This window comes from Leptodactylus fuscus, chromosome 2, assembly GCF_031893055.1.
Source record: "Leptodactylus fuscus isolate aLepFus1 chromosome 2, aLepFus1.hap2, whole genome shotgun sequence".
In the NCBI taxonomy this organism is placed as follows: domain Eukaryota; kingdom Metazoa; phylum Chordata; class Amphibia; order Anura; family Leptodactylidae; genus Leptodactylus; species Leptodactylus fuscus.
Genome location: NC_134266.1, coordinates 117127175 through 117271353, shown reverse-complemented (window position 1 = coordinate 117271353; position 144179 = coordinate 117127175). Strand labels below are relative to the sequence as shown.

General features: G+C 40.8%; 1 protein-coding gene across 7 annotated transcripts; it reads right to left on the bottom strand.

Moving 5' to 3' along the window:
- Window positions 1-38210: 38210 nt before the first annotated feature.
- EPB41 (erythrocyte membrane protein band 4.1) lies at window positions 38211-138745 on the bottom strand. Of its 7 annotated transcripts, none has more exons than XM_075264493.1 (23): window positions 138529-138745; window positions 121613-122072; window positions 120199-120399; window positions 103791-103895; window positions 97904-97946; window positions 83640-83715; window positions 82818-83036; window positions 82294-82381; window positions 77066-77218; window positions 76530-76627; window positions 74816-74988; window positions 72775-72885; window positions 70979-71083; window positions 64569-64753; window positions 63757-63816; window positions 62882-62923; window positions 57651-57713; window positions 52673-52852; window positions 42992-43120; window positions 41457-41558; window positions 40159-40239; window positions 39957-40057; window positions 38211-39316 (listed from the first exon to the last, which is right to left on the bottom strand). In XM_075264493.1, exons 2-22 carry the CDS (start codon window positions 122063-122065, stop codon window positions 39959-39961), a joined length of 2766 nt encoding a protein of 921 aa, XP_075120594.1. In that variant the 5' UTR covers window positions 122066-122072; window positions 138529-138745; the 3' UTR covers window positions 38211-39316; window positions 39957-39958. The 7 variants fall into 7 exon arrangements, with proteins under 7 accessions (XP_075120594.1, XP_075120595.1, XP_075120592.1 ...); XM_075264494.1 differs by lacking the exon at window positions 138529-138745 and adding an exon at window positions 133486-134021; XM_075264491.1 differs by lacking the exon at window positions 138529-138745 and adding an exon at window positions 128090-128114.
- Window positions 138746-144179: the final 5434 nt, after the last annotated feature.

The window sequence follows — 144179 nt, the reverse complement described above, 5'->3', positions numbered from 1 at the left end:
CAATTTCAAAGTTTGAAAACTGCATTTTTTAAAAAATTTTCACCAAATTTCCTATTTTTTCAGAATTAAAGACAAAACATATCGACTAAAATTTACTACTGACATGAAGTACAATGTGTTACGAAAAAACAATCTCAGAATCACTTGTGTAAGTTAAAGCGTCTCAAAGTTATTGCCATTTAAAGTGACACATGTCAGTTTTGAAAAAAGAGGCCTGGTCCTCAAGTCACTTTTGAGCTGTGTCTCTATAGGGTTAAAAGCTGCAGGAAGCGACTAGAGGCTGTTATCTTTGCAAAAGGAGGATCTACCCTGGGGCAGGGTTTTTCTGTCCGCTTGAGAAGTCGGACATCTTCACCTGCGGACAGGAAAGGACGGGCACGGAGTGCAAAAGAACGCACCCGATGCCCATTAAAGTGAATGACAGGTGTCACGGACACATCTAGTGTCCGCTCCTAGTGTCCGTGACAGATTTTGAGCGGACACTAGGAGCGGACACTACATGTCGGACACCGACGGTAGTGTGAACGCCCCCTAATGCATATTGCACATTTTCTGTTAGTACAATAAACCTCATTTCAATCCTGAAATATTACTGTGTCCATCAGTTATTACATATATCAAACTGAAATGGCTGCTGCAAACACCAAAATATTTAGAACTAAAAATGATTAAGATTAATAGGGGTGCCCAAACTTTTTCATAGGACTGTATGTATGATTGATGTTTCTTGCTTACTTGTATTCTGAAAAACTTTTAATTTTAAAAAAACTATCGTAAAAGATATACAACAAGGCTATATCTCTGCAATGGAGGCAGTGACAAGTGGAAGGCACATTTTGATTCATGTGATCCTAAATCTCAGGGTTGAGTTGATATGTTGGGTTCTGGTATTAATGGATCATATTAGTATGGATTAATAGATCAGAAAAATGGAAAGGACAATGGCATTCTGAACGTAACCTTAGATGATGTTCCTAAATGGGATCTAGAATTTAGCTAGAGAGCTGATTGTCTGTCTAAAAACTCTATAAGGGTGCATTCACACTGAGTAAACGCTAGCTTATTCTGAACATAAAACACGTTCAGAATAAGCGGCGTCTAAAGCAGCTCCATTCATTTCTATGGGAGCGGGGATACGAGCGCTCCCCATAGAAATGAATGGGCTGCTTCTTTCACTCCGTGCAGTCCCATTGAAGTGAATGGGGAGTGCCGGCGTGTACGCTCCGGCATGAGCAGAGCTTGCCGTACACGCCGGCACTCCCCATTCACTTCAATGGGACTGCACGGAGTGAAAGAAGCAGCCCATTCATTTCTATGGGGAGCGCTCGTATCCCCGCTCCCATAGAAATGAATGGAGCTGCTTTAGACGCCGCTTATTCTGAACGTGTTTTACGTTCAGAATAAGCTAGCGTTTACTCAGTGTGAATTCACCCTTAGGCTGCGTTCACACAGAGTTATTTGGTCAGGAAACTGACTCCAATTCCTCCTCCAAAAAAATGCCTCACCATCGGACTGTATGGTGAGGCGTTTTTTGGTGGAGGAATTTGAGTCAGTTTCCTGACCAAAATACTCAGTGTGAACGCCTTACTGGGGTTGAGTTGAAGGTATTTGTTTAGTACCTGGTAAGGGGTGGGAATGTGCAAAGATAAAGCTGAAAAAACCTAAAGGGGGTCTCCCATTAAAGACACTCATTCATGGGAGTTAAATGGAATTGCTTGGACAAATCCTATGTACATGTATTTTAGAGATTATTTCTCAGCAGTTATCTCATTATTATTACAATTATTATTATTTTACAATTTTTTGTGTCCGTTTGTGTGTAGTCCAAAATTTGTGTAGTTCAAATTTGTGTTCAAAATCGAAAAAAATGTAGGAGGGGGTATACAACTCTTCCTACCACAGCTGAATATTGAGACCAGTGTACTACATGCTCATCTTACTAAATCTTCTCCCATTTAGTCATCTCCAGTCTACAGATTTCTTTGGTTCATGTGTCTGCCATACAGCAAACAGTTGCTGTTAACAGCTCAGACAAAATGGCTGACCCCATAATATTAAAGTATATAGTGTATGTTGAGAGATTAAAAAAAAGTAAGCTCAGTCTGCAGGTTTACCTCTAATACTGTGAAAACACAGGAAAGCCATATGTTTGTAGTCACAAATGTAGACAGACTATAAATGCACAGCCATTTACCTTAACTTGCAGCATTTCCTTAAAAAATTTGGATTGCTTGGATTTGGCTTTTCCTGCATTTCTGTGGTAGGATTCAATCCCAACAAAGTTTTTTTTGAAAAATGGCTTTTCTGGTTGGATTAGTTTGCATTTTTGGTAAGAAATATGCAACTTGTACTCTGTACTACGCTCTCGGTTACCATTATTAATTTAATCCGTTATTTCCTGTCCAATAGGGATGCCACCAAGCGACAACTACTTCAAACTGCGGCCTCACGACCCATTCTCATGATCTAACAGTCTGCCCCCCATCAGTCATGAGGACAAGGATCCCAACAGTGTATTACCATTCTATTCACTATTTATTCTATGGCTATGAGACTGACTGAGATAGCCAAGTATAGCACTCGGCTATCATTGTCAGTTCCATTTTACCCTATGGATACAAGTTGATTTTGTTATAGTAACAATATGACCATCCTGTGTACAGCTACCCAAAGTTTTTGCTGCCATTATTAAAAATCTGCTATTTTGTGGGCAAAAATAAGTGTATGTATTCAAACCATGTGGTAATATATGTAATAGAAAAATATATATAACATATCTAAGAAGTTGCACCCAGTTTAACATTTCATGGGTAAGAGGAACCAAATTTTGGTTGTGTTCGAACTACAGACAAGGCCCAGCAAGAGGCTGAGCGAGTATATTATAGGACAGTGTGAGTATGGGCACTATCATATTCGCAGTGCTATATGATGGAAACTATTTATTGTCATTTGCACAATGTTCTCAAGTAAACTTGGCAGTGTTAAAGGGGCTCTATCTGATAGAGCCTCACATATGCGTGAAGGCTATTCAGGCACCGCTAAAGTTGTATTAAACTAACCCCCCCGTTTTAAAATAACACCCTAAAAGAATATTTTAAACTTATCTATCGTGCACAGGCATTCAAGGTCCGACGTCATCTTCAGCCACGCCTCCTCTTCCAGCGATGTCTTCAGGTCTCGTCTTCTTCCGGCGCTCGCGAACTGCCATTGATAAAAATGGTGCAGGTGCATGCACAGTAGCATGTTGCTACTGTGCATGCACCCGTGGCTATTCACGCATATGTGGGGCTCTATCAGCATAATTTTGCTGATAGAGCCCCTTTATTACTTTGGTCTACAGTACACATCTTCACTAGAAAAAGCATGTGAAGTCGCTTGAATGTGGTCATAAAGAGTTTCAGCTGAAAGGTGCTGATAAGATGCGCCGCTAGTTCCAGGTACATGGACTGAAAATATAGGATTATTATTGAGGTGGTGTGGCCAGGATAATGGTGGCATATATTACAAGTATATGCTGAGACTCCGGAGTGCCAACTGTAGCTACGTATGCTGTATGCCGCTTTATTTCATATATGTTACTGTTGTTATAGACCTCCTACTAATATTGTAAATGTGAAAGTTTGTGGGTTTGGATGTTTGTTCCTCAATCACGCAAAAACGGCTGAACAGATTTGCATGAAATTTGCCACATACATAGATAGGAACCCCGATTAAAACAGGCTACTTTTTATCCCGGTAAATGACATCACTACACGACCGCAGTGAAGGAATGTATGTTCACACAAAACTAAAGGACCTGTGATGACATCATCACAGTTCCTTGAGCCATTCTAGGATAGGATCATGCTAGGCAGTGGGCGGAGCTTCACGCTAATTTGTGGGCGGGGCTACATAGGATGAAGCTGAACAGTGTGAAAGCTGATGAAAATGGAGTCTCATGGAAGATCAGGAGATTACAGAACATGCAGGATTTGTGTGGGCAAGAGGAATATATCGGGTGTAGAGTTTCAGTGAGTACGACAGGGAATGTGTTGCTGTGCTTCTGATGGGGGAGGGTGGAAAACTTTGGCACATTTCAGCAACATCCGTTCATCCCTTTGTAACATAGAAGCTGCTCAGACAGTCACATAACAAAACCCCTGTAATCACAAATTCCCGATGTAGCTGAGCTTACGCGGTGCTGTAGCACACCTCTGTAGGCTCTCCATATGCAAACATGTACATACAGCTGGCTATCCTACGCATATTCAGCGATGTAGCAGAGCCAAGACGTGGTAGCAGGCTGATGGAACTTTGGCACGTTTCAGCAACATCCATTCAGCCCTTTGTAACACCGAAGCTGCTCACACACTGACATAAGAACACCCCTATAATCCAAATGGCCAGATGTAGCAGAGCTTAAGCAGCGCTGTAGCACAGCTCAGTATGCTCTCCATATGCAGAGATGTACATACAACTGAGTATGCTGCACATATGCTGCGATGTAGCAGAGCCGAGATGCGGGAGCAGGAGGATCATCCATAACAGCAATTGGCTAAACATACAGTTCTATGAAAAAGTTTGGGCACCCCTATTAATCTTAATCATTTTAAGTTCTAAATATTTTGGTGTTTGCAACAGCCATTTGAGTTTGATATATGTAATAACTGATGGACACAGTAATATTTCAGGATTGAAATGAGGTTTATTGTACTAACAGAAAATGTGCAATATGCATTAAACCAAAATTTGACCGGTGCAAACATTTTGGTACCCTTATCATTTTATTTATTTGAATACTCCTAAATACTTTTTACTAACTTACTGAAACACAAAATTGGTTTTGTAACCTCACTGAGCTTTGAACTTCATAGCCAGGTGTATCCAATCATGAGAAAAGGTATTTAAGGTGGCCAATTGCAAGTTGTTCTCCTATTTGAATCTCTGAAGAGCGGCATCATGGGCTACTCAAAACAACTCTCAAATGATCTGAAAACAAAGATTTTTCAACATAGTTGTTCAGGGGAAGGATACAAAAAGTTGTCTCAGAGATTTAACCTGTCAGTTTCCACTGTGAGGAACATAGTAAGGAAATGGAAGACCACAGGGACAGTTCTTGTTAAGTCCAGAAGTGGCAGGCCAAGAAAAATATCAGAAAGGCACAGAAGAAGAATGGTGAGAACAGTCAAGGACAATCCACAGACCACCTCCAAAGAGCAGCAGCATCATGTTGCTGCAGATGGTGTCACTGTGCATCGGTCAACAATACAGCGCACTTTGCACAAGGAGAAGCTGTATGGGAGAGTGATGAGAAAGAAGCCATTTCTGCAAGCACGCCACCTCAGAGTTGCCTGAGGTATGCAAAAGCACATTTGGATAAGCCAGCTTCATTGGAAGGAGGTCCTGTGGACTGATGAAACAAAGATTGAGTTGTTTGGTCATACAAAAAGGCGTTCTGCATGGCGTCTAAAAAAAACCAGCATTCCAAGAAAAACACTTGCTACCCACTGTAAAATTTGGTGGAGGTTCTCAATCCATCATGCTTTGGGGCTGTGTGGCCAATGCCGGCATCGGGAATCTTGTTAAAGTTGAGGGTCGCATGGATTCCACTCAGTATCGGCAGATTCTTGAGAATAATGTTCAAGAATCAGTGACGAAGTTCAAGTTACGCCGGGGATGGATATTTCAGCAAGACAATGATCCAAAACACCGCTCCAAATTGACTCAGGCATTCATGCAGAGGAACAAGTACAATGTTCTGGAATGGCCATCCCAGTCCCCAGACCTGAATATCATTGAATATCGGTGGGATGATTTGAAGCGGGCTGTCCATGCTCGGCGACCATCAAACTTAACTGAATTTGAATTGTTTTGTAAAGATGAATGGTCCAAAATCCCTTCATCCAGGAACTGATTAAAAGCTACAGGAAGCGACTAGAGACTGTTATCTTTGCAAAAGGAGGATCTACTAAATATTAATGTCACTTTTCTGTTGAGGTGCCCATACTTTTGCACCGGTCAAATTTTGGTTTAATGCATATTGCACATTTTCTGTTAGTACAATAAACCTCTTTTCAATCCAGAAATATTACTGTGTCCATCAGTTATTAGATATATCAAACTGAATTGGCTGCTGCAAACACCAAAATATTTAGAACTAAAAATGATTAAGATTAGAGATGAGCGAACACTGTTCGGATCAGCCGATCAGAACAGCACGCACCCATAGAAATGAATGGAAACACCTGTGACGCCGGCCGGCCGCCGGCAAAGTCAGCGTCACAGGTGCTTCCATTCATTTCTATGGGTGCGTGCTGTTCTGATCGGCTGATCCGAACAGTGTTCGCTCATCTCTAATTAAGATTAATAGGGGTGCCCAAACTTTTTCATAGGACTGTAAGTGGCTCAGTGCCAACACCAACTTGCAAACGAAGTCGCGGGCATATGCTAGTATGGAATAAATCTAGTTTTAGTCTAACAAAGGTCTATAAGTACGCTACTATGCCAATACAGCATATACATCTACTGAGATCTCTGTAATAGGACTTGGGAAAGCCTTTCCTCACTACACATGTCCGGATTGTATGACTGAGCACGGCCCAATCTGGTGCAACTACTAAAGAGATTGTGATAGCTCAGCACATATTTAGACATAAAGGAGCGGGATTTATGATGACTTCCAAGTCTCCTCTAAATAGCAAATAAAGTGATATTTTTATAGTAGGATTGAGTCTGGGGACCATCTACAAGGAAGTTCACAACCCTCACAAGTAAAGTTTGATATGTGTTTCGGTAACATCTGAACTTTTCACAGTTCACTTTTCATCTATTAATGGCAGATTTTTGTGAAGACTGCAGTGCAGTGTAAGAGCATGGAATAATTTACAACATAAAGGAAAACCATATGTGTTTCTGTCTCTTTAACACTGCCCTCCTCCCTTCTTCCCCATCTCTCGCCTCCTCCCAGTTCCAGAAACTCTGATTCTTAACCCAAACCTTCAGTCCTGGGACGGTTACAACAAAAGGACGGAAAGGAAATAAAAACATTAAAAGTAATGCCTTTGTTCTGTCTGCGCAGGAACACTACAAGTGGTAAAGGAGTATCAAAATACCAAATTTCTAAATAAAATTTGCTATAGTACTTTACAAGAGAAGCGGCTGTTGGCACACAATCTGGACTAGATCATAGCGCACACAAAGGTATGTAGAATATTGTGTATTTGCATGTTTCTCAATATGCAGCTATAGTAACAGAATGATTCTCTGCAAGGACTGGGCGCTACACCACATGTGGCTACAGATAATGTAGAGTATTATATAGTAATGATAGATGATGAATATCGTTTGTTTATACTTATTGATCGTGGGTTATGAAGTATAGTGTTGGAAATATTTGCTTTCTGAGTATTGCAATAAACATTACATAATGGAGAAAGGAATGAACAAAAGAGACCTACAACATTGTTTATCTGATGTGTTACACTTGTTAGTACGTTATTGCCGGGGCAGGCTACTTGCATGTGCTGTGAAATCCTTTCTGACTACATATAAGATATGCTCACAAAGCACTTATAGCATTGAATGCCAGTTTAATAATGAAACTTAAATCCACATTTATCTGTTTAATTCGCATTCTGGTTCTGATATCAACGCTCTATAATGCCATATAAGGCCCCTTTGTGGTATTTCCCTGGACACAGCTAATCTAGGATGTTTGGGAATGTTCTCTGCCCAAAGATGAATGGTTGGTGCTTAAAATGTTTATTTGGCTTCCATTACTATTCCAAATTTTAAGTTTGTAGTGGGTCTACATAGAACAGCTGGTCTTCTTTACAGAGGAATTTCAAGTTTCAAGCCTAAGGAATGGAATTTAGACTTGCATGTCCAATGATATCATGGGGACAAAGGGTAAGGGCCATCCTCAAGCCCTGAGGGGCTGCATAGTCCACAGGGGTTATTGAGACCAGGCAGAGTGTTGAGACGAGAGAGAATTCAAGTCTGTCCTATCTAGGAGCTGCCATGAGTGTCAAAATCATTGTCAGTTGAGCTAACTGAGCAGATGTATAGTATAGCGCAGAATTGGGGAGAGGAAAACCTCCCATACATATCTGGTGAAACATTTGTTTCTAAGATATATGTGGGCACTTTCCATTCTATCTAGAGATTTGAGAAGGTAGGCCACCAAATATCTGCCTTGGAACTGATGGTGAGGGAGCAAAACAAATCTAAAAATCCAGGCAGGGTCACTATCTGTATGGCATGTACAGGAACGTAAGATAGACTCTGCATTAGAATGGCATAATTCCATTGTAATAAGGAAGATTTATGATGTTTCAAATTAACTCCCAAAAATGTCAGATAACAATCACACTTCTGAAAACTGTTATAGAACTTCCTTTTAAATGAAAGCAAGCTGTATTTCTCCATAGTAACCCACTAACTGGTTACCAGGGAAATCGAGAATCCTTCTAAATTACATAGCTTGTATCCCACAGTTTTACCCCTTTGTTTTTAGAGATGTACCATCTTAGGTGACACTCTTCATAGCTGGTGAACTTGCCTTTTAGCCCACTGCTACTGGACATCCATTCATAGGATGGTGCAACAACTCTTGGAACAATCCATCCCTCTAGCTGCCCCAGTTTTCCTGCTTGGACTGAAACAGTCAACCATGAGATATGCATAGTACAAATTACTTCAATATATTATAATGGCAGCGAATATCCGTATTGCCTCCAACTGTAAAAAAAACCGAGTCCCTCATTGTCATCTGCCATTGAACGTGTTGACATGATTATGCTATATGAAAAGATTAACACTACTATTTCAGATACTTGTCCACTTTTTGATAAGGATTGGTCTTCCTGAGTCAATAGGTCTAATACCCCAGGCCTGTTGTTCTGTCTAAAGCTTTAACTCCATGAGATGGTTGAGTGTTATGTTTTTGCACCCTTTGCAGGGACCACTCACTCCCCTCCACCCCGACGCATGCGATGTAGTGCTGTTCATTTCTTTTTTCTCCCCTTTATGTTTATTATTGGTCATTTACTTTTTTATTCATATCCACCTATTGACTTTCTTATTTTTGATATTATGTTTCTATATGACGTTTTGTAAGGACTTTTCTCACCTTGGATTGTTTGACATATTGTTTTGCATCACTATCTTTTTGTTAACGTTCAATAAATACCTTTGACACTAAAAATCACATCCGACTGTTTTTAACTAGTGATATCTGCAATCTTGTAAGGATGTGAAAGTTTGGTTGTATAAAACCAGATATATGGCCAGTAGAAGTGACTTATCTAGATCATAAAAGTGTCATTGCCAATCTTTTAGTGTCAGTGCAAATTGACCAGACAAGTTTTGGATTTATAGAAAAAAAAAAAAAGATTTGTATGTCATGCTGACGCTAGGTTCACACCTGCATTCTACTCTCCGTTCTGCGCTTTCCGTCTTCTGCATGCCAGAAGACGGAAAGCACAGACCAGGTCCGGCTGTGAGCGGCAGTGTGCGTTTTATGTTCTCCGCCGCGAAACCGGATTTTTTAATCCGGACACAGAGTTTAGCATGTCCGACTCTGTGTCCGGATTAAAAAACCCGGTTTTGCGGCGGAGAGCGCAAAACGCTCACCGCCGCTCACGGCCGGACAGCTTTCTCACCCATTCAAATGAAGGGGTGAGAAAGACTCCTGCAGGTTTCCGTCTCCTGCTCTGTTTTATGCAGGAAACGGAAACCGGCAGAACGGACACCTGGGCGCAGATGTGAACGAGCCCTCAATGGTACATTAGTCCAGGTAGTTTTGTTTCTCCGTTCTCCTCACCACTTGGTATAAAGTGCAACAAATTTCCCTTTCAGTGCAGGTTGACTTGTGCCTAGGGTTGAGCGATCGGGATTGGTAAGGATTGAATTCTGATTGGCGATCGAGTAAATTTCACGATCGCGATTGGAATTCCAATCCCAATCTTTTCTGGCCAGATCGAGGTTGGAGGTTATTTCCCACAATGCTTGGCTACTGGCCAATCATTGTGGGAAAAGCTATAGTATCAGATGAGTGAGTACTAGGAATGAATGGAAGTGGCCGGCACACAGGGGGTTAAGCGGCCGTACGCCAGCAAAGTCTGTTCCTATGGATCAAAGTCAATTCCTATGGATTTGCCACTCTTCTACTTTGTCCCTGTTTTACCGTATACTCAACTCTGCTACATCTGAGATGTAGCAGAGCTGAGTATACAGTAAAGCAGGGACGAAGCAGAAGAGTAGATAGTATCTATCTACTCGCGAACTTCGCTCAACTTACCTGCACAGAAGTGCAACAATTTTTGGACTACATGCTCTGTAGTGAATAGGATTGTTTTTAAAATCCGATCTCCGATTATTAAAAAAAAACCAACCTTACTTGTGCCTTATCTTTTGCCTTTCTCTGAATCGATTGGGAAACAAAGTGTGTAAATTAACCCTTAGCTATGTGACACTTTTTTCATGTTAAGTCCCCCCCCCCTAAAATGTGAACTTGTATTTAGCTATGCTTTGTCACTCTCAAGACTACTGTCCTCACATTACAGTTTGGAATCTTTTCCTCTTTCTTTTGTCTCCATTTAGCTTTTTCATCATGAAACGCCTAACAACTCACCATCTGGATATGCGCTTCTTCCCTCGTTTTTTGGGTCTATTTAGAAGATGCAGATCTTCCCATCAACCAGTTGATGCACCCCCGAAAGGACAGCTACGTCTTCGCTCGCTTCCTGGAGCTTTTGTATTTGCAGGTATATTTCTAGTACTAGTAGGTCTAACCGTGGCTGTCATTGGCTACTGGCCTTATAAATCCAACAGCCAATTGCCAGCTCCTTCACAGCCACAGCAATCTGTAGAAAGACTGAAGCTGATCGGCCCTGTCATAATGGGTTTCGGCCTATTTGTATTAATATGTGCTAACACACTTCTCTATGAAAATCGGGACATGGAAACAAGAAGGCTTCTCCAAGGCAGTGCAGTCACACAAGGACAAGCTGACATGGCTTTATCTGCAAATAGTGGGGTGAAAGTTCAAGCCCAGAATACATGGAGTGACAGTTCTGGTGAGCTGGACAACAGGAGGAATATATTAATTCGGGCGCAGCTTCTGTGCCCCCCCATTAATAACCTCTCTCTTTCTCTTGTGAGCATACACTCTGATCCATGTATTTCATCCTTACCACAACTGGGAGAGAGAATTAAACTCAAGGAGGAAGCAGAAAGATGTTATAGCTCTGATGTCAAGTTAAATATGAGTATGAGACCTGTAAAAGAAGGGATTATAGAGGTTCCTCACAGAGGTCAAAAGTGTCGCAGTTGGCCGAGACTGGAAATTGTTGATGATGGTTGCACAAAATTACAGGAAGAATCGGAAGACGTTTTAAAGGGGAGCAGGGAGAGTAGCCAAGAAACTGTACCTGAAGTGGCATAACATTTCCTAATGGAGGCCTTGGGCTATGTATGTCTCCTATAAACTATCTCTGCTCAGGAAGCCAAAAAGAAAGCAATGAATTACACATTAATTAGGTGGGAATAACCTTGTGTTCAAGACCCAGCATGGCCAGGTATACAATGTGGTAAATGTGTTCCCACCAAATTTTGCTGATGGCTTAGTACAGTCTGCTTATGTGAGGATGACCATCAGTGAATGTGTACAGTATGTACTGTATAAGCATCTATACACCATCTTGTCCTGTACAAAAGTGGAAAGATGAAAGAACAATGTGAAAAAGTGTCATATCCATAAAGACTAATGGTGGGGTTCACTGTATTATGTAGCATGTGCCATCAGGAAAAGTCTTGTGAATAACTTGCAAACATTTCATCACCAATAAAGAATGTGACATCTTTTTCTCTGTACTGTTTTTTAATATGCCCAAATAGATTCAAAGAATTTATATGGTCGGCACATGTACATTTTAGATATGTGGCAGTCCCATGTTTGGACTCTGTAGCGTAACTAGGAATGGCTGGGCTTCAAGGCGAACATTTGACATGGCCCCCCTCCTATCCTGGGCCCTGTGGCAGCTGCTACCCTGGTAATTCCGCCACTGGACTCTTAGGTGTCTCCATGCAAAGATCCATTGGCACTTCAAGTACTCCATATGACACCAGGATATTGGGTAGCCCTCAAAACAATGCTTTTATGGTAGAATACATCCATAATATGGTACATGATGGGACCACATTTTTTTTTCTCATGGATTCAGTTTGTCTTTGTATGAAAAGCTGTACCGACATACAGTATATAGATTTTACTAATACAGTCATGTGCATAAACCTTTTACTTGTGAACAAGCAGTGTCTAGTACACAATGACTCTGGTATTTCATATAAAAGTATAATGGAAAATTTGTAGAACTTTTTATCATACAGACAATAACATTTGCCTCTAAATATTGGTCTGAAAGTGGCCAACCCCTTTAAGTCTCCTCTCAGGTTTGCTCTGTTGTGTTACTCTTTTATATGTTTTTTGCATATTTTTAGTGTGCTTATTACTTGAGTTGTTTCTATTTTCCCTTGAATATTTAATAATGATGGGTTATGTAGATAACCTGTTTTCCCTAAGTCCCAACAGCGGCACAATATGGGGTATTTTCTGCCCCTGTGTGCTGGTAGGACAGGCGGAATTTTTAATTAGCCAGACTTAACACCTGGCTGGACCCTATATGAGGGCACCACACCCCTCCCCCTGCGTGTTAATATTAAGTAACCTATAATAGGCTCTGTACAATACAATATGTTTACAGCAAAGATATTGGTATTTTCCACATACATACAATCTTTACAGGTGCATATAAGCAACTTTTACATATTTTAGTCTGTTTTCCTCTACCAAATTATAGGGAGGGAGACTTGTGCCGCTGTTGGGACTTAGGGAAAACAGGTTATCTACATAACCCATCATTCCCTTGCGTCCCACCAGCGGCACAATATGGGGAGATAGCAAGCATAGTCCCTTTATTAGGGTGGGCGTTCTACAGAACTCAATACTGTACGGCCGAAAGCCGAAGCTTCCGCAGACTGGGTAGCCAGTCTATAATGCTTTACAAATGTGGAGTCTGAGCTCCACGACGCCGCAGCACAGATCTGGTCAAGCGGCAAGGCGCACCTTTCTGCCCATGAGGTAGAGACTGCCCTCGTGGAGTGCGCTGTTAAGAAGGCCGGAGGAGATAAGTCCTGTATCTCAAAAGCAATTTTAATAGTCTCCTTCACCCACCTAGAAATGGTGGGTTTCGAGGCCGCCCGGCCCTTTAACTTCCCGAAAAAGTTTACAAAGAGGTTTTTTGATCTTCTAAAAGAGCGCGTGCGCTCTAGATAAATCCTTAAACACCTTGACAAATCAAGAGAATGAAGTTTAACCTCCTCCGGAGTGGAGGGTGTTGGATAGAATACTGGAAGTGTGACCAGCTGGCATCTGTTGGTCACAGAGGGAACCTTGGGGGTAAATCCCGGTAGATATCTTAACTGGACTCTGTCCTCGTAGAAGCTGATGTACGGTTCTTCACAGGAGAACGCCTGTAATTCTCCTACCCTCTTGGCTGATGTTATTGCCAAGAGGAATGCTACCTTGTAGGAGAGGAACTTCAGCTCTACCGACTCCAGAGGTTCAAAGGGTTTACCACATAGCGTCGAAAGGACCGTGCTGAGATCCCACTTGTGGACTGGAGCAGATACTGCTGGTCTCAACCTCCCCGCCCCTTTAAGGAAGGAACTTACTAGGGGGTCTTGAGATAACCGCCTCCCCAGACAGGCGGACAGGGCGGCCATATGCACCTTCAAGGTGGCAACCGAGAGGCCCCTGTCAAGGCCGTCCTGAAGAAAGTCCAAGATCACACCTATTGGAGGATCCACGGAGTCCACTTCGTGCTCCTGGCACCAAGTTTTAAAGATGTTACCAATCCTCTGGTAACTTCTATTTGTAGCTTCTGAACGGGCACAGGAAATCGTCTTTAGGACGGCCTTTGAAAGTCCTCTATTCCTTAATAGGGACTGGTTAACTTCCAGGCTGTCAAGTTGAACCTCCTCAGATCCTGGCAGAGTAGCTCTCCTTGAGTTACCAGGTCTGGGAGGGGGGGAAGCCTCCAATAAATGCCTTGACTCATCCTCATGAGCTGGGCAAACCAAGTCCTTTTTGGCCAGAACGGGATTATGGTGATGCCCGAGACTTGGTCCTGTCTTATCTTCATCAATACCCTGGGTATGATGGGAACTGGAGGGAAGATGTAAATCAGCCTGAACCTCCATGGGATGGACAAGGCATCCACTGCCAAGGGGTTGTCCTCCTGATACAGGGAACAGAAGGTCTGTACCTTGGCGTTGAGTCGGGTTGCCATAAGATCGACCTCTGGGAGACCCCATCTTTGGACGATCTGCTGGAATATTCCTGGATGAAGCGACCATTCTCCGGATACGGAAATACCCCGACTCAACTGATCCGCTACTATGTTCAGGGATCCTCTGATGTGAACAGCGGATAGATGGGACAGGTTCTTTTCTGCCCATGAGAAGATTAGATTCGTGGTTCTTTGAAGGGCCCGGGATCTGGTACCGCCTTGTTTGTTTATATAGATGACCGTCGTCATATTGTCCGACCGGACTTTGACTGCCTTCCCCTTGAGGAGGGGGGCGAAGTGACACAAGGCAAGGTACACTGCCTGAAGTTCCTTCAGGTTGGATGACCCCTGTTCCGGATGAGCCCAAACGCCGTGTATAGTTTTGTCGTCCAAGTGGGCTCCCCATCCCTGATGGGATGCATCCGTTGTCAGCAGGACCCACTGTGGAGGGACCGTAGACCTTCCGTCTTTCAGGTGTATCCACCATCTGAGGGAAAGACGGGTAGCGGGAGAAAGGCAGATCTTCTTTTGCAGTCCCCGTGGCGACCTGTTCCAGGCGCTCAGCACTTCCCTCTGAAGGGGACGCAAATGCCATAAGGCCCAAGGAACCGCCCTGACAGAAGAGGACATCAGGCCTAGAACTCTCATGGCGGTCCGGATGGTTATTCGCCGAGTTCCAAATAGAAGGCGGGCAGCTGCCTCTATCTTGAGTTTCCTTGGGCCGGAAAGGTAGATCTGCATCTTCTGGGAATCCAGAATAAATCCGAGAAACTTCCTCCGGGTGGATGGCACCGTCTCGGATTTCTCCCAGTTGATCACCCATCCTAGATTCTGAAGGAGGGATACAGCGATCTGAAGATGTTGGCGGAGTAGAGAAGTAGACTGAGCTTTTATGAGCCAGTCGTCTAAATATGGAACCACGAAGAGCCCCTCTAATCTTAGAGCGGCGGCGATGGGGGCGACCGTCTTGGTGAAGACGTACGGGGCTGACGATATGCCAAAGGGGAGGGCGGTAAACTGAAAATGCTCTCTGCGGCCAGCTATTTGAATAGCTATTCTTAGATATTTCCTGTGTGGGCAAAAAATAGGGACATGCAGGTAGGCATCCCTGAGATCTAGGGTCACCATTACTTCGTCCTGCTGGAGGAAGGATGTTACAGAATCTACGGTTTCCATACGGAATGGTTTTCCCCTTAGAAACTGATTGAGATACCTTAAATCTACTATCATTCTCCAGTCCCCAGATGGTTTGGGGACGAGGAAAACTGGAGAGTAGATACCGAGGCCTTCCTCCCGAGGGGGGACCCTCTCCAGGGCCCCCTTTGTCCTGTATTCCAAGACAGCTGCCTCTAGGATAGACTGCTGGGCAGCAGGCAGGATACGAGTGCTGGTGAAATGATCGCGGGGAGGCTGCTTGAATTCCAAGGCGTAGCCCTGGGCCACCACCCGCAAAGCCCAAGGATCTCTGATGATCTGATCCCACACACCGGCAAAGTGAGCCAGACGCCCACCTACCGCAAGATTGGCCGCAGAGAGCTGCGCACCCTCAAAAGGTAGGTTTACCTTTTGAATCATCCCTGGCGCGCCCCCTGCCCATACCTCTAGGTCGTATTCTGGACCTCCTCTGAGGTTGCCTGGATTGAGCTCCTCGCCCCCTACCTGGGGGAGGCCTTCTGCTTCTGGAGGCCTGCGGCAAGGTTCTGCCCTTGTCTTCGGCCAGACCCTCCATTAGATCGTCGAGGCTGCGCCCGAACACCTTGCCCGGCTGGAAGGGTAGACCGCACAGGGCGTATTTGGATGGTAAGTCCGCCCTCCAGGGACGGAGCCACAGTGGTCTTCTTGCGGCTGTGGTCTGAGCCATGGTTTTTGCTGACAGACGTAACTGTTGTCTGGATGACTCTCCCAGGTAATCTGCTCCTAGCTGAATAGAGGACATAGACGATAAGATCTCGTCTCTATCGACGCCGGTATCTATGTCCCGCTCCAGTTGCGTCAGCCGGGCACGTAGAAAATCCGCCACTTCGGTGGAGGCAATGGCCACAGAGGTCTGAGCTGAAGCAGAAGAATACGCTTTTTTAAGTGTGGAGTCTATTCTTCTATCCAAGAGGTCCTGTAAGTTAGAGCCGTCTTCAAGAGGCACAATGGTACGTTTGGACATCCTGGCTACCGCCAGGTCTACTTTTGGGGGTGGCCCCCAGGAGGACAGCTGGACAGGATCCCCCGGATACAGATTCTTAAATACCCTGGAGGCCACATGAGTCTTCTCAGGAAATTTCCACTCCTGCTCCATAATGGCCATTAATGCCGCATCTACCTGAAAGGCCCTCTGCCCTTCAGCGGTAGAAGCGGAGGCTTCCCCCAAGTCATCCAGGCCCCTTGACCGGATGGCCTTCAGCAAACTGGTTGTTTTGTCCCATGAAAATATGGGTTTGCTGGCCACGCTCGACTGCACCACGGATGGGCAGGAGTCATCCTCCATCTGCAGTCTTTCCAGGGAGGGGGGAGAAGCAGAGCGCCCTTCTGTCCGCTGCTTCTTGGAGAGCTGGGTGATGGACACACGGATGTCCTTTAGCGACTCCTCCTACAAAAAAGGGAGGAGGAGCTTACCAGAAGTGGGGAAACCATCTTTCCTCTTGTTCTCTGCACTGTACTCACCATATACTCCTTCATCCATATTACCATGTCCCTGGGGGAGGGCTCATCAGCAGGAGGCCCTCTGCAGGACCGACAACGTGACCAATCGTATCCTGGAATATAGAGGTTAATTAGCAACCTCCTACTGCAGAGAGCCCCTACCCCAGATCACACTTACCATCAGGTAAGGGAATATCGCAATCCCGGCAGGAAAAATGCTTTCTTTTGGCCGAGGATTTCCTCCTCTCCTGGTCCCCAGGAGGGCTGGTGGAAGAGGACATGGTAGCGGAATAGCGACCGCTATGTTCACCTAAATAGATTTAGTGTATGAAAGGAGTAACATACATGAAACACAATAATGGTTTCTTACCAGGCGTTGGAAGAAACGGCTTAGACCAGGATTTGTCAAAAGCTCAGCTGCCACCAGCGAAGTGCAAACCAACTGCAAACTGCAAACTGCACCAAACATAAGCCCCACTAGTGGGAAACTAGGAAGGCAAGGACTGAGTGTCCTGCCCTCCCTTTTGAGCTGGCCACCGAAAAAAAGGGGGCAGGACGCCCGAAACCCCGCCCCCTTCCCAACCCCCCCAAAGCCCCTGAACAAGAATTGTTCTATCTAGGGGGGGTATTGGGGCCAGGGGACTGCCTTACCCTGCCCCAGACTAGCTCCTTTCCGGAGCTATAGTAAAATATTTTCGGCCGCCGCGATCCGGAAGTGCGGCGCCGGAAGTGTGCGCAAGTTTTCCCTCCCCGTCCAGGAACGAGGGAGCCGGCCGAAGGTTCCGGCCCCTACCCGTTCGCAGAGCCGACGGCAGAAGCCGAAGCTTCCGCATGAAGCGCCGACCCTGCAAGTAAGTCAGTGGACGGGGAGGGGGGGGGAAGGAGGAAGACCCTGCTGACACCCCTGCCTTCTCTCCAGGTCAGGAGCCCCAGCGAGGGACAGGACTCAGGATCAGGTAAGTGATCCACAGAGCCCTATAGGAGGACACCAAGTCCTCCCCACCTGTCCACACACAGGACAGAAAAAAACACGCAGGGGGAGGGGTGTGGTGCCCTCATATAGGGTCCAGCCAGTTGTTAAGTCTGGCTAATTAAAAATTCCGCCTGTCCTACCAGCACACAGGGGCAGAAAATACCCCATATTGTGCCGCTGGTGGGACGCAAGGGAATATAGATTACAAAAACTATGGAGCAATGTTTTTTAACCCGTGAATTTCTTGTGAGCCTCAACAACTCAGGTTGGAAAAGATCAACTACTCACAATTGTGTTTTCAGTGAAGATGCTGTTTTTTTTTTCTTTTTTGTCCTTCACAATTATTCCTGTTTATTCTAAATTTCTCTCTATACAAAGCAAAAGCAATTGGGTAAAGGTGTTGCACAGCTTATTCCTTCTCAGCCTTATGGATGGATTTGCTTCTATTTATAGCTCTTACTAGCAGTTACCCGTGACTTCGTCTGCGGGTTGGCGGTGGCGTTGAACCGCTTATATGTGTTGTCCCCCCTCTCTGCCCCCAGTTTCTTGTCCCCCCATCTCTCCCCCCTTGTTTCGTGTCCCCCCATGCCTGCCGCCAGTTTCTTGTCACCCTTGACATGATGGGGGCAGAGATGGGGGAACAAGAAACTGCGGGGACAAGAAACTGGGGGCAGAGATGGGGATCTCTGCCCCCAGTTTCTTGTTCCCCCATCTCTGCCCCCAGTTTTGTGTCCCGCAGTTTCTTGTCCCCCCATCTCTGGCCCCAGTTTCTTGTCCCTCCATCTCTGCCCCCAGTTTCTTGTTGCACCATCGCTGCCCTCAGTTTCTTGGCTCCACATCGCTGCCCCCAGTTTCCGGTCCCCCATCTGTACCCCCAGCTTCATGTCCCTCTATCTGTGCCCCCAGTTTCTTGTCCCCCCATCTCTGGCCCTAGTTTCTTGTCCCTCCATCTCTGCCTCCAGTTTCTTGCCCCCCCCCCCGGGACACCCCCTCCCCCAGGACACCCCCTCCTAAGCTGCACTGACCTGTATGTGGAGTGTCGGGTGCAGCAGCCTCCTCCGTCCGCGATGCGCGCAGGTGGCCTTGGATAGCTGCGACTCCAGGACGATGTGGGCTGCCGCCATCTTGTTCACGGTGTCCCTGCTCACTCGGCATGCCCACATTCAGCCCCCAACCTATGGTGCCACAGCCCTGGCTCTATAGCCCGCCCACAGCCTGCCATGCACCAATAGGAGGTGCGTGGACAGACCAGCGCTGACTGAATGCCAGCGTCTACAGCCGAGCCCGGAGGTGTCTTTGGAAGGTCACGATTTGGGGTCAGTGACCCACATTTTAAGTAGCCTACTACCTTTTCCTGGCAAATACACTCACCGGCCACGTTATTAGGTACACCATGCTAGTAACGGGTTGGACCCCCTTTTGCCTTCAGAACTGCCTCAATTCTTCGTGGCATACATTCAACAAGGTGCTGGAAGCATTCCTCAGAGATTTTGGTCCATATTGACATGATGGCATCACACAGTTGCCGCAGATTTGTCGGCTGCACATCCATGATGCGAATCTCCCGTTCCATCACATCCCAAAGATGCTCTATTGGATTGAGATCTGGTGACTGTGGAGGCCATTGGAGTACAGTGAACTCATTGTCATGTTCAAGAAACCAGTCTGAGATGATTCCAGCTTTATGACATGGCGCATTATCCTGCTGAAAGTAGCCATCAGATGTTGGGTACATTGTGGTCATAAAGGGATGGACATGGTCAGCAACAATACTCAGGTAGGCTTTGGCGTTGCAACAATGCTCAATTGGTACCAAGAGGCCCAAAGAGTGCCAAGAAAATATTCCCCACACCATGACACCACCACCACCAGCCTGAACCGTTGATACAAGGCAGGATGGATCCATGCTTTCATGTTGTTGACGCCAAATTCAGACCCTACCATCCGAATATCGCAGCAGAAATCGAGACTCATCAGACCAGGCAACGTTTTTCCAATCTTCAATTGTCCAATTTCGATGAGCTTGTGCAAATTGTAGCCTCAGTTTCCTGTTCTTAGCTGAAAGGAGTGGCACCCGGTGTGGTCTTCTGCTGCTGTAGCCCATCTGCCTCAAAGTTCGACGTACTGTGCGTTCAGAGATGCTCTTCTGGCTACCTTGGTTGTAACGGGTGGCTATTTGAGTCACTGTTGCCTTTCTATCAGCTCGAACCAGTCTGGCCATTCTCCTCTGACCTCTGGCATCAACAACGCATTTCCGCCCACAGAACTGCCGCTCACTGGATGTTTTTTCTTTTTCGGACCATTCTCTGTAAACCCTAGAGATGGTTGTGCGTGAAAATCCCAGTAGATCAGCAGTTTCTGAAATACTCAGACCAGCCCTTCTGGCACCAACAACAATACCACTTTCAAAGGCACTCAAATCACCTTTCTTCCCCATACTGATGCTCGGTTTGAACTGCAGGAGATTGTCTTGACCATGTCTACATGCCTAAATGCACTGAGTTGCCACCATGTGATTGGCTGATTAGAAATTAAGTGTTAACGAGCAGTTGGACAGGTGTACCTAATAAAGTGGCCGGTGAGTGTATGTGTGTGTGTGAAATTTCCCCAAAATCCATTCAGCCGTTTGGCTGTGATTGAGGAACAAACATCCGAACAGCCAAACATCCAAACACACAAACATTCACCTTTATAATATTAATAGGATTATATTATCTATATATAAAAATGGATATCTGTTGTCTTTTTGTGCAGCCAAACTATCTATCTAATATAATTTGCTTATCCGATGTAATGATGAAATCACTATCTGTACAATCTTTTTGCCATACCATAGTTTTCCATGGTGCAGGATCCTGTGTCTATTTATAGTGGTCTGGAAAGCACATGATATAGTCTAACTTTAAACCTGGTGAAATCTCTGTACTGTATATGAACAGTACTGTATTACAATTGTAGCTTACAGTGTTGGATGGTCTTTGGAGACTGCACAGCACTAGTTAAATGGCATCAGCATTCAGTGGTGGGAAACTTTATAGGCGCCCGCTTGGAGGAAAATGATTGGTTCCAGATGTGGAATCTCTGCTTCCCAGTTACATAGACCTACTGCAGATCATTTGTGGAGAGGTTTTCTTAACTATATCAGTTCAGGGCTACAACATGAGGCAAGCACAATTCATTTCTGGCCTTACACCAGATTTGCATTTAATACATCAGCTATTGCGTTGTGTATTGTTGCAGGGTTTTTATTTCACTAGATAAAAAAATGTAAATATATGTATAGAAATGCCACTTAACTAATTTCCCTTTCAGTATAACTACCAGGATAGCAGCTGATATAGTCCTAGCAACTGAAGTAGCCTAGATCTAATGTTAGAGGAGCCTCATAGAAGAGATGCAGTAAGTGATCACTGTGGATGGTGCAGGGCAGAAAATGTGCAAGCGTAATATAGAAGCCAAAGCCCTGGAAGCCAAGAGAAAAAAATTGGGAATATTTATCATTAGGAGAACTTGTAGAGACAGTTTTACTGGAGTTTGGGTTGTGCTAAACATGACACATCTTTAACCCCTTCCTGTCACATGATGCAATGGTATGTCATAATCAGGAAGGTCTTATTGCAAATTGACATATTATTTAATGATTGAATTCATCAACTGCGTTGGCTGTTCGTACGAGGAATCAGTTCCCCTCTCTGCATGAAAAATTCGGAGAGAAACGCGCTGCAAGCGGCACTTTTCTCTCAGCATTTTTCAGCAGAAACCACATGGACCTCATTATAGTCTATGGGGTCCGCGGGTAACTGCTTTTATAAGCGGATTTCCATTTGGAAAGTCACCAGGCCGACCCCCTGAATGGAAACCCAAATGCAGATATGAACTTGACCTGAGCTGGCTTCTGCTCCATATACCCCCTCAAAAACATCAACCACAATCACTGCATTTGTGACCAGCAAATAGCATCAATCAAAAGTTAAAAAGCGGTGGTGGCAAAGATCACTAATTAGCTTCATACTTTTTTTTATTTTTGTTGCAGTGTTTTTTTTTTTTGTTTTTTTTTACATCCATTTACATGGTTTCTGTGTATCCTGTGTACACAAAGTACTGCTTAGCATTACTGACATTTGGAATCAATTTTGTTGTTCTTTATTTGCTGCTCTTTCTTTATTTTTTTTACACCCACATCATCTCTCTCCATGAGGCCACATAGTGCTGATCAATGATTCACAAGGGAGGTCTTACTACCTGTACAGCTACTTCAGCTGCAGAGGGGCCTGAATAGGGCCTGAAAGGCCTAGCATCAGCCTCAATAATTATCACTCTATTGTCAAGTCTGCAGCATAACAGTATAATGGCTCATTTATGCCCCCACACACAGTAAAATGGCCCCACTGTATAATGGCTTCTTCTGCCTCCACAAACTGAATAGTGGCCCCTTATGTCACCATTCACAGTATATCGGCTCTTTATGGCTCCCTCATATGGAATAATGGCCCATTCTGCCCCCCATAAACATGTTATAATGGCTCTCAGGCTCCATATGCATTGGGAGTGAGCGGCGCTTACATTACTTACAGTTCATAGCAGTGCAGACTTTCCTCCCCTATCTTACTCTGCCTGTAGACATAACTCTGTGAGCACTGGAGTAACAAAGGGGTAAAGAGTAAGAGCAACTACATATAAAGACGGTCCCATGCAATATTAGGAACAATACTGATTCAAGTATAGTTATTCAAGATTCCTATTAAAGATAAATCTTGATTGATAAAAGATACCAGACCTCACAGTATAATAACACAGACCTGCTAAAAAGAGAGCTGTTTTTGGTTATTCTACGTTATCTTTATGTTTTTTTGGTGCACTGAATCCAAAAATGACCTCCATTTCGTTATAGGACATTACGTTTCCAGACAATTTAGGTAACTATGTTACCTAACCTGAGTGAGGATCTAATGTCAGTCACCCACTTAAAGGCTGGCGTTGTGGAAGGGGGTGACTTGCACTACACTACATATTTACAACACAGAATAGTGCATTGCAATAGAGTCCTGATATATTTCAAAGGGACGGTTGAATTCCTCCAATTCCTGTCCAGAAATTGCAAAGTATGGATTTACAATGTACAAACTGTGCAAGAGTCCCTTATGGTAAGTTACACTCAAAGGTTTCAAGTTTCTATTTTTGAAGTTAGTGGAAAAACAATGTGAAATTTGCTGCACACGCTGTTAGAATAACTTCCCACTCTCTAAGTCCTTCTCTTCCAGAGGAACTGCAGATTGTGCAAATGCGCAAAAACCAGCTTTATAAATCACAAGTTACACAACCACTCGGAAAAGGTGAGTGAGGGCACAATGTATTTGCTGGTGAAATCTAAGGACAAGAGGGCTATCCTTCTGTTGACCACTATTCACCGTTACCGCTAATATTTGGGAATCAGGAAGGGGAGGGCAGGAGCATTTAGAGAGATGTGGGTTCCCGTACTGTATGTGGACTTCAGTATCACTGTGAAATCCCCCAAACTGCAAAGAACAGAAAGACCCAAAAAAGTGCAGTGTGTTACAAAAGTGAGAAGGAAGGACACCAGTTTTCAGTAAGAGATCTGCATTTAAAGCTTGGCCTCTGCGTAATCCTTTAAAAGCCCCTTCAGAACTATTCAACCCTAAAAAAATGTTTTTTGGAAATTTTCTTTAAAACTTTGAAAATTCTTGTTCGGACATAAGGTGTACAACAAAATTAAAAAAATGTTTACATTTTTAATTTGTGCTTGAGATTGATAAATAAGTAAAACATATCGACCAGAATTTACCACTATGCTGAAGTACAATCTGTCTTTCAAAAATAATATCGACTCATTTGGGTAAGTTAAAAGTGTTCTAAAGTTATTACAGCAAAAAAATGACAAATTGACAAATTTGAAAACTTGCGACTTCATCAGGAACCCCAAAATTGCCTGCTGTGTCAAGGGGTTAAATCAAACACTGTTTGCCCTGAGATGTTACTCCAGCAGGGTAGTGGTGTAGAAAATGGAGTATGAGTAGAACAATTTTTGTGACTTTAGTGTTTGATGTATCACTCCACAGACTAAGCGCGCCCACTTACCTTTACACTTTTCAAAGGTAGAATGAGTGGTAGAAAATCTGTAACCTAATAACCTAAAACTAATTTTTGTGGGTTTTTTTTTTGACAACAGAGTGTTGGAGTGCAGCCGTGCAGGGACTTAATAAATTCTCCCAATGTGCAAACTAGAATAAATCTGCACTTTTTATATACCGAGTTCACTTTTCACTGTTGCCAGTGGTCATGGTTAAGTAACGCGTGTATTCTTTTTTTTCTTTAACTTTTCAGAAACCATCACTATGGTGATCCAAAGTGAAATAAATGTTTAAATGAAGTGACATACATATGCGTATAAAACTTTTTTGCAGTCCAGTAGGTCAACATTCTTCTGTCCTGAGATCTTATGCTTTCCCATAACATACAAAACAACAAAAACAAGTTTTACAGCAAAGACAAGACTGGGAGTGGGTAGAAAGAAATTCTAGAAGCCACTTTATTGAAGTCACGAAGGGCATGAGAATGGAGCTGAAGCCAAAACCTTCCATTTATCGTTCAGCAGTAGCTAAATATAACAGGCGTGCTAAAATTCATCTCACCTGGAAAGTGGCATGGCTAAGCTCTTGCTTTGCTACAATCAGCATAATTAACATATATATATATATATATATATATATATATATATATGCTAATGTTTTGTTTCTTTCCTATAAAGCTGGTGTATTGTGCTAGTGATGGGAGATGAGGATGCTTTTCCAGTCGCAAATCAGAGGGAGAGGTTTTTCAGCAGAAAATGCAAAACTTAGTTCATGAGAATGAACCTTAAAAGGACATTACTGGTTATTTTCTACAGGTTAGTAAATCAGTTCATTTTATTTAGTGTTTTTCTTTGCTCACCATTACTGAAGTACCTCTCCAGTACCTGATAACTTTGTAACAGCACAGCAGTCCAAGTCAATGCTTACAGGCCGCTATATTTTGGGCAGCTTTCTAGAGTCTAGAGCCAATATGGATCCTAGCCACTAACAAGTGTAGCTGAAGACCACCTCATTTGAGGTTAGCATTGGAATCAATCACTTGCCACTAAGGGTGCCCATACACAATATGGCTATGGTAATAGCATGCAAATTATTACCAAGCAGCACTTGTATATGTCATGGATTAAACTACAACTTGTGGTATTCCGCATCTGATGACTGAGGGCAGACTGCACAGTCCACAGCCATCCTAGCGGTGCTAAAAAAACAAACATTAATGGGTAATGCTCATTTACCACTTATTGCTAGGCTGCTTATACCACATAAAACAACTGCATATCCAAGGTGCAGCGAAGCAGGAAATCATGGGGTTCAGTTGTCCACACATCAACTATTAGCTACTAACCCCATTATTGAGAATATTTCTATGTGCACAATTGCAACAAAGATTACAATGAAATTAAACGTAGATGTGATTCTTAGTGGTTCACTTGAAAAAAAAAACATTTCTTTTGATAAATGTGTCAAAGGCTAAGTTTTCCTTTTGCATGTTGTTGATGTTTAACCCATTAAGGATACAGGATAAGGTTTCACATCTGTTTGGTTTCTGAATGGTGGCACTGGTGGTGGTAGTGGCAGACTTGTTTTTGCTGCTGCTGGTGGCAGCAACTACACACAGTAATTTCCTATGTGGGAATTTATTTTTTGTATATTGCCAACTGATAAATCCATAGCGATATGCAAGATCTGCAAGCACAAGCTTATCCATCCCCATGGAGAAACAAATATAAAAACAACATCTCTATGTGCTTACATGAAAAGGCATTACTTTCTTATTTGGAAAAATAAACTTAACAGTGGTATTTGCAGGGGAGGTGAGCAAGGCTGTTCTCCTATTCCTTCCCGTGATATTCCTGGTGGGCAGGCCACATCTAAATGTAACACTAGCACAGGTCAACGTTATCAACATTATCACTGACTGTTTCTCTGACCTTTTCCACACCATCAGTCATCTATAAGGAAACGTGTGCCCAATAAATGGCAATATGCGCCCAGTCATTGGGTAGTTGTGCAAATTAACTCGCACCTGGCCAGACTTCAAGTGGTGTAGTTGCTGCTGTACTACTTCGTGGGTTCCACTGCATTTCAACAATTGATGGCATGTGGTCAACCTTGACGGCGGATACCTAGTTGCCATTATTTTTCTAGGAAAGATGTCCCTGCTTTATCGCCATATTTCGGAGAATGTGTGCCTTTGCTTACATCAGTCTGGGCCCATGCCACTGTGGACATATTGAGCACCAATTATGGACAAGGACAATACATGACTTTCACAGGCCACTGGGTCAATCTTTTGAGCATCAGCAACTGCAATCCAGAAACACAGCAAGGCTAGGTGCTAATTCCACCCCAAATGTGCAGGACCAGTTCCGACACTATGCATAGCCCATCCACCACCTCTGGATCCTCATTTCTGGACAAATTTCCTGCCACTATCTTCACTAGGGCTAACAGTCACTTCCACTTCCACCACAACTTTATCTGTGACGTTCCAACTCAGTGGAGCTCCACCTTAAATATGCTGGAAAGTCCGTGTGAGAAGAGTCTGTGGTGAATAATTATTGCATGCAGCAGACCACAGGGACAATGGGCTACTTCAATTTCGCAGGGATACAGTCGATGTCCCAGTGTTTGAAGCTAGGGTCCCACCCCGTATTCAATATTAAAGAAGAGAGCTTCACACAAATATGTGCCACCAAATAAACGTGTTTTATTGGTAGAGCGTGATGGAGCAAACGTTTTCGGCCACAATAGGCCTTTTTCAAGCTCTACATAGAAAAGATAGTAACAACCAAAATCAGTATGTACAACACCAGCACACTTCCAATATACAATTTCACCAATATATACATATGGACATTTATATACATAGGAGAACCATGTGAATGTTGTTATAATAATGCTCCGGGTGGTTCCAACAGGAGTAACTTAGAGAGACATAATATATAGTAAACTGAGTTAGGGTAGATGAACATGCCAAAAAAGATACTAAAACATAAAGACACCCAGCTATCCTGGACTCCTATATATGTCAATCAGTATAAGCCCACCATAAAACTGGGTCATGACAGGATTATATCATATCAAATAGTATAGGGAGCAGAGGCCAGAATAAAGCAAAGAGTAAAGAAACAATGAACAAAGAATACATATATACCTGTATGTTTGATGCAAAAAATCAATAAAGACAAAGTCCAGCAGGTCAAGAGGGGTCCAATTTCCTAGGAGTACCATAAGGTTCTAGTTAGAACCAAGCAAATACCATGAATGTATGTACCATGAGAGCTCGTCTCTAGGGGTCCTTACCTCTGCCGCCGCTATCCGGAAACCCGCTCCCCAGGTGGGGAAAATGAAAATGAGTGAATGACAATATTCGCACAAGAATAAAGGGGTTAACTCCCACAGGAAAGCGCTACAATAGTGGCGTCTCCCCTGCTTTAAATAGAGCACAGGATCACATGTGATCCGTAGTGCCTGCGCGTGTACCCGGAAGTGCGGGTGTAGTTGAAATGCGTGTGCGCGTGTCAAAGCCGACCCGCGCATGCGCAGTGACTAAAAAATGAAACTTAGTAAAAAAAAAAGGGCAGAAAAACTGGACGGACGGCGCATGCGTGCGCCCAGCTCGTCCGGTCATATACAAGAGGAGGAATAAAGGTGATTGTAAGCAGCGTAATGTAATAATAACAAGTGAACTAGTACACATCCTAAAGGGGTAAGAGAAAAAAGAAAAAAGATAAGAGTCCAAGGGGATACACCAAGATTATGATAAAAAGGAAAAAGGCATGAGTGACAAGAGTGAAAAGAAGACAGAAAGAAAGAGAATGGAACAAAAAGAAAGGAAAGAGAGAGGAAAGAGAATGCAACTAAAACTACAACTAGACAAAAACGAAAAAAAGTAAAAAATAAAAAATAAAGAAAAAATAAAGAAAAACAAAATGGATTAGAGAAAAGAATGCACAATGAAAAATGAAAAAAATGAAAAAATAAAAAATAAAAAATAAACAGATAATAAAAATAAACTGAAAAATGAGAAAAGAAAATTGCTAAAAAAATAAAAAATAAAAAAATTAATGAAATTTTAAAAAATAAAAAATAATTAATTAATTAATAAATGAAAAAATAAAGAGAAAAAGAAAAAAAAAAAAAAAAAAAAAGAAAAAGTGCAAAGTTTCGGCAAGGATACTGTTGAAGGCGGGCCCAGTAGGGTCAGTCAGAGGTAGACCTAGCGAGCCTGTGGGATAAAATACATACAGGTAAGTATAATTAAATTATGGCATGTTAATCAATGAATATAATAAACAATTGTCAACAAAGTAGATAGAACATTGGTTTACATGAATTTCATATTCGCGGTTCAGGCCACGTGGCTGCATAGTCTGTAATCTATGGATCCAGTGAGCCTCACGTTTTTTGAGGAGAGTGATCCTGTTACCGCCTCTACGTGGATTTTCCACGTGTTCCAGAACTTGAAATCTAAGTTGGGAGACACTGTGCCCTGCCTGAATAAAGTGTGCTGGTATGAGTAAAAGTAGATTGCGACAACGGATGTTTGATTTGTGTTGTTTGATGCGGTCTCGCACACGCTGGGTGGTCTCCCCAACGTATGCGAGACCGCACGGACATTTGATAAGATATACTACAAAATTGGTGTTACAAGTGAAAAAATCATGGATGGGGAAAGTCTGACCAGAGTGAGGGTGGTAAATTTTGTCGCCTTTAAGTATATTGGAGCATTGATGGCAGCCAAGACATGGAAAGGTACCATGTCTTTGGCTGCTAAGAAAGGTTTGGCGAGGCTCCTTAATTTCTGATCCTAGGTCAGCTTTAACTAACCTGTCCCTCAGATTTTTGGGACGTTTAAAACAGGCACGAAAATTATTCTGAAACTCAGGGATTTCAGGATATGCTCTAGATAGTAGGGGCCAGTGTCTTCTTAGAATGCTATGTATTTTATAGCTAAAAGGATGGTAAGAATGTACAAAAGTGATCCTCCTGTCTTCCTGTCGGGGGCTAGAAGACGTTGGGGCAGCTTGTTTGGCCTCTATCAAGGCTTTCTGTAGAATTTTTTTGGGGTAACCTCGAGTTGAGAATTTGTTCTCCATTTCTTTGTATCTCAGCTCCCTTGTCTCAGTATCCTGAACTATTCTCTTTACACGAAGGAATTGAGATTTTGGAAGAGAATTTTTAGTAGGTTTCGGATGGCAGCTGGAAAAGTGTAGGATAAATGTCCATATGTATATATTGGTGAAATTGTATATTGGAAGTGTGCTGGTGTTGTACATACTGATTTTGGTTGTTACTATCTTTTCTATGTAGAGCTTGAAAAAGGCCTATTGTGGCCGAAAACGTTTGCTCCATCACGCTCTACCAATAAAACACATTTATTTGGTGGCACATATTTGTGTGAAGCTCTCTTCTTTAATATTGAATACGGGGTGGGACCCTAGCTTCAAACACTGGGACATCGACTGTATCCCTGCGAAACTGAAGACAACCCTTTACAGTACCGAGTTCCGAAGAACCATGGAATAACTTACCTTCTCCTATAATAGGGAAGAAACTGCAGACATCTTAGCCGGTGTGACTTTTGACAAGGATTTCTTGGAGACAGTCCCTGTCGAGATCAAGACAAGGGACTTGGAACGTGATTCTAAAAAGTTAATTGGTATGCAATTGCATTGTGTTACCTTAGCCGAATATGTGAAAAGCCTGATGATCCCTAGGGGCCTCAGGATGACGGTTATACCAACTCTATTTAAAGATAATAAGGAATACTGTCTACAATTCGAACAAATACTTAACAAGTGTTCGTTCGACATTATGACTTTGACTATAACATATCTACAGAAAAGCATAGCTGCACTACAAAAGCAGATAGAAGGTGCAGAACTCCAGCTACGTTCCTCATGCCCTAATGGCGAATTTTCTGCCCTGAAGGAGAAACTGGATAGTAATCTATCACAGTTTCGCAAGGACGTTCAGGCGCAGAAGAGGAAAAAATTCCTCAGAGATCAAGAGGACTATAGAACGGATAGGGTTTATAGATGGAAGGAGGGGTATCCTGACAACCGCACTAACTTTCGTCAGAGGTTTGCCTCCCCAGATACTTCAGACTCTAGCATCACTAGCAACAAATCCTACGGGAGTAGGACTACCGGCCAATTCTCCAGAGGTACTACCAGAAGGAGAGGAAGGCAGAATATAACACCCTCTACCTCCACCATGTCCACAAGGTCACAGGTAGGAATCTCCTCCCCCTCCCTTACTGTAACCCCACACAATGAAAGGTGATCACTGGTAGTGAACATTTCCTCTAAGATTCTGAGTCCAGCACAAATCGATTTGCTACAAAAGGGCTTATCTTTCTGTCCCACCTATGGATTTAATTTGTTTCAACATGATTTGGATATGCATAGATTGTTTAGATTACTTAGATTAAAAGTACATTTTTCAAAGTCCCCGGGTATTCCTACCACACATGATTCACCTAGCCTAATATCATGTAAAGAATTAGGCTTAACTATGAAAAATACTTTTCTACCTCCAAAGAATTCTCCTGCTGTGGAAACAGTTATTTCATTAATTCAAAAAGATCTTGAAATCTTTCGTAGTAACATTGAGAAGGATAAACTCACGTGTACATCTAACCTTTCCCAAAACGATAGGATAGCATTACAACAACTAACTAGAGATGACTCTCTAGTTATAAAACCTGCCGACAAAGGCGGCGCGATTGTTGTCATGGACAAATCAAATTACATTAAGGAGATCAAAAGACAGCTAGCTGATACTGATGTATATACCCCTTTACAACATAACCCCTTACCTAGAATTGTGACCCGTATTAATGGAGTTCTAACCAAACATTTGGCTACAAATACCATTGATAAATACACCGCCAATTTTCTCAATAAACATGATCCAATAACTCCAGTCATCTATATTTTACCCAAAATTCATAAATGCCTGATCGATCCTCCTGGTCGTCCAATTGTGGCCTCCAGTGACTCGGTCCTTTCTCCACTCTCCATTTTTGTTGAAAAAATATTAACACCATACGTCAAAAACACTCGTTCTTTTTTACTCGACACATCTGCATTTTTACATCTTATCCACAGTATGGATACACCCCCACCAGATGCACTTCTTGTCACACTCGATGTGGTTAGTCTTTACACATCAATACAACATGACAAAGGCATAGGGGCAAGCCGCATCCTGTTGGAATCTAATAACGTAGATTCAAAAATCGTTAATCTGTGCGTTGATTTATTAGAAATCATTCTCAATGAGAATTATTTTATGTTTCAAGACACTTTTTATGCACAGAAACGCGGGACCGCAATGGGTTCTAATGTGGCACCCCCCTATGCCAATGCCTACATGGCATTGTTTGAGGAATCATTCATATATACCAACATCCTATTCCGTGAACATGCTACCACTTGGAAAAGATATATAGATGACATCTTCTGCGTCTGGACGGGTTCTATCACGACCCTTATGGAATTTGTTGATTATCTAAACAACATTTGGCCCGAGTTGAAATTTACACTCCATTATGACATCAAAAGTATCAGTTTCTTAGACACACTCATCACTAAATCAGAAACAGGTGAACTTAGGTCTGACATCTTCAGTAAAGAAACTGATCGCAACAGTATCCTACACTTTTCCAGCTGCCATCCGAAACCTACTAAAAATTCTCTTCCAAAATCTCAATTCCTTCGTGTAAAGAGAATAGTTCAGGATACTGAGACAAGGGAGCTGAGATACAAAGAAATGGAGAACAAATTCTCAACTCGAGGTTACCCCCAAAAAATTCTACAGAAAGCCTTGATAGAGGCCAAACAAGCTGCCCCAACGTCTTCTAGCCCCCGACAGGAAGACAGGAGGATCACTTTTGTACATTCTTACCATCCTTTTAGCTACAAAATACATAGCATTCTAAGAAGACACTGGCCCCTACTATCTAGAGCATATCCTGAAATCCCTGAGTTTCAGAATAATTTTCGTGCCTGTTTTAAACGTCCCAAAAATCTGAGGGACAGGTTAGTTAAAGCTGACCTAGGATCAGAAATTAAGGAGCCTCGCCAAACCTTTCTTAGCAGCCAAAGACATGGTACCTTTCCATGTCTTGGCTGCCATCAATGCTCCAATATACTTAAAGGCGACAAAATTTACCACCCTCACTCTGGTCAGACTTTCCCCATCCATGATTTTTTCACTTGTAACACCAATTTTGTAGTATATCTTATCAAATGTCCGTGCGGTCTCGCATACGTTGGGGAGACCACCCAGCGTGTGCGAGACCGCATCAAACAACACAAATCAAACATCCGTTGTCGCAATCTACTTTTACTCATACCAGCACACTTTATTCAGGCAGGGCACAGTGTCTCCCAACTTAGATTTCAAGTTCTGGAACACGTGGAAAATCCACGTAGAGGCGGTAACAGGATCACTCTCCTCAAAAAACGTGAGGCTCACTGGATCCATAGATTACAGACTATGCAGCCACGTGGCCTGAACCGCGAATATGAAATTCATGTAAACCAATGTTCTATCTACTTTGTTGACAATTGTTTATTATATTCATTGATTAACATGCCATAATTTAATTATACTTACCTGTATGTATTTTATCCCACAGGCTCGCTAGGTCTACCTCTGACTGACCCTACTGGGCCCGCCTTCAACAGTATCCTTGCCGAAACTTTGCACTTTTTCTTTATTTTTTCATTTATTAATTAATTATTTTTTATTTTTTTAAATTTCATTAATTTTTTTATTTTTTTAGCAATTTTCTTTTCTCATTTTTCAGTTTATTTTTATTATCTGTTTATTTTTATTTTTTCATTTTTCACTGTGCATTCTTTTCTCTAATCCATTTTGTTTTTCTTTATTTTTTCTTTATTTTTTTTCGTTTTTGTCTAGTTGTAGTTTTAGTTGCATTCTCTTTCCTCTCTCTTTCCTTTCTTTTTGTTCCATTCTCTTTCTTTCTGTCTTCTTTTCACTCTTGTCACTCATGCCTTTTTCCTTTTTATCATAATCTTGGTGTATCCCCTTGGACTCTTATCTTTTTTCTTTTTTCTCTTACCCCTTTAGGATGTGTACTAGTTCACTTGTTATTATTACATTACGCTGCTTACAATCACCTTTATTCCTCCTCTTGTATATGACCGGACGAGCTGGGCGCACGCATGCGCCGTCCGTCCAGTTTTTCTGCCCTTTTTTTTTTTTACTAAGTTTCATTTTTTTAGTCACTGCGCATGCGCGGGTCGGCTTTGACACGCGCACACGCATTTCAACTACACCCGCACTTCCGGGTACACGCGCAGGCACTACGGATCACATGTGATCCTGTGCTCTATTTAAAGCAGGGGAGACGCCACTATTGTAGCGCTTTCCTGTGGGAGTTAACCCCTTTATTCTTGTGCGCATATTGTCATTCACTCATTTTCATTTTCCCCACCTGGGGAGCGGGTTTCCGGATAGCGGCGGCAGAGGTTAGGACCCCTAGAGACGAGCTCTCATGGTACATACATTCATGGTATTTGCTTGGTTCTAACTAGAACCTTATGGTACTCCTAGGAAATTGGACCCCTCTTGACCTGCTGGACTTTGTCTTTATTGATTTTTTGCATCAAACATACAGGTATATATGTATTCTTTGTTCATTGTTTCTTTACTCTTTGCTTTATTCTGGCCTCTGCTCCCTATACTATTTGATATGATATAATCCTGTCATGACCCAGTTTTATGGTGGGCTTATACTGATTGACATATATAGGAGTCCAGGATAGCTGGGTGTCTTTATGTTTTAGTATCTTTTTTGGCATGTTCATCTACCCTAACTCAGTTTACTATATATTATGTCTCTCTAAGTTACTCCTGTTGGAACCACCCGGAGCATTATTATAACAACATTCACATGGTTCTCCTATGTATATAAATGTCCATATGTATATATTGGTGAAATTGTATATTGGAAGTGTGCTGGTGTTGTACATACTGATTTTGGTTGTTACTATCTTTTCTATGTAGAGCTTGAAAAAGGCCTATTGTGGCCGAAAACGTTTGCTCCATCACGCTCTACCAATAAAACACGTTTATTTGGTGGCACATATTTGTGTGAAGCTCTCTTCTTTAATAATGGGCTACTTCAAGATATGTCACTGGAGGCTCATGAGGGAAGTCTTCTCAAGCCTTTTAAAGAAGTCACCAAATTTCTCAGCAGGGACAACTGTAGCATCAGCGATGTAATCCTTCTATTGTATATCTTACAGGAAACCCTTAAAAGGAGGCTTGGAAAAGGAGGAACAGTTAATACTTGTTAGTCAACATCATCGCCCTTTGAGGATCTGGTTCAAGGTCACTATGGTAGAGGAATGAGCACTCCCAGTTTGGAAGATGAAGACTTTCCCTTGGATGCAGAAGGGGCCCCCCATATGTCACAGACATAACCATAGGATGAGGAGGAGGACCACACTGGCCAAGAACACCAACCATGGCAGGCCCCTGGTTTCACACAGACACCGGCAAGCATGGCAGGCTGTATTGCTCCACTACTTGACCCTCGCTATGAAGACAGAATGGGGGAATTCTTCTCTGCTTCCCAAAGGGAAGAAAAATTAGAATATTATCAAGATGAATCAGGCATGGATCCATGAGGATTTTTAAACTCTGAATAGCGGTGTCACCATCTCCATCTTTTATATTCTTCCATTTACTGTAAAATCTTCATTTTTAAAAGGTTTTAGGAGAAAATGCACCGTTTGTTATACATGACAATACTCCATAAGTGGCGGTCAACTTCTGTACAGGCACATAGGAGGGCTCAAAACGGAAAGTGCGCTATTTGACTTTTAGAGGGCAGATTTCGCTGAAATAGTTTTCAGGTACCATGTGCAGAGCCTCTAACGTGCCAATACAGTAGAATCCCCTCAAAAGTGACTATTTTGGAAAGTAGACCTCTCAAGGTATTTTTAAAGGAGTATGAGTACTTTCACCGTACATGTGTTTCACAGCATTGGGCCAAGTATATGAAAAAATGTTTTCCCGATAAAATGTTGCTTAACCCCTTGTGAAAATTAAAAAAAATGAGGTTAAAAGGGAAATGTACTCACAAACTCTTAGGCAATTTCTCAAAACTACGAAAATGTACCACACGTAGATGTAATAGTTTTCAGAAACCATGTCTCATTTGCAGGGGTGCCATGTAAATCATTGGGAAAATTCCCAGTGGACCGACTGGGATATGGGCCAGCCTTTACCCTGACTGTTGCTGCAGAATGCAGCCCGGCGACCCCTGCTCTATACCTTGCACAAATCTCGCTAAGTTGGCCCAGTGGTTTCGTTCAGACCTCTCAGGCCCTAACTGAAACTGCCCTTATAATCTAGGCTCTCTTCAGACACCAACGTATAATATGCTGAGGCGACAAACATAATAAACAGTGTTACTCACCTTTACTGGACTCCGATGAGGGTCTTCCGGGCTCTTCTGGTCTTAGAGATGTCATAAACAACAGCAAAATGACTCTGACATTACTCTGGCTTGTCATTCATGATGTCTCTAAGACATGAAGATGCTGGAAGATGAGCACTGGAACCAGTAGAGGTAACACACTGTTTAGTATGTTTAATCACCTCCCTGGGGCCTCCAATCATTATACTTCGTGGTCTGAAGAGAACCCCCTCAGAATTTGGGGTTTGAAAGGGCACTATAGGGCATTATAGTGTGTAGAGGGGCCACTATGACACATTGCACCGTGTGGAGGGGCCACTGTAGGACATTTATCTGTGTGGAGGGGCCACTATGACACATTGTACTGTGTGGAGAGGCCACTGTTGAACATCTTGATGTGTGGATGGGTCATTATGGGACATCATACTGTGTGCAGGGGCTACTGTGAAACATCATATTGTGTGAAGGCCGCTATGGGAAATTATGCTATGTTACGGGGCCACTATGGGACATTATATGGTGTGAGGGCAAATCTGAGACATTATACTGTGTGAGGGCCAATGTTCAGTAGCGCACTGTGCTTCATTTCCTCTGCACCCCACATGACCGCTGCAGCAAATTAAAATTAGGTTGTCACTGGAGAGGGAATAGTGATGTCACTCATAAGTCAACGATCCCTCTCCAGCGACCGCTGAGGCTGCAGATTGGCCTCAGCGGTGACATGGGTTGTATAGGTTCCAAGGACCAAAGCATGGAGAGGGTCTGAAAGGACTGCGATAGTGGACACGAGCACCAGGAAATTTGTTTTTCTTTTGTCCAACTCCTGAAGGCTTCTAGATTGTGAAGTCAGTGGACTGTGAGTGTGATGGTGGCTGCTGCTGCACCTACAGTTTAATTGCCACCCTGACCGCACGGCCTTTAACTTTACTTACATAAGACTGCTGCCTTTACATATAAAGCAGGCAGCCCTTTGTAGCAGAAATGTCTGCTGTACATGGAGCGAGAGGTAGCAGTCCTGTGTAAGTTACAGTTTCATTCTGACATAGTAACTTACATAGGACTGCTGCTTCTACCTCCAAATAATTACTTTGCTACTCCATGTAAGACAATCTTGTGTAACTTGTGTTGGCCCTGCCTACTTGTATTGACTCCGCTTACTGAGCCCACCTATAAAAACGGGGCCACTTTCAGGTCGCAATCCGTCCCCGCTCAGTTAGCTAGTCCAAGAGTCTCAGAACAATGAAAACAAGACTGCTCCAAAAAAAAATAAAAATCAAGGGGTATAATGAGCGTTTTGAGCATGTGTTTCAGAGAATTGGGAGTAAATTTGGAACATGTCATATTTTCCAAGACACTTGCTTTAACCCCCTTTTTTTTAGGATTTCCACAAGTTAATTCTCCAAAATACCTTTTACTCTTACCTCCTACTAGTAAGGCTCAGATCCCACATGCCACCATAATGTTATGGCTCTAAAAACTAATATGTATTGACAACTAGAAAAATCTGTTTATACAAGGGTGTGCAAATGCCAAAAATAGATGCATTTTTTTTTTTAATAAAAACCAGTAATCGTAATAATCAATCATAATAATAACCAGTAATCGTAATAATTTTTTTCTAGCGTTCAATTGTAGTGACTATATTTAATATAGATGGGGAACTTTATAGTTTATTGTGCTGGTGTACTTTTGTTCATACTTTAAACTATGGATGTACGTTTAATGGTTTTTACCTGAACTAGTGGCGATATTATTATTTTTTTAATATGTATTTCACTCTATCGATTTTGAACTCTTTTACTTCAAACTAATTTTCTTTTGTTTCACTCAGTGTATTACAAAAATAAGACCTGTGGTATGGCTGAGATTGAGTAACTGCATTTATAAAATATCTCTATTGACCATGCTATGGTGTAATTCAGTATTCGTACTTGTGCAGAATGACCTTTAAAGAGGACCTTTCACCACTTTTGGGCACAGGCAGTTCTATATACTGCCAGAAAGCTGACAGTGCGCTGAATTCAGCGCACTGTCGGCTTTCCCGATCTGTGCCCGGTGTGAAGAGCTTACGGCCCGGTACCGTAGCTCTTCTATGGTCAGAAGGGCGTTTCTGACCATTAGCCAGAGACGTCCTTCTGCCTCGCGGCGCCAATCGCGCTGTGCTGTGAGAGCCGGGAGGAACGCCCCCTCCCTCTGCTCACACAGCTTGTCCGTAGACTAGCATTATCAGGAGAGGGAGGGGGCGTTCCTCCCCGCTCCACAGCGTGATAGGTGCCGCGAGGCAGAAAGACGTCTCTGGCTAATGGTCAGAAACGCCCTTCTGACTGTAAAGCGCTACGGTACCGGGACCGATAGCGCTTTACACCGGGCACGGATCGGGAAAGCCGACAGTGCGCTGAATTCAGCGCACTGTCAGCTTTCTGGCAGTATATAGAACTGCCTGTGCCCGGATATGGTGAAAGGTCCTCTTTAAATATGGCCACGTCTATGAGAAAATTCCACAATATTACAGGGCAACGTGGAAACCAGTCTGAAAGGTGGCAAAAAAGAAGTGGTTTATTCACTCGTTCCAGTGAAAAAAACACCTTCATCTTCTGGCGTTATGCAACTTCTTCATTATACCTCACTACTCTCTATCTATGCTAAATACCTGTCAGCATGGATGTGTTTCATTGGAAAGCAGGCTTCAAAGGTGGAAGAAAAGACAAGGAAGTCGATTCAGAAGCTACAAATATTTACTTCAATGTGCAATCCTGCAACAACATGATGAGAACTTTACTTGTCACACCTTAAAAGCCAATAAAATGTGCTAAGATACAACCTATCACAACTTATATATAAAAATTGAATTAAACCACATTTACAAATATCCTTCATTATTTAAAAGTAGAAAATAATACATTATGAGTTGTTTTATTTGTAAATACCTCTGAAGGAGATTCAATTATTGTAAATATACGAAAATGTTAAAAAAGCAGATTTCGCACACATTTGTTTCGTTACAATGACCCTGACCCCTGTATCCTCCTTATCATGTAAATCAAGATGGTTTTGAAACATTCGTGAATTCTATGGTTTTAGAATACAGACAAACAAGAGAAGATGTGTGACACCCAGGATAGTGAGGAGGATGCTTGTAGTTGGAATCTCTGACAAGAACTGATAAAGTGACAGATGAAAGAGACAGACCTGTAATGTGCCAGATGCAGAGAGATGATATATCATTCATAAGCAGTAATACAGGTGATATACTAATTCTGAACTATGGTGAATCACATGATTTGCCACCAACACAGAGTGTTAACTTAATGGTACATCACTTCCAAGAGCTAAAAAAAGACAAAGATGAAAAACACGATTACTTCTCTATATCAGTCGTGGACACCTACAGAAGTATTTTAATATGCAATATTTGTACTGCAAGCTATAGCACCTGTGCGTCCTACAAGACCTCAGACACCTCAACTCCATGATCAGTCTCTAAAGCAACATGTCCAGTGTTTTCAATGTTATAATGACATTCAATATTCACAGTAGACAGAACTTCCAGATGAAATTTACATCTTGAATCATTTTTGATCTCTCCAGATATTTAAAGGACCCTCCCATTCATGCGATTCTTATTCTACTATAAAAACTTAAGTGTATAAAACTGGTTGTTCTGGTGGAGCAATGGTCAGAACTAATGTCTGACAGTCCAGGGAAGGGGGGGTGACAGAAAACAGTCCAGGGGAGGGGGGCATCTTTTGGAAACTTGCTGGTTTTCTGTGAAGGAAAATAAAATCTTCATCCATGGTCCCAATGAAAGGTTTGCAATAAATACCTAAAAAGACAAGCATTAGTTAGTTTTCTTGTTGTAAAATATGTAACTAAACTTTTAAAAAGTTTTAAATACCATGGAAGTTTTGACCACTGAATTTGGGTGCCAAGAGTCCTTCAGATTGTTACAAGAAAGGGACAGAAACACTTTGCTGAATGTTGTGCCATGTCTCAGTACCCAGACCATCACTGATCAAAACTAACATACTGTATCACTATGCCAGATATACTTTATGTATAACTGGTTCGTGAATCTCATGTTTACACTCCAACTGTCTTTAGATGGCAGATGTCAAGGAAAGAGAATATTAATGCTTTCTGAAATGTATTATGCCATTTAACATCTGCCTTTGTTACATCAGTCGTTGTCATAGCGGTCTATTCCACCCTCCTCACTGAAAACCACATACAGTCTCCTGCCAGTGGGATAGACTAGCATATTTATAATGAAATCAGGGGAAACGGAAAGGTTAAGGTTTTTAGAAAATATTTAATTGTTAACTATTCACCAGCTATCAGGATCCATTATTAAATTGATAAGCAGGTTTGTAGAGTATTAAAAAATAAAGTAGAATTGAAAAGTCAATTTGCTTATGGACAGGTGAATCTGACAACTAGCAGAATGTATGCAATTTCATGCCCACCTTTATTCCTCTGCTATTTCAGTCTCCTGATGAACCACCACCTTGGTCACTGACATGTCTGGATGTTGCTCCTTTGCCTCTTTAATAGCTTGCACCAGGACCTGAAGCCGTAAAAAGAATTAGGGGCATTCATATTTATAAAAAACAAAAAAAATCAGATCATTTCAACTGTTAAGCCACAATCAGTATTTCACAAGCTTACCTGGTCATGATCCAAGTCTCCATCACCTGTAATAACTATCCTCTTCTCTATTCGAGTTTCTGAGATGCCGCCTTTCACTGTCTACAGGAGAGGAATGGAAGTAGATTTAGAGAAAAATGTATCTAACTACACACGTATATGACTACTGCTGTGCTAGCAATATAATGCCCATTAAATAACAGGTTATTTAGTTGAAAAGGGTTTTCCCAAAGAACATATTTATAGCATATGCTATAAATGGGGAATTGGCGCAGGTCCCACACCTACATCAAGAACAAGGGAATTCTATCATATGAAATGACTACCAACAGCTGTATCCAGGCCAGGAAACCTTAGCAAATGGAAGAAGTTTCATTGATACATGGCAAACATGGTAAAGCTGTACTTGACAGAAACACCAGAAGTTGAAGGGCTGGTGTAGTATTATTCTCAATAAAGCTAACGTTGTACAAAATGTGATCCTGAAGCTTTGGTTTCTCTGCAGTTTACTGAAAGTGAGTCTCTCTCCTCCCCAAGCATATTCAGCTGCCACCACCATGTTACAGAGCACATCATAGTAATAGTCAATATACCTCTGTTATATATGTCACTTTTGTAGATTTGCAGACAACTTCAAAAGCTTATGCAAACTAGGCAGTTGCTGCACTGGTCACAGGCCTTCAGCTCCTGGAACACTGCTTTTGCTGCTCAAGTAGGGTGGATAATATCCTAGATTGGGGAGGATAGTCCCACTGTATGAATGAAGTGGGGGTATAGAGGGGAGGAGCAGGCAGGAGATAGCAGAGGTCTGAGTGGCTAGAGCAGAGCCCCGGGAAGAAGACCACCCACCCAGAGAGCACTCATTCATATAAGACCAAAGATGTTTTTTTTTTATTACTGTAATGTGCTCTGTAATGTAATGTTAACAGTTATGTTTGGGGGAGGTGATAGACTCCCTTAAAAAAAAGTTGTATTAAAAACAGTTTGAATGGAGTGGTAATGTGCATGCATAAACACTGCACTGCTCACTTCTATGGGACCGACAGAGATAAAGTACAGAGTTGCATTCACAGGGAATGCGGGAACCCTCATACTTGTAATCATTGGGGTGAATGAATCATTATGGGAAATCTCCATTATTTTAATGAAATCCATAACAAACCAGTATACTTTTTTCTAAAGGGGTTATCCAGTTTCTAGTATTGATGGCCTATGCTTAGGATAGGTCATTAATATTCGATCTGCTCTAGGTAATGTTTAACCGAATAACCCCTTTAATTACCGTCTGGTAGATATTTTATGATAATGTAATATAGTACCTTGGTGATTTGGGTGGTTGTGGTGCTGCTGGTTGTTTCAGAAGTAATGGTATGTGCTGTTAGCAGGATGCCAGGTTCCTGATCGTTGTTAACCTCATCATTCTGCAGATAGAAAAGTTTGCATTTTTACAGTGAAGCCTAATGTTTGATAGGATAAACATTTTTAAGTTTCCTTCCATTAAATATATGTTAGAATTTTTTTTAAAAAAAACCTGGCAGCTCACTACATAGAAAACTACACTCTTACACTATATATGTGACAGTGCAGAGAATCCAGATAAATGCTTTGGAAACATATGACACATTATGTGAAAAGGAAAAAAAAATGGTCTGGCTCCAGCACTCCGATTTTTTCCATCATACTTAAACAGTGAAAACATAGTACATTAAGTACCATGGTTCCATGACTAAGGACAGTATGATTTGTATTAAACATAGAGGCTGTTCTTGAAGTTAATGGTCTTTTTTTTTTTTTTTTTTGTTCAAATAAGATATTGGTGCAAATCTAAAATGTATTTTACTATAAGAATTGTGGAATAAATACAAGGTCTATGGTGAGATTGCAATTGCCCGCAGGAAGATAAACCTCATACATGCCTCCAAGTAACACTTAGGAGGGAGGGAGAGAGGAAGGGTGGTGGAGTGAGGTGAGGAGGAGGTAGTGTAGAAGCTACATACATGGAAGCTAAACCAAGTAAACAAATGCAGAAGATGCCAGGAACTCCCAGAAATCACTGCTATAGGTATTTGGGTGCATTTATTAACCCATTAATAGCACTAACAGACCTTTTAATATATATATATATATATATATATATATATATATATATATATATATATATAATAATAATAATAATAATAATAATAATAATACACACACACACATTTTGTTTTTATTTATTTTTTTTTTCCAGAAAACCCCTTTAAGTCTCTCATGGAAAACAGTGGTCTTGATAAATATGTTTAGTTTGTAAGGGCTCGTTCACATCTGAGTTCTCCTCTCCGTACTGCAGGTTTCCGTTTCCTGCATAAAACAGAGCAGGAGACGGAAACCTGCAGGAGTCTTTCTCACCCATTCGTTTGAATGGGTGAGAAAGCTGTCCGGCCGTGAGCGTTTTGCGCTCTCCGCCGCGAAACTGGGTTTTATAATCCGGACACAGAGTCGGACATGCAGTACTCTGTGTCCGGATTAAAAAATCCGGTTTCGCGGCGGAGAGCATAAAACGCTCACCGCCGCTCACGGCCGGACCCGGTCTGTGCTTTCCGTCTTCTGGCATGCAGAAGACGGAAAGCACAGAACGGAGAGTAGAAAGCAGGTGTGAACCTAGCGTAACTGATGTTTGTACTCAGACTCTCTTTAATCTATGTAAACTATATTTACTGTCTTGTCAGTAGCATGCTATTTATTCTTGTGCATTTTCTTGCAAACTCCATTCACATACATTGAATATGGATTGCCACTGAATTATGTATGGATTTTGTAGCAGAATCACAAAACTGGCCACATGTGAACACGGCCTAAGCAGAATACTTACTTTAGCTGCTTCATAAGTGATAGTCTTAGTCTCTGTGTGTACCAAAGGGACTTCTTTGGTGGGGATTTGTCCCTTTTCACTGGCTGAAGCATTGGAGATGGTTACAGTCTGTGTTTTTACCAATGGTGGCTAAAAGGAATAGGAAAAAATAATTAAGAAAAAAACTGTTCAGGCGACTGGAGCTTAACATGAGATGTAATTTTTCTTTTACTAGTGTCATGGAATGGAATAAAGTTACACATATTCACTGTTTGCAGATTGTAAAAATGGCTTAATTTCTTATCTTACACCTGTTACTGCCCTCAGCATTTGTTTTGCTCAGAAAACCCAAAAAATCCTGTAGTGGACCCACCAGTGGCAAAATGCAACTAGTTTTCGCTGCAGATTTTACCTTTGCAACTGGCCTAGTTCCTTTGCGTAGGTTGAGAACCATACCAAACCTGAAACAAGAAAGTGACCTGCTGCTGGTTCAATACCTGCAGAGCAAGACACACAGCGTAGCAGTTTTTTTTTTTTTTTTTTTTAACAGTGTGTGGATAGGTTTTGTTTAAATCACTGCCCACAGCTAACCTGCTTCAACTATGCTATGTGTTGTTGCCTCAGCCTTAAAAGTAAATAAGATTCTGCAAGTTAAGCAATTTCTCAAAATGATCAACCAGGTGATTTTGCTGTATGAGCCCCACATATGCGTGAATAGCCTTTAAAAAGGCTAGTCAGGCACCGCTAATCTAATTTTAAACCCCCGCCCGATTTAAAATAAAACTATAAAAACATAGATGTAAATCATACCTGAACGTGCACGCTGGGCGGTCGTGCACGATCCGACGTCATCTTCGGTCCCTCCTTCCTCTTCTTTCTTCTTCCAGTGACGTCCTCCTGTCCTGGCTCTTCTCCGCCTTCATCTTCTTTTGTTCCGGATATGAAGACGTTCGCGAGCGTACTGCGCATGCCTGCGTAGTTCTAAGGGATACTTATTAGAACTACAACAAAAATGGCGGCAGCGCGGGATTTGACCACAACCCGCCGGAAGAACAGAAGATGAAGGCGGAGAAGATCCAGAAGAGGAGGACATCGCTGGAAGAAAGAAAGAAGAGGAAGGAGGGACCGAAGATGACGTCGGATCGTGCACGACCGCCCAGCGTGCACTTTCAGGTATGATTTACATATATGTTTTTATAGTTTTATTTTAAAACGGGTGGGGGTTTAAAATTAGATTAGCGGTGCCTGAATAGCCTTTTCAAAGACTATTCACGTATATGTGGGGCTCATACAGCATAATTTTGCTGATACAGCCCCTTTAAAAAAAAAGTCTGAGTGAACATCCAAAAATAAAATACATTTCTATCATTAACATTTCCAGCTTCTTTGGGTATATGCAGGCGCAGAGCATCCAGGTGCATTGCTAATGGCAGCATGTTCCATCTCATTTCTCTTAGTAGTGCAGCATTGACATCTGTTTAAATTCGGAATAACAGCATCACTTCTGCCGCTTCCTATTACAGCGGATGCCGGGTCTGTATTCACATATGCAAAGCCAAGCGGCGAGATGCCGCTGGCCCTGCGTCCGCGCTCATAGACCAGTCTAGCCTTCACAATGCGAATACAGACCCGGCATCCGCTGTAATAGAGAGAGGCGGATGTCGGGTCTGTATTCGCATTGTGAAGGCTAGCCTGGTCTATAAGCGCGCACGCAGGGCCAGCGGCATCTCGCCACTTGGCTTTGCATATGTAACCCCGCCCACCAATGACGCAACAAAGCCGGAAGACAGAAGATTTTATAGCAACGAAGACTGGTGAGTATGCGACGTGGGACAACCCCTTTAAAGGTTATTCCTACGTGTATTTAGTTAAAAAAGGGAATTCTAATGATAGAATCCCTTTAACATGACTTTCAACCAATGTAAAATATAGTATGACCAAGGTATTTAGGATCGAAGAAAAAAAGTGTACTTGTACTTCTAGACAGCTACCTTCCAAAAGGTGGTGCAGAAGGAAATAATATTTACATCCCCCCCCCCCCCCATTTTATCAAATGCGGCTTGGAAATCATAATGCTGACTGGTTACTATGCGCTAGACTGCTCTTTTTTTCTGTAAGATCATTTTCATACTAGAGGCCCTTTTAACCTTCATAGCTTTCTTGGGAAAATATTAAGAAGACTAAAGTGAACTCACCTGGGTTTAAGAATCTGTAGTTTCAGCTCTCATGAAGACTTACCGCCCTTAGACAAAACTATGGACCACTGGCCAAGCTTTACTCACATAAAACAATAAAATGCCTCTATCTGCTTAAGGTATACAGAACAGTTAAGCAATATACTTTTGGGTTTCTATACCTTAGTTCTTATAGCAAATCTGTTGTTGCTTATTTCAAGATAAATAACTGAATCAGGGAGAGCAGCAAGATCACATGTATTCTTGCATCACTACTAGGACTGGAACCACCAGAACCCTGGTAGATCCACCATGATACCATAGAGCAGGGGTCTCAAACTCGCGGCCCGCGGGCCGCATGCGGCCCCCCGAACAATTTTGTGCGGCCCGCACAAGCCTAGGGACGCCGGATCCAAGTTGAATCTGGACATTTCACCATTTTGCCCACAGGCAGTTTTATATACTGCCGGAAAGCTGACAGTGCGCTGAGTTCAGCACACTGTCGGCTTTCCCGATGTGGGCCCAGTGTGAAGAGCTTACGGTCTGGTACCCTAGCTCTTCTATGGTCAGAAGAGCGTCTCTAACACTCAGTCAGAGACGTCCTTCTTCACAGCACAGCCAATCGCAGAGCAGAGGGAGGGGGCGTTCCTCCCGGCTCTCACAGCACAGCGCGATTGGCTGTGCTGTGAAGAAGGACGTCTCTGACTGAGTGTTAGAGACGCTCTTCTGACCATAGAAGAGCTATGGTACCAGACCGTAAGCTCTTCACACTGGGCCCACATCGGGAAAGCCGACAGTGCTCTGAACTCAGCGCACTGTCAGCTTTCCGGCAGTATATAGAACTGCCTGTGGGCAAAATGGTGGAAGGTCCTCTTTAAACATTGAGGTGGAATGAAGGGGCTCATGACACTGGAGGCAGACGAAGGGAGGGGGGAGAACGGCATGACACTGGAGCAGAAATGGAGGGACATGAATCTGGGGGCAGAGATGGGGGGGGACATGAAACTGGGGGCAGAAATGGAGGGACATGAATCTGGGGGCAGAGATGGGGGGACATGAATCTGGGGGCAGAGATGGGGGGACATGAATCTGGGGGCAGAGATGGGGGACATGAATCTGGGGGCAGATGAAGGGTGTATATGTAACTGGGGGAAAGATGGAGGGGGTACATATAGTTTATGGGTGACTGTAGGAGGATTATACAGTGTGGGGGCACATGAAAAATGAATGGGCGGAGTCAACATAAAAGTGGGTGGGGCTAAATTTGCCACGGTGCGGCCCGCCGACTGGCTGGGATCTTGCTCTGCGGCCGACATGCTGAGTTGAGTTTGAGACCCCTGCCATAGAGGGTGATCTCATTCACACGTACCAACTGACCCAAAACTTCCATGAGGCATCCAATATAAGGAAAGAGCACCCAGACAAACTGGAAAATCTACTGCATCTGCCTTTCACTACTTGGGCCTAGTAAGTTTCAGTCATGTCACAAGCAGTGGAGTGCCCGTCACATTTTCATGCACAGTCACAATGAGTTGGTGCGGCATGACTTCCAAAAGGTCTGAAGTCTTGGGCAAAGGAGGCATATTCACCCCCAATAAGCCGTTCTCCCCGCATGATTGTGCAAATATGACCTAAATTCAGGTAGACTTGTAAAGGGTTTGGGGTTACATCTTCAGCATAGAAAAACAAGCAAGTTTAGTGCATCCTACATGTGACTTACTAGGCAGCACCCTTTTTCTAGGCACTTTCAAGAATGCTGAAGAAGACACAAAAGGAGTAAAGGTACCTTCAGGGTGCAATTGGGCCAGAAGTGTAGTATATTCAGTAACCAATGAGCTGCCAACAGGTTCCTGATCAATGCAGTTCAGATGAATAAGGGTAAGAACACTGGGTATGGCTGCTTCATACAGCTCAAAGCCCACTGTGGTGAATGGCCTCCTGATATTGCAGGCTCATTTTTTACCTATAAAACAATGCAGTCACTGTCCATCATGGGTGGGGTTTCAGCTGTGTATGACTGTTCTTTCCCTTACATATCACTTTACACGTTGACTCTCAAATAAAGGACTGCACAAACATCTAGAATATTAAACAGTATTTATTTCCTATTAACATAAATACAGCTACATATTCCATTTTACTTCTGCTGCAGCATCTTATATGAAAGTTGGTCATACAAACATATAAGCTTACTTACAACTGCCATTGATGAAAAGGAAAAAAAAAAACTGCAACACAAGTAAAAGTACATGTACAAAACAAAAAAAATATAAAGACAAAAAGGCTAGCAAAAACATACATAGAAACCAAAAATCAATAAAAATTGCAACTAACACACTAACAATACTGTCCCAAAAATACAGAGCAACAGGCAGAAATTCTATAATTGGTCAAAGGTTAGAAAAGGCAGGGATCCGATGCTAATCTTACTCCTCTATAGAAATTTGGCAGGACCAATAAGAAAATTTGTGGCTAGGCCAGTAAACAATGACAAACTACCTGAGGAATACTCTACCCTTAAGAAACCACTGACAAGGGATAACCAGTAAAGCACTACGTTAACATCACCTTTATTATCAAATAAGATATGTGAAAAGCTGAAGCTGCAGGCAACTAAGTAAATCTATAAAGGTTTGTAAATTACACTCATGAGTATGCAATATGGGGTTTCTTTCAGATCATCAGAACCATGATGTGCGTCTATCCAAATTCAGTGAACATGATGCAATAAAATAATAATAAAAAAACAAACACCAAAATCTCTCTTTGGAAAAATATTGCTTTGCACCATAAAATGTTCCTATACAAAATGCTTCAATAGACCTTTCATATTATATTTTAGTATTTAAACATCTAATGAATGGCCACACATAAACACTGCAAAAATACTTGATCATCACACATCTGTAGAAAGGCACTACAGTTTCTCAAGAGTTCTCCTGAAGCCATGTTTTCTGCTACATTATATGCAGCGACTACGGTATATATGCCAGAATTTTTTCACAGTTATTCATTACACTTTCTAAATATTGATATGTAATAAAACGTTGTGGTCCAAACAGAACAATACTTATAAGCTACAAGAATGAATAACAATTTATCATATTAAGCAGCATCATGTCCAAAGCCTAAAAGGCAGACATATATAAAACATAATATCAAGCATAATACCAATACCGAGCAGAAAAAATTGGCTTATATGGCGATTGCATTTTAGGCCTGCTAAACTGTAGAAAATATGCAGGATACCAATCTATTTTCAATAAATATAATACACTTCAGTAGTTCTAAATACTACTAATGCACTTGCAGTCTTTTCAGAAGAAAGAAAATAGATTTCATTCAGAAGTTTAATCTAAAAAGGAAAAAAACGAAGGCAACTATGAGTACAGTTCAGGGGTGGGTGGAGAGGCAGTCCAGTATGATCAGAGGAGTTCCTTGGCTTTGAAAACATGGAACAAGTAGGATGGCAGTGTAATGCAGAGGTGCAGTACTATATACAAACACTCCTACTCTGGGAAAACCTTATTTAGGGGGAAAAAAAAGCAATAAAAGCAAAAAGAAAAGAGACAATCATTGAAAAGTGGACTTTTCTTATCAGTCCATACAAGAAAGGAATGTTTGAAGCAAATCCATAAATTCAACATGTAATTGTAAAGGAGGTTTTTATACAGAGAGGACTTTTTAACACCATGCATACATTGAACAGGATGGCACTCCCTCAGTATAAGCGCTTATAAGAACACTAGCCACCAGAGTGTTACTGCCAAGAATATCAGAAAAGACATAAGGAAAGGGAGACGAGGATTTGGTAGTAAGAGTGGGTGCAGCCGGCACTTTTCCATAGACTTCTCCTCTGGCATTGGGATGGAGACTTTCGGGAGGTTTCCCCGATGGTCTGTCCCAGATGGTTTTATAAATTCTTCGCCCTGCCCTGGAGGCTCAGCCTGAGACTGCCCACAGAGGGACGGCAGAAGAGAAAGAGACAGGTGAAACCGAAAAAAAAAATACAGATGGCAAATGGAACAGGAAAATAGAAGTACTTCTTAGGTATGTGCAAAGTATTTGGCAGGTAACATACAATGGCATTTATCTAAAGAAGGTATGGTCAGGGCCACTGACTGAAGTATACAAATGGCAGTGAGAGTCCAGTGATAACTATAGTACAGAAATACATTAGTGGCAGTAACATGTGCCCTGTCCCTTCAATTAGAGATAGGGAATTTACGGAATGAAGGATTATGGACAGGGAAATAAGTCTATGTGTAAATGGGGAGTACATCTCAGTATTCCACAATAGGGAAGGAAAGGGTTAGAACTGGGTTTTCCCAGTGCATCCTGTCCATCTATGAACCCCTTCCTGGAACCTAAGATAAAAAGAATTGCGCTCTTAGTTCCCGCAGGGGGACAGCTGTATGTAGTTTAGCTTGTGGACTTTCATTTGCATCTTTGCACATCCCTGAGTAACAATTCTCTGCAACATCACGGCCAGACGGCTTGAGCAGCATCAACAAATTGTGAAATATTAGAATTAAAACATGAAAGAGAAGCACAAAAGAAAAACAACAAAAAAAAAAAAAACATTTAAAAAGGATGGTGTCAAAATGGAAAAAAGTAATAAAGATGGCAAGGAACAGAGTGGAAGAAAAAGAAAAGAGAAGGGTACAGTTAAAGTCAGCGTTGCAAGCTGTGAGAACATAGGAATTCCCTTAAAGGGGTTGTCCAGCTGACATAAATTATATAGAAAAGGCTCAGAGAGAAAAGAAAAAAAAATTCAGACACCTCATGAATCCCTCACTTTTTCATGCTTCCTAGGTCTTCGAGGACTCTACTTTTGGTATCTTTTAACACTGAAAATGACCTCTCGCGTACACTAGCTGAGCCGCATCATTTCCTGATTGCCTAAGTGGTCATTTCCTGTGTATAAAGAGGGACGCAGAGGTAGGTATGGTGGGATACAGAAGCAGCAGGGGATTGAAGAGAGAAGTAGGATTTAATAACAATTAAAGAAAAAAAAAGAAAAACTGAGTCTTTTTTAAATAATTTTTATCAGCTGGATGAACCTTTTAAGTGATGCAGAAGATGGTTTACCATTACAGAACTAAAAAGCTGCAAGAAATGGACGAGGCGGTAAGCCATCTCCTGCATTCCTCAGGTGAAAGTGATTTTGTGCAAGTATTTTTAAGGAAGTGCCAAACTAAAATGCTGCAGAAGCCCAAAGCACACAGCTAAGACAATCTGGCCCAATCAGAATTCCCTGCATATAACCTCTCTTGCGCAGGAGCCTTGTCAATAACCAATATGATCAAACTGAGCAACAAAATATGTCCACAAGAATTACATATACTATCTAGGCACTAGCTGACCAAGCATTACCGTATATGCCAATCTTCCACATTCAGTTTCTTGGGAGGCATCTCTGCTGATTAACCCGTCATAGCAGAACAACATAAGACTAAGTATGCTTTCAAGACAACTACTGGAATTTTGTCTCCAATACTGCTTAATGTGAGTCTGATGCAGTGAATGACTTGTACCTTTCTCCGTTATTAAAAAAGATCATAATTCCATTTGCAGTCAAAAAGTTAAATACTATATTTCTTAACATCTCATTAGTCACAAATGATATACTTTCATATAATAACAAATATATGGCTTGGTAACATGTACACACAGGCTCCTGCGAAAAAGCATTATGTGTTTTGGGTCCCATTAGCATTTTGCAAGTGCTGAAACCAAAACATGCAATCCACCTGCCAGCAGCAGAGTTGATGGCCAGTCTCACAGCCCATAGAAGCAAACCTCCCCTCAGCAGTTCTCGATTCTTATATGCCATGCAAATATTCTTATTTCCATTTTTTATGGAACACTATTGCAAGCTTTATTATCCCTGCTACGAAGAAGCTAGGAATGGATTGCACCATGCCAGTCTGTGTAAATGCTTGGCCAGAGCATGATCTTAGCATGGGCATTACCTCGGACCCGCATACTTTCCGCTCAGTAGGTAAAACAAGCGCGCGTTTAACCTGGATCCACATAGGAACAATAAAAGCAAATATAAAAATACATATATGAAGCATCGTAGTATGAACAGTAAAATTTACAACAGGTCTACAACTTTGCTGGCATTTACTCGGTGAAAAGTAAAACACATTATTCTGCTGAGAAGTTCTTCACTAATCATACATTTATCATCTACCCGTGAACGAGATAAAAGGTTTTTCACTAGAAAAACCCTTTGGAGTCTTTGAATAAACAAATTTCTGTTTATACTGGTGAAGAAATATATTATCTGAATAATCTGACCTGCAGATATAATTTGTCAGAATCTGTGTGTAAATACTCCAATTGTTGCAGTCATGAAATATCTAAAAGTGGTGACCCCCACCATAACAAGTTTAGAAAACGGTAACAATGTGGTACAAAGAGAGTTACTATTCAATTTTAACCTCTTGTATTATGGCTCGTCCACCATTTTGCCATTTCTAGAAGCACAGATGAGTAAACACTGCTGCAAAAACTCTACCAGAAATCTGGCCGCCAACAACAAGATACTTCTTAGATCATGGTTTTTTTCCACAGCGTTTTTTTCACTGCAGGCTTTCTGCTTCCATTATACCCATAGGGAAACCGCCAGTGTTTCCATAGGTTTAAATGACATGATGCGATTTCCAAAAATGTGACAGTTTTGAAAATCCCAGCATTTCCTCTGCGCATATTTTTCTGCAATGTGTGGCTGGGATTCTCTAGAATCTCACCAACTTTGAGGGACTGTAAAACAACAAGTGGGGCCCTGGCTTTAGTCATAAACAGTAGGTAAAAATGGTGGTTATAGAAATTGGAAGTGAGACAGAAAGAAATATATTTTTTTCTACTTTATTTATTGTCCAATTAATGATATTGGTAAAAAGGAAGGACAAATACTTGTCTACTACTGAAGAAAAAAAAAAAAAAAAAAGAGAATGACTATTGATGAAATATAGAACCAAAAACCAGTAATTCAGCAACCAGAATAAAAATAATTAGTAAAACATGCCTTTAATGAAAAATATTTAAAAAATGTACAAGATGCATGAAACCACGAAAAAAGGAACAAAAAAGACAAAAAATATGCACTTACATCATGATGTAACACAAGACGATGGATGCACAAAAAGCCGCCTATGCGTTTCAAGGCCTAAGCCCCTTACTCATGGCAACATTTTTATTCTGGTTGCTGAATTACTGGTTTTTGGTTCTAAGTTTAAATTGACCTATATCGGGAGGTCTATAGGTTTTCGTGCACCAGAATAAAGCATATGTTGTATTGGAGCTTGTATTATCCATACAGGCTGTGGAAGGCGTTTTTGTTTATGGATTGATGAAATATAATTGATTCTAAGCTGCAAATATCCAGTTACTTTGATCTGCAAATACTATAGTAAGTAACTAAAGAATATTTCATAAAAAAAGAAAGACTCAAATTAATCATTTATTAAATAAATTTGAGCTAAAAATATAATAGTTTATTGTCCGCATTCAGACTTACCCCATCATTGCCTGTCTGAACCTGTCCATTGAAACTGAGAGTTCGGAAAGGAGAGTGACTGGAAAGGCGTTTATCCCACTCACTGGGACGCGGTGCAGGAACAGACTCCATGAAACTTTTCTTCAGCTCACGGATACTGGCATGGTGGCGAATTATTTCATCTTGAGTCTTCTCTAAATCCTAACAGAATTTGATGGTATAGTGGATAGTAAGATCGATGGGATAAGAAAAAGCAAAGATTGGAAAATGCCCATGAGAATGAAGAAAAAAATGAGGAAGAAAAGAGAAAGGTAAAGGAAGCAAACAAAAGGGCATGTTAAGTGTGTGAGAGCTTGAGGCCATAAGAACCCAGAAACACAGACATACTGTAGTGGAAGCAAGGTTAAATGGCCTGCAACAGTATATGGTCAATACCCAAATAATAGCAATTGTGCCAAGCAAGTTATAGCGTGCAAATCACATGGGTAAGAAAGCATCATGTAAATCAAAATGTGAATTACATCAGGGGAACCTATCAAATTCCCAGTGCAGGCAGAGGCTTCTGCCGATGCCTCAAGCATGCATTATGCTCATGATTCGTCACTTTACTGCAATGTTCGCTGGAAAGAAGAAAAGAGTGCAATTCTGACCTGTTCTAGACCTTTATGCTCTAGAACTTCTTTAATAAGGGCATATACACAAAATATATTTGGAAATATATCAAGTATATGTGTTAGATGATGCCAAACAATTTGCCAGTAAAGTTAGATTCTGGCAAGCCTTTATAAATGATAAGTCTTGTCAACTCCATTACAATTTTTGAGACCTATCTTCTCTTTGAGTTGTCAGGCACTATGGCTTTTATAGTCAAAAATCATAAAAACCATACAAGAGCAAACAAAGGTAATAGAGGGCAACCTCCAATAGCTTTCATACCAAGTCCATAAGAATATAGCTAAAATAATAGGAATAGCAATAGCAATGAAGATCAAAGTTCTTCGGTACATTTGTAATCGCCCAAGTCCCAGTTTAATGAGAACTGCTATATAAAACACAGTTCCTGATGTGCTGCCACATCTGAATAATTGCTATAGTGTATCTGCAGTTGTGTTACAAGCAGGTTAACTTAATAGGTGTTTTCCCATCTAATGCTAAGGCCCCATGTTGTGGAAATGCAGCATTTTTTGTTGTTGTTGTTGTTGTAGATTTTACTGCAGTTTTTTTTATTCAAAGCCAAGAATGGCTACGAAAGGAATGCAGCAAAGTTTGGAAGAACATAAAAAGCTGTGTGTTTCCGCAATGTGGTGCCGCAGACTCAGGGTTTCACCTGCTCTACTGCCAACTTGCTCACTCCAATTCCTGGTTTCAGTGACAAGTTGGTGGGTGGGCTTAGCTTGTATGATGTACAAGTCAGACCAGCAGTGTGTTCAAAAGACTAAACAACACATTATTAACTCTGGCTTTACACCTCAAGATAACAGAGGCACTGATCAAGCACTGTTCTAGTGCTTATCAGGGCTCAGCAGCAACGTGCACTTTGCGAAGCGGACATAAGGTTCCGTTAGCTGTGACTCACAATGAAGAGAAAAGAGGTGGCTGGGAATAGGGAGTGACATCACCAGTCCAGCCACTCCTTCTATGCTAGACAGCAACAAGCTGTATATATTTAGGAACATATTTAAAGATACCTGACAAACAGAGCAAAACAGGTAAAGAAATGTATTCGGTAAAAGCTCCAAGTTGACATGCTACAAATATGACCCTGGAGATTGGGATCTCTACATGATGTGATCCACAAGTAGTTTTCATGTTCTCACTATAGAGAAACAAAAAGTGGAAAATGCATACATTCAGAAAGGTCTTTACTTTTTATGATTATTCTCCAGTGTTATTCGGACTTGCCAGCTGTTCTCAAGCTACACGAGAGGAGTATGGTACGAGGAGTTGTCAATACCTAGGCAATGTATCACAGGATTGTTCATAGCATATTCACTAGAAGTTATGTGCCATATGCACTAACAACTTGCCATGTAATATCTTGACTATATAATCAAAGTAAGCACCTGACTTATCAAATCTATCTAAAAGAACCCATTAAGGACACAAACTGTTTTGCCAGAAGTCTTGGTAATTTATAAAAAAAAAAATTTTAATTCAGAAAACTGTAACTTTAAAAATGTTTTTTTTTTTTTTTTTTGCCTATGTAGGAGTTGTTCGAAAAAATACAACATATCTCATAAAATACAATCCTTCAATAGCTCTGCACTGGCCTTATTACACATGCCTATGTAGTGCACATGTAGAAGGGACTACCGCTAAAGTAAGTGCTTCTCTCAGCATATACTTTGTTTGCCAGCAGTACATCACCATGTCTAATAGAGGCACTTTCGTCCTGCCCACTCATCGGGTGACTGCCGTCACTATTAGATAGGCTGATTATTGAGCACTTGTACAAGTAGTTGTTCCTCACAATAGGTTGCTAAAGTGCCCAGTCTAATAGTGCCTTTGCTGATTATATTTTACTAACCCTTTCTGAGGGGATGGGGAGAAACCCCTCAACAAGTTTCAAACTTTAGAATTTATTTTTTTATATATATAATTTTTCCCCTTACAGAATAATTAACCTTCTTATACTATGGGTAAAGTAAAATTATGTCAATGAATGCCAAACTTAGTTGTTATTGTTTTTTTTTTATGGGAAGGGGTTACTCATTTTGCACAGTATGAATATTTCTTTAAAAAAAAAATAAAAATATTGTGTCACCATAAGAGATGAGCAAGTTTATTCGATCGAATACCTCCCCTGCATAGTTATTGTTGTTAAAAAAAAAAAAAAGCGCCAGGGAAGGTGGGTGGGGATTTGAATTTTTCCCGCGTGGTATTTGACGGAGTACACCAATAACTATGCAAAGGGAAGTATTCAATCGAATACTATTTGCTCATCTCTGGTCACCATGTTTTGAAATCTACAACTTTTTATTTTTTTCCATCAATTGAGCCGAATGAGGGCTTGCTTATTTTGTGAGATGAGTTATACTTTTGATTGATACCATTCTGGCATACTTATGACTTTTTGATCACTTTATTCCATATTGTTTGCAGCAAGATAAGCAAAAAACAGCATTGCTGGGTTATTTTCTAGCTTAGTTTATACTGTTTTTGATAAATAATGTATTATATTTATAGTAAGTGTAGCTCCAAAATGTGGGAATACTAAAATGTCCACAATAAATAATAATGTTAAATCAATTTTTTTTTTAATACTTTAAATTTTTTGGAAGTCCTATTAGGGGACTAGATCAGAAGATCTCCTAATCGCTAATACAATACAGAACAGTACTAGATTGTATCCAGCCTACCATCACATGGCCAATCCACAAGCGTGTAATTAAGAGGGAGGGCAGAACCAAGAGAGTTGGAAGTTAAGATGGCAGACCAGGGACAGTTGGTTCTAAAGATGGCAGACCCAAGAGCCTATTTCAGTTCCCTGTTGCCATGGCAGGACAAGTGGGGGAAGGGCACAAATATTAAACAATAGAGATGAGCGAGTACTGTTCGGATCAGCCAATCCGAACAGCACGCTTGCATAGAAATGAATGGACGTAGCCGGCACGCGGGGGGTTAAGCGGCCGTCCGCCGTCAAAGCGGAAGTACCAGGTGCATCAATTCATTTCTATGGAGCGTGCTGTTCGGATCGGCTGATCCGAACAGTACTCGCTCATCTCTATTAAACAACCGCTTAGATGCTGCAGTCAACAGAGACTAAAGCATCTACCGCGTAAAACATCTGCAATGTCAACAATTCTAAAATAGCGGGTGCCGCAACTGAAGCTTCAGGAGCTTAGCTGCCAACATGTCAGGAGTGTACACATATGTTGCCGGTGTTTTAAAACCTCTGCTCTGAATCATATATGTACAGCTCAGAGTGTTAAGAGGTTAAATGAAAGCTGAGCTCTGACAGGAAAAACAAAAGGCTACAGATACTATTCTTTCAAAATACACAAGCAGACATTGTTGAGAGAGGTTATATTTATATTGTATGTAAAAGTAAAGCTCTATGCAGGAGACGTGCAGTAAGTTGATGGAGAGAAACAGATGATGGACCATGACAATATTTGGGTAGGCAATCTTATCTGGGGTGCCTATGACCCAAAATAGTACTAATCTGGGAATGCTTTTAGATTCTTCCCACTTTTACCATTTTCAAAACAGCAGAGTCAAACCTTTCTGGAGACTCTTAAAAGCACAATGCCATATTACATTTTTAGAGACAGATTATATACAAGAGCAGTTTAATATGACTACAGCGATGTTACAAAAGCTGCACGTTATGTTTTATTAGCATGCGTTAGACCTTCACACCACAAGAAAACTAGCTGGAACACAACACAAAGTACCATGTTATTACATGTATAAAGCACATAAATGCAAAACACAAGGTTATGATCAGTGTTACTGAGACAAACCACAAAAAACATAAAAACCCGTAAAAATATAAATAGTAAACCATTGTTTACAGTAAACCATGTACTATATCCTTATAGCTCCTGTGCAAATGTATGAATCTCTATAACAGACTCAAACAAACCCTGTGCACTCCGATCCTGCAGTCATACTTTCTTCTAGCCATCCTTTACTTCTTACTAACCTACCAAATGTATGTCAGTATAAAGCTGGGAAAAAATGTGATTACAGAATCAGACTACACGTGGTCTTGCTTGCTGTTTTTTTTCTCATACAGATTTGCATGTGACCTGTGGAAACATAGCTGTAGCTTCATTTTCCATTTCACATGAATTAAGACAATTCAGAAAGTTCAGGAGCATTCAAACATTTTCTAGATTAAACTCTTCAAACTGAAGACTCTGCTTGGGAAACATGCAATAAAAAGAACCAAAATAAATTTAAGAAAACGTGCAAAAAGAAAAATTAAACAAGCAAAGTCTGCACAAACAGATAAAAATGACAAAAAGTGCAAACTGCATGATTTAATACCAACCTCCAACATTAAATTGCTATGTCTGATATATATGTTTTCACCCTCTAGTTTCTTTGCTTTTTTCTGTGAACGTGAACAAAAATAAATAGAAAAATAAACATAGAAATTAAAAATAGTTAACTCTATGGTAGGGAAAGTGACAGAAATGAAAGCCAAATCATATGTTCTTTTTTCCTACCTGCTTAGAAAATATGGTGCAGAATAAGTGTCTCCACTGGTCATTTTTATATTACTATATTTGCAATCATATAAATCATTTTATACTACTCAGCTAACAAGAGCTGATCACTAAAAAAGGGAAATAAAAACATAAAGGCTCTTGTGTATAAAAATAAATCATTTGTGAAGATAAAATAAAGGGTAATCCTATCTCAGTTTTTCTGTGGTGGCCTGGAATCAAGAAACAGTTTGAAGTTTGAAGGTTTCTAAAATCTCAGACGCTTCTGACCACCACAGAAATATAGGTATTCTGATCTTGGCCATGAGTTGTTAGATGGGAATACCCCTTAGGCAGGGATCAGACTATCGTTAGTTTACGTTATGAAGGCGTCTGTTAAACCCCCCCACCCCCAAAAAAACCAGTCATTAATGGACACTAACCGGACTCTTGTGCAGTTTTTTTTTTTTTTTTTTTTTTGTAGCCAGTCAGGAGTGGAAACAAAAGGAATCGGAAATATAGAGGAAGAATTTATGTTTCCCTTCTACTGAATCCATTCCTGACTTTAGCCAAAATAAAAAAAAACAAAAAAAACCCAAAACAAAACAACATGGGGCCTCAGCCTTAGTCTTCACAATTATTTTATTCATCTCACTAATGTTCATAAAACCTAATCCATAAAGCATAAAATGGAGAAGTAATGGGATTCATATTAAAAATGGATTTTTTTAAAAAAACGCACATGGTTTTAAAAAAAGAATTGTGCTTCAGTAGAATATATGAAGGAATCATCTCCTTTATAGTTCTCTGCATTATCACATATTTTAATAAAGCAAATTACCTAGGATAAATGAAGCATAACTGTTAAGCCAAACAAATGTTGCTTAAAAAAGGAACAAACAAAACCACATGCAACATAAAACACATGCAAAAGGCACTTTCATACATTTTGCATGTCTTTGTAAAATCAGAATGAGAATATAGTATATAAAGTAGAATGTTAACCTTTTTGTGTTTGTGCACGGACTATATTTTACCATTGTTATTACCTGTAAACACTGGAACCGCTTTTCAAAGCTGTCTAATAGAAAAACTGACATTGGTGCCCATAATAACCAGCTTTAATTTTTTCTACACACTTAATTTTGGCCTAAATGGTCGCTAACTTTTCAAACAACAGTTTCATTTCATAGAGCATGAGACTCTGGACCAAAATGTAATGTTTTTTTTATATAAAGAGAACCTTTCACCAACTCCATCTACTCAGGTTCTTAGCATCTGTGAATAGGTGCTGCTTCACAGATTTCAGTGCAGATGGAATTTTCTCTCTAGCCTCCACTGTTCCTGAGTAACAAATAGTTAGTTTGGTGCCTGATGTGCTATTTAAAGAAGTTGTCAAGGCAAAAAACTTATTTATTTTAATAATAGGCTGGGGGAGCTTTAAAAAATAAATAAAAAATATTATACTGACCTGTCCCCGATGCTCCAGTGTCTTCCCAGCACGGTCCTTCTGCTGGGCCATCTTCTCAAAGTGAAATTCCTTGCTGGCTGCGATGTTCCAGATCTCCTCTACTGAAACTGCTATTTGGCCTCAACGGTCACATGACCGTTACTGACCAATAAATACCTTCAATAAGAGACCTGGAACGTCACAGGTAGCGACATCATGTGTCCTGGGCAGAGGCCATTGATTGGCCTTAGTGGTCACATACGGCAGGGACTTCTGCTGGGGAACAACAATGCACTGGCAGGACCGGACTGTGCTGGGACTCCCCAAAGCACTGGGGAAAGGAGAGTTTGATTTTTTTTTCCCCACAGCCTATTTAAAAAATTAATTTTTTGCCCTGACAACTGCTATAAGCTCTTATTTAAAAAAAAAAAAAAAAAAAAAGGAACAAAAAAAGCTTTTCTGCAACATGGGGCCTCAGCCTTAGTCTTCACAAATAGTTTATTTACCTCACTAATGCTCATAAAACCTAATCCATAAAGCATGAAATGAAGAAGGAATGGGATTCATATTAAAGATGGATTTTTTTTTTAAATGCACCTGGTTTAAAAAAAAACAAAAAACACTATGATCATTTCCTTTATATTTCTCTGCATTAACACAGATTTTAATAAAGCAAATTATCTAATGTCAGAAGGGCAGTGTCTGGCAGGGGGCGGGATTCAAATCTCCAATGAGGGGCAGTCAGTGTCAGAGTCACACCCCTTGCATGCTCCTGCATGATACCGCCCTTCTAACAGTTTTGGTACCTGATATGCTATTTAGACTTTGCACTAACAGCATTGATTGCTTGGGAACGGTGTGGGCTAGAGAGAAAAAAATCCAACAGTGCCAGAATCTTTATATGTTTAACTGACCTCTTTAAAAACGTTGTTGCTTTGTGCCAGAAAACCTCCCAAAAGTTCCTCACACTAGGTGTCTTCCATGTAGCTAATTTGGTATTTACTCCCCATTATTAGGGAACTTCTGTCCATAGATACAAGACGGGTTCACAGTGATTATAGGAGGAGGAGATTCTGTTTTATCTTCACAGAGTGAAAAGAGAACGGAGTAGCCAATTCTCTTCATAGCCTGCACACACATCTGCAAACTGTTTTCTCTGTGCACCAGACTGAACATTTTGTGAATCTCACAGCTTACAATGTAAGAAAAGTATACTTATGTACTTGTATCTACTTCTAGCCACTTGTGTGGTTACAGATGGGATATTATTCACAGACATCAAGCAGCTTTCCCTGCTAATAGATTTCTCTTTTCCCCATGTCAGAAATTATTTTAGCTGCATGCCTGTATGTATAATTCAGTGTTCCTGGATCTCCTATATGATGCTCACTTGGGCTGCTGTTAGCAATTTGTTTGCCGTTTTACAGTTACTTCTGGCAAAACGTAACAACCAGTAGTAATGGATACCGTATAAACCCTGTCTCATGGAGAAATGTAAAATGTGATGCAGCCATAATATGATTCTTAGCAGCAGAAAAATTAATAGACCACCATGTATGAAGGCTTATACAATTACAGACTGTCCATTAAAATAAAAATAAAAAAATGGCATAAAAGAATCCTGAACAAAACATGAAGTATAAGCAACCTTAGAAGTTAGAATCTCCAAAGAACAAAAGATCTTTGCGGAAGGGAATATAAAAATGTCAATATATATCCTAAGCAGGTTTGTATGATATAACTGTTATTATTATATTTGGGAATAAGACAGGTCCGCTGTAATATATGTGTATAATATGTTATAAATCAGTAAATATTCCCCATAAACACTTAATAAAAACAAAAAACAAAACAAACCATCTAGAACTGCAGTTTACCATCTTTTTTAATGCACTGTCAGTAACATAACACCATGCTATAACCCCTTCCCACTCCATACAATTACACTGAACTGTTAAGTATAGTTAAACACTGACACAAAAGCTGCGCCTGCAACATGACTTCTAGGTCTCTGTGGTCTTAATAAGCTGAGGCCTGAGACTAGCTACTGGAGTAATACTCAGACTCTGGCAGCTTAACCCCACAAATTCTATGATATTGATCACAGCAAAAGGGTGGTTGAGGGGCAAAATTGACTGCCATTGTCACCCCTTAGGCTCCCCACGACAATTGTGGAGTCTGAGTTGTTGCCATGGCAGCCAGAAGGCCAGGTAACATCCTCCTGGTTGCCAATCCCTATTACATATATACATATGCCTATGTCCTACTATACAATGTACAATTACTAGATCCTGATTCAAGATATACAATTACTAAATTCCCAGATATATACACACACGTCACAATGTGAAAATTAATGTATTTTGGTCACCTCGCTTCCCTCCAATAAAGTGATCAAAAAGTCATACATACCAAAAATTGGTACCAATAAACTACAACCACAAAAATAGAGCCCTCACACATCTCTGTCAAGTAAACAGTAAAAAAAAAAGTTATAGGAGTCAGAATTTGGTGCAACTGGCAAGAAAATGCAATTGCATTAATAACCTGATGTAAAAATGACATTGCCTATTTTCTGCAGATCTGTAAAATTCACGGCAATATCAAATTTCTAAAGAAAAATTTCAGTACTTTAGTACTAAAAGAAAAAAAAAGCTATAATCTTTGCGTCACCAAGTAAACTATTGCTTACTGTGAGAATGGATCTTTTTTGAACAAAAGATGTTTTTATTGATACCAATTTATGAAATTGCTGTTGTTTTGATCACTGTATTTTTGTGAAAAAACTGATCTTGTTGCACGGGAACCATTCTGAGCTCCAGACTGAAAGGGAAAGATGTTGCGGTAGAATTTGACAAAGGCAACTGGGGTTAAAGCCCAAGATATGCCCGATCACAGGCACTGTCACTGGGTCTCTGCTGTGTATGTTACCAGAAAAGAGCATATCAGAACAGCCTTGCGGATAGATTGATTCAGGTGACCTCAATGTGACGGTTTTCCTCTTGTGAATCAGTGCCTCCATTGCAGAGATATTGCTGTTTTTGTGAAAATAAAAAAGAGCTCTTTGGGTCAATGAGGGTGATGTCATTGCTTCAAAGAGGTAAGAGCAACACTCTTGTTGCATTATATAGCTCAACTGCATACTGACAAAAATGTAGATATTTCTTGAACAGAGGGGCAGATTCGCATGGGGGTAAAAAAAAACCCTGTTTGATTCAGATGACCCTAACCTATGTATCTGTGCTGACATGATGAGTACTGATTACAATATCCTTTTAAAAACCTCACTTCCAATGTATAGAAAGGAGGTAGTACACTGTAAGAATGTGTGGTAAGGCAAAAAAGGATGTTCATATCGCAAGTTTGAGAGGTCACTTCTCTATCCATCTATCATAAAGGCCGCAGCTATGGTCACGGTTGGCTTATTATTTACTTAGCTGTTCAGCTATAACAGTAACATACTGTAGGTTATAAAAAAAAGTAAAATGTGTATGCACACAGATAAGACAACAATTTGCTGGTTATTAGTGAGTATAATCTAGGTATACAGTTGTAGTGTGGATTCCACATGCCTAGGACTGAGTAAAAAACACATTGTAAATTTAAGTCCAACACTGTGCTAACCTTCCTCATGCGAATTATCTCTTCCTCTTTCTCGGCCGGTTGCTGTAAAAGTCACAGGGGAAAAAAAAAAAAAAAAAAAAAAAAAGATAAAATATTTGCAAGTACAAAACAAATAAAATATGGTATAGCAGCAGCCAATTGAACTACACAGTGAGCAGGGTCAAATATAGACCATTTCGTCCACTGTAGAAGGCTGCAAAACTACATATTGAATATACTGAATGCTAACTGACAAAGCTATGTGGGCTCCACTACTATCGGATTTATTCTATGATAATCATTTTGTTGTCACAGACAAGAATGAATTAATTAAAAAACATACATAGCCCCATATGCTTATTATGTACTGTGATCCTCAGTAGCCTGAGGGGAATTACCATGAATATCCATATGTAAATTTGGAAATAATTAAAAGTCAATCATTTTTACAAATATAAATATTAAAACATTTGCAGTGATGTAATGGTCCTCTCTAACCATCTTGGTTTTGATAGTTCGTTTTGATAGGTTGTGAATGGATACAACCATATATACAGGAGCTTGGCCGTGATTTAGTTATTGTGGCTGGGTTACCAAGCAAGTATAATACACGTATGAACAGATAACCATGCACAATAAGGGAATCATAGCTGGGTTTCTGAGAATACACTGGCAACCAATCAAGACAACAGACGTCACCAATAAGACAATTATAGAAAATCTTTAAAACTCTGCAATTTTACTTCTCTTTATAAAATCTTGTCTACAAAAATTTACATATGGCTATGTGCAAGGGAAAACACCATTACGTAAATGTTTGCATAGTTTAAAAGATTCTTAAAATGATATATTACAAATTTCACAATACATTATGCATATTCGATAAATAAACTAACCTGCACTTGATCTCCATTGACAGTGGGAGAGGAATGCTTCTGCGGTGGAGTTTTTGGCTCCTAAGTGAAAAAATAAAAAAGAATCCCGGTTCTTGTCGGTATGCAAATTAGTTCTCTCGCAGCACTGGGGACGGGCCCCAGCGCTCAAACAGTACTGGGGCATCCCCAATGCTGCGAGAGAACTCTCTCCAGCACCGCCTCCATCTTAGTCAGGAACGTCCTCTTCATCCTCTTCTTCTGGTGCAGGTCTCAGACCTCTAGGCCTTGGGCAGAGCAGACTGCACCTGCCCACAGTACATGAGAAACTGGCTGCTTACAATACTGTGTAAGCGGCCATTTTCTCGTGGCCTGTGGGCAGGCGCAGTCTGCTCTGCCTGAGGCCTAGAAGTCTGAGACCTGCGCCAGAAGAAGAGGATGAAGACGACGTTCCTGACTAAGATGGAGGTGGCGCTGGAGAGAGTTCTCTGGCAGCATTGGGGATGCCTTTAGTGCATGATTGAGCGTTGGGGCACGTCCCCAGTGCTGAGAGAGAACTAATTTGAATACTGACAAGAACCAGGATTCCTATGGAATGGTGGCGCAGAGAAGATAATAAAAGGTAGGAGAAGAATAGCCTTTCTTAAGGCTATTCTGACGTGTTACTAAGAAAAAAATGTGTTAGTATGATAGGATCCCTTTAAACTGAAAGGAATGGATATTGTTAACTTGTAAACTGTTTAATTCTCACAAACAATTTACAATAAGTAAAGGATAAATGACAAATTGCCTCTTACAGCAAACTTGTGTGCAGCTGTGAAAGGCAGTATAGTCACCTTAGGAGAGCTCTTTGGCTCCTTGAGCTGGTCTTGTGGTTTCTTCTCCTCACCCTTAGCAAAGGATTCCTCTACTTTACGTGCTGCAGGCTCTCTGGATGGTGTAGGTTGTACAACAACTTGGCTGTGAGTGATGACAGGAGCAGAGACAGGACGGGGATTGCGTTCCGGAGTCGACACTGCAGCTATTAAATACAAGAATAGATTAAGGTGGCAATAATCTATGAACTTAATTTATTAGTTTTCTTGTCCAAATAAATGTACTTATGCATGACTAGGATTTGACCTATAGAAGAAAACCTTTATACTAACCAATCATAATCTAGCTTTAAAAAAAAACAAAAAAAAAAAAAAACAACACACCACCTATGATTACACATCTGTATAGACCTTTACATTGAGGTTAAAGAGAACCTTCCACCATCCCCAACAAATCTAGCTCTTTAAATCATTTAATAATCCAGCACAGTTGGAATCAGTGGAGCGCGAACGATTTACAGATGCTAAAGGTGGTGAAAGGTGCTCTTAGTCTTTACCCATACAGCATGGACAATTGATAGGCTGCACATGAAAGCAATGTAGATTATGCAACTAGCACAAGGGTGAAGCACATTAACCAGCAATAGTGTTAGTTAGGTCAGGCTCTTCTGAATAAAAAGCCTTTTTTCCCCCATGAAACAAATTTATTTCACAAATTGCAAATGAGCAGTCACGAGCACCAAGGTCACTATTGCTCCAAACTGCTACACCCACCACTTCTCTAAAATGCCCTCCTTCCCCTCCTATCATTGTGTGACAGGCAATGAGTAAATGCTGATATCCTGCCTGACCCCGTATTCTTGGATTTGCGCTGGCATATTAGAGCAGTATAAGGTGTAGCAGTTTGGAGCAATGGAACGGTCCTCAGTACTTCGGACTGCTCATTTGCATATTGTGAAATCAATGAGTTCAACATGGGGAAAAGTTGTTACATTCAGGTGAGTCCGATTGCAAGTTTAATCTGATTCATCTTGGAGAATCGCAGAGCCTCATAATAGGTCAACTTTCAATTCTGAGGACACTACTTTTCAGCATTCATCCAATCATTATTAAAGGTATCATTGCAATGATAGGTAACATTTATATATAAATAACACAGGATTCACCCTTAAGGGCTAGTTCACACGGGGACATGGACGCTGATTTTGACAGCGGATTTCGCGGCCAAATCAGCGTCCATACAATGTATCCCTATGTGAACTGCTCGCTTTTTTTTTCTGCTAGCTCGCTAGCAGAAAAAGAAGCGACATGACCTATCTTTCGGGCGGAAGCCGCTCGCAATGAGCCGCGGCTTCCGCCCAGCCGCAGCGCCCTCCATGTCGGCTCATTCATTTGAGCCGACAGCGGAGGTGAAAGCCGTGACCGCGATGGTCGCGGCGGGAGCAGTTCACATAGTGTGGACATTGTATGGACGCTGATTTGGCCGCGAAATCCGCTGTCAAAATCGGCGTCCATGTCCCCGTGTGAACTAAGCCTAAGTGATGATTCCAGCTCCCCTTTTCCCTGTACTGTAACTTCTGCACAGGTCACAGAACATGCCCACATGTCCCATATAACTGCTGAAAAGCATGTCTCTGAATATAGTTCAAGCAGAGCTGCAGCAGTTCAGGCATGATAAACAATGAATGGTGTAGCAGTTTAATTGCTTGGCCTGCTGCTCTATGAGGACAAGACAACAGGATCCCCATTCTTACTGGGGGGGGTCTCAGCAGGTTGACTCCCACCAATTAGGAAATTATCACCAATCTTGATACTTAAAATCTTGGTCCAAGTCCTTTAACCCCTTCCCGCCGATGGCACTTTTTGACTTTCTGACCAAGCTCGATTTTTCAAAACTGACATGTGTCACTTTATGTGGCAATAACTTTAGAACGCTTTAACTTACCAAAGTGATTTTGAGACTGTTTTTTCGTAACACATTATACTTCATGTTAGTGGTAAATTTTGGTTGATATGTTTTGTGTTTAATTATGGAAAAAATAGGAAATTTGGTGGAAACTTTGAAAAATATGCATTTTATAAAGTTTGAAATGATGTGCATTACATACAAATAGTCAGCCCGCCAAAATTATATCCTAAATCTCATGTCCCAGATCTCTGCTTTATGTCAGCAAACTTTAGTCGCTCTTTTATTTTTTACGGACATTATAAGATTTACAAGTGAAACAACAATATTCTAAATTTTCAAGAAATTTCTAAAAACCCATTTTTTAAAGGGACTAATCCAGTTATGAAGGGGTTTTGAAAGACTCTTGTATTACTCTTGTAACCCCCCATAAATCACCCCATTTTCAAAACTGCACCCCTTAAATAAGCCAAAACAACATATACCTAGTATTTTAACCCTATAAGTGCTTAACAGGAATTAAGACAAAATGGAGGTGAAATTTTCAAATTTGATTTTAGTTTACTAATATTTTCGTTTAGCCCTAGAATTTGCACATTCACAAGGGGTTAAAGGAGAAAACGCATCCCACAATTTGTTAGGCAAGTTCTCCCGACTACCACAGTACCCCACTTGTGGGTGTAAACTAATATATGGACGCACAGGGAGACGCAGGAGGGAAGGCGCGCCAAGGAGCTTTTAGAGGGCAGATCTGGCTGCGATCAGTTTCAGGAACCATGTCACAAAGCCCTTGAGGTGTCAAAACAGTGGAAACCTCTAGAAAGTGACCCCGTTTTGAAAACCGCACCCCTCAAAGAATTTATCAAGTGATGTAGTGAGCATTAGTAACCCCGAAGTAAATATGTAAGCTGTGCGGAGTAAATTGGGTACACCAAATACCATTCTATTTTCCCACTAGCTCCTATGACACAGACGGGGAAGAGGGGCATTCTGGGGGATCAGCGCTGGTGTCTTCTCTCTCATAAGCTCTAAATATGGGGTGTCCCCTGAAAACGCTCGCACCGCTTATACATTTCCTTCTAGTCGCAGCCACTTATGTCCTAATGATTTGGCGACTTTTGGGGTTTTTGTCTTCACATTGTACAAGCTAGATTTTTATTTTTATTTTCTGGCAATGTGGCCATATGAGGGCTTGGTGTTTGAGGTATTAGATGTGCTTTTCAATGCCACCATTTTGGGGCCTGTAGCTTACTGACTACATTTTTATTAACTCTTTCTGGGTGGGATGTAAAAGGAAACATCAATTCTGGCATTGCTTTTTAGCATTTTTTTCCCGCGCAGCGTACAGCATAAGTAACATGTTACCTTTATTCTGCGGGTCGGTACGGTTACGGTAATACCTCATTTATATGATTTTTTTAGCGCGTTGCTATTTGTGCAGAATAAAATTCAATTTAGGGGAAAAAAATCTATTATTTTTGCATCGCCATCTTCTGAAAGGCATAACATTTTTATTTTTCGGTAGACCAGCTGGTTGAGGGCTTATTTTTTGCGGGATGACCTCTGCTTTTTATTGGTACCATTTTGGTTTTCATCAGACCATTTGATTACTTTTTATTGAACATTTTGTAAGGAAAAAGTGATGAATAATTATTTTGTGCGTTTTTCTACGTTTTTTTTTATGATGTTCGCCGCTCGGGTTAAATGTTTTAAATTTTATTGTTCAGGTTATTGCGGACGTGGTGATACCAAATATGTAATTTTTTTCTATTTTTCTTTATTTTACATAATAAAACATTTTATATGGGAAAATGGGATTTTTGGGGCTTTATTTATTTCTAATTTATTTTAAACTTAAAACTTTTTTATTTTTACTTTTTTATAACTTTTTTTTTTTTCTGTCCCCATGGGGGATTGAAGCAGTGATCTGCTGATTACTGCTTTACTAGATGTACGTTGCAATACACGTGTTACACGTGTATTGTAGAGTACAGGAAGCTCTCAGCCCCGTGCACACGCACGGGGCTGACAGCTTCCAGTTTGGCAGGATCAACCAGGTACGTGGAGGTGACAGCATGGGGCAGAACCGGGGTCACTGATCAGACCCTGGGCTGCCATTACCAACACCGGCACCCCCCGAAACAGTCGCGGGGGGTGCCGATCGGCACCATTATGTACCAAAACCCCTGAGATCATGTTTGACCGCCAGCATCTCAGGGGTTAACACCCGCGATCGGACCTGGTTCTGACCGCAGGTGTTACAGGGCATTGTCAGCCGTATGTTACGACTGACACCCACAGGGCATGGTGCGCATACATTTCTGTGTGCGCACCATGCAGCTGTTGTAGTACTATGGTGGTTTGTGGGAAGTACTTCCCAGCAGCGCCGTACTATTACGGCAGATGTCGGGAAGGGGTTAAAGCCAGGCAAACCTACCATAGATTTCTACTTTGCTCAGTAAAGATGGTGATACACCTTACACAGCTCTCTGCGTTGTACATTCACATATGTATTTTCAATCAGGAAGAAAAAGAATTAACCATTGCCTTTTGCAGTGGTTTATCCCCTGCTGGAACAAAGGACTATGTATATTAAAATCCAACAAGCCAATCCTTCTTTTCCCTTCATACACCAACTTGGCTGGTTATGCCAAAATTGTCAGGATCATCAATTTCCTGACAAATTGTTTATTGGGACGCTAAAAACGAAGAGACATTGTTTAACTGAATCCTTGCATCAGAGTATATTCTTATATATCAGCAGTGACATCTACTCTATCGAGGTTCTGATAAGGTCATAGTCGTGTTTATGACTAATTGACCAATAATCCCGGGTAACTGTTGTCGTCCTAATTAATTAGGCTGAGTGCCAGGCGGTAAAGAAGTCACACCACTCTATGTGTTGGTATGTGTTCCTCTCGCTTTTTTATTAAAAACACGGGGGTTAAATAGTAGCAGAGAAAGGAAGTAATATAACAACAACGTAAGTTTTCATAATCATTCCTGATTGGTATGGTATATCTCAATCAAACAGAAAAAGTTTAAGCAGTTCCATATATAGTCAGCTACTCCCACTCCTGCGTGGTAACCTTGGGGAGCTGTCTTCTAGCAGCAAGCCAAGCATTTGTTTTTCTTGCACCTAACCTGGATACAGGCGTGTTCTTATCAAATAACATTATACCAGTTTCAAGCATAAGCAACTATATCTAGCATTCAGCTTTTAAGGATAACAATAAAATGTATGTCTTTCATACATTACATGATTATAACCTTCACATTTCTACTTCATCTAAACTTTTGCTAAAATGCAGTTTGTGTTTAAGAGAAAAGTGTAATGCAAGCACAGCCAAATATTCCTGCCTGTGAACAAGGGGTAACTGTTGTTTAAACAGACTGGTTGCCACAGATGTGCTTGCCTAGAAATCCCCTGGACAGATTTTGGTTGTATGGAGTTTTTCTACTGTTGTACCATAGATCATCTGTCTGAGGAGAGTGCAGCATTTGGACTAGATACTTGATACCAAGCACAGTGACAAGCACTGTAAAGTAACTGACCTTGGAATCTCGGCTCTTACCCGTTAATTTCAATGGGAAAGAGCTGCAAGAGACCAGTGTTATGTAGTTTATGAAGTGGAATTGGCTGCTTCAGTCAGCTGATCTGTGGGGTTTTGGGTGCCAGATCCCCACAGATCTAATACTGGTGGCCTAAAGCATAAGTCATCAATATTTTAGTCCCAAGAAACCCCTTTAAAGTTCTTCATCAAACTATCTTGTAACTTCAATTTCCTCTACATCAGTGGTTCTTAACCAGGGTTCATTTTGTGTACCAGTAAAAAAACATATACCTGTGTCTTGACTTTTGGAAAAAAAAATATCATATTTCATTTATCACTAAAAAAGGGTTTGGTGAATGTGCATATGAAACTGGTGGGTTCGGTACCTCAAACAAGGTTAAGAACTACTGCTCTACGTGCTTTTTACCAGATGTGGATGTCAAATAAGGCTAAAGAGTGAAATAGTAATTCCCGAATGGCAATATTAAAAAGTCATAAACCAATTCCTTTTTGTAAATGCACACAATGTATTGAAGTTATAGAAGTTCAGCTGAACCAAATAGTTATGCTATTGTGTCATTAGATGGGAGACTGTATCCATTTGCGCTCTCTCAGGGGTTTGTATTTTATAATAGAAAGAATGGCATCCATTCAGGCTAAATTCACATCTGCATCGGAGTCTGTGTTGGAGACTCAGAAACTGCTGAAAATCAGCAAAGAGAAAAGTCCTGCACAGAGTATTTTCTCTCCGCCAGTTTCTGTTTTGAAACAGTGGACACCCGATGGACTCCATTATAGTCAATAGGTTCCACTGGTGTGTCTGTGTGTCCACTAAAACAGCAGACCTGAACGACTGAGAAGCCAGCGCAGATGTGAACCTAGCCTTACTCTGGAAAAAGCATGAACTTCTAGTATAGCAGGTCTAGCAGGTTAGTAGACATCCGCAAAGATCAGCCTTCACACACTGGTACCTTGCTGCTCAGTCTCTATATAAACTGTATGGGTCTGCTCGACTAAGTTTATCTCCTCCAGCTTCTTGAGACCAGTGGAGTCAATGGTTTTCAATTCAATATCCTCTGGAAACAATTTGATGACATTAAAATATTGCGAAACAGACATTTCCTTCTGTCACACACTAAACAGACATCAGACTGCTTAACACAAAAATCAGAATCCAAAGCATCACTCCAGAAAGAAATATTTTTATTTTAGTGTGTAAAACATTTAGCATTAAAGCAAAGACGCAACCTGCACAAATTCAGAAAGAGCTGCATCATACTGTCCATCAATACCAAACATTAGGTTCCAATGTAACACTTAGCCACCAGATACCTAGTTCCTAGAATTTGTCGATGAGTTTATTTTTATTGCATTAACTCCTAAACCTCCAATTTCCTAACTGCAGAAAAGTCAAGAATAAACTTTTCCACCTTGGGGAACTACAAGAACAATATGAAGCACAGACATATTTGACAAACCACACAGACTCAGTTTTCATATAGGTTACCATTTAATGATTAACCCACTTTAACCCCTTCCTGTCTCTGCCTTCCAAGTCATCAGGTTTTTTTGTAGATTGTGTGCTCATATAGGCAGATGAGAGCTTGGTTTTTTTTATGTTTTTTTTTTTTTTTTAATTGTGAGACAAGATGTATTTCATATTGGCACTGTTATACAAGGCACTCCCTCAAAAATATTTATGTTCTGGTCGGTTAGAAAGGTACATGATGGAAATTGTAGAGAAGGTTATATCTTCCGTGTCACATTCAGTCTCTTCAACTAACACAACATCAAGTATGGAAAAGAGGTCAGTTTCTCTATTCATTCCCATAAGAGCCTGATTGTGAGTCCTGACTGACTGCATCTCAAGCGTCTGACATGACACAATTCAGGTCCAGAAGGGAGTGGATATCTCCACAGCACTGTCTGTATTTGAGTTAATATTCACTACAACCTACATTATGTACCATTCAGGCAGGTCTGGGAGGGTTTCTTTAATATTCCAACTACACATTGCTGATCACCAGGTAGCAAAAAAATTACGAGTTATCTTCATATTGTTTTGTTAGGATTTTATTCTGTACATCATATTAGACTTTAAAAAAAAATATATTGATACCATTTTGGGGAATGCAGGAAAACTTATTATTCCAAAACTGCAATTTGCAGTTTCTTTACTATGACATTCACTGAATGAGAAATATATTTAAATGTGATAAGTAGAATTTTTAATCTTTTTTTTTTGTACTTCATTATTAAGCTCCCGGCAGGGTTTCAACATTCGATCATCAACTCACTTACTCCATACAATACTATAGTACTGTAGGTTGTGGTAAAATGGCTATGTTCCATCTGAGCCCTGCATGAAGGGGTTGTGGGTGGGGGCTTTCAGAGACCAGAGGGAGTCTCTAACTTCAAAACGTCTCTGCAGATGCCACATTTAACATTTGATCATGGACATTGCCGGAAGATGCCTGCTGTGTAAAGCAGAAGTCACCAGCCAGGTGTGGCACCAGCTCTGCTCTGGCATTGCTCAAAAATCCAAAATAACCAGAAGAGGTTAAATAGCAGTGACTTTATTTTAGCTAGTAAACAAAACAGTATCTAAAACTGGCTTTAGCTTAGCTTATAAATTGCAAAATGTAGAGCTGCATAGCAGGGAATGCGTAAAACACAGCTGAAAGAATAGCAAAGGACAATAAAAAAGGAAAGCAGCAAGTGCCAAAAAAAAAAAAAAGTTACCCATACCAAAGATTGTATATTGTACCTTTGTGTGGCACGACTGCTGGTACAGTACGAATTGGTAACTTTAACTCAATCACTTCAACATCATTATCCTCTTCAGGAGCAATGAATTTATATAAAGGCTCTTTTTTCACTAATGCAAACAAACATTTTCAAAAAAAAAAAAAAAAGAAAGTGTTGGAACTTGTAAAAAATTGTAAAGTACAAAACTGTTGTGTTGGAATGGTAGGAAAGAGTGTATATAGACTGTTAGAGCCATCATAGAGACTGTGATAAAATCCCCTTTAGGTTGCTAAATTTATACATAGTGTGAACATTACCTTATGAGGCAGAGATTTTTGACACCAAAAATAAAACCGATGCAGAAAACGCTTTACCTAACCTAACCAAAGAGGAATTTTGCACAATTTTGATGTGGTTTTGGTTTTTCCATTTTCTCTTGAAAACACATCAAGAATGAGCAAGTAGCCTTTTTTTCTGAATGCACAGTGGGGGATTTTCACAGGAATTAGCAGGAATTTACCGGGCGTTTGTCATTACCACTGTTTCCACATTAAAAAATCAAAAGGTAAAAATTTCCCATTTTAGCTTTTGATCAACGCTTTGTATGAAGGTGGTTGCCAACTTGCTTACTTCAATAGTAAAGCCCTTCTCTGTTAAGCCCTGTTCCCACGAAGTAACACGCCGCTCATTTAGACACGTAAACACACGTCAGAGTGAGGCGCTTCAAAACAGACCCCATTGACTTCAATGTGTGCTGGCTTACACGCACTACACATTGAAATCAATGGGAGGCCATTGATTTCAATGGGTAGCGCACGTAAGCTGGCACCCATTGAAGTGCCTCGCTCTGACACGTGTTTACGTGTCTAAATGAGCGGCGCGTTACTCCGTGGGAACGGAGCCTTATGGTCAATAAGTAAACATGGAACCAGTGAGCATGCCTCCTTCTTGCAAAGCAGAGATCACCTTTTCTATCTTGAATCCAAGTTATTGGTGGATCTACCAGGAATCTCTAACAATAGGTTCACACTAGCATTCAAGTCAACCGCTTTTCAGGTGGATAGGTTTTCCGTCCCCAAATGGACCCGAATGCTAGTGTGAACCTAGCATAATTCTAATCTCTAGAAACTAGACTTCTAAAAATTTTTCAAGCTGACCTAAACAGATCTAAACTGTTCACCTATTATCAACTCCCCCCATCACTTCCATAGAGCATCCTATCAGTAGTGCTGTTCTTTTTAGAAAGATAAATAAAAAATATGTACTGAAAGAGACATATCAGAAGAGTTTAGTGGTCCTCATTTTGCATGTCTTTTCAGCTAGTCAATGTAGTCACTGAAGCAGATTAAAAATTTGCAATAGCTGTTCCAGTCACCCATGTCTAGTACCTGTACCTGTGGCTGTGGCTATTATCTGTTTCTACAAAACACTGCAAAGCAAATAATACTATACACCTGGCAGGACCATATACTGAGGATGTCACCACAGATCCCGAAAGTTGCACAAACATTGGCTGATAAACCCTAGAAAAGACAATGGAGGTCTAGTGACCTAACTGTGAGAAAGCGGAGGAACTATGAGCAGTTTGTGAGAAGTGGAGCTATAGGGAGCAGATTATGTGAGAGGCGGAGGAGGAGCCGGGAGGCATTTTCCCAGAAAAACTAATCTGCAGAAAAGGGGTGCGGGACTTTGATAAATGTGAGATCACAAGGTAGTTCTCAATAATATATGCAGGCAGTAGAGAGAGAGAGCTCATGTTCACACAGTGATCTATGTTCAAGAAAAAGAAGTCACACTGTGATCATTTGACTTATCTGAGGATGAAATGGGGATAAGGAAAGACATTGAGTAGACATTGGAGTGAATGTTCTACATTCGTCCCCAAATCAGATTCTTCCACAGTAATAAGTTAGTATACTTATCAAAAAAAACAACACAAAAAAAAAAAAGTCCCCATATATTGCAGTCACTGATCAGGAGTGATTGGCCAGAAATGTAGGCAGGAGCATTGAGCCCAACAATACTGATGCCTTGCCCTGATGACACTAGTGTACACTCACCTCCATCAAGGCTGCGTGTGGCTCTTTTGCTGGCAGTTCGCTCAAATTGTGGAGCAGGCCGATCAATGAGTGCACTGGCATGCCTTGTCTGAGCCTGTGTCCGTCCACTGTAGCGAAATTTGGATCCCAGTGACAAGAATCTGTGTTTTGGAATGGTCTCTGTAGAGGTTAACCTAAAAGCCATAGAAGATATGTTTAGTACACAGTGTATTTGTGATTTTAACAAAAAAAATAAAAAAAATATAAGGTAGAATTGTTGAAAACTTTCTTGGCGTGCCTGGCACATTGTCAGATAGTGTCACTGCCAGGGCCACGGTAAAATTTCAAATGCATATTCCTGCCTGACACATATGCCCTATTCACAGGGTTTATCATAAATGTATGGGTCTTCTAAGATCCCTATATTTTGAAAAGATGGGAAGAGGGTGGGGGGGGATATAGAATTTGCAAACCTACTGTTTATATGTTCTCCTGATAAACTAAGAGTCCCAAAAGTGTAAACCCTAATTAGCATACATTTAATGTTGTACACTGTGGATATTTCATATATATTCCAAATGGGAATACTCCTTGACTTAGTTGTTCTGTGAAAAGCTAACACACTGAGCTTACTGTTGGGGATCCTGAGCGGGTGGTGCATTAGGGTGTTACACCTGCGCCCGGAGTCCAGTTTGTGCATTCCGCCAGGTTTCCATTTTCATCTCCAGCGAAACTGGACAGGGGACGGAAAGCCGGCGGTCAGTTTTCAAACCCATTCACTTGAATGGGTTTGTGAAGGTGACCATCTGTGTGCGCCTTCTGCCTGTCAGCGGGGAAACAGGTTTTTGGTTTTTTTTAGCCAGACACAAAGTCCTGCAAACTGGACACCGGCGCAGGTGTGAAAGCGCCCATACACAGGATTACAGACAACACTATAAAGTCACTCAGTGCCTTTCATGGCTGTGTCCCCTCAACAGTGCCAGTTATACAGTTTGCCCCTTGCAGCCAGCCAAACAGTACTCATAACCAGTGCAAGAGTGCTAGTGTCTCTGCATTAATGACTGACAGCTAGACCGAGCTCCATCAGCTCCTACCGTACCCTGTCCCTGCAGCACTACCTCCCTCTCATATTGAAGATACACAGAAGCCATCAGAGGGTGCCAACCCAAATCTAAAACGTGTACCGATATCTATGATTTTTGGAGGTATTCCAGGAAACAGGACTAAAATTGAAGCCAATGACAATACTTAATTATCTGCCACTGTCTTTTGACAATAGTTTCTTTCTGAATTATTAGGACTCAGAAAAGTATATCTGTGCACTGATAGTTGAGGCTAAGAATATGCAAGCTATTTCTCCTCGATGGAAATAGGGAAACTTGCTCTTGCACCACTTTTTGAAAAGTAGCTTCCTATAGATCAATGCTTGGTTTACAATAAATTACAGTGAAACTCTCAAAGATTAAAGTCAAATGAGAATCTGTATTCCAAAAGGAAGATAAACCCATCTGCAATCAGCAGTTTCAGTGTTATTTCCCCTCATCTGAGTCTCTAAAGATGATCTCAAAATTCTCAACAACAGGAGGCTTGCAATGGCAGTCTCCTTAATGAGACATAGTACTCTTTCTAACCTATGACTGGGGCTATACAGAAAGGCTACATTCAGCCAGTAAAGCCTAAGTGCCACAGGCTGTGCACCCCTAGTATAGTTGCAACACTGCAAATTATAACTTACCTGAAAAAGGTATGATGTTCAACACAGACCTTCCAAAGTTTCTTTGCTGCTCGGTAACTTGGCAACTTAAAGCCTATTGTACTTTCATACTGCTCCTGCTATAAAAGAAAAAGTGAATTAGGATCATTAGGAAAATGTATAGAAATATCTGGCACTCCAAAGATTTCAGGTACAAATCACAAGAAGGATTTATTGTGGTATACAATCCTTAACATAAAAGTGATGCTGCAGTTGGCTCAATGCAAGGTAGGGATTGAAGTGGATTGGGACCATATGTATAAGTGCGATAAAATAAAGTGGGAAGGCTGATAAAAGTTACAGCTATGCCTAAGAGTCTTTTTGGCTAAAATAAAGTAGAAATTAAGAGAAAAAAAAAAGCCACAAACAAAAAATAGCCCATAATTTCAAACAGATCAGTCAGATCTGTCAAAGTTCCTCTTTAGCTTTCACTTTATTGAAAAATGTAAAAAAAAATAAAAATAAAAAAAATATATACAGTTTCTAAAAAAAAAATTATTTCATAAAGCCATTCATACCTCTCCAGGTCGAATCTTAATGAAAAAGCTGCTTCGTTTGTATGAGATTTTCAAGACTTTGGGCCATGGGAAACGGTTGATCCGTAGGTTGTCCTTAAAGACCATCAGACCACCAGAACAGACTCCAAGTTTTATGTCTACTCCCTCCAAGTCCTAGGTAAACAATAAGTTACATAATTAAAAAGAAAAATATTCAACAGTTACAGAGGAAAGCTAAAAGTAAAAATAAGTCCACAGCTGAGTAAAAATAAACCGTTAATTTAACCTCACATTTTTCATGGTGAATGGAAAGAGTGCCATTTGGCTTTTGGAGGGCAGATTTTGCTGAAATAGTTTTCAGGTGCCATGTTGTATTTGCAGAGCCTCTTTAGTACCAGTACAATGGAAACCCTCAAAAAGTGACCCCATTTTGGAAACTACATCCCTCAAGGAATTTATCTAGGAGTATGGTGAGCATTTGCGGTTTCACAGATTCATTAGCATTGGGATGTAAAAAAAAATAAAAATAATTTACGAGCGGTTAATGAAGAAAAAACACCCAATATGGTGTGTCCAGCTTGTGTCAGCAGAGGCAAACACTCCAAAAACTATTAAACAGGTACCCTGGGTACAACAGCTTTTGGAGCATTAGTTTCCGACACAAGTTGGACACAACATATTGTGCACTGAAATGACGTATTCCTGGAAAAATTGCAATTTTTACCTTTCAACATCTGCGTATTAATTTCTGAAAAATAAAATTATAGCAACATTTGGGGGTTAATAAAAAATGCTCCCTGTACCCCTGGATAAATTCCTTTACAGGTGTACTTTCCAAAACGGGGTCACATGTCAGGGGATTCTACTTTACTGCAATTCAGATCACCAGAAACATGTTATTTTCACCTCACAGTTAACATTATAAAGTTAAAACCCATACGAAAATGGCACAAATGCAATTTTTGTCTAGTTCAACCTCATTTCCAAGCTTCTCAGTACCACCGTGTGATGAAAGTGGTCTACCTGTGTGTATATCATTACTGAGTTACATTGTTCACGTATGTATCCTTACTGTATATAGTGTATATGAAAGTGTCAGTATATTGCATTGGTATGTATGCCAAGGATGAAAATGTTGCTTTCTACCATCAAGACCATACATACTGCCATGGCAAATTTTAATGCATTATGACGTCTTGGGCCATCATAATTCATTTATTTTTCTTACTTATATAGAACCATCATATTCTGTAGTGCTTCAGAGATATAGTCAACACTGTTCCAAGTAGGAATCACAATTTTGAGTCCCTTCAATATGTCTTTGGAGTGTAACCCAGACAGAGACCTTGGTCATCTGTTGAATACTCCCATTTCCTAGGTTGTGTAAGATATGGAAGGGGGGAGGGAGGCACTCTGGTAGGAGGCATAGCTAAGCACAAGCCAGGAGCTTCACCTTTAACCCCTTCCCGACATGCGCCGTAATAGTACGGCGCTGCTGGGAAGGGCTTCCTGCAAACCGCCGTACTATTACTGCGGCTGCATGGTGCGCACACAGGACCTGTGTGCGCACCATGCACAGTGGGTGTCAGCCGTAATACACGGCTGACAATGCCCCGTTACACCCGCAGTCGGAACCGGGTCCGATCGCGGGTGTTAACCCATGAGATGCCGGTGGTCAACATGACCGCCGGCACCTCCGGGGTTTCAGTGTAACATGGCGGCGATCGGCACCCCCCGTGCCGGTTTCGGGGGGTGCCGGTGTTCGTAGGAGGCAGCCCGGGGTATGATCAGTGACCCCGGGTCTGCCCCTTCACTTACCTCCTCCTCGCGCCTGGCCGATCCTGCCGTAAATGAAGCTGTCAGCCTGTGCGTCTACACAGGCTGACAGCTTCCTCTACACTGCAATACACGTGTAACACGTGTATTGCAGTGTATATGTATTGAAGCGGTGATCAGCGGATCACTGCTTCAATCCCCCATGGGGACAGAAAAAAAAAGTGAAAAAAAAGTAAAAATAAAAAAAACTAATAAAATAAATTAGAAATAAATAAAGCCCCATAAATCCCTTTTTCCCCATATAAAATGTTTTACTATGTAAAATAAAGAAAAATAGAAAAAAACATTACATATTTGGTATCGCCGCGTCCGTAATAACCTGAACAATAAAATTAAAACATTATTTAACCCGAACGGCGAACGGTGTAAAAAAAAAAAAAAAAAAACATAGAAAACTGCTCAAAATAATGATTATTCACCACCTTTCCCTTACAAAATGTTCAATAAAAAATAATCAAATGGTCAGATGAAAACCAAAATGGTACCAATAAAAAGCAGAGGTCATCCCGCAAAAAATAAGCCCTCAACCAGCTCTGTCTACCAAGAAATAAAAATGTTACGCCTTTCAGAAGATGGCGTTGCAAAAATAATAGATTTTTTTCCCTAAATTGAATTTTATTCTGCACAAATAGCAACGCATTAAAAAAATCATATAAATGAGGTATCGCCGTAACCGTACCGACCCGCAGAATAAAGGTAACATGTTACTTATGCTGTACGCTGCACGGGAAAAAAATAAATGCTAAAAAGCAATGCTAGAATTGATGTTTCCTTTTACATCCCACCCAGAAAGAGTTAATAAAATGTAGTCAATAATTTACAGGCCCCAAAATGGTGGCATTGAAAAGTACATCTAATACCGCAAACACCAAGCCCTCATATGGCCACATTGCCAGAAGATAAAAATAAAAATCTTGCTTGTACAATGTGAAGACAAAAACCCCAAAAGTCGCCAAATCATTAGGACATAAGTGGCTGCGACTAGAAGGAAATGTGTAAGCTGTGCGAGCGTTTTCAGGGGACCTCCCATATTTAGAGCTTATGAGAGATAATACAGCAGCGCTGATCCCCCAGATTGCCCCTCTTCCCCGTCCGTGTCATAGGAGCTAGTGGGAAAATAGAATGGGATTTGGTGTACCCAATTTACTCCGCACAGCTTACATATTTACTTCGGGGTTACTAATGCTACTACATCACTTGATAAATTCTTTGAGGGGTGCGGTTTTCAAGATGGGGTCACTTTCTAGAGGTTTCCACTGTTTGACACCTCAAGGGCTTTGTAAATGCGACATGGTGCCTGAAACTGTTCACAGCCAGATCTGCCCTCTAAAAGCTCTTTGGCGCGCCTTCCCTTCTGCGTCTTGCGGTGCGTCCATATATTAGTTTACACCCACAAGTGGGGTACTATGGTAGTCGGGAGAACTTGCCTAACAAATTGTGGGATGCGTTTTCTCCTTTAACCCCTTGTAAATGTGCAAATTCTAGGGCTAAACAAAAATATTAGTAAAATAAAATCAAATTTGAAAATTTCACCTCCATTTTGTATTAATTCCTGTTAAGCACTTATAGGGTTAAAATACTTGGTATATGTTGCTTTGGCTTATTTAAGGGGTGCAGTTTTGAAAATGGGGTGATTTATGGGGGGGTTAATACAGGGGTCTTTCAAAACCCCTTCATAACTGGATTAGTCCCTTAAAAAATGGGTTTTGGAAATTTCTTGAAAATTTTGAATATTGTTGTTTCACTTGTAAATCTTATAATGTCCGTAAAAAATAAAAGGGTGACTAAAGCTTGATGCCGACATAAAGCAGAGATCTGGGACATGAGATTTATGATATAATTTTGGCGGTCTGACTATCTGTATGTAATGTACATCATTTCAAACTTTATAAAATGCATATTTTTCAAAGTTTCCACCAAATTTCCTATTTTTTCATAATTAAACACAAAACATATCAACCAAAATTTACTACTAACATGAAGTACAATGTGTTACGAGAAAACAATCTCAAAATCACTTTGGTAAGTTAAAGCGTTCTAAAGTTATTGCCACATAAAGTGACACATTTCCGTTTTGAAAAATCGAGCTTGGTCAGGAAGTCAAAAAGTGCCATCGGCGGGAAGGGGTTAAAGAGAATATGGATACCTGGCAACATGCGTCACATCTTGCCAATGAGCAAGTTGGGTGTACCAGTCCATCAGAGATCTTCCAAGCACCATGGAACCAAAAGGACTCCAAGTTATTAGATTTATTCTGTTTTTCTCCTTTTATTTTAAACACTGTTTGCTTGTTTGTCTTTTTTTTTTTAAGCAAAGCACTGAACCGTTTGGATAGTAAATTGTTACATTTAATGGTACTTTGTGTTTGATCTATAAACCCATTAGCTTTTTAAAGTGTGTGTGCGTCTGACCTTGGGCTCAGCAGATACTTTACTCACACATACAAGCATCTCTCCAACAGTCACAGTAGTGGTGGAATGTATTTGGGGTGTGTGGACTCTGTTGGAGTGCGTTTCTCACTCAGTTTGTGCCTGAGTGAAGGGTGATTGAAAGATTAAGTTGAATAAATTGACCCCTCACAGCCACACCCATGTAATGTGCTAAGACAGTCTGTACGTGATCCATTGTATAGAATAATAAATAGTATTTTGACCAAGTACAATTTGTTTCACAAAAATTAAGCCCTCATACAGCTCTGAACGAGAAAATTAAAAGTTATGGCTTTTGGAAAGGGGGGAGTAAAAAAGTAACTCAAAAATAAAACGTGGATGCAGTGGAAAATGATTAAACTCAAGACTGTGTAACCTACAGTTATGCTTGTATTGAGGAAAGGGAAAGGGGGAAAAATAACATACAGCCCACAGTCAATGAACAATAAACTGAAAGTAGAGACTCACATCTTCCGAAGTAGAAGTATGATGCACGGATATGGCTCCTCGGTCCAGAGCACTTGTAGACAAATACTTTTGAGTGGAAATCCAGCACGCAAAAAACTTCTTAAAATTCCATATTTATTGAAAAACTGACGTTAAAAACATGCACATATACGACTAAGGAACCTGTTTCCGAAACGCGTTAGTTTGGTTGCTTTTCTCTCTCATGGGGGTCACCACTACTGATGGAATTATATGTGCATGTTTTTAACGTCAGTTTTTCAATAAATATGGAATTTTAAGAAGTTTTTTGCGTGCTGGATTTCCACTCAAAAGTATTAACCTACAGTTACATGGACTGATATCCATGCATTCCTTTTAGCAACCAGTGATGGAATTGTATTGATGGAAACACCATCAGTTGTTTATTGCAACCTAACCTACCATAGATATTTGAAATGACATATATGACATGTTTGAAACACAATTTGATATACCTTATAATACCATACAGGAAAACCTTTCAATTTAGAAACATACCTTGGCTTGGTGAATATCCACACCATACATAGTTAACTTTTTGGCATTTTCTAGAAACTCCAAATCAGCTTGGGCTGGAGTCATGGATCTGATCAATATAAATAATGGAAAATATTATAAAACATGTCCAGAGGCTTTTCTAGCAATACAAAGTGAGACACTAAAATAGTAGGTTTTAGGTGAATCTCCTCACTTGTATCTTAGAACCAGACTGCAATGTTCATGATGTACAGAAGCTGCAGCTGCACCTTGGAACTAGTGACTCAGGTGACCCAACAGTTCCTTTGCTACATAAGAGGACACAAATATTATAGACTGTATGTAACACTGGGGTACAGTTTCAGATTTTGTATTGGGTCTGGGAACTTCAAATTATGCCTGTGGGTACAGACATACCATATGTAAGAGGGACCTAAGTTAATCATAAAACAACGTAAAAGCTGTTTTGCAGTCTGATTTTGTAATATAGATAAGGATAAAAAACCTATTTAAAATGTGGCAATTATTATCTTCTGCATGCATACCTATAGGATTTATGTAGTTCTGCAACTTTGACCTCGAGATCCTTGGTCTGATTGGGACTCAGTTTAAACTCGCTGACATAATCTGTGCCATGAAGATCTTCATCATAATCTCCAACTTCTGACTGGACAGTGTATGAACCCAATAGAGCAAGAGTAGCAAAGGAGCATGGTAGACGACCACTGAGGATGTCCTTACGCAGCTGGAGGCACAGGTAATATCTACAGAAGAGCAAAAACAAAGTTAACAACTACTACATATAATGTAGTATTCATTATGCCAATAAAGTCAATACCTGCACCATAACTAAAGTGATCAAATTACAGTGATTGCATAAACAATATAAAATCAAACATGCATATATCAGTATACAAATTCTACAGTTTTGAATTTTAAGCTTGTATCCAGAGCTATATCCCCAAGTTACAGACAAGAAACAACTGGTGTAGTCTGATATCTAAGTTGACCGGATCTTACCATCCTTCTAAAAGAAGAATAAAGTTCTGTTCACAGTACCATTTGGGGGTTCCATGTGAAGCACCAAGAAAAATCGATGTGGTGCATTTATTCATTTGAAACCTTCAGAAAGACCTGCTGCTGTGGGATTATCAGTGATCTACAGAGCGCAGCTGTTTCTGACAGTCCCATAACCTGGTCAAGGCAACTTGACCACCGTTACAATCACACTACTCTACACCTCACGACATGGAACATCCATGACTACGATGGTCCCATCGGTAACACATTCATTGAATTACCAACTTGAGTGGTAACTAGGTGTTTCAGAAAAAAAAAAAAGTATTGCAAAGACAAAAAGGTATTACCTGGTTATGTCTTCTGTAAGCTGAGCAGGGTCAGGTGGATAAAATTTTACACTGAAGGTGAAATCCCATGGGGCTCCTGTGAACAAACCAACAATTACACTTAATAAATAAATAAAATTAAATAAACCATTGTAATTCGCACTGCTTTGATGACGTTGGGTTTTGATACGCACATCAACTTCAACCTATAATCCTATCTTAACGATACAGAAGAAGGAAAACAAACAAAAACAAAAAAAATGCTGCATATTAGGGGTAAATATGCCTCAAAACTCCAAATTTGCCATTTGAAATAAATCCCTGGATCGTCATCCAGTCCAAATTTTTTGTCTTCATAATGTATGATATTTTACTTTTCAGGCCCATCTTATACTTGTATAAACGATATGATGTAGTCTCACTGCTGAGACTCCCATCTATAACAATTAGATATAAAGGTCTTAGTTTAAATAGATCATTGGAAAGATCTCTGTTCATTCATATATTCATACATGGTTATTAGGTCGCCCCTAAATCATCTTTTTTTTCCCCAAACTAAAACAACAACCTGTTTTTATAATATAACCTGTATAATATAATCGCTTAAATTTTTTTTAATAACTTTTTTTATTGGAAGTTTTTCATAGAGTTATTCAAGCAACTAATAATGAAGATGTAAAACAAATAATACTTGTAACCAGGGTGCATAGCGCATTCTAAAGCAGAAAATAGGTACATAGTAAATGTACTGTAATAAGTTACTCCAAAGACCGGGCACCTCATATTCTAGACCAGGGGTCGGCAACCCCTGGCACGCGTGCCAAGACTGGCACGCGAGGCATATTTTGCTGGCACGGCAGCCAGCCTGAGACTTCACACTAAAATTGAGAGAGAGAGAGAGAGAGCGTCCTTTCAGTGCTCTGGTAGAGCTGCGGTGTAGGACACGCCCCCTTCTCTCCCTGCCACCAATCAGAGGTGAGCCTCTCACTGCACAGGATAAGGGCTCCCTGGACCTGCTGCTACATGTGAGGAGGACCTCCTGCCGTCTGCAGCCCTGAGGAGGAGAGAAAGCAAAGTGAAAGTAAAAACACCAGGTACGTGTGTTACTAACTATTCTCATTAATGTCAGGCATTTGGGGTTATTACTTTAGTTTTAGTAACTCCATGTGCCTCACATTAATAACAGTTAACTCCATCATGTCCCTCACATTAACCCTGTGTGGCTCACATAAGGGTTACTGATATGTGAGACATATGGGGGTACTAATGAAGGACCTATATAATGAAGATATTCACTTATTACCTCCATATGTCTCACATATCAGTGTCCCTTATGTAAAGCACACAGGGGGTTAATGTGAGGGACATGATGGGGTTAACTGCTATTAATATGAGGCACATTGAGTTGTAACCTGCAATGCACATGACCAGACTCTTTATCTACAACTGTGGATAAAAGTACAGACCTATATATTTCAATGGACCCATATATACAGCCATTCTTTTTGTGGCTGTGTATCTGGGCCAAATTGAAGAGCTGAAAACTATTGAGCAGGTCCTATATCTGTCCTATACATCCCCTATATGTGTCTGCATTTGCAGCCCTGTCCATTCATTTTTAACATATAGGTCAGTGAAACCACATCCGTGCCACTTGTATGCAGGAGGCGTAAGGCTGAGGCCCCACATTGCAGAAATGCAGCATTTTTGTTGCAGATTTTGATGCGATTTATTTCAACCAAAGCTAAAAATGGCTACAGAAGGAATGGGAAATATATAGGAAGCTTCTTATACGTCTCCCTTCTGCTCAATCCACTCCTGGCTGAGGCTCAGAAAAACCCAGCAAAATATGTAACAAAAAAAGCTGTGTTCCAACAACGTGGGGACCTTAGGCTAAAGCCCCACGTTGCAGAAACAGCTTTTTTTCGTTGCAGATTTTGCTGGTTTTTTTGAGCCGAAGCCAGGAGTAGATTGAGCAGGAGGGAGACATATAAGAAGCTTCCTATATATTTCCCGTTCCTTTTCTAGCCATTCTTGGCTTTGACGGAAAGAAAAACGCAGCCAAATCTGCAATAAAAAAGCTGCATTTTTGTAATGTGGGGCCTCAGCCTTAGTGTGATTCTATTGGGTGGTGACACTGTAACTAGATGCAATTATAGCCAAATCCAGTTCCTGGGCACCAGTGCATTCACTTTGTTTTAAGTGTGACACCCATTAATTCCTGGCTGGGGTTTTGCTGTTACTGCACCGCCAGGAACTAAAAGTGACAAATTAATCTGCGTTTCACTTAGGGAGTGTTCACACTACCGTTGGTGTCCGACAGCTAGTGTCCGCTGCTAATGTCTGTTCAAAATCTTGTGTGGACATTAGCATCGGACACTAGCTGTGTCTGTGACATTTTGCATTGATTTAAATGGACATTGGGTGCGTTCGTTTACTGTTCGTGGGTGTCCGTAAGTGTCTGTTCCCAAAGATGTCCGACTTTTCAAGCAGACAGAAAAACCTACATGTCGGGTTTTGCTGTCCGCTTGAAAAGTCGGACATCTTTGTGAACGGACAGTTAAGGACACCCACGGACAGTAAAAGAGCGCACCCGGTGTCCGTTTAAATCAATGCAAAATGTCACGGACACAGCTAGTGTCCGATACTAATATCCGCACAAGATTCTGAACGGACATTAGCAGTGGACACTAGCTGTCGGACACCGACGGTAGTGTGAACTCTCCCTTACAGAAAACTGAAGTTACTAACGGCCAAGGACTGGATGGAGCATACAGGTACATTGTGTGTCAGCTCTTTACAGGTATGACCTCACTCTGCTCCCAGTCACATACATTACCACTAATTGTGGGTTATGCATGTACTTACATTGCTTCTAAAGGAAAAGAACATGTATATACAGGCAAATAGTGGTAAGCGCATGTGGCTGGGAGCGCAGTATGACAGCACCCCTGTGTTGCGGTTTGTGCTCTATGACTTTAGTGTAGGTGTTGTCAGCTTTACACTTATTTCCCGGCACTCCGAGGACCTCATCTTTGATTTTTTAGTTTAAATCGGCACGCCGAACAGAAAAGGTTGCCTACCCCTGTTCTAGACTATAGCTTTTCAAGAGGCAGGCTGCCACCAATGTTTGGACACCAAGCACCTAACTGAGGTGAGAAGTCAGGAGTCTAAGAGTGCTTACTCAACCTGTCTGGGTTTGCAAAGTGACTGCCCGTGAGCGTCTTCTGCCTCTCTGCGGCGAAACCATTTATTTTTTTTTCCCACTTTGCAAACCCATTCAAGTTGAATGAAAAATCACTGCTGGGCTTCAGTCTCCTGTACAGTTTCTCTCAGCAGAAGACGGCAAACTGAAAGCAGGGATCGGGCATAACACATTTGTTTATAGAACCAGAAGACTCTCTTGTATAATATATTTCTGTAATCATTATTAAGCAGCTTATATAGCCTTATTAAAACAGTTTTTTTTTTTTTTTTACTGTTGACATAATGTACTGCACTTCAGATGTGCTACAGTGGGGCAAAAAAGTATTTAGTCAGTCACCAATAGTGCAAGTTCCACCACTTAAAAAGATGAGAGGCGTCTGTAATTTACATCATAGGTAGACCTCAACTATGAGAGACAAAATGAGAAAACAAATCCAGAAAATCACATTGTCTGATTTTGTAAGAATTTATTTTCAAATTATGGTGGAAAATAAGTATTTGGTCACCTACAAACAATCAAGATTTCTGGCTCTCACAGACCTGTAACTTCTTCTTTAAGAGTCTCCTCTTTCCTCCACTCATTACCTGTAGTAATGGCACCTGTTTAAACTTGTTATCAGTATAAAAAGACACCTGTGCACACCCTCAAACAGTCAGAATCCAAACTCCACTATGGTGAAGACCAAAGAGCTGTCAAAGGACACCAGAAACAAAATTGTAGCCCTGCACCAGGCTGGGAAGACTGAATCTGCAATAGGCAACCAGCTTGGATTGAAGAAATCAACTGTGGTCTTCACCATAGTGGAGTTTGGATTCTGACTGTTTGAGGGTGTGCACAGGTGTCTTTTTATACTGATAAGTTTAAACAGGTGCCATTACTACAGGTAATGAGTGGAGGAAAGAGGAGACTCTTAAAGAAGAAGTTACAGGTCTGTGAGAGCCAGAAATCTTGATTGTTTGTAGGTGACCAAATACTTATTTTCCACCATAATTTGAAAAAAAATTCTTAAAAAAAATCAGACAATGTGATTTTCTGGATTTGTTTTCTCATTTTGTCTCTCATAGTTGAGGTCTACCTATGATGTAAATTACAGACGCCTCTCATCTTTTTAAGTGGTGGAACTTGCACTATTGGTGACTGACTAAATACTTTTTTGCCCCACTGTATATACACTTTTGATTTCCCTTATTTTGCTCAGCCCTACAATAGAGGTGGAATTACTTACAGATTTTTGGGTGCAAAGTAAAAAAAAAATAAAAATCTCCATTTCTGAATGCCCAGAAAACCTCCCCACTTCATGACCTACTGAGGACTCTTCAGAAGAGAAACCTTACACTAAAGTCTATTGTAAATGGTGCCAAGCCCACTAGGTGTCCCCATAATCTTCTTGTAGAACATATAAACATGATTAGGAAACAAACATAGGATACTGAAAATGGTGTGAAGAAACAAAAGGAAGAAAGTCACACACATTTTCCTTTAAAAGGCTTGCCCAGACCAAATTGATTCTGTAAATGTATGATGTATCGCGTGGCTAGGTCATCAGTATGTGATCTGTTGAGGTCAGATACCTAAATTCCACAAAGATGGCAGCTGCTAGTGGAAAGGGAGAGTAGGTATTTTGTGCTAGTCGTGCTGGTTGAATTTTGTGTTACATTTGCTGTAGAACTATTTTGTGCTGCACTGTAGTATTTTTTTGTGCCTCACTGAAGAACTTATAAAAAAATAAATAATATATATATATACTAGCTGGTACCCGCGACTTCGTCTGCGGTGATTGTAGAAGTGGGTATATACAGGCGTGGGTAAGGTGGGTAAGGTTTTCGTACTGTGTTATAAGGTATGGGATATGAAATGTAAGTTTGTATCTTGTTTTTCTGTAATTCAGAGAATACGTGAGACTTTTGTATTGAAGTGAACTTGTCTTTGAGCTGCTATACAGTGTTGTGAGAAACTTTACATAGTGACTTTGGGACAGAAGTATTTTAAGTTAACACTTTCCCGCCGATGGCATTTTTTGATTTGACTTCCCTCCTTCCAAACCCCATAACTTTTTTATTTCTCTGCTCCCAGAGTCATATGAGGTCTTAATTTTTCCTGGGACAAATTTTTCTTCCTGATGCCACAATTATTTATTCTATATCATGTACTGGGAAGCAGGGTAAAAATTCTGAATGGGGTGGATTTGAAGAAAAAATGCATTTCTGCGATTTTCTTAGGGGCTTTGGTTTTACGGCGTTCACTGTGCAACCAAAATGACATGTCCCCTGTATTCTGTGTTTCGTTACGATTCCGGGGATACCAAATTTATATGGTTTCATTTACATTTTGACCCGTTAAAAAAAAATCCAAAACTGTGTTAAAATTTTTTTTTTTTTTTGAAAAGTCGCCATAGTCCGACAGCCGTAACTTTTTTATACGTGCGTGTATGGGGATGTATAGGGCGTCTTTTTTTTTTGCGGGGCCGAGTGTACTTTGTAGTTCTACCATTTTCGAGAAATGTTATTGCTTTGATCACTTTTTATTCAAATTTTTATCAGAATCAAAACAGTGAAAAAATGGCGGTTTGGCACTTTTGACCATTTTTCCCGCTACGGCGTTTACCGAACAGGAAAAATATTTGTATAGCTTTGTAGAGCGGGCGATTTCGGACGTGGGGATACCTAACATGTATGTGTTTCACGGTATTTAACTACTTTTATATGTGTTCTAGGGAAAGGGGGGTGATCTGAATTTTTAATCCTTTTTATTATTTTTTTTTTATATTTTTTTTTACTTTTTTTAAACTTTTTTTTTTTGCATTTATTAGACCTCCTAGGGGTATTGACATGGGTGGGCGGTGTCGCGGATTGTCAGAGCGGTGGGGGTCGGCAAACATGGCTGCTCCGGAGCGTTAAAGAGAGCCTCCTGGAGTATTGTTAAGGTGAGGGGTAAAGTGGTAAAGTATCTGTATATGTGATTGTGTGGGGTTAGGGGCGAGGCTGTAGAGGGTAATAGGAATTTTGGGGCTTGCTATGGTCCAAAGTGTGTGAGATTGCAGAGATGGTGGTGTGAGTTTGGGTTTTGTGGGGGTCCTGGCACAAACGTATGTGCGCTATTGTGACGAAAAGTAGCCTATTGCGCAATCGGGTGTATTAGCTATGTTTGTGGAAAATTTCAGCCAAATCGGTGGAGCGGGTTTTGCGTGATTGAGGAACAAACATCCGAACATCCAAAACTCACAAACCCACAAACTTTCACATTTATAATATTAATAGGATATATACACACTTTTAAATATAGTTTATTGATTTTATGCTTATTTTAAAGTTGTATTGTGTTCAGAAGGCAAATTTTGTTAATCTGAATGGTGAAGCCCCATTAATAATCACATGTGATGTAGATTTACAATATTTTGCAAAATACTAACAATTTTCTCAAGGAACCATTAGTTAATATTGAGAGAAATCCATCCCTGCATATCCCCCTCCAAAAAAAAAAAATTATCTTTACGGCTGATGCCATCAAATATGTCTAAATAGAAGCAGCAGTATTTTATCACATTACTTCTCTTCTATAAAGTTCTCTGTGCTGCTGCTTTGTGCGCCTGCAAGGAGAGAGGAATGGGCAGAGAAACAGGAGACCGGACGTACACAAGCTTTCCTTATTTAGATGACGATCATTTCATAGCTTGTGTAACTTTATGTGTAGGGTCCTATATGCCTTTTTTTTTTTTTTTTTTTTTTATCCTGTGCTGCGTACGCATTGGGGACAAGACAGCATCTAATGCCTGCACTTTCTGGAGCCCTGGCCAAGAAAAACTTATAACTAGAGAGGAACTATATGTTCATACACAATATTCACTGAAATCATAACCAAGTTATCATAATAAAAGTTCTAGAAAAGTTGACACATTGGATATAGTCATCCTCTCTAAGATGTAGACAGTACACTCTAAAGCTGGCCATACACATTAGATATTAGACTGCCATCTCTCATCTGAAAATAACTGTGCTTGGCTGGTCATATGATCAACTGTCCTAAAAATATGAACAACCACAAACCTTCCAAAAAGGGTTCAAATACCCCTGACAAAAAAAACAAACAAGTATTGAAAGCAGGAAATGACAGCCACTTTGAGGGTGTGTGTTACTAATACAAATACATTTACCCATACTGCAAAAAAATATCCACATCTGTTAGTCTAGCTCATATACAAATCGCGGCAGATACTTGTCAGAAAAACACATTCAAAACACAACAAATTTTGGATATGACCAACCAACAGCAGGTAGTCCAATATTAGTCACTCCAGTAGTCTAAATCCTATGTGTATGGCAAGCTTAGGCTACGTTCACATCTGTATCGGAGTCTCCAACTCCATCGCAGAATCTGCCTCAAAATCACCTACAAGTTTCTCCTTTGTGAACAACCCCTAAAGGACATGATGTCACTTTCTAAGAACAGGAACGCAGCCATGTTACATTTTGATGATTATAGAGAAGGTCACATCCTGCTCCATGACATCAGAACATAGCAGAATGGAACCCCCCCCCCCATTGAAGTCAACGGAGAAAGAAAGCACTTAGGTTACACTCATCGTCATCCAAGTGTATTTTGCACCAGAATCTTGGCACAATTCTGATGGAAATGGTCACAACAAGCCACACGCCTTTTCCACCTAAGCTGCTCTCCCTTCTTGAATGTGGCAAAACAAAATCCATAATAAATGTGGATGAACAGCATGAAAGATCAAATTAAGCCAAAATTCTGGCACATTCAGCGTAACAAAGCTGTGCCTTGTATTTCAAGAATGTTGAAAATAAGTTTTCATATTGTACTGGATATAAAAAAAATATACTGCTTTTAGTGCGGGGGAAAAAAATCTATATATAATTTATTTGGTACACAATAATTATCTTCATTTATATAGCGCTAGCATATTCCATAGTGTATTACAACTGGGAAAACTACCAATAAACAGATGAACAGACAATGAGACAAAAAGGCGTCGGTCTGCAAAAGTTCACCGGTAAATGAAGCCTATTGAGTTTTATGGATGCAACAAATGAAAAACAAAATACAAGCATACATTTTATACAAAAAGGAAATTGCATACTGTATGTTAAATTCCGGACTAAACTAGTCGTAAACAGTTAGTCAATAATTGAAGCATGAGGCCAAGCTTACAATCTTTACAAGTTGTAATTTTTTTTCTGCTACATTTTAATATGTTAAAAACATTATGGTGATAGTGACAGAAGCTTTTCCATGAACCTCCACTATTCTGTTTCTTGGAAAGCTTCCTTTAAAAAATGAATTATGACACAACTAACTACATTTGGTTGTGGTTAGCAGTGTATTTTTCCATACATTTGCAATGCGCGGCAAACAAAAAAAAAAAAGAGCAAACATGGCCTAGACTGCTAACTAATTTTTTTTGGGTAATACAAGTCTGTAGCCTGCTAACAACCAGAAGAGGTTTATTCATTTTGCCATATTGGTATCTTGTCTTGTGTTGAAATCACTTCTACTTGAAGAAAGAGCAATTCCAATTCAGAAAGTACAAAATAAACTTTTAGTATATTGGTAAATGTGTCTTAATATGGAATATTATGATCCCTCCACACCAAGCGTTAAGAGGTTTGGCTGAACTGTCCTGCCTAAAAAATGTTACCAAATAAGAGTATGAATTTACAGTAAGTGACTAGCAGAAAACTCCCATTGCTATTATAATGGAAGATGATATATACATCTCTATCTATCTATATATAACAATAAAAAGATACATTAATAAAGGGACCACAAAACATCACATTATACTGTGGCAGAAAAGAGGACATAGACAGAGGGAAAGGAGGCCAGCTTATGGTGCAAACTCATCTTGAAACAACACAACACGGACGACTGATCAGCTAAAGAGGCTTAAATCTAGAGACCGTTGAGCCATCTGGAAAGGGATCAGTGTTGTCCGCTCCCTCCCATCTAACCATTTCTACAGAGATCTGTGCCAAAGGTTTTAGCAACCCCTCCCATCCCATCATCACTAAGCTGCATCATGCTGATTACAAAGCCCAAAAATGAGAGCACAACTACAAAGTTAAAACTCTTTTATTATGGAATATATGTGGGCATATATGTGTGGACATACACGTGTGGATATATATGTGAGTACAAGACATCCTGCCCAATAACTAAAAGGGGGTTTTACACACTCCAATAGCATGACCTCATAAATAACTTAAATACTCAGGCCCACATTTAGACTTGGAGTAGGAAAAAGTCCTCCATGGAGGATTTTTGTTCTACCAGTTCAGTTTTAAAACAACGAACCCCATTAAAGTCAAAAGGGTCAGTCAGACTCTGTGTATTTCCAGTACCTCTGACAGGCCGGAACAATGGAGAGGTGAGTTTTTCCACCCTAAACTGGACCCATTATCATGAAACAATCTCTTCTATAGTTTCTAGAAAATCAGGTTACAAGCTTGTAAAACCTTAGATTAGCTTTTGCTAATATATCTCATGAGACAGTGAGAGCGGCAGTTAGATAGGGTATCAGGCTGAAGTCAGACATGTCAATAATGCTGCACAGGATGCGATTTAATATGATGACCAAATGGCTAGCTGATGCTGCTCCTCGCCCACCGTGACTAGTTTAGGTCAATTTGCATTTGTCACTCTAAGGTTTTAAAAGCTTGTAAGTTGGTTCTGTAGAAACAAAAAGCTTAGCGACCTGTCCCCGAGAGTGTTATTTTCTTCCATCTTCCCCAGCATACTACCATGTATGAAGGGCAGCACAATGACTCAATATGGTTAGAACTATTGTCTTGCAGCGCAGGGCAACTTCTGCATGAAGTTTGTACGTTCTCCTAGAGTGTGCGTGGATTTATGTAAAACATCTGACCCTTGTGGTTGTTAGGAATGAGCACACTCCCCCATTCCTCCTTGTGCTTTAAAGGAGTTTTCGGAGCAAAAAATCCTTTTTTTTTCTAAAGAAAGGTCTGTTAGTGCTAGTAATGGGTTAATAAATACAGCCATATACCTTTAGCAGTATTTGGAGTGATTTCTGGGTATTTCTGGTTGCTGCTGGTGTCCTCTGCATTTGTTGGTGTTAGTTTGCTGCTGTGCAGCTTCTACACTAGTTCCCTCTCACTCAGCCCCCCCCCCCCTCTCCCTATCTCACTAGCCTAGCGATCCCAAAAGAAGAGTAAGAAGAACAGTAATGGGGACATTCCATTTCGGAAGGGGTGAAACGGAATGTCACTGGATTATCTGAAAGTGTCCCTGAGGCGTCACATGACCACTCCAGGGATATAGGCAATTACACTTTTTTTTTTTTAATTGAAGTAAATTAGAAGTTAGAGAGGGGGTTTAGTTTAGGGGTTAATTCTTAGTTTATCCTGGACAACCCCTTTAAATCCCTGAGTTGAAAAAGTGTATTACAAACGTTAGCCATTGTCATTATCAGTGCTCTCTCTTATAACATGCTCTATATTTGTGTCAGGTTGGATTCACACCAGTGCTTGTACTACGTTTGGGGATTCTGTTCCCCTCAGTACTTATTATAGTCTATAGTTACCCATGGTAACCTCTTTTTTAAGCGAATTAGGTTTCCGTTTAGGGATCCCTAAGTGGACCCCCAAACGGAAACCCGAACACAGTTGTTAACCTAGCCTCAGTTGTACATGAACAGTTACTGACAATAGTATCTCAACATTGTCATTAAGGTGTGGTTAAAACCACACCTGAAAAAGCACATGACCCTTTGCCATAGTTTGATGGCAGGAGTTATGCAGCAAAAGCAAGATGACGCTGAGGAGAACACGCAACGCCCAGCATGCACGAAGACAGTGATTTACATAACCATTTCAAAGGTAATTTAAAAAAACGGCTATTCAGGCATATATTTATATCAGAACACTAAAATGTGATGATAGAGCCCCTTTAATGCAACTCGCTGTATATTTATGACACTGCTGCTGCTGCTATTGCTCCTGTATATGCCGCTATGGTGTATACAGGAGCTGAGCCAGTGTAAATGATATAAAGTAACGTTATGTATGAATGGGTGAGAAAGTCTCCTGCAGGTTTCCGTATCCTGCCTGTGTTTTAGGCAGGAAACGGAAACCTAAGTACGGAGACCGGGCCGCAGATGTGAACGAGCCCTGAGCTGACACTGCTGACAATCTGTACCGTATTTTACGCATTGCCCATGAGCGCCTTATAGTCCGTCTCGGTTCATATATAAGGCGCACCGGACTATAAGGCGCAGTCCGGTGCGCCTTATATGTTATTGAAAGCGGCGGCACGCAGACTTTGCCAGCGGCCGTTTAACCCCCCGCGTGCCAGCCGCTTCTATTGGAAGCGCTCGGCAGGCAAGGAGTTAAAGGGGCTCTATCAGCAAAATCATGCTGATAGAGCCCAACCGTAAAAGTTATATTAAACTACCCTCCCGTTTTAAACTAAAACCCTGAAACAGAATGTGAAACTTACCGAACGGTGCAGGGTGGGCGGGCGTTCAGGCCTCCTCTTCCTCCGATGTCCTGACCACTTCCTCCGGCGCTCGCGAACTGATAATGGCCTGGGCGCATGCGCAATATCATAATGCTTCTACTACGGCTACTGCGCATGCGCCCAGGCCATTATCAGTTCGCGAGCGCCGGAGGAGGAGGACGGAACATCGGAGGAAGAGGAGGCCTGAATGCCCGCCCACCCTGCACCGTTCAGTAAGTTTAATATAACTTTTAAGGGTGCATTCACACTACGGAACGCCAGCGTGTATCACAGCCGTACACGCCGGCGTTACAGCAGGGCTGCCGGACACTTCCCATTCATTTCTATGGAAGCCGGCATGCGGGCGCTCCCCATAGAAATGAATGGGAAGTGTCCGGCAGCCCTGCTGTAACGTGTTCCGTAGTGTGAATGCACCCTTACAGTGCCTTTTATGTATGTATGGAAGCGGCACGCAGACTGCCGCCGCTTCCAACCATATATAAGGCGCACCGGACTATAAGGCGCACTTACGATTTCTGAGGAAATCGTAGGTTTTTATGTGCGCCTTATAGTCCGGAAAATACGGTACATAAAAAGTAACACTATTTCTGGTCATTATATGACTTAGATTTTACAACTTGTAGCACTTTTCCCTTGGCTTTATCTGTAATTAGCATTTCTCTATGATCTGGTGGTTGGTGACTACCTGCTATATTCTCTACTTACTAGGTGCTGTGTATCTGCTCCATAACCATTCTCTTTCGCACTCAGAAACTTCCCCATGATTTTACAGGACATATACAGAAAAGTCTTGACCCACACTAATGTAAATAATGCATTTTAAGGGTGGAGTAAATAGGATATTTCTAGAAAAACCAGGCTAAACATGTTTTTGCTTTTCTAGATCACTTCTGCCCCCTCCCCTCTCCATAGGATGTTATAAGCAATCATAATATGAGTCATGTGAGCAGCAGTCTGTCTGGAGACAGATATTGCAGAGTTTTCGGAGTGACAGTCAGTTTAGAAGTGGGGGGGGGGGGGGGGGAGAGAGTAAAACAGTCTTATAGTGGAGCTGAAATAAGCATTTTTCTCTGATAAGATTCAATATAATCTCTCATATTGACCTGCACTACTGATTTATGTAAACTTTGTCAAAATTGACAGGACTATAATTATATGCAATTCCTATCAATACACAAAAGCGATCCTTTAGGCTATAACCTACTTTGTCATAGGGCAATGTTGGGATGATGGAGAGCTAAGCATCCAAGATCAGAGCTCACTCGGCCAAGTGATTACTTCTTTGTACTTAAAGTGGTTCTATCATTGGGAAAAGTCATTTTTAACCAATCACATCCTTGCATTGGCTTTAGAAAGGCTATGCCACACTTCCCTTTAGTATGTAAATTGCCTCAGTGGTTTTTTTAATAAGTCAGTTTTTATTCATATGCTAATTAGACACCATTGTGCACCTTCTTTGCTATTGTTTCCTATGGGTGTATACAGCACAGGCTGCTGCTGCTGATGACTCAGCTTCCTGTTTGCACACACATAGGAGATAATAGCAAAGATAAGTGCTGCTGGGAACTTCCTGTGCTGGCTGGAAGCTCTTTAGCATTTGAATAAAAACGGACTTATTCAAAAACTAATGTGGCAATTTACATACTAGAGGTAGGTGTGAAATAGCATTTCTAAAGGCTATGCAAGGATGTGATTAGTTAAAAATGAGTTTTCCCAATGATAGAGCCCCTTCAAGCAGCCAAAACTAAGCCACTTCAGAGTTACATCCTTCCATACTGCAGAACAAGCGCAAGGAAAACAACCACTTCAAAAACATGTTACTTTTTATTTTATTTTTTTTATCCTTATTCTGATCTTAAAGCCAAAACCAGGAATGGATCCTAAAAAGTAAATATAACCCTCATGTTTTCTTTTTTTTATCCAACCTGTGCCATGTGAGCTAGAGAAAAATACAAATGCAATAGATCCTTGGTGAATGGTATTAATAATGCTGCAATGCTAAAGGGGTATTCCCATGAACATAATCATATCTATATTTGTAAATAATTAAAAGTTAAACATTTTTGCAAATATAAGTAGTTAAAATTCTGCAGAGATTTAAAGACTTTCTCTAATCATCTTAGTGGTGACAGTTTGTTGTCTTGATCGGTTGAAAATGGATACAACTACAAATGCAGAAACTTTCTATGGTCTGGGACTTGTCAGGAACCCAGCTATGATCTTCTTATTGTAGCTGTATTATCAGGCAGGGACACTACATGCATCAGAAGATATCCCGGTCACAATAAAGGAAATCATAACTGATTTTACGAGCTTAGAAAAGTCCTGAATTATGGTCGTATCCACTGGCAACCGAACAAGACAACAACTTGTGACTACAAGATATTTAGAGAAAACCTTTAAGACTGTGCAAAATGTTTAATTACTTATATTTGCAAAAATGTTTAACTTTCAACTGGCTACAAATTTAAAAATGGTTATGTACATGGGAATACCCCTTTAAGTCAATGTGTTAATTGAATCAGTGAATAATAGCAAGTCAAACTTCAACAAGAGGACATCAACACCACAAGAACATACTTACCATGCACCTGTTTTCTGATGTCCTTCACCGGGTCTATCCAGGTCTAAAATAAAGAGAGATTGTTAATGGTTTTCAATTATTTTAATTTTTTTTAACAAAAAATTTTTTCTGACAAATTGAAAATATTTTTACTGTACAGAGTATCAACACTTGCCACCATGCCTAGAGTTTTTAGCACTCTTCCTACCAATAAAACTGGCTCATGAGTAGTATACCAGAGCAATGGAGAGAGACAATAATATGTTTACCAACATAGAAAATAAATACATCTTATGGTATATGCCCCTGCTCAGAATGAAATGGCTGTGGTGCTTTAACGAAAGCAAGGTTCCTTTTGCTAGTTTCATTGAAACTGTTGGGACACAATAGTTCTGACAAAGAAGGCCAAAAAGCCATTTTGTCTCCAATGCATCTAAAGTTTCAGCCAGAATTTCTGAAATATAAAAATGAGAGAAAATGGTTTCCTGCTTTCTGCTTCATATGCAAGAGGAAGCAGCTAAAATTGAGCTCACAGTATTACCAGTATTATCTGCCATATGCTCAGCTTTAGAGCCACTCTCAAAGAGTAAGAATGAAACAGCAGCACGAATGCAGATACATTCAAAAGCCTTCTAAACCAGGGACTTACAGCTGCGTAGCGGTGTATTTAGGATTAGGGGGTACTGTGGATGACGGTCCCCTGTTATCTTGCACAGAGGTGGTCCTAGCAATTCAAGCATTTATCACCAATCAGGTGGATTGAAAATAGAAGATAACTGATATTTGGGGCTGACATACCATCAGGGCTATGGTGTCAGGGCCAGTTTTGGGTGGTGGTGAAAACATTTTTTTTTTTACTAATTTGGGCATAAAAATAAAACGATTTTTTTCTCTCGAAATATGCAATTCTCAATATTGTATATCAAAAGGTTGGAAATTTGCTCCTAGTGCCACCTATGGGAAGGTAGCTCCCTATAGATTTAAACATGGTTTTCAAATAAATCTAATGGCATAATCTGGGAATCTAGGTCTAAAGTATTCTCCTTGCTTAATACTGTATGATAATTTAGATGCATAGAAGCACATTTATTAAGATTGGCGTGTAGACAGATGATGAATTCCCGCATTGATTGTTGCAACTATCATGGAACTGGAGGAGTGCAGTAGGAGTTTGAGTTGGGCTGTGGAAAAATAAAGGAAGCTTGGCAGACTGACTCTACAGCCCTGCATACTATGCCATTATGTAAAAGCAGATAATATGCAAAAAAATTGCATAAAATAAACTAGCAACTTTAGTGTTGTACTCTTCAAAGAATCTTTTGTAAGGGGTAGTCCAGGGAATTTACCTTACTTCCTCCATGACCAGGTGGATACTAGGCTGATTCAGACTCTGGTCACCAGCCCCTGTACCTTGGGGTGCTGTCCCTCTCCCTTTTTCACAGGTATATAGTAGGTGCCTCACATCATCATGTGGCAGTGCCTTGGGACTATTAAAGGATTATCTTATCTTATGTGCATTTGAAGTGCTGGCATCCAACCCCATCAGGGATTGTAGGTGTGCGAGTGGATGTTTCATTAGCATTTTGCACCTTTTTTGTGATACATTTAATATAGTAAGTCCACAATATACAGCTGTTTGAATCACATTAAAACATAAGTTTTAATATTACTTTTAAAATATTAATAATTAAACCAGCTGTAACAAAAATACTCAAAAAAAAAAAAAAAAATGTACAGCTTAAACTATCAAAGTAATATATCCAGCATACTCAAATAATTTTAAGTGTAAAAACGGTCTTACCAGATTCGTTCATCGTAACAAAAATAATCATCCAGAGAAGGGGAGATCCTTGCAATTCCTACTTCCTCCCTAGTTCCTGAAGAATTAATTCACCCCCTTAAACCCTAAAAGGTAATCTACAGGGGCTTCCCTGCATTTTGTTATTAGATACAACAGGACTCAAAAGGGGATAGAGAGATATCACTTTTGATATGATACATAATCTGGTAAGACTATTTTGAAACTACAATTACTTGAGTATGCTCCATAGCATACAGCAAGGAGGGAGGAGATTGACAACCCCAAGGTACAAGGGCTGGTTCAAATTATTATTATTATTATTATTGTTTATATAGCACCATTAATTCCATGGTGCTTTATATTTGGGGGTTTACATACAATACACAAAATATACAGGTAGATATAATACTAACAGTGACCGACTGGCACAGTGGGGTAGAGGGCCCTGCCCGCGAGGGCTTACAATCTATGGGAATCACATGATCCTGGGTCAGAACCAGTCTAGAACACCCAGGGTCCAATTTAATCACTTCTTGTCTCTATGCAGTCTTTTTACGTTTCCAAGCCAACTCCGAATCAAACATAAAAGGTAATTTGAAAAGCCCCCTCAATACCAGCGCAGGGGGCTTCTCTCTTACACAACTTGACCTTAGACCAGATACAGCAGAGAGGCCAATTGCATTTACCTCTTAGATGGCGAAGTCAATAGCAATTCGCAGCATCTAAATAGTCAACAACGCAAACATGATCGAGAGGGGCTGATGCCATAGAGTCAGTTCTACACTGACTGCATAACACATTGCAGAGTGTGCAGGTATTATGAAAGCGACCAAAAGATTGCAAATTCAAGACTCAAAAAAAAAAAAAAAAAAAAAAAAAAAAAAAAAATAGTAGAGGACATGGTTTTACTGAGCAAAAATAGTAAAACTTCAAAACTCCCTCTTATAGTTACTTTATAAAGGAATAATAATAATTAAAAAAAAACACATGTAGCTCCTGATAAAGGAAGCTGGGGGGAAGGGGGGGACAAAAAAAAAAAAACAAAAAAAAATGGCTTGGTCATGTAGGCCTAAAACCGTCCGGGCATTAAAATGTTAAACAAATGCACAGAGGAAGTTAGGTAAATTACAGTCCTTGGTGAACCCCTTTAACCCTATTTAAATGAGGAGAGGATTTTATTGGATTTCATTTAAATTCTTTAGACATTTTCTTTGTCTTTATCCCAGGAGAAAACTAAACTCATGAAATACACTGCAGTACTAATGTGCTGAACAGTAACAGATTTGTGTAGTCACTTGCTATTAACAGAGCTGATAAAACTGAAAAAAACAAAACAAGATCAACCTATGACCCAGAGGAAGACAAAAAAAAAAATTCCATGAGGTGGATGGCAATTGTCCCATATAAGATAAAATTCTTTTGCTGGATCAACATCCTGACTTAATTTAGAGACAACACATGACAGAAAAAACAGCTTGTGTATTTTTTTTGCCTGGTTATATCCTGATTTAATTCTAAGACTGGCCCACACACAGAAACCATACCTTTCAGGGTATGTTCACACGGAGGAAAAGGTGACAGAAACCTTTTCCGCCTTGTGAACTTTCTGTGTGGCTAGCTGAAACGGGATGCAGCATCGGCATTCCGTTGCGGCATCCCGCTCCTGATTAGACCCGAATGGATGGGCCTAAACAGGAGCGTGTCTTGAGCCACGGCTGACTCAGCTACGGAATCTGCTGCAAGATAGGCCATGTTGCTTCTTTTTTCTGCTACTAGCTAGCGGGGGAAAAAAAGCAGCGAGCAGCTCCCATAGAAGTCAATGAGAGCAATTTTTGCATCAAAATCTGCCTGCCAAAAACTCTGTGTGAACATACCCCCGATTAGCAGTCATGTGAACCTGGTCTAACATTCATAAACAAAAACAAAAAGCATTGACGGAAGCATCACACTATCTGTAGTGGTTTCTCTCTTTTGTCGGGTGCACCACCTGGCTATACACATGATGTGAAAGAGGACTTAACGGGGTTGTCCCATCACAAGGATCCTATCTATACTGCTTGTTAATGTGGATGTAAGACTCTTCCTAAATACACTGCGTCAGCAAAACTGCTTTGTTTGTCCACTATCTTACTTTATTCAATTCTTTGTGGCCACAGCCCTGACTTATCTGCTCAAAAGTCAAGTGATGTATCTGCCTGCTCTCAGGGGGGAGGGAGGGGGCTAAGTGCATGGGAGCGAGCCTGTGTTTCTAGCTATTCCTGTGTCTACACCACATGACCTTCCTGCTCTTAGATAGAGGAGAGGAGCTGCTTTCATTTCTGAATGTCTTCTGTTCTCCCAGTTATCAGGCTAGCTAATTCAATTGTGTTCATTATGGCAGAGACAGGCAGTCTCTGTATGTAACACAGAATGGAGTTGCTCCTGCCTGTACTTCATAGTCCAATATTGTGCATATAGTGTTTAAGGACCTTTGATGACATCACAGGCCCTTCAGCCGCCCCATAGGATCATGCTATTCGGTGGGCGGAGCTACACGTTAATTTGGGGGTGAAGCTAAACGGCAGGTTGCATGTGAAACGCTGCCCACCAAATGATGCAAGAAACCAGGAAGAAAGAAGATTTTATAGTTGTGAAGACTGGTGAGTATGCGACGTGGGAATTTAATTTATCAGATAAGACCACCATATTCCGCTGCTCCATGGTCCAGTTTTGATGCTCATGTACACATTGTAGGCCCTCTGACAGGTCTACAGTTACATGGCAAGCTACACAGTGTTTTGACGTCTAGCACAGTCAGCATTATCATTTCTAGCAATACATGCTACTGTAACTTTTCTGGAGGATCCAATTAGACAGGCTAGCATTTGCTTCCTATGTTCCACAATGAGCCATGAGCACCCACCTTACCGTCACCAGTCGTCCTTCTTTTGAGCACTTTTAGTAGGTACTATATATATATGGGGCCGGTGAGAACCGGTGATGGGAAGGGGATAAACCAACTGTAGTTAGGGCTTATTTTTGGAGTAGGACTTATATTTCAAGCCTACTCCAAAAAGCCTGCAAAAGCTATCTGGGGGCTTATTTATTTTTTGGGGTAGGTCTTATTTTGTACAAGCACAGTATAAATTGGGATTTCTTTCCTATTTGCCATGTAGAAATTTTTGTGGACTGTAAGTAAAGAGATTGTGTTGGGCATTTAACACTGGAAATGGATTTTAAGTTATTTGATTTTTATTAAGTTAGGTGTCTGTTCAATTAAAGCTTTTCTAGAATTAGGATATTAGGGAAGGTGAGCGATATATCAGTGGATGTCAAACTGCACCATTTGGAAGTGTGCTGTGACCGCTTCATTGTCTACCAAGCACAGCGCCACACACTTTATAGTGGCTGTGTTTGGCATTGCAGCTTAAACACTTTCATTTAAAAGGTGACTGACTTGAAAACAGGCCATGTGACCAACCAATGTGATGTCATAGGCCTCTTAAGAGGAAACTGCACCTGCCAGACCACTGCTTTCTCTTTACACAACTGATAGGCAGGGGTGTCAGGCATTAGACCTTCCACTGATTTAATCCTGGAAAACCTGTTTTTAACGGTCAGTATGTTATTATGTTTAGCTAACAACCCTTTACCATTTCTGAGTGTATGGCACCTCATCTGGTAATTATTGGGAAGGTTTATTTAAAAAAAAAAAAAAAAGTGATATCAAAAGTGATAAAACAATTTTCCTGCATTAAACTAAGCTCCAGCTTCTGAACAAGATGCGTCTATCTGTTAAAGCCCAGTGAATGATGCTGAGCAGTGCTATACAGACAGGAAGGGTCTCTGTGCCTGCTGCACAAGTGCGGTCAAGCGTTTGCAAGCTCATCCTGTGTAGATTAATCTGGTGGACAATGAGGTCTGAAAGGAAGTACTGGTGGGAGCGAATTAAAGGACACTGGCTCTCTGCAAAACCAGACAATGAATGAACAATGGAGATGACACTCAGAACATCACTGTTTATACAAGAGTGGAACATAACGTAACCCAAAAAGACTTCACTCATGAATTTCTACAATTAATCTTCCTGCACAACAGAATGATCTGCCGACCTCAACCCTCTCTTACCTTGTTAGAAGGAGACTCCCATACGGCAAGGCCAAAATAATCTTCCTCAAGGATGTTCAAGTGACTACACACTCTCTTAAAAAGATCCTGCCCCTTGACATGTTTCTGGAAGAAAAAAAAAAAAACTTATGAATTTCATGTTAGATGCTGTATATGGAACAAAACTGTTCTCTGAATTCATGTTGTGCCCTAGTAGAGGACCCTTTACTACTATAATCTGACTGCAATACTCTTGGCGTACAATTATTAATATGTAACCATTTTCTTTCTATGGCGCCAAAATATTACAAAGTACTTTACAAATCAAAGATAAAAAAAAGAGATAAAATTAGACAGCACAGAGTAAGAAAATACAGAATTCAAACAGTAGGGGCAAGGTCCCTGCTTACAAGATCTTACAATCTATAACTTATAAGGAAAATGTCTCAGGCACAGTTCACATCTGCGTTTGGGTTTCCATTTGGGGAGTCAGCTTGGGGACCTCTTCCCCCCGAACGGAAACCTATACATGTTAAAAAACAGTTACTTAAGGAAACCAGACACACCCCAGAGAATATAAGGGGGCCATGTGGTTTCCACACAAATTATGTGCTGCCTGTAGGACTGCTCTTTGCATGTTTCGTACAGAAACTGAGCAGAAACCACACGGACCCCATTATAGTCTAGGGGTCTGCAGATTTCCCAGGTAACCGCTTTTTAATGCGTATAGGTTTCTGTTCGGCCCTAAACGCAAATGTGAATAGGGCCTTAGTCATAAAAGGTAAAAGTGTCTGCAAGTACAGTAGGCCAGCCATCTTTTATACAACAAGGTAAAACAAACAAAGCTGCAGGAGCCAAACACACAGCAAGTTATCAGTGTATGTACATATACAAAGTGCCTGGTATAGAGTTGCTATTATCTAGCTTACTTGTATGGTGGCAACATCTTTCGCAATGCTTCACAGACTTTTTTGGTCATGGGATAAGATTTTGAGGAATAATGTAGAAGGGAGAGGTTAACCAGAAGAGTTCACTTTGGGGAGAGTAAGGGTGAGTTCGCACTGAGTTTTATGGTGAGGCGTTTTTAGGAGTAGGAATTTGATTCAGTTTCCTGACCAAATAACTCTGTGTGAACTGAGACTAAGGCCAGGTCCATATGGTGGAAAGTGAATTGGAGGCAGTCTTCTGCCTCAGACTCTGCCTCCTACTGCAGCTTTTACACAACAAATTAGCCTGAGATTAATGGAGCTAAATCAGCAGAGTGTCTTGTGCCATGGATTGTGCAGTGGAATCTGCAATTTAACAAAAAAAAAAAAAAAAAAAAAAAAAAAAGCTTTAAAGGCATAATTAGAGATGAGCGAACACCATTTGATCAAATAGGTATTCGAATATCAGGCCGTTCGAGGTATTCGTTTCCAATCGAATACCACACGGCATACGCAGTAAAAATTCGTATCCCCTCCCACCTTCCCTGGCGCGCTTTTTGCACCAATAACTGTGCAGGGAAGGTGGGACAGGAACTACGACAACGGAGGCAGTTTAAAAAAAATTGAAAAAACCCATTGGCTGCCAAAAACATGTGACCTCCCATTTATAAGAACGGCCGCCACCGTATTCACCATTTTTGAGGTCAGAGATAGGGAGAGAGAGAGAGAGATCTGCTGAGGGCTAGATAGGGTTTAGCTTCAGGTAGGCAGGCAAGAGCTAAAGAAGAAAACCAACAGCTCTTCTCAGAGCTATACACTGCAGGGACAGGAGTCCAGCTTTTCACGGATGGTGGAAAACAGGGATACAGAACAGTTACTTGTTGCTATATACGTGCAAACCAGCTTTTGTTAGGGTGTCCCCCCACAAAATAGCAGGAATCCACAGCAGTTACTTCTTGCTATATATGTTCTGACCAGCTTTTCTCAGGGGTGTCCCCCCCAAAAAAAAAATAGCAGGAATCCACAGCAATTACTTCCTACTAATATTATAAATGTGATAGTTTGTGTGTTTGGATGTTTGGGAGTTTGGATGTTTGTTCCTCAATCACACTAAAACGCCTGGACGGATTTGCGTGCAATTTTCCACAAACATAGTTTTCCCTTAGGATTGAGTCACAGGCTACTTTTGGTGCCACTAAACAACATGGCTTCCTAGCAGGAGACTCACAAAAGCAGGACTCCTAGCCCCAGCTATAGACTCACACACACTGCCTGGCATTTCCTGCCTCAACCTGCCTGCACACTCCTTACTGTCTCCTCAGGAGTAGCCCTCACTCTACTCACTCACATTTACATATAGCTTTCCACTATACATACACAATACAACACATCACATTGTAATTACATGTATCTCCTATCACTGCTATATACAGTACCTGATACATATATACTCCTGTACACAGGCTGTATATACTATATAATTACATGCATCTCCTATCACTGCTATATACAGTGCCTGATACATATATACTCCTGTACACAGGCTGTATATACTATATATTACATGTATTACCTATCACTGCTATATACAGTACCTGATACATATATACTCCTGTACACAGGCTGTATAACACATCACATTGTCTGTATCACAACATACACAATATAACACATCAAATCACATTTGCTAGCCCACCAAACTTTTTAAAGCACTTTTACAGTTTCACACGTCTGTATCCGCCCAATTCTCAAATCACCGCAGACGAAGTCGCGGGTAAAAGCTAGTCTTGCTATATACGTGAAAAACAGCTTTTATTAGGGGTGTCCCCCCACTGCAAAAAAATAGCAGGAATCCACAGCAAACCTAGGTGGGAGACACCAAAATTCAGTCAGGCTATGTATGCTCAATCCAGATATCCAGGGTGTGTACCCCCAAAACCTAGGTGGGAGACACCGTAATTCAGTCAGGCTATCTACGCTCAATCCAGTTTTTCACGGTGTGCACCCCCAAAACCTAGGTGGAGAACACCGAAATTCAGTCAGGCTATGTACGCTCAATCCAGATATCCAGGGTGTGTACCCCGAAAACCTAGGTGGGAGACACCGTAATTCAGTCAGGCTATCTACGCTCAATCCAGTTTTTCACGGTGTGTACCCCCAAAACCTAGGTGGGAGAGTCAGAAAGTCAGGCTATGTACGCTCAGTCCAGATATCCAGGGTGTGTACCCCCAAAACCTAGGTGGGAGACACCGAAATTCAGTCAGGCTATGTACGCGAAATCCAATTTTTAAGGGTCTACCCCCCCCAAAGCTAAGTGGGAGACAGCCATTCATTCAGTCAGGCCATGTATGGTCAAACCTGTTTTCAATGCTGTTCCCCCCGAAGCTAAGTGGAAGACACAGCAATTCAGTCACGCTATATCAGCTCAATCCAATTTTTTGTTCAATCCAGTATTGTTTGCTCTCCATGATGTGAACTATGCCTTTGTCTCTTGAAAAGCAACACAATATGAAGTCAGCCATGTGGGCCAGTGTGTTACGTGGCATGACTTCGCTGCCCCCCAACTGTAAGGGTCACTCTCCATTTCATCCATTTTACACTCCCCTTCTCACCATCCATGCTGAAGCAATGGGATGCACTGAACTTCACCCTCAAGCCCTATGTAGGACAGTGACATGAAATGCCACTTCATCCCCCTCGTCTTCCTCCGCCAGCCAGCGGTGCGAAGAGGAAAGGAGTGTGCTCTGAATGTTTTCAGCCTAGCAGAGGCCACTTCTCACTTACGAAAATGGCCGCACTTTGACCAGTATATCAGGCACAATGGTGTAGGTTTCAAAGAACCTTTGCACCAACAAGTTGAAAATGTGGGCCATGTGTGGACCGTGTTTGAGTCTGGCAAGCTCCAGATCTGCTACCAGGTTCTGGCCATTATCACATATACAAACATGCCTGGGCCCAGGTGCAGCGGGGAAAACCATATTGCCATATCATCCTGGATGGCATCCCTCACTTCGGAGGCAGTGTGCTGTCTGTCCCCCAAGCTGATGAGCTTCAGCACGGCCTGCTGACATCTCCCCACGCCAGTGGTACAGCATTTCCAGCTCGTAGTTGGGATCGATTTAACGGCGGAGGAAGAGGGTGGTGTTTCAGCACTCCTGCTAGGAATATTGGGCGGGGAGACATGCCGCATGCACTTGTCCATGCGTCGGTGGTCAAGTGGAACTTTGTGCAACTTTGCGCAGAATTTAGGGCCTGCCTGATGTTACGGGACACGTGCTGGTGCAAGGCTCAACTCACCCAAAGGACCAAAAACACTGCTGGTGAATTTTGTTCAGTTCCAAAGGACTCAGTGTTTAGATTTGGCTCAGTCGCAGCTCCAGAACATGCCTTTGAAGGCAAGGTTTCCTTTAGTGGCTCCATCTCAGCAGGATGATGATGATGGTGAAGCTTGGTTAAATCTGGTGTCGGAAGGGAAAGTAGTTTCTGATCTACATCTTAAGTACTGGAGTATGTTGTTTGGACTATTAACACCTGATCAGAACCCTGTAGAGGTAATGTAGAGTCCGATATTAGAGGACCATTACCGGTAGTTGTGGTTGCATCCAATTCCCCACCTTTGCCGTCCTCTAAATAAAAGTTACCCCCAATCATCCCCTACGCGTTTCCCTAAATAGTTCATCAGGGGGAGTAGATATTACTGCAAATATGCAAATTTGCAGTAATATCTACTCCCCCTGATGAACTATTTAGGGAAACGCGTAGGGGATGATTTGAATTAGAAATGGACATAGCTATGGTTAGCAGGGGTAATATCTAGTGGTGAGAGATAGAGATGGTGGAGTGACTGACTGCTTTACGCCCACCTGCCTGAACAAGATCTCTTACCTACCTACCCCCTGCAGTGTCAGAACCAGATATATTAGTGCCATTCTAACATTTCAACATTGCAACAATGTATTTGCTTTATATTGAACAGGCACCAGTAATTGTGTTCATACAGTGATGACACCTCTTTAATGGATGGATAGGAAATAAGTCAATGTAGATTGGGGTGCTGTGGACAGGGGGGTTGATTAGCTATATGACCAGCCAGCCGCTGACACTCACCTAGCAGTACTTATTCCCTGATCAATGTGCTCACTGAAAATCTTTATTATACCCTATTTAGTATCAAAAAGAGGGTGATGATCTCATAGTAAGAAAGACTGAATAGGGACGAGTTTTATTAGTGTATTTAGTAAAAGTTATGTTTTATCATTTATGTTAACAAGTGGGGACCCTTTAAGTATTTGCACCATTTTAGGGGCCAAGAATTTTAAAGGGGCTAACACTCTGCTGGTGCAAGACTCAACTCACCCAAAGGACAAAAAAAACTCTGCTGGTGCAAGGCTGAACTAAGTTAAAGGGCCTAAAACTCTGCTGGTAAGAGGCTGAAGTCACCTAAAGGGCCTCAATCTCTGCTGGTAGCTCAGTTTAAGGGCCTCTAACTTAATTTGGAAGGGTTCACGTTAAGGGCCAGAAAAGTGAATTTTGGAAGGTCTTACCACGTGTCACACACACACACACACACACACACACACACACACACACACACACACAATGACCGTTCAGGGTGGGTAGTGTTGGATTTCCCATTGCCTATTCCATATGTGGTTGTCATGGGCAACGTGATTTAAAGGGGTGCTTGTTAATGTTTCTTTAGCTTAAATTTTGGTTTCTGTCCATCCATTTAGGGAAGAAAGGTTTCCAGGTATTTTCCCCACTTTGATAGTTTTTTTTTTTTTTTTTGAGTGTGGAAAGTGTGTAGTTGATAGGCTGTGATGGTGGGGGAAAACTGTGACTTGGGCTTGTTAGATACCCCCAGACATGCTTCCCCTGCTGTCCCAGTAGCAATCCAGAGGTGTTGGCATCATTTGCTGAGGTGTCATAGTGGACTTGGTAACCCTCCTGAGTCAAATGGTGGGTTCCCCTGAAACTAAGCATTTTTCCCCATACACTATAATAGGTTTCGATATTCGATCGAATAGTCGAATATTGAGCGGCTATTTGAAACGAATATTTTACTGTTCGCTCATCTCTATTCATAATCATTAAAATAATTCTGGCTGGAATTTTGAACCAATTTTCAAGTAGAAGCTTTATATATAGGTCACGGTCACACTCTACTTTTGCTCGTTTTCACAGATCCCTCCATACACTGCAATGTATAAAGGATCTGTGAAAACAGTCACCCACCTTTATGTAAATGTAGGCTTAGCAATTTTTCACAGGACTGAAATGCTGCCGAATTTCTGCAAAGAAACCCTGGGCAGAAAATTTGCTTAATTTTAAAGTAGCAGCAAAATGAATGAGAACTTAAGAAATTGCATCCACATACTTAGGGATTTCAACAACTCTATTTATCCATAATTAAATACGTATAAAACACATACTTCAGTGGAAGTGTTGCTCCTATGACATCCCCAATGGTGTTGATGAGGAGGCAGAAAGAGTGTGGCATGTGCAATATATGGAGAATGCACAACCTCACAAGTGGGCACTACTCCTGTTAATACAGTTCACACAAGTAGTTATATCTCATTGATCCAACCTTGGTTCTTATTCTCTGCTTTCTAACCTCTGTATCGTGGAGTATTTGTAGTACCAAATTGCTTCCAATCCAAGTTTAGCTGGTTAATGGAGAATGAATGTCAGAAGAGCAAATTTGGCAACAAAATACTTTTTGGTTACAATTCACAGATGGGAATATAGCTACCTCAGGTATTGTTGATATATTTGTTCACCTCAACCATGAATTGGTCTCTGCAAGGATTGTGGGGGACTATATGAAAACGTATGTGAGGGGTCATTGTATCTAGCCATTTAGTGTACATATGTGAGTATATATACTCACACCCCAACTTCCACAATTATCTGTTACAGTAGAGATTGGTTGATTTAAAGCAGGGGTCTCAAACTCAATTTACCCGGGGGCCACTGGAGGTAGAATCTGGGTGAGGCTGGGCCACATCAGGTTTTCCACAAGCTATGCACGCTGCAGGAAATTTAGCTCCGCCCTCTCTCATTCATTTTTCATGAAGGTCCTCAAACGTAGTGTGTGTGTAAATTCATGCTTAACGGTCATGTAGTGATGTCATTTACCGGGATAAAAAGTAGCCTATATTTTAATCGGGGTTCCTATCTATCTATGTGCCAAATGTCAGCCAAATCCGTTCAACCGTTTTTGCGCGATTGAGTAACAAACACACAAACATCCAAACGTTCACATTTATAATATTAGTAGGATAATATTAGTAGGATTTGTAAAATTTTATACTTTTAAAACAAAAAAAAAAAAGACTTTGCAAATTAGAACAAAAAAAAAATGTCGCCATATTGTGACACCTGTAACTTTTTAATATTTATGTGTATGCAGATGGGTGTGGCGTCTTTTTATTCAGGACAAGATGACATTTTTATTGAAACCATTTGGGGGAAGGTCTGACGGTTTGATCAGGAGGCAAAGTATTAAAAAACAGCTAATGTTCACCGTATGGTTAAATATTTTATATTAAAATAGTTCAGGCATTTTTGAGTGTGGGAATCCCTAAAGTGTTTGTTTATTTTATATAGTTTTTTTTTTTCCTTTTGCTTTCAGGCCCTCTGGGGACCTTGGACCTTAAGGCTGCCTTCACATGATCTAAAGCTGAGCTGATTTTGTCAAAATACACGTGTAAAAAATACACGAGTAAAAATCAGACTCCCATTGACTTCAATGCCATTTTTTACACGTGTAAATACGCGCAAAAAAAAACGTACATTTTTTTTTTTTTTTACACGTGTAAGAAATGGCATTGAAGTCAATGGGAGTCTGATTTTTACACGTGTATTCTTTACACGTGTATTATGCAAAAACGAGCCCGCGTTTACTCCGTGTGCACAGGCCCTTACATTGCAAAGGCTGAAATCCATAGGCAAGACTTAAAGCTATAACTGACATGTTGTGGGTTTAACGTTGTGTGGTTTTGGTTGCAGCATGTGGATGAGACTTGGAGATGAGACTTGAAGAAATTTTATCCACAGTCCCGATATTGCTTAACTTTATGAAAACTTATCAAACAGTTTATGACATTTAAGTTCTGGAAGAGTCAAACATATATCTATTGCAGGGGTCAACAACCTTCTTCTAGCTTCTGTAAAACTACAACTAACATCATACTACATTTACTTCCATGGAAGTTCCAAAAACAGCAGAGCAAGTATGCATGCTGGGAGTTGCAGCTGAGTCCCCAAAGGTTGCCTGCCCCTGATCTATTGGGCTTGCTGAACAGAAAACACAGATATGACAGACCTGGGAGTTCAAAGAATGCTATATCAAGCTAGGAGGAGATTATGGGCAGGGTGCATTCAGTCTACCCACCTACTTTATTGGAATAAATACAATCCAGTTTCAAAATTAGAGATACTATGTAAAATGAAAAGAAAACAATGACATGAGCCGAAATCCAATATTACCATATATATAGATCAGAAGTTGAAAGTTAGATATTGTTCCATTTCACGCAGGATCACATCTCAAAAAAAGTTGGGCAGGACCATGTCTACTATTGTGTAGCATCCCTTCATTTTACTAGTCTAAACTTCTGGGAATTGAGGGGGCAGACTGCCTGATTTTGTTTCACAATGTGCTAGATGTTTTCTATTGGTAAAATGGTCTGGATTACAGGAAGGGCAATTCAGGGCAATTTGGGTCGTCTGGGTGGGACCATCTGCTGTTCTCAAACCCATCTACAACTACTCAGCATTGATAGTGTCCTTCAAGATTTGTAAGCTGCCCATGCCATAGGCACGACTACAACCCCATACATACCATTAGAGATGCAGGTTATTGCACGGTGCGCTGATAAGCTAGATAGTCCCCCTCTTCAATTCTGTGGTTTTCAGTATTTCAGATTTTAATTCGTCTGACTATAGAGTAGTTTTAGATTTTACCTCAGTACAATTTAGATGAACTCTGGACCAAAGAAGTCAGTAACGTTTGTAAATTGGTTTTAATACATGGCTTCTTTTTAGCATGAGACAACATTAACTAGCATTTGTGCATTGCATGGCAAACAGCATTCACAGACAAGTATTCCTGAGCATATGCAGTGATTTACATTACTGATTCATGCGAGCTTTTAATGCAGTCCCGCCTGAGGTCCAGTGGATCATGAGCATTCAGTATTGACCTCTGCCCTTGCCCACAAAGATTTCCTCAGATTCTCTGAATCTTTTCATGATATTAAAGGGGTTGTTCGGACAAAAATGTTAACTTTTAAACAGGCCAGGGGAAATGAAAAAAATATATAAAATCTCATTCCCCTTGGCCCAGTGCCTCCCTGCACGGTCCGGTCCTGCTGATCCATTGTTGCTGCTGGCAGAAGTCCCCGCGACTGTGTAAAACATTACTCTCCAGGACTTTTCTCTTCGTATTTTTCGGGCGGAAACTAGCCAGACCCCATTATACTCCGCAGGTAACCGCTTTGTATGCAAAGTGAGTTTCTGTTTTTCGAGTACCAAGCGGACCCAAGGAACAGAAACCCGAGCGCAAGTGTGAACCTAGAGTAAAGTCATATAATATAAAATAAGTCTCCTTGATACAGAACTTTCAGGCTCCTGAAAAGCTGGGCAACAAAGAAAGTGTAGCTGTAATAAGGAATCATGAGTACTATATTTACCTACCGTAGCTAAATCTATAATATAAAAGAATTATGTAATTATGTAATATACTATATTGCTCTAATCATTCCATAGTTTGAAAGAATTTCTCTTTCAGGATTCTAGTAAAGTTGTATAACATACAAGGTAATATTGTAACAAGGACTGCTAAATACTAAATATACTAGGTTCACACCTGTGTTGGGGTTTCCACTTGGGAAAGCTGGGTAACATAGCTTGTGGAAATGCGATAGGGAGTACTGAATACTACATATGTCTAAATAAATCCCACTCCTTGCCACATAGTTGTGCCATCCCACGTCTGATTTGATTTTCAGGGTCCTACGAAAGCTGGGTAGTATACCAGGTAATGCTGTAAGACAGACTGCTGCTGATGCAAAATCTACCTATACAAACCAGTTTTTAAAGGGATTGTCCAGGCAAAAATGGACAACACCTTTAAATTTTAAATCACCTGGGGGCAGTGGGGGAGGGGGGGGGGGGGGGAAACAAAAACATACTCCTGGCACATTCCACTCCTTCTGTGAAATGAATCTATTGCAGAGATTCGCTAAAGCCACTGATTGGCCTCAGTAGTCATTGTGAGCAGGACACTGGAGCATCAGGGACAGGCAAGTATGACTTTTTTTTTTTCACTGCTCCCAGGTGATTTATGAAACAGCAAGATAGTTTTTGCATTTCAGGAATCTGGGAAAACTGGACGATTTGCACAAAGTTCATAAAAACCACACACATGTAGTCTTCCCATTTCCCTGGTCTAATTCATGCTCTGACTCACTCAATGTCATGCCATTACATTATTAGAAGTAAATGGACGCTAAGCCAATTCCTACCCCCCCCCCCCACCTCCAAGAAGGGGGGGGGGGGGGGGACTTCCTGTGATGTCATGCTAGTGGTTGTAGCCGATCTCCAGATGGTAATGGCACAGAAGCAGGAAGCAGAGTCTGTCCAATCTATGTCTGCAAGGTTTCTACGAGACCGCTCAGGGCTACATCATTCTCAGCATTTGACTATGAAGATGATTTTGCAATCATTGTAAAAATTAGACTCTCTAAACTAATACCAAAATTATTATGATAGCCCTTAAAGATCCAAAGCTACTCTCTGGTAAGAACTGTTTGGAATGGAGATCTGCAGGTCCCAAAAAAATCTTTAAAATTAAGTTCTTCTTCATAGCCCAAATGGATCCTGAGATATGGGGCTCTAAAATGCCATAAAGAAACCCCATCATAACCTAGGCATATACTGTATGTGACAGCAGGGGAAGGAGCACCATGGACCATGGTGGTGATAACATGTTATCACCTCTCCGATCAGATCACATACTGTACTTTCGCTCTCTGATTGTCGCAGATAATGGAATACCCCTCTGAGCTTAATCAGCAGGGTTTTTTTATGTAATACCCCTCTGTACATAACTCAGGAAGTTTACTGGCACTGTAACCCAAACGTTTACCATCATCCAGGTCACAGTGTCAAAAGAGTTGCACCAAACACATACAAATGGAAAAAAAAAAAAAAAGGTAAAAAGTCACTAATAAAGTTTACATTTCACACTGTCTCTATCCTGTCCATACCTGATCTTTACAAAGCAAAATATGTTGACCATCTCATAGTAATTCGCTATTGTTGTAGCGTGTAATAAATATCACTAGAGATGAACAAATAAACATTCAGACAAGACATTTTCAGCCACTGACTATCACCGTAAAAAAAAATTCTGGTTTTGGCAGCTTTCTGATGAGAATAATAGTGTGTTTTGTTTTTTTTTCAAAATATTGAATGACATTCGAAATATTAATTTAGTTCTGTATCAGGGTTTGAAAGTACGAGTTCTTGTTGTAGTTGAGGTTTACTGTGAATATGAATTGTGTAAACCTTTGAACTTTTTTATATGTGCTTTGTGTGTGAATGTTAAATTAAATATAAGAGCTTTAGGTACAAATATATGTTCTAGTGCATTTAAAAAATAAATAAATAATGTGCGTTTGTCACAAAGTTACATGAAGGTGAACATGGTTATTGATGACCTCCCGAGACAAATTTAATCTTCCATTTGTCTACTTTAAAGAAATATATAGGGTTTAGGGATACACCTTTGTGTGTAATTTTTTACATTTTAACATTTCCATCTTATGGCCGGAGAAACCAAATAGCGTAAATGCAAGGTAGATGGGATTTTAACAAAACCCATCCACACCTTGTAGAAAAAATATGCGCAGTGGACATGCTGCGATTTCCAAAACCATTGCAGTATTGGTAATCGCTGCATGTCAATTATACCTACGGAAATTTCAGCGGTATCCCTATAAGTATAATGAAAGCAGAAAGTCACATTCCTGTGAAAAGCGCTGCAGGAAAAATCACGATGCGTTGCTGTTTTGGTTTATCCCGCAGGGTTTTTATGCAGCGCACTGTCGGCTTTCTAGTGGTATTTAAAACCGCATGTGCCCCAAGTGATGAAAGGTCCTCTTTAAATTTAAAAATTCATGTAGGTGCCTGTTCGTATACAGAGCCAAATGACATTTTGACAATGTTGTAGGTGCCTACTTTCAGAATTTATTTAGCTATGGGGGAAATAGGCAAGTATGATTTTTTTAAGGTTTAATTTGTACAACATATAAGTGTGAAAGTTGCCTTAGCTATCGGGGGTGCAAAATGTCCCCAAACCCTGGCAACAAAAGGGTTATTAGCAGCCGCATTGTTACCCAGCCTTACACACTGAAGTCTATGGAGAGGGGACGAACCACTGGAGAAGGAGAAGGCTGCTGGCTAGAAATTGATTTAGTGCTTCATACGGTACAGTGGTACAGCATTATCTTACTAGATACAGTAAAATATAGTAAAAGCTCTCAGGTACAGTGCAGCACAGTTTAGCAGGTGTGGGCATCTCTTTTCCAGCAGCCTCCTCTCATCTCCATAGTTTTATATGTTAGGAGAGCAAAGCGTTTTTCTTTAACAATAAATATTCACAAAGTTTATTATATTATATATCAGAAATGTGTTTTTTTTGTTAAGAAAAAGGGTGAAAATGCAACATGTTAATTTTAGTTGTGTAATCGCAAGAGGTTTTTCTATAGATTTAATATATACAAAATTGAGAAAGGTACTGAGACCACAGTGACCTGAGTGGGATAAGGGGGCAGTATGCGAGGTAGTGGGGCTCTAGGGAGCAGATTATGTGAGAGACAGAAAAGGAATAGTGAGACGTAATGAGAAAGTAGTAAGTAGTAGTGAGCCAGCAGCAGAGTCAAAAAGGAATAGGAAATATAAATTATATATACTGTAGTTGCAACGGTCATTCTTTCACTTTTTAATAAATCACTCCCCAAACAAGAAGAAAAAAAACGATATGACACATACATTATATTAAAAGGACTGGTGACCACCTCCACCAAGTTTAGTTCTTAGCATCTATTTAATAGACTCCGTTCCACTGATTCCAGCCCAGTTGGAATATTCTCTCTAGTTTTCACCATTCCCAATCAACAATCACAGTTAATTGTTCTATAGATGCTCTGTAATGTCAGAGGGTGGCGTCAGTCAGGGGGTGTGATTCAGAGCTCCAATCAGAGGCAACCAGTGTCAGGTCAAAATCGGATCCCTTGCTTGCTCTTGCCGGACACCGCCCTTCTGACAGCATGGAGGCTAAATAGCATATCAGGCACCAAAACTAATGGCGCTGATTGCTCAGGAGCAATGGGATTACAGAAAAAATGTAAACCTCGCCAGAAACAGCGGAGGTGTATGGTCCTGTTTAAAAACATATACACACCCATACTAGTTTATCTGAAAGAACATCTACCACCCCAAAAATGTCAAAGCATCCAACACGTTCCCCACCCACGTGCTTGCTGGGAAATAAGGAACAAAATATCGAAGCAGGCTGAACAAAGCCTTTCTATTCAGAGAAGTGGAGAAAGTTCGTTTGACTAAACATAAAACAAAACAAATACAAAAATAGATTAAATGGTTTCATTCTCCCCACCAAAATAAAAATAAAATATATCATACCACTAAAAATAGTAAATAACCACACCCATAAGATCATCTTTTGTATCAAAACATAACGTTCTTTAAAGTAGACACAAATCAGCATTTTCTATAATGAGAGCAAAAAAAACCAAAAACAAACAACCCCTACACTCTGTTCCCCAACACTGAAAGGAAGCACCTGCCTTCTCCATCTGCCTGAAGGGTAGCAGCTGGATTGCCAGGGGATATTAGGGACTAAATAGCTTGCATTTTTATTTAACCTCTCTCATTTTCCACCTCTTGGAGACTGAAATTAATTGAGGCAGTTGGAATACTGAGTAGTTAAAGGCACAAAACCCCAGCAAGAAGCAAAGAAGAAAGCGTAGAAACCGCTTAATGTGACGAAAAATGATACATATATAAATGAGTCAACAAAAAGAAATAAAGAGATTAGTAAATGGATGAACAGCTGTTGCTTGACTTAAAGGGATTTGCAGCTTCAACAAGCTAGGACAAAACAAATCATTTGGACATCAGAAATGTTTAGACATGAGACAGGATGCAGCATCGAGCTCTTACATACAGAACAAGGAACAATCTAATTTTCTAGCGGTAATTGCACTGTCGGAAAGAGATGTAAATGTAAGAGTGACATGAGAACTTCAATCCATAAGGAAAGCAGATGAGCCTTGAGTTGATAGTACAAAAGGTCACAGAATCCAAACAAACTCAGGTAATGTCTGTTTACTGGTAACCATCCTGCTGCATTTATTTTTAGTCACTTTACATATTAAACTGAGACAGGACACCTATATCACCCAAAATAATTTAAAAAAAAAAATCCAACGAACATACACACAAACAAAAGAACACACAGAAACCATCTTATTCTAAGAGAGTCTATGACCCGCCAACATCACTTCTAAACCATTTATACACTGCTGGAAGGTCTGCAAGTGGCATGGTGAACATTTTATATGTCAAAGTGAAATTTTGCGACATAGAAAGTTGTTGAGAACTTCTAGCCCCCCCCTCCCCCTCCAGCAATCACACGACCATTTTTCACTGCATTTTTACATTCTTATCTACCCCTTATAAGACTATTGGAAAATCACAGCATTCCCAAAAAGTAAAACTAAAATGCTGTGTTAATGCCTATTTTCGTAGTGTGTCTCCCCCTTCATATATGAATAAAATTACATAAAATTTCACTCACTTTGCTGGTACTAAAAAACATTGTCTGACTTTTTCTGCTGTTTCCAAGACAAAAAAAAGTTTATTTTTTATTTTTTCAGCAGAAGACAATAGGTTTATTATGCCACCAAAAGCCCTTACAACAGCATAAAAGTGGTTTAGTAGTGGTAGTCTTCTTTTAATCCTTATTTCACATACATAAGTGAAAATAATCACTTTTTATGTAGATTGTGAGCCCCATATAGGGATCACAATGTACATTTTTTTTTTTTTTTTTTTAACTTATCAGTATGTCTTTGTACAATGGGAGTAAATCCACGCAACACGGGGAGAACATACAAACTCTTTGCAGATGTTGTTCCTGGCGAGATTCGAACCCAGGACTCCAGTGCTGCAAGGCTGCAGTGCTAACCACTGGGCCACCGTGTTGCCCCTAAAATAATAATTTTTAAAAGGGTTTGCACTCTTTTGAATTGCTCCATTGAATCTCAAAAAATAAAGTACCGTATTTTTCGGACTATAAGACGCACTTTTTTTCCCCAAAATTTTGGGGGAAAAGAAGGGTGCGTCTTATAGTCTGAATGTGGCGCCTGGCATCCGCTGTAATAGAGAGGCGGAAGCCGGCAAGTGATAGACGCCATTACAGGTGCCGGGGCCTGAGACATCGCTGCGATCCTCTGCCCTGCATGAAGCCAGCAGCGGCAGGGGCTCCTCCGTGCCCCCGCCGCTGGCTTCATGAAGGGCAGAGGATAGTAGCGATGTCTCAGGCCCCGGCGTCTATCCCTCCCCGGCATCCGCCTCTCTAGTACAGCGGATGCCGGGTCAGTAGTCAGTATCTGTGGCCCCTTCTCCCCCGGGGCTGGTCCCCACCGGCCCCGTACCTGTAAAGTTGCAGGCCGGCTCCTGCGCGGCGATATCGCAGGAGCCGACCTGTTCGGGTGACAGCCGGGAGCCTAATGAGGCTCCCCGGCCTGTCACTGCTGTATTAGTATTGCGGCTGGTCTCTATGACCAGCCGTAATACTAATAGACAGAATGTCCCATAGACAGCAATGCAGTTGTATTGCCGTCTATGGGACTTGCGATCAAGTGACCGCAGGTTCAAGCCCCCGGGGGGGGGAATAAAATAGTAAAAAAAAAAAAAAAAAAAAAAAGCTTTAAAAATATGAAATAATTAAAAGTTCTAAATCACCTCCTGTTTTTTTTTTTTCAATACAAGGTGATCTAAGCAATAGATATCCCCCAAAATGGTATAACTAAAAAGTACAGCTGGCCCCGCAAAAAAAAACACTCTATGCATCCCCGTACAGCTGCAGGGTCACCTGTCAATGTGGCCTTGCAGCTGTTGCAAAACTACAACTCCCATATATTAAATATTTTACCAGTTTTTGCTTCAAAATTTTTTTTCCCTATTTTCCTCCTCTAAAACCTAGGTGCGTCTTATAGTCCGAAAAATACGGTAACTTTGCAAAATCCAAAATCTTTGTTAAAAATTGTCTATTTGTGTCTACAGTTGCTAATCAGGTCATGTAAATTTATTGATCTAAACAATTCATTGGTATAAAAAAAAAAAAAAAAAAAAAAAAAAATTATATTAACTATAAACATCCAAGTATTACCCACAAATACTCTTACCTCTAATTCACATTCATATAGTGTATCATCAAGAAGGGTAACTTTACAACGCATGTTGGCTAATCTCTTAACCACTTTTTGAGGAGTCTTTACTTCTTCAGTTTTTGTGAGCTTTTTCTCTGAGTCGACTTCAGTAGGGTCTTCTTCGTCCTCAGGATTTGCTTCAGGGTCTTGATCGTCTTTCCTATCCTCCTGTGCAGGCTAGAAGTACACAAAATGAAGCCAATAGACTCATTAATATGATACAAAACTTAATTCTTCTGCTGAATGACTCCCTATATTAAATTAATCTTTCCAAAGATGCCTTTCTTATTCAGCATTCTCCATTTTCATGAAAAATAGTGTTTTAGTCTCATGTAAAATAGCTGAAAGGCTCTAGGGGCATTTCTTTTCTTGTTGGGCTTTTACTTTCCATTCTAGATAATCGGGGAACTTACCCAGAGAAAAGAATGAAGCCTTAGCAATAGAGGACATGCCCCTTAGGGCGCCTTCACACAATGCAACGCTCCGCTCATTTTGTCCATTCTACACGTGTAAAATGTAGTAAGCCATTGAGTTCAATGGCTTACGTTTTGCAAAATTACACGCTCAAAAAATACGCACGTAAGCCATTGAACTCAATGGCTCACTACATTTTACACGTGTAAAATAGACAAAGTGAGTGGAGCGTTACATCATGTGAAGGCGCCCTAAAACCCCTCCTGAGATGGATGGAGCTGAAATGCAGGATATGTATCTTGTATAGTGGCATCATATTCCACAGCGCTTTACAGACATTGTCAAGAAAGGAATCACTGGAAAGTATAGAAACCACAATACACGGTATTGTCATTCACTGATACTGATTTTCCTGCTGACAGACTCCCTTTAAGGCTAAAAATGTGGCAGTTTTTGAAAATGTAGTGTTTATGCTGCAGATTTTTTTTTTTTTAATGCAATGTGTGGATGGGATTAGCCAAAATCTCATCATCTTTGCAGGTACTGTAAAATGCTGTGGTTTCACAACATGCGGCTTTAGCCTAAAGAGGTTTTTCAGCCCCTAATGCAAGCTTCATACAGAGGCTCATCCATGAGATGGATCCACACAGATCTGATACTGTTGACCTAACACCCACATCTTGCATGTTGCAGCAGGAGCCGGTAGGAGAATTAGACGAAAGCAGAAATGAATGGGTCAGTGTGCTCGCTGGGAGAAAAACACGGATAGCACATGGACCAATTCATATGGTTGTCTGCAAGGGGCTTAATGAAAAAGAAATAGTGGCTAGTCTCTCAAGCTAAGTTTTTTTCGATTTAGCTTATATTTCAAACCAGTCAAGCTAGGGTAAAATAGTTTGGTCTTCACATGCTTTGTGTGGAGAAGAGGCTTTAACGTCAGAACAGTTGGTGGCATTAACTGATCAATATATATCACCTGGGTTTCTGCACTGCTTAGAGAATGAAGGTCAAGTGATGGGTCAGTTCGTAGTTCAGGTTCCGGAGCTGCAATAGGAGCCTTCAAAAAAACGTCATCATCCAACTGTTCTCCCAAACCTTCATCCAATTCTTTTTGTTCTGATGCTCCTTTTTCTAAAGATGACTGAACGTCTTTGTCTTCCTCGGTCACCTGAGATTTTGGCCTTTTAAGAAAGGAGGAGAAGAGTCTTGACAAACGCTTGCCTTCAGAATTGCGGTCTTTATTTTTACGGGTGCTGGGTGAAGCTGTGGAAGGAGAACCCGGCGTTTCTTCAGTATCCTGCTTTTCCCCTGAGCCAATTTCTTCAGGACCAGTTTTGCATGCTCCTTCTTCCTCTTGCTCCTTCCCTTCCTGCTTTTGGTCTTGAGGAGGACTTTCTGCCTCAGCAACTACACTCTTTTCTGTTGTCATTTTCACGCTGTGAAAAGATTAAAAGCAATAAATTAGGAGATAAAATTTAAGCCTTAGCCAGTTTGTGGTAAGCGACACATTTCAACAATAGTAACTATGTAAGCAAATGATCATAAAATAAACATTATGACTGGTAGTGCTCATTCTATTATGTTGTGCATTGAAATGTTTAGTTGTAAAATTGTCACATTTTTGCAACGAGAGAGAGAGTGAGAGAGAGCGAGAGAGTGATTTTTATATGCGCATGCCTTAAACATTTTATTTGCAAGATCAGTCTAAGGATCTACTGCAATGGCGTCATAACCACAAACATACAAACAAGACCATGTATTGTGAATAGGACAACTGGAAACATCCGAGCACCCTTCCCATCAACAGATCGTGTCTGAGGACTTGTGACTACTCTGTGTCCCAAGCGCAGTTGATTATATTATGCCCTACCTCTCCTGTAAGCAAACACATAGAATACGGTCAAGTGACATGCCTACCCAATTTCCAGCCTAGTCATAACTATACTATTAAGTTATTTTTGAGTGTTCTAGTTATTGGTTGTGTGATAACCTGCAACCCTATACTGCGCAACACTCAGTGTTTGAAACGGATTCAAATGCAATACTTTGGCAAGCCAGTTTTTCATATAAGACCATGACCTCTTCATGGCTTGTCCCTTGACCACACCACATGATGTACCTTAAGATGGTGTCAAGAACCTGATCTCAATCCTGGTCTGAAAATGCTGTTCTGTTATCAAAAGCACATGCCATGTGGCAGTCTATAGTAGTTTTCTAAGGCTATGTTCAAATCCATGTTCGAGGTTTACTCAATCTGTCAAAAACCCTGGAAAAAAAATAGTGCAACACCCCCCCACCACCACCACCAGGTGTCCATCTACATCCGCTCCCTTCTCCCTGGTTTTAACTTTGATGGAAGGAGGTGTAATTCATGCTTTGTACATCATAGTCAATGGAAATGGACAAAGACCGAGGAGACTCCATCAGTGTCTGTTACTCTACTACCATTAAGGTCTGTAATAATGGTAGTGTGAACAAACTTTAAGGGATCCATTTTCAATTTCGTTATAACAATGCTAATTTGGATTCATTTACATTTGCTTCATTCATTATTACTATTACTCCTTCTCCTGTCTGTTCAAAAGATTCTAGAAAAATAGAAGAGAGACTGGAATGTTCTGAAGAAGTAGGGTCCTAGTTGTCTATAAACCTGCATTTCCTCTGAAGTCCATATGCATGACGGCATGTTTATTCCCACACCCTGACAAAGTAAATACTAGTCTTCCTGCAAACATTTTTATTCCTGTTTATCAAATCTTTGTTGTATTTTTTTTTTTCTCAAGAGCTATGCCATTAAGGGCAAAACGGATTGTTTTCTACATTATCATTATCTTCCAAGAGCTATACCAGTTTTATTTTCCTGTGGATTAAGCAGTGTGAGGGCTGTTTCCTACAGAATGAGTGGCAGTTTGCATTTTTACCATTCTGGGGTACTTTACTGATTTATTTTTTTTTTTTTTTCAGTGTTCTGGGCTAGAAATACTGGAGAGCTACTGGCTTCTAAACTGAAAGATTTAGGGGTCAAAAAATATATTATCATCAGGTGGAAAAAGTATTGAACACATCATCAATCTTCTAACTAAATAGATTTGGTATTGAATTTCTCATAAGAAGTCAGTAGCAACCCATCCAATCCAGAGGCAAAAAAAAAACAACAAAAAAAACAAACCCATAGATGTTCATAAATTAAGTTATGTGCAATAATAATAATAACACAGAAAAAGCACTGAACCTGTTTATGCTAGGTACACACTAGCATTTAGATTTCCATCATTTAGGTTCGCAAAAGACGGAATCTCTGTCCACTTAAAAAGAATTTACAAGTGGAAACCCGGGACCCCATAGACTATAATTGGGTCTACAGGTTTAAGGCTCCGTTCCCACGATGTAACGCACCACTCATTTGGACACGTAAACATGTGTTAGAGCGCGGCGCTTCAGAACAGATCCCATTGTCTTCAATGGGTGACGGCTTACGCGCGCTACACATTGAAATCAATGGGTTATAAAGCCTCCCATTGATTTCAATGTGTAGCACGCGCAAGCCGGCACCCATTGAAGTCAATGGGATCTGTTTTGAATTGCCTCGCTCTGACATGTGTTTACGTGTCTAAATGAGCGGCGCATTACGGAACGGAAAACGGAGCCTTAGGCTGCTTTCACAAGCAGTTAACACTCCGCTCATTCTGACACGTAAACACGTTCAGAGTGAGCGGCGTAAAACAGAATCCTATTGACTTCAATGGGTTCGGTGTTACGTGCACTACCTATTGAAGTCAATGGGAGGCTTTTTAACCTATTGCTTTCAATGTGATAAACGCGTAGGTAGGTAAAAAAAAGCCTCCCATTGACTTCAATGGGTGGCGCACGCAAGACCGAACCCATCAAAGTCAATAGGATTCTGTTTTACGCCGCTCACTCTGAACGTGTTTATGTGTCAGAATGAGCAGAGTGTTAACTCCGTGTGAAAGCAGCCTTATAGTGAAATCAGCGGAGAGAAAAAGTCCTCCTTGCAGAATTCTGATTCAGAGTCTCCTACAAATACTCCAATGCAATTGTGAATCACGCCTTACGGACATTTAATACTTCGTACAAAGGCCTTTGTTGGTGACAGTATCAAGACTCTTCCTGTAGGGAGAAACTAGTCGCACGCATTGCTCAGGTGTGATTTTGGCCCAAACATTTTTCATCTTGAAGGTTCCTTAGGCTCCTTCTCTGAACTTTGGTTCCTTCCACAGATTTTCTATTGGATTCAGGTCAGGTGATTGTCCCGGCCATTCCAACAGTTGCAGTTTCCCTATAAGTATCATTGAAGCAAAGTCAACAGAGGTTTCCTCACTTTCTGTTAAAAGCACTGCTGGAAAAGCCACAATATATTGCCGCCATGGTTTTTCCCACAGTCCGCTATGTGGGTCCCTTGCCTTAGAGAGCATAAGCCATACACTGCAATAATGCTGTATTGCAATATATAGCAAAAATCTTCTAACAAGCCTCCATTGTAATACTGTTGACCCAGGCAATGGCGCCTTCAGAATGCTTGGCTGTTTTAGCAACTGAACAGCTTTTGTTCTCTCCCTGTGGCGGTGAAAGTGACCCCTCAGATACTGAAGATGCATCTGACCACAGGTTAAGTGCCTGCGATAAGAGAGGTTATGACACCTGGTATCTGCCATAATGGTACTTTTACTGTGGTTGTCAGGAAGCAGTTAACTGTTTAAGCCTAAAATGCCGTATTAGGCACCCAAAAAAAAAAAAAAAAGCCACAAAATCTTGACCCATTATCTTGTTAGGAACGAAACCAACATATAGGTGGTATAAACTTTCGACAGAGCCTGAAGTGGCACCAATTACTTCACGCCAGAATTGCACATTTCATTTCCATGTATGTCGTTTACAGCTTGAACACGCGGAAACTATTTGCTTCACATGTACAAGCCCTGCATTGGAAACCTGAAAAAGGCGTAACCAAATAGTTTAGGCGAAACAGCAAAAGAAAAAAAAAAAAAAGTTCCCTGTAGGGGCACCAACTATCCATATGCAGTATTTCATACCTAAAAATAAGAAAAATCATACAGAGTATGTCAATGGCATGAATGTGCTAAAAATAGCTGCAGACAGAAGCAAATCTAGGAAGCTTACTCCATTATTTATGAGCATACAGATATCCAAGGCTAGCACTTCCACAGCAGCAGCAGCAGCTATAAGACCAGTCTGATGGAAGGAACAGATTTAGAGATCACTCTGAGCATAGAAATAAATAACTACATAGAAATAATAAGATAACCAACATAACTAACAGTTAATCTGATGTGTGTCACACTCATCAATACGCATAGCATACCAAAAACTTGTGCAGGTGCTGGTTCTATCTGGATTCACGAAAATACATAAGGAGGATATTACTGCTGGTTCTGGGGGTGGTGGTGGGGGGGGGGGGTTGGCAGTGGGAAAAGTGTGAGTGTCCATTTACATGGAGGAAAATGGTGAGGAACTTGGGGTGGCATTTCAGCACTGAAAAAAAAAGCCTCCCATTGACTTCAATAGGTTCCTTTTTCTGCTGAAAAAGGAACCCATTGAAGGCAATAGGAGTTTGTTTGTTTTCAGCGCTGAAATTCACCACCAACTTCAGTGCCATTTTCCTCCGTGTGAATGGACCCTAAGGCTGGGTTTACATCTTTGCCTGCATGGAGGACTTTTTTCCCTCTGGAAATAAGGAATTGCAAATATAGTGGAATATTTTGGGAAAACTTTAATGCTCTTCCATATTACAGAACAAGTTTAAAGGGGCTAAATAATTAACAATGGTATGGCCAAATGTATCAAGTCATTTGCCCAGAATAGTACATTTACAGCCTGATATTTTACTTACAGCAAAACTGAGCATAAACTAAATAAATTGGCGCCCCTAAGTACGTATATGAAAAACATGAGTGTAAAACAAAATTTTCTATAATGTCAGTGATAAATCTGCCAAGGTCACAGTTTTTCACTGTTTAAAGCAATGTTAAAAGAATCTCATCAGGAAATAACCTTTTGTTGGAATCAACATTTTCTCCAGGGTCGTCTCCATTATCATTAGGACGGATTACATGGAATGCTAACATCTCTATTATAAAGTTAGATATTGGGCCATATCACCTCCTCCCTTCTAGCTCCCCTGTCTGCACAGTAAGGGTCCATTCACACGGAGTAAACGCGCGCTCATTTTGGCAAATACACGTGTAAAAATAAGTCTCCCATTGACTTCAATCTCATTTTTATATGTGAAAAAAAACGCAACAAAAAAAAAAAGCAACATTTTTTTTTACATGTGTAAAAAATGTCATTTCAGTCAATGGGAGTCTTATTTTTACACGTGTATTCTTTACTTTGGTACTTTGCCAAAATGAGCGCATGTTTACTCCGTGTGAATGGACCCTAACCACAACACTCATCACCCCACAGTCATACTACAAGTGTTAGCATGTCTTAATGATGTTCGTGATAGAATATTGCCAATTTACAGAATCTTTTACCAAAATGCAAGTAATCATTAAAAGGATAAGTATGTGAGTCTCACCAAAGCATATTTCTTGGATGATTTAATTCTGAAACTAGTTTTGCCATAATAAACAAAATTACAACAAAGATTTCAAGCACATAGCCACAAAAGTGGTCGAATAAAAATAAACAAAAATTAGGGTATACTCCATCAATTGCCCTAAAGTATTTATCCTATCAGATTCTTTCCTATTAATATGCTGCTTCTTCTGATTTTGCCCTGCTTTACATTGTAAAGATGCCATTTTCTCTCAGTGGAGTTGCTATACAAAATAACCATCTGCCCGCCGGAGAGAAGTCTCAAAGCTGTTACGTCTGTCTGTCTCAGGTGCATGATCTGCCTAAGCATTCAAGTATCTTATTATGAGACTTACACTCCAGCTGCGAGAAGTCTAAGAAAGATTTCTGTCCTAGGAAGACAAATGAACTAGTCTACAAAAGGAGGGTGACAATAACTCTGCTGGACAAATACGGGAGGGTGGATATTCATGCCAGTAAGGAGAGGATTAAGCAGATGATAATGTTATGTCTGACTGTTTACATTTTTAATATGAATGAGGTATAGGCTACCCAGTCACAGGACTAAAAAAATAAAATAAAAACAACCAACCATACATACTTGTATAAGCGTCACATTTTTACCCACAAACACAAGCCAATTTTAATGAGACTACTTTTTCACCAATGTTATGACTACAATTAAAATACAAAAGACAGAATAACAGATTTCCTTTGTGAGAACACGTGACACTTATTTTTCAGGTGTAAAACAGAATCATCTGACGTTTCTATACAAAGCCCAGAAAATATGTAAAATAACTCCTCTTCTTTCTGGTCGCATCATTTAAAGTGCTAAGCAGATGGATAATATGACACTCTTCTAAAAAGTCATTTTTATTCAGACTAAGCTTACCTCTTCATACCAGTAAGAGTGATATTCCCTCTGGGACTACAATTTTATGCATGTGCTGAAAAGTGCAACCAGGGAATGAAGAGGCAGCAATAATCTTTACTGAACCCACACCCAGGAAAAGAAAAGCAAAAAAAAAAAAAAAAAAAAAAGTCACTCCCTCTCAGAACAATAGCTCACCCACACTGCAAAAAGCCTTCTCAAGCAAATATTTTATCAAGTCACCTCCGGTACAGACACTTCCCATTTTTTTCCTCTTTAGCAAACTTTTTTTTTTTTTTGAATAACCAAACAGAATAAAATGTCAAAGTGTAAACAAAACAATAACAAGTGAGAGCAGACATTGGGCTTGAGTTACAGCAGATTATCAGATCTACCATCTTCTGATCACCACTGATGCAATATTTTACATCTGCATTAGGCAGTGACGATTCATTTCCAAAAATGGGGAATTGGAGAGTCACAAAAATGTCCTTCGGGTAGTCCCATGACCGTCCCACGGATATGGTTAACTATCCATTTTTGTTAATTGTATTATTTAGAAAGAAGGAGGGTGTTTAGATTAATGTAGGGATTTCCAGTTATCCCAGAGAACCCCTTTAAGCTGACGTCCAACGTATCTGACCGCAGAAAAAAAGTGCTGTTGAAAAAACTGCGGCAGCAAAGCATCACAGTTTTACCCACATCTCTTCACACAGAGGAAAATGGTGAGGAATTTGATGTAGAATTTCAGCAATGAAATAAAAGCCCCCATTGACTTCAATGAGAGGCTTTTTTTTTTTTCAGCGCTGAAATTCCACACCAAATGCCTCACCATTTTCCTCTGTGTGAATGGACCCTTAGTGCACAGAATATTACTCTGCAGACTTTCTGCTTCCTTTATAGCTATAGGGAAAACACTTGTGTTTCTATAGGTATAATTGACATGCTACGATTTCCAGTACTGTGATGGTTTCACAAGCTTCTCCACATATTTTTTTCGCAATGTTTGGATGGGATTCCCAAGAATACCATCAACTTTGCAGGGACTGTAAACCGCCGCAGCCATACCACATCATTTACACCACATGGGGCCCGGGCTAACAATTGCAAGCCTAGTCTACTTCATGTGTTTAAAAGGAGCCATAAGCAGTCACAGGTAAGAATGGGAGATTCTTGTCTATTGCTCAATTTTAGTAGCAAAGAGAAACACTACACCACAAATTCAGTGTCAAAAGTCTCCACTTTAAAACAATAAAAGACCCATGTTTGTAGGCGGTACAGAGCTTAACATATTGGTCATGTGAACGGATTCAACATGAATCATGCAGAGAAAACTCCTGCAAGCAACACTTTTCTCTCCGCATGTTTCATGTTGAACCCGAGCAGAAACCACACAGACCTCATTATAGTCTATGGGGTCCGTGTGGTTTCTTACCTAAGCGCTTTTTAATGCGTACAGGTTTCCGTTCAGGGAAGCCCCAAGTGGACTCACCGAACGCAGATGTGTACCAGGCCTAAGAGACTTTTTCTGCAAACTGAGCTCTGTGAGGTCTTGTGCACGTTGGATGAGCTGTAGTTTCTACTGGTAACATTTTGGGTTTTAAACAATTTTGTCTTTGCATTTTATATTGTTTCAACTGAATTCAGGGTATGTAACAAATCACATGTTGACCAAAGAAAATCTTTATTTTCCTCGAACAGGTTAACCTATGATGATTAACATAGGATCTTCGATAAGACACTGCACTGAAAATCCACAACTGCAGAGGTTGCGGTCACTGTTGATAAACGGCAAAAATGGCATTTTCATGGCTTATGGCCACTAGAACATTATGTCAGCTATGCATCAAAGCTGATATCTGCTCCCAATGGCAACAGCTCAAGTCCTAAGTTAACTATATAACGATGCTATGCTCTTACTAACCATACAAGATGAAGTGGGAGGTTGTTATAGAGGGGTTGTCTTGGCAAGATAACACCTTTAGGCTGAAGGCCCCATGTTGCAGAAACACAGCTTTTTTTTCTTGCAGATTTTGTTTCAGTTTTTTTAAGCCAAAGTGAAGAATGGCTACAAAAGGAATGGGCGATATATAGGAAGTTCTTATACTTCTACCTTCTGCTCAATCCACTCCTGGCTTTGGCTCAAAAAACCGCAACAAAAAAAGCTGCATTTCTGGGGCCTCAGCCTTAAATGGGGTTTTACAGCAGTTTTAAGAACAACTTTACAGGCCAGCGACTTCACATTCATCAGTCACATGGATTGGCACAACCGCTACACAATGTACAATGCTGTGCTTGGTAGGCAGTGAAGAGGTTGCAGCTCTTCAAACAGCTGATCGGTGGCGGTGTGTGTTTGACCCCACTGCTCTGATATTGATGACTAGTGCTAAAGATATAAAGAAAATAAATAACATGGCATAAAACAAAACAAAATAATCATGCTGACATAACTAAGGTGCCTGTAGCACTCTAATGAAGACTGGATTATATCATTAAAGTACCCCAGGACATCTGGGCCAGCTGATAACATGACCGATTTAAGATAAAGCACACTGAACAACATGTAAAACAGAGGCTTTTATCTGCATTAAGGATTCACTTACAGAATGTGCACACTTAAATTTGTGCTTTTTTAGGTTTAGGACGTGTTTAATACTCAACAAGGTGAAGATTTACCAAGCAAAACATAATTCTATTGCAAACAAAAATGGCACCATAAATATGGAGACTTTATTAAAGTAATGTGCAATTTTACAGAAAATATATTAGTGTAAATATATGGCAGATAGATTTGGCTAGGCAAGTTATCATGCCATGTGCACTACTGTGTTTAAGGCAAGGAACATTATCAAACATACACTTGAACTTTGGGGGGGGGGGGGGTTACCAAGCTGTGCATGATAGAAATTTGCATTTTCATTTTGCATTTTACTTTTGGAAATTGGATGGAAAAGAGGGGCTGGCACTACAACAAAATTATCAGCTGCAACTTTAACAAGTTGAAAAATTGTCACAGTCTCACTCGTCATGGTAATTCCGGGCAGGTATTTTGAGGATAGTGCATAGATGAAATCTCCTTGACAGGCCTCATACAAACTCACATCACATACTCCAGTGCTTGAAATGTTCATACGTTACTACACAAGCCACAACATTTTGCCACAGTTTTGCAGTAATGGCATACACCCTATACTGATTTTTTTTCTTTACCAACTAGAGTCAAATCTTCACCATTTTGGTCATTTCAATCTGAACCAACTGCAGTTAATCTCATAGACAGGGGAGTAATAATAGGGGGTGCAAAGGTACCAATTGCTACCGGGTCTGGGAGTGTGAGGGGGCCCAAAAGCTTCTCTACATTATAAGACATCAATATTGTATACTAGATAACATATGGCAAGTACGGTGTTTCCCCATTGGCATGTGCCAGTGGTGGATGGGTTCTCACACACAAACCTGCGTCACTCCTGCTAAAGGCACTCTCCGATATCTTGCTGTTGCAGCAGCGTTACACTGCAGCCAAATGTAGTGGTTGGCTCCCTCCCGCCTCCCCCACCCCCCTTCCCAATGACTAGAAGCAGCCACAATGCTTGGTTGTGGAGCAATGACAACAGGACTTTCCCCAATTTGTGTGTGAGAGCCTGCCAATACTGGTACTCTACCTTTATTGTTGTGGAGAACTCTCTCACTAGTGCCATCTTGCACAGATAGCTCCCTTAAGATCAATGTCCAATTGTTTTTGGGAGAGTCTGATTTCCTAGATGAAGGGTCTTCTGTACCTGTTCTGCTGTATTCAAATTAATTAGGGATATTTCACGTATACTCCAAAAATCCTGAAAAGTCAAGCTAAGAAACATGGTAGGTGCCTTATTACAAATTACACCTCTGCTTATAGAGGATCACTTTGCCACCACCACATACAGGGCAGGAGAAAAGCAAACACCAAATATTTACTTGGTTTCATAGGTTTATACATGCGTTATTGGTAAGACTCGTGAAGGATTATGCCCATTACAAGTATGAATATTGTGTTATTGCCATAACAGCTGAATTTCTCACACAATCATTGGGTCAAGTTGTAGAACTCATCTACGTATTAAAGAAAAACGTTCAGTCTGAAGGTCTTACTAAATCTCCGGTTTAGAATATACCAGTGATCAAATAAAGGTTTTCTTTCTCTCATTGATCAAAATTGAATTTTAATTTTTTTATGGATGCTTATAGTCATTGATGACATAATAGAGCATTGTACATGGCTTAAAAGAGCAAAATCACAATAGTTTTTATTTAACTACTACAGTCACAAACTTTTGTCTAGAACATTCCAGAAAAAAAAAATCTGATATATATGTTAATAGGTAATGCAAAAGGAATGCCGATACCAATTACGCCAGCATTTTAATTTAAAGATGCATTAACTCCAGAAACTCTCGTTCCCTACCACGGAAAAAAATAATAATAATGATAAGGCTTCCAATGAAACAGAACTATGTTGAGCTTCAAATAAGGAGAGCAAATAAGGAAAACAAGATGGAAACCTCAACATAACTGAGGGGTCAACATAACAGAGTTCCCTGTATTGTATGGACGAACAGGTCAGTGGTAATAAGCAAGTTTAATAAATTTAAAACCTACAGGCAGTTGTGATGCAAACCACTGTAACCAAACAATGATGGTACAGTGGCAGGATAGTTAAACCTGTAGAGTGCTGCGTACACTGAAAGCATTATACAAATAAACATACAGACTGAAAGTGTCAGCGTGAGCACAGATCCATAAGCCACATTCCCCAAAGCCAACACAAGGCTCAAAAGGCTGCATTGTTTGAAAAGAGAAACGTTCCTGTGACTGAGAATCTTATTCAGCTATTCTCCTTCAAAGGGCACCAGCTTTTGTCTGAGATAATTCCAACATTACTAGATAGGAGACAACTGTGTGCGCAAACAGGGAGGCAATGAAACAAAAAGTGCTGTAGTAAGGAGACTACAGTCAAGGCTGTCAAGACTATCTACATTTTGGAGTTCAAAAGACACCTAAATACATATAAACACTTTGTATGTCATCTACATAAAATAAAAGCTATACATTAAATAAATGATATATCCAAAGTACAACAGCAATAGGAGAAATAAAGCAAACGTACACACAAATCAAGCAAACTAGCAGTTAACTACTGTATACTATACAATGTATTGATCAAAAACAGCAATAATTCTTACAGGTAAACAAAAACATGCCCAAGAATAGTTACAGATCACACAACATAGAAAGCAGACTTGTGATTCATTTCCAATGAAGGTACATCTAGAAAACATGACACCAACCTTTAACACCAAGCACCAGCAATGGGTTATCTTGACTGTTTACCAGCTATACCCCAGGTGGCAGCTGCTCCATCAGCTAATAGGTTATCATACCTCTACCAGCGCCTCCTCTCCACCTCTGTGGATTGAATTTCTTAATGTCCATAGGAAAGCAGAGGGGAGGAGATGATGAATTTATTCCTGAAACCTTGTGGATAAGAAAGAATAAGGAATCCCTTCCAAACACACACACACACTGGAGTCTTCACACTATTTAGCCGCAATACAGTCCCTTTCCAGCTATTGTCCTGCTGCTTTATTTTCCATACTCTGGGAATATTTTACAGGAATACAAAAGAGGATCTAGTGGGAGACAGTGTTATGGAGGAGTAAGGGGCGTATCAAAGTGGGGGAGGTGGCTGAGGAGGCTTTGTTTACGATGGATAAAGGAGGGTTTATTTATTTTGATGGAGTTCAGGCTCAGCTGTAACCTGCAGTCTCCAGAGAGGTAGAAGGAGGAGGTGAAAAGGCAAAGAATGACAGTGCCATACACACAATAAGATGGATTGGTGGCAGACGCCATAGGATGAAGATAAGCAAACCCCTTAGGCCGTTAATAGTTACACATGCATTTACATTTCTCTCACAAATGACATCGTAGAGTCTGTTCTCAGAAATTTGCTTTATATGAACAGAATGCTAATAGGACACCTGGAAATATATGCAGGAGCCTTCCCATGTAAAGTCCATTCATCTGAAATTAAGATGTAATCTAGAAGATCTAATAAAGAAGGCTTGGGGAAAAAAAATAAAAAATAAACAATAAGCCATAAAATTAAAACCTCTGCTTAATATTGTGTAGGCCGCTCAGCACCCTGCCAATACAGCTCATCGAGGCATGGACTCTGTGGCACCAAGGCATTTGCTGAAGATACTTTTAGCTCTGTATTTTATGGGGTAGGGCTTCCACAGATCACACTTGCAACACATCCAGATGCCTCGACCAGATTGAGATCTGGGAAATTTGGAGCGCAGTGTCTTCCTAAAAATCGGAGGACAAAAAGAGTTCAAAACAATAGACACCTGCTGGGCCCCACTATAGTCAAAGGGTTCCAATGGGCTCCATGTGCATCCGCTGTTGTAGCAGTTCACCTGCCCGTTCTGGTCATCTGACAGACCAGGACAATGGACAGGCCCGGGCATTTGGGAATGTACCTTAATACATTCCTGAATTGTTTAGGCGGTCTGGCAGGAACCACTATCCTACTGAAAGATAGCACTGCTATTAGGTCATATCATTGCCTTCAAGGGATGTACTTTATCCGCACCAATGTTTAGGGGTAAGGCATAGGTTTCCCAACCAAATACCCATTTCTCCCAGATCCAGTTTTGATACTTCATGTTACTCCGTGTGAACGCCCCCTAAAGAGGCTGTCCAGGCAAATCAATTATTTATTTTTTTTTAAATAAGCTGAGGAGGTGAAAAAATAAAAAAAAATTTAAATTTTTTTTTAAATCATACCCACCTGTCCCCGATGCTCCCAGCACTCCTGCTCTGGCAACTTTTCAAAGTGAAATTGCTCACCGGCTGTTTCGTCCTAGATCCCTTCTGTTGAAGCCGCCAAGAGACCCAGAGACAACACAAGTAGTGATGTCACGTGCCCTTCGCTAAGGGCGCCGATTAGCCTCAGCGGTAACATGTGGCATTGACTTCTGCCAAAAGACAAATGAGAGGGAGGACCGGCCTGCACTTGGAGGCACCGGGAAAAGGAGGGTACAATTTATTTATTTTTTTACTCCCTTACCTTTCACCTCCTGGGGCACATGTGGGGTAATAAACGGCTAGAAAGCCGACAGTGCGCTGAATTCTGCGCACTATCGGCTTTCCCGCTCTGTGCCCCAGGTGAAAAGCTATCAGTGCCGATACCGTAGCTCTTCAGTGTCAGAGGGGCGTTTCTGACAGTGTACTGTACTGCGCTGTACTGTGAGAGGGGACGTTCATTACCGCCCAGCCTCACCGCTCAGCGCACTTCTGACAGTGAAAAGCTATGGTACTGGCACAAATAGCTCTTCACCATGGGAATACAACCGGAAAGCAGACAGTGCGCTGAATTCAGCGCACTGTCTGCTTTCTAGCGGTGTAATACACCGCATGTGCTCCAGGAAATGAAAGATCCTCTTTAACACTCAGTGCCATAATAGTACACTGCTCCTGTTCCTGCAGCATTTCTTCTGGCACTCCGTTGTATTGTCCAGCTAAGGTCCAGGACTAGATGTCGGAAGATACTCTGATCACAGGGTCCGAGGGGTGTGATGTGCTGCAATACTAAGAACTGCAGTACGCTGCACTGGGGAACAAAGATCCCAAATTCAAGCAAAAATGTTAATTTAAAAAAATAAGTCCTCACTATCCAATAATAGTGTTATTTATCACGAAGATTTTTTTTTTTATATATATCGCTTTCTCAAAAAGAAATTGCTATCAAAAAGGCATATATTCCAACCATTGGTACTAATAAAATCTACAACTTGCCAAATAGAGCCCTTACATATCTCAGTTAGCAAAACAGTAACAGTAGAAAAAAAAAAAAATACACAATACAGTGACCTCAAAAAAATATTCATTTTCAAGAAGAAACTTATTTGTAGAAGTAGTAAAACATAATAAAACCATGCAATTCCTGTAATCGTAATGACCTGCTGGACATATTTGCCATGTCATTTTGTTTTAGTACAGAGTAAACGCCTTAAAAACAAAATGCAAAAAGTTACGATACAACTGTGTGGTTTTTCACACTGACCCTCCAAAAAATTTTAATAAAAGCTAATCAAACATTATATGTTCCTCAAAATGGTACAAAATGAAAGTAAAACTCTTCATGGAAAGAATAAGCTTGCCTTTAGCTAAAAAAATAAAAAGTTATGAATTCTAAAAGGCGGGGAAAGAAAATATGAAAAAAGTCGCCAGGTATTATTGTAAATTATTCTGCATCTTTAATGCATTAAAGGGGTTGTCTAAGCTAGATTTAATTTTATTTTGGGCCAGGGAAGTTGAAAAATTTATTTAAAAGAAAAAACCCCACTCACCTGTCCCAGGTGCTCTGGTGTCTCTCAGCATGGACTGTCTTGTTGCTCCCGTGTTTTCTTCAGGTAGAAGTCCCCACTGCATGTGACTACTGAGGCCAATCAGCAGCATCAGGACACAGGACGTCGCTACATCCCGTGTCCTTTCTCTAGGCCGCTGATTGGCTCAAGTGGTCACGAGACTGCTTAGGACAATCAGCGGGCTAAGGAAAGAGATACGGAATGTCACAGCTGATGGGGACTCCGGCAAAAGAAGACAGCAGAGCACACATTCCCCATCCTAATATATATTTTTTTAAATAAATAAAATTCTGGACAACCTCTTCATAGTCTACAGCTCCGTGAAAAAGAAAATCACAGATATCATATGGATGCCATACCTGTACTTTTCTTTTTCATGGACTCAGAGATGCAGAAAAGTACATAAAGCAACAACAAATACAAAAAAAAAAAAAAAAAAAGGAAGTCTTGAACTGCTTTGACAGATGTAAAAAATTATTTGACAATGGATAACACACAATCTCAAAAATGAGCAGGACTGTGTTTAATGTGAATGTCGGTGAATCTAACGTGTGGACAGTGTGGCCACAAGCCAGTTTTATACGTTATTTGCAACAGTGTCCAGAACCGGTTTATGATGTTGCTGATATGTGCATCACTTCCTAATCTGTAACAGCTAGCACAGGAAATAAAGTTGCACCATTTGTGTAAAAAGTCTTGTGATGTCAACATTTGCAAAGCAAGAGCAGTTTTCTGACAGAAAGGTTCCACTGTCAAGACATCTACAAGAATGTTCATACTACCGTAAGCTGCCAGTTCTGATAGTGTGCGTTAAAAAAAATAAAAACACGGACACAAGAGTCCTGCACCTAGAGTTATCAAGGCTGTGAAGAAAAAAAAAAAAAAAAAAAAAACTGGACATGTGCCGGATACGATGTAAATGGACAAAAGATAAAATTTCACTGAAATAAATAGGATTAAACGAATTTACGATGGTTCTGTCACTATCCGTTAACATTTTTCGTGGATGCTAGCAACGGGCACTACTAACAGTAGTGTGGACGCCCCCTTATATCCTCAAAGAGAATTAAATGTGCTGAGCCGAGAACTTTGGGGCACTGTAGGACATTTCAGCAGTCCGTGTGAAAAACCATCTACAGATATGGGGATATTAATAATTTGTGACATAAATATGTCAATAAACCAAATAAAATTACAATATTAAAGTATAATTTGCCACAAACTTAAAAACCACAAAATACTATAGTATACAGCTAGCACTAGTTTTAGTTCTACTAAAACAAACCCTAGAAATCTAACAATTTAGGTTAGGGTCACAATTGCACTGGTCTGTTTTTTAGTTGTTTTTTTTTTTTCGGGGGGGGGGGGGGGAACCACCGGGAAAACCAAACCTGTCCAAAAACCAGTGGTTATCTGCGTACCCCATATATTATAATGGGTTCTGTTTTTATACAGAAACCTTTTCCGTGCAGGACTTTTCCCTCCTAGGATTTTCAGCAGAATCTGATGGGAGACTCCAGATAGATGTGAGCCTAGCCTCAGCCACCATCGTCTCTTAGGTCTCTGAACAACAGTGAAAGATTCAGGCAGCCAATAAGAATTCAGTTTCCATTATCCAAAGGTCTTCAGAAAGCGATGAGACACTCTGATAGGTTGCTATAGGCAACTACTACACTACGCCGAATTTAGCAGAATATACTCGTATTTTACTTCATGAAATGGTCACAAGTCACACAGTCCTGCTTCTATTAGATTATACATACATAGATATATATCTGCTGTCTATGAATCCGTTTGCCAGTTTTCCCCCTGACAATCACTTGTTGAACTAGCCCAATAGAAGACACAAGCCACAAGAGAATACAAGTCAGCACAAGCAGCCTACAACCGAGGTCGCTACACTGCGTGCACTGAAAGCAGCGGTTCCCATTGTAGTCACCCTCTGAGAATGGCCATAGATATTGGCAGGTGTAGTGACAAAGCATGGGGCGGGAAAAGGCTGTTGGTGAGGCAGCGCAACCCTCGTCATGTCTGCCACACACGGATACATACGGGTGTCAGGATCGCGCCCCGGTTTTGCCGCGCTTCTCTGTAGCACACGTGATCTCCGCACCTTTACCTCCGCCGCCAAGCAACAAGCAGTTCGCGCCCCCGGCCAGTAAACAGTGGAGTAGTCGCGTATTGGTCGGTGGTCCGTACATTACTAGGAGGGCGTTACTACCGAGCCATTGTGTGAAGCGGAGGCGTGTAAAGCTGCGGAGGGGTGGGGGGCTAGCACTACCTGAAGCAGCCATGTTTATTTTGGGATGTATGTAGACCTTTGCTTGTACGAAGTACTTCGTCATTTTGGACTTTGTTGTCGTACTTAGAGCTATGCACATACAAACGTTACAGACACGTCCTCCGCATAGTGTGTGTGTATCCATAATGCATTAGGTGAAGGAGTGTGTGTGACATGCTGTGCAGGAGCAGCGGTGATACCACACGGCGAGCAGCGAAATAATCCACCGCCTGCAGCCTTGTGCTCTACTGCCGCCGCCAGGCTAGTCTGGGAACTGCACAGCTCCTTGTGTTATCGCCATTATACACCACTATCCCCTGACAGGGAACATCACAGCACTCCAGGTGCCCATTTCCTGCCTCTAAGCAAGCAAAACAAAGCTTCGGAAACAGAAACGTGGTACTCACCGGCAGTACAGGTGATGGGCGCAAGACACAGCGTCAGGACAGGAGCATAGGAAAAAAAAAAAAAAAAAAAAAGAGAAATATCCAGTTAATAAAAACATGCAGATAAAGAACCAGCTACATAGCAAACATGAGTGTGTAGTAATATAATGAACCACACAGTAGGCGTCATTTATAAGGCTTTTTTTGGTAGAAGATTCCGTTCATCTACATAGGTTGGATCCTTTGCTTATTTTGCTGCGGTAACACATGTAAGGCTAAGGCCCCACGTTCCATATCCGCAGCACTAAAGCGCTGTGGGAAGAACCGCTGCATGAACGCATTGCGGTTCTTTCCGCAGCGCTTTTAAGAGAAAGTTCACAGAGTTTTCCACTGCAGACTTTCTCTTAACATTATATCTACAGGAAAGCCACCGGCGTTTCCGTAGATATAATTGACATAATGCGATTTGCAAAGTCGCACCGGCTTTGCAAATCGCAGCGTGTCCGCGCTGTGATCTTTTTCGCAAAGTGGGGGATGGGATTCGCATGAACCCCATCCACTTTGCCTGCACTGTACAACGCCCCGATTTTTCCTGCAGCGTCTCCGCTGCGGGCAGATAGCGGCGTTTCCAGTCCGTGGGGCCCTATATATACATACATACACATACATACATCTATCTAGGGATCCAACCTGTTTGGTCTGACCCAAAAACATTCTTCTTGCTCGATGTTCACCTAATCTCCTGTTTGGTAAAGCGCATACAGATTCTTATAGACCAGTGGTTCTCAACCTTTCTAATGCTGTGACCCCGCAATACAGTTCCTCATGTTGCGATGACCCAATTCAGTTTGGAATGTGCGTCCATAACGGCCTGCGTTCCAGCACTATAGCGTTGGTGCAGACAGTAGCGCGGCTTCTGAGTGGCTAAAGCCATCGGAAATATGTATTTTCTGATGGCTTTAGGCATACCTCCCAACTTTTGAAGACTAGAAAGAGGGACAAAACATGCGGCGCGTGCCGCAGCAAATTCAGCTCCACCTACTTTTATGTTGATTCCGCCCACTCATTCATTTTTCATGTGCTCCCACAGTATAATCCTCCTACAGTCACCCGTACATTATATGTCCCCTTGCCATCTCTCCCCCAGTTTCATATAACCCCTTCATCTGCCCCCAGTTTCATGTCCCCCCCCTCCATCTCTGCCCCCAGTTTCATGTCCCCCCCCCCATCTCTGCCCCTAGTGTCATGCCGTACCCCCCTTCATCTGCCTCCAGTTTCATGTCCCCATCTGTTCTCCAGTTTCATGTTCCCCCATCTCTGCCCAGAGCTTCATGTCCCTCCATCTCTGCCCCCAGTGTCATGCCGTCCCCCCCTCATCTGCCCCTTCATTATGTTCCACCTTAATGTTTAAAAAAAACAAAAAACACATACTCACCTTCCAACACTCCCCCGCCGCTCTCTCCGCAGTCTTGCTCACTCATATAGTTGTAGGCACGATGTCACGTCATCACATCGCGGCTACACATACAGAAACCGCAGCGCAGTGTTAAAGCAGGAGCTGGCTGTGAATGCTTGTGTGTTCAACTCATCTGCGTCCTCCGAGTGCCGATAAGTTCAAACGGGACATACCTCCCACCGACTGGGACGTATGCTTTAGGCGACCCGTGTTTTGATCGTTCGACCCCCGCCGGGGTCACGACCCACAGGTTGAGAACCGCTGTTATAGACCGTTATAGCCAGACATTTGCACAATATTCACATTATAAAGCTATCTGTGGCTTTACAATGGATTCCACACATACCTGCAGTACATAGCAAAATCTGGTGCCAAAAATAATGAAGTGCACGTGAAGGGGGATTTGTATTTGCATGCCCAGTGTTACACAGGGTAAAAGTATAATTTAGAAGTTCTTATTCCTTCCTTTATAGGCTAGGGCACCTCCATTACAATGGTGGCTGTATGTTGTGTTGAAAAACCCATTTAATAGGCCAATTGTCATTGGCAGTTGGGCTTAAATGCAGTTCAGTTTGATCAAAATGACAAAAAAGAACCTCATTTTCATGTATTCCTATATACAGTAAGTATTTGAACTATTGTGCTTGGTGCTAGCAGATTGCTGTTGCAACTTGTGTTTGCTGTTGTGTTGCAGAAAACTGCCAGAGTTTTATTGAGAGTAGATAGAGTTTATCAAAAGTGGCAGGGGTGCTGGAAACATCAAATTTACCATAGTTTCCTCCATAAAGGATTGCAAATTATAGTGCCTAGCGGGCACAGAATTTAATTTCTAGTACAAGAACAGACTAGTACATGCCAAGTTTATTAACTCCTTAAAGGGGTTGTTTAAGCATAAAACAATCTTTCTTATCCAAGCTACCTCCCTCCTAAAATTACTTACTGTACCAAAACGCTATATTTATCTAGATTGCTGGGGCAGTCATGTGACTGGGGGGAGGGGGGCACAAGAGCAACGGACACATGGACTTCTAAAATAGTGGATACCAATGGTGCCTGACAAACCCCATCAGCTGGCCGTTGTTTTAAATTAACTGCAGGACAGGAAAAATAAATAAGTTAATTAAAAAATATATTACATATTGTAAGCCGATGGTCGGCCAGGTACATCTCACCCAGACTACTAAGGTGGGTGAGATCAGAAAACTCCAGAAAGAACGTTTCTTAGCAGATAACTATTGTCTGCTGAGGGTTATTTCAGAGTTCCGGTTACTGGGCTGGATTTTTAGGAATAGCGGATAGGTTGTAGTGGGACTTGTCATTCCACCCCCCTCCAGTCCACACTTTGGGGATGTTCCGGCAGCGACTCAGCTGCAGAGAGTCTGCTCATCAAGGGAGGCTTAAGAAGTCAGCTCCAGTAGCAGACTCTGGGCAGAGCTTGGCTGGAAAGCCAAAGAGAGTGGTCATATTTTTGAAGCTGTGTCCTGAATGATTCTACTGGCTTTTGATTTCTGTTATTCTAGGTGAGGTAACCTATTCTATGTTTAGTTAGAGCCTAGCCGGGCAGATATTTATTTTTGTATTGTTTCCTTTTGTTGCTGCACTACCTTTTTGAGTGAAAATAAACTCTACCTTTGTTTTGGACTAAAGAAACTGGACTTTTGTGTCTATGCCACCCCATCTAGCAACCCCAGACCCTGACAATATACGAGGGGGGACCCAAAAGTTTCCAGAATGAGGCTGCTGCGCGCGCAGTTTTCATAGTACGCGATTCTGCAGCTAGTTATTTGTTCAACCACGCCTTCTCAGTCAGTATGCCAAGCGGCATTGATGCGGAAGGTTTCGTCTACCCGCAGTGAATTTTCTTGCAAGAGATGTTTTGTCCAGCCGTCGTTTTTCTTCATGGAGAAGTTTTATGAGCAGCGCTCGGCTGTGAAGTTTTGCTTTTTGCTCAGGAAAAAAGCATCGGAAACCATTCAAATGTTGCAGACTGCTTAAAAGGATGATGCTATGTGTCAAGCTCAAGTTTACTTGTGGTTCACCCGCTTTAAAAATGGTGAAATGTCAATCGATAATCAACTGTGTTCTGGACGTCTGTCAACTTTCCGAACGGATGAAAGTAAAATAAAAAAAAAAAATCAACGAGCTCGTGCATGAAGATAGACGACGAACCATTGAGGAACTCAAAGTGTTGTCTGGAGTGAGTTAGAGCTCGATTCAGCACATTTTATCAGAGGATTTGGGCATGTCACGGGTCGCTGCAAAGTTTGCGCCACAGCTCTTGACTGATCAACAGAAAGAGTGTCGCATTGAAACATGCCGTGCCATGAAAGAACATGCCGAAACTGACCCAGAACTTTTTTCTAAAATTATTACGAGAGAAGAGTCTTGGTGCTATGCTTACAACCCAGAAACCAAACAACAATCAAGCCACTGGAAGATGCCATCCTCACCTCAGACAATGGTCATTTGTGTTTTTTTTTTTATGCAAAAGGGATTGTGCACTCGTAATGTGTTACAACAAGTCAGACCGTCAACCAGGTTTTCTACTCTCAAGAGGTTGCGCAACAGTGTGCGGTGAAAAAGGCCCGAAATGTGTCTGGTGATTGGATTTTCCACCACGACAATGCCCCAGCCCACATGACCATCTCGGTGACCACTTTCATGGCCAGAAACAGTATGGCTGTCTTGCCCCACCCACCCTATTCACCCGATATGGCTCCCAGTGATTTTTTTTTTTATTCCCACGAATGAAGAGGTACCTCAAGGGAAAGTGTTTCACCTTTTGTTTAAAATTTGTATTTATTTTTTTTAAAGCTTTTTTTTCTCCACTATTTTATGGGAGATTCTATACATTGATAATGCAGCTGGTCATAGACCCCCCCCCCCCCCTCCTAAAAAAAAAATAAAAAAATTTGCTGACTCGAGTATAAGCTAAGGGGGGCTTTTTCACTACAAAAACTGTGCTTAAAAATTCGGCTTATACTCAAGTATATGGTATTTGTGAACCATTCCATTGTAGATTTTGCTTTATGTTTTGGATCATTGTCTTGTTGGAAGATAAATCTCCGTCCCAGTCTCAGGTCTTGTGCAGACTCCAACAGGTTTTCTTCTAGAATGGTCCTGTATTTGGTTCCATCCATCTTTCCATCAATTTTAACCATCTTCCCTGTCCCTGCTGAAGAAAAGCAGGCCCAAACCATGATGTTGCCACCACCATGTTTGACAATGGGGATGAAGTGTTCAGGGTGATGAGCTGTGATGTTTTTACGCCAAACATATCGTTTTGCATTGTGGCCAAAAAATTGGTTTCATCTGACCAGAGCACCTTCTTCCACATGTTTGGTGTGTCTCCCAGGTGGCTTGTGGCAAACTTTAAACCAGACTTTTTATGGATATCTTTGAGTAATGGCTTTCTTCTTGCTGCTCTTCCATAAAGGCCAAATTTGTGCAGTGTACGACTGATTGTCCTATGGACAGACTCTCCCACCTCAGCTATAGATCTCTGCAGTTCATCCAGAGTGATCATGGGCCTCTTGGCTGCATCTCTGATTAGTCTTCTTGTTTGAGATGAAAGTTTAGA

Excerpts from the sequence above, each read along its gene's own strand:
- EPB41 (XM_075264491.1), bottom strand. Across the intron at positions 97,947-103,790 it reads GGGAGTCTCCTTCTAACAAG|ACCTGGATAGACCCGGTGAA; the intron begins GTAAGAGAGGGT and ends TCTTTATTTTAG. Across the intron at positions 83,716-97,903 it reads CATCAGAAAACAGGTGCATG|GAGCCCCATGGGATTTCACC; the intron begins GTAAGTATGTTC and ends GTTTGTTCACAG.